This window comes from Nilaparvata lugens, chromosome 7 (assembly GCF_014356525.2).
Source record: "Nilaparvata lugens isolate BPH chromosome 7, ASM1435652v1, whole genome shotgun sequence".
NCBI classification, from domain to species: domain Eukaryota; kingdom Metazoa; phylum Arthropoda; class Insecta; order Hemiptera; family Delphacidae; genus Nilaparvata; species Nilaparvata lugens.
The window spans coordinates 18,322,803-18,466,981 of record NC_052510.1 but is presented as its reverse complement, the minus strand read 5'-3'; the positions used below and the strand labels follow the sequence as shown (position 1 = coordinate 18,466,981).

Sequence of the window (144,179 nt, the reverse complement as noted above, 5' to 3'; positions counted from 1 at the left end):
ACCCCTGCATGCAATGAATTTTCCAGCTGACTAAATCAATGATAAATCAAAACAATTCTTTTACGCAGTTTCAATATTATCAGTTGTCCAACAAACTTGACCTGTAAAAAGGTTTGAAGAATACGTGTTCAAAATTTGATCCTGATTGATCAATTCTCTCTAAAGCTATTGTAGAACATACAAACAGACGAACAACAACTTTGGCAAAAGTAAGTCAAAAGAGAGTACTCGCTCACGCTCGTTCAATTACTTTCTCATGATTGTGTGTGACCGTGGATTGATGATAATTGAAATAAGAAATTGAATAAATGAGATAGTCAAATATTCAAATAATTTGAAATAAAAATATTTTGAATCAATATACAGTGAATTCATACTCAAATATGATAAAATGTACTCAAGTATTTTTCTATCAATTTGGTTTGGATTGAAATGCTCATCAGCCTAGCGCTAAAGTGCTGCAGTCAAATTACATAATAAATCGAATGATTTGAAGTAAATAATAGTATCTAAAATATGTTTCAAGTAGAGAATATTCATCAACAAGTATTAGCCTACTATCTTTCAGCCTTGAAGCTTCATAATGACGCTTCAATATTTGAGAATTGTTGAGACCTCAATGGTTGACACCTAAAACACAACTAAGTTGTTTAAATAGAACCAGTTGTCACCACCTAGAAAGCACATGATAATTATTATTGTCAGTTGGATTGTTTCAAATTATAGCAGAATTATTCAATAAATAACAATGATTCAATTCGCAAGAACTCATGAATTCCAAGAATTGATATTATTTACTAGTAGTTCTGTGAGCAGTAGACCTCGCGCAGTTATAAACCGCAGCCTCCTCTTATACTGTCAATCAGAGTAAAACCTGTCTGTATGTCGTGTCGGCGAGATATCGGTGTGAAAACGGCTAATGGCTGTTGGGGTTGGTGTAACAGAAATGCTAACATCAAAAGCTGATCTCCTTCAAGACATACTGGCAACATGATAGCAAAGTTCAAAGAAGAGAAAGTTTGAGAGACAATACTATGTTATTTTAGTTATTAATTGCATGCGTTATTGCAATCAATAGTTCATTTATTTATTTATTGACAATAGAGACAACGGGTTTCCCCAAATATGTCTCCTTAACAATAAAAATTGTACAGATACAAACGTATATAATATGTTTGTTCGTAATACTACGAACTTATGCAATAATAAATACAAACAACAAAAATACCACCTAATTCAAAAATGAAAAATACAAAGATTTCAAATACTTATGAAGAAAGTAAAAATAAAACAAATTGAGAATTCAAAATTCCAAAACTTATAAAAATTAAAGAATATAATAACAATGATGAAAAAAAAATTATCAATAGAATGAATAACATTTTCAACTGAACGACGTCCCAAACTATATTAAATAGTTGGTGTATCAGTGTGGATGTGCATATGGTTTGGAACGTCGTTCAGTTGAAAATGTTATTCATTCTATTGATACAGATTATTTGATCAGATCATGCTTACACAAGATTTAATTGACCGAGTGAAGTGAGGTCTAAGATTCAAGTCGACGGTTTGGCATTTCTCTTAATGTTTCAATGTTTGTATGTTTGTATGTTTATATGTTGCGCATTTACGGCGAAACGCGGTAATAGATTTTCATGAAATTTGACAAGTATGTTCCTTTTTTAATTGCGCGTCGACGTATATACAAGGTTTTTGGAAATTTTGCATTTCAAGGATAATATAAAAGGGAAAAGGAGCCTCCTTCATACGCCAATATTAGAGTAAAAATCAGACTATAGAATTATTCATCATAAATCAGCTGACAAGTGATTACACAGATGTGTGGAGAAGCCAGTCTATTGCTGTATTTCCATAAGGTCTATAGTTTCAGGTACTTGTGGATGAGAATACTGCGTGAGGTCTACTGTTCACAGAACTACTAGTTATCATATAAGGCTTTCCAGAATTTAGCGCGAGAAAACTATAGTTCTGTGAACAGTAGACCTCACGCAGTATTCTCATCCACAAGTACCTGATTGAAACTATAGACCTTATGGAAATACAGCAATAGACTGGCTTCTCCACACATCTGTGTAATCACTTATCAGCTGATTTATGATGAATAATTCTATAGTCTGATTCTTACTCTAATATTGGCGTATGAAGGAGGCTCCTTTTTCCTTTTATATTATCCTTAAAATGCAAAATTTCCAAAAACCTTGTATATACGTCGTACGTCGACGCGCAATTAAAAAAGGAACATACCTGTCAAATCTCATGAAAATCTATTACCGCGTTTCGCCGTAAATGCGCAACATATAAACATATAAACATTTAAACTTTAAGAGAAACGCCAAACCGTCGTCTTGAATCTTAGACCTCACTTCTCTCGGTCAATTATTCTTGTTTTACCTTTTTCCTCGTTAACTATCAAACCTTTGATTGCTCTCGTGATCTAGATAATAGTACAATTATTGTTTCCTTAATGATTATGACCTGTACTTCTTATCTACTCATCCATACCAGCATATTAATTTCAATTAGTGTGTCAATTTATAGTAATCTTGTTAATTCTCAACTCAAGTTATACACTATACATTAATAACATTGTCTCTTTTCTGTTTAGGGCCAATTGTAATATAAATGTAATGGCATGAATGTCCAAAACATGTTGTGATAAAATAATTTAAAAAGGGTACTGAGATTTGTATTTCTATTTGTATTAATAACATTCCCTATATATTTTATGAAAGAAATTCCAATAAAAATATGCTCGTAGTTTTGTCAAACCTGTAATATTTGCACCTTGAAATCCTCTTCTTTGGAAGGAAGATGATACATTGTTTATTTCTTACAAACTTTTTAAATGGAAGATTGGTGAGAATTATTATTATCAATGGGTTCATGATTGTTATGGTAAAATATTCACGATGACCTTCAGCTCCACATAATGTGATTCTTGATATAATATTATAACGCCACTTCCCTACATGGAAATCTCACATGAAGGAATGTGCATTCGAGTGTAGGCCTATCTATGTAAATCCCTCTTTCTGCAAGGCCGACTCATCAGACAAAACGGTTCAATGTGTTTGCCGGTAGATAATAGCACGCACAGCAGTGGCGTTGAGAAAGCTCCCACGTTGCATAGCACCAGCGGTGATAACACAACAACTTCTCGTCTCCATGGCAACAGCGTCGCTCCGCTCCCTGCAGCAACAACATTCCTCGATTGCATCAGCTTCGAATTCAAATCGGCGCCGGCCAATGGGAGAGTGCCATTTTTCGCGCCGCTACCTGCCATTGGTCGATTCGTTTATCACAGCGGCATACTTCTATTCTCATTTCGGAGTAGACTGCCACAAGACACAAACTCGTCCGTTCACTTGGTCTTTAGTAGCCTGCTCAGCTATCATCGTTTAGTTCTACCGTGCGAAGTGCTCTTCCTACTCAGTTTTTTCTACAAATTTACACTTAATTTTTCTACAACTTTCATTCGAAATGGACAACACATCACTGTGGGTTTTCGGTTACGGTTCGCTCTGCTGGAATCCCGGCTTCGAATTCGATCAAACCCTCACCGGTCACGTCAAAGGCTACTCACGAAAGTTCTGGCAAGGAAATACAACTCATAGAGGTGTCGAAGGAAAGGTTAGTCTCTCAAATTTATAAATCAAACAACTCTTATACAATAATTCCATTTTTCGTGTTGGTTTGGTTGATTGTCATCTGTTTTTGTCGTTGTTTGTATTGATTTTCTGGCAGATGACACGTGTTGCATTGTAACCATGTATGTGCTATTTGCTGTAGCCTATTTTTCATCACCAATTATGTATCTAGTAATTGTAGGCTATTCGTAAGTAGTAGAGGTTTGGGTTGTATTGTGTACAAGTGTAAAATAGGTGAACATAATTTGTTTATTTATGTTTTTGTAGGTTAACTTACATTCAATTCATTTATAATTATGTGTTTTGTGTCGGAGGTTTTTGAATTCGTATGATAGGTCTATAGTATACTTCATAAATGCCTTGTTCTACTTCATATGGGGGTATAAATTCTGTTTTTCTCGAATATGACAATTTTTTGAGAAACCTATCTTATTTTTTAAAGAACAGTTGCTATGAATAAATGTGTCAGGATTGTGAAGTTGATAGGTTTTGGATGGACTTATAATTCATTATCAAATCTGTACCGGTATTGAGGAGCATATTTCATAGAGAATGTAAACTAAATGCTTTGAAACATTCTCGAATTTCAACTTATACGCTTCATTAAAAATATGAGAGACAATATAATATAGGTTCATAGTTTGATTACAAATAATATAAGATAATGTATATTCTCTCTAGTAAACAAGATTGAAATAAAAATAGTTCTGACACTATTCCACACTTGTGCGAAAACAGTAACAGTTAGTAGATATTAGATAGTTGAAGATAAAAGCGTATTTGGTTAGTTTACGGTTTTGAATTTTGTTGTTAGTGCATTGAAGTATTGGAGACGTTGAGGCGGGTAAACTGAACTCAAACTCAAAGCATCGTTTGGCTCATCCCCAAAATTTTGGGAGGGCAACAGTCTGTTTCAAAATGCTTTCAAAAATAACAAACAATAGAGCTTCAGGTCAAGCGTTTTCAACCTATCCTTGGGATGCTTTTGGTGTTGAGGTCCAAATTCGATTCGAAAAGATTTGTCTTTTCAGAAAATTCAAAGATTACTACAGAAAAAGACTCCATTGTTTAGGACGGGCTTTTGTTTTCAATTAATGATTCATACTGCTTACTGAGAAATTAAAATCAAGCTTGTTGAAACAAATTTCATCTGGTGTATTTTATGTTGTGATTGATTACATTCCATACAAATATACTATGATATATGATGTTGATATTCATAACATTCCTACTTAAAAATGCTTGATTTCACATACAGTACTTATATGATCTTTAATTCATTTGATGATATTGATGAGAGATTCATTCTTCTCTCATCATTAACATCTTCCCAACACGAAAATTTTACTTTATTAAGGTTATAGAGAAAGTTTATCATATGCCACAAACCCAATGTGTAATTATAAATATCACAATATCAATTTGAACTAGATATCACAAGTTCACATACGTTTATACTTTGTAAAACATGAAAATAATTGCTATAATAAAATATATAGGTGTGAACACAGAGAGAAATACATTGAATTGTTTATGAAGGTTTAAGGAATTATTTCTAATAAGCAAATCTTATATTTCATAGAATAAGAGGAATACCAGGTAGATTGAACTTCGATCTCGCACTTTTCTGAGTGCAATCACCTTGCTGACAGACAATTCACCCAATCCAACATCACATAACTTTACTCGCAAGGCTCTTGATCATCTTTGCACTCTTCACTGTCATGAACCCGGTAATAGGGTATTCCTCTCCAAATGATGTAAAGATAGAGAGGTCGAAATACTTTATGAATTTCTGAAGGGTGACTAGTCTCCTCCAATGCTAAATAATCACACACCCGCACTTTTGAAAGACCTTTAGGTTCTTGGCCAGAGGTAAGGAACGCTTCTCGAGTTGCCTATCAAGCAGGGAATAAAATTTATAAAATTATCTACTTGTTTATGAAATGAATGAAAACAGAACATTATTTTCACTTCTTCATCGATTTACGCAATGAATAATATGGCCATTAAAATGAGAAAAGTAGTATTAGGCTACCTATAAAATAACTGTATTATGAATAACTTAGTATTTTTCAATAATGATATATTCTTAAATCGCTATTTTTGAATACTCCCGATGTTGTGATTGATTTGTTTTTCACACTTTCCTGTGAGAAAATAATCCTGATTTTAGAAATATAATGAGATTACAAATGGAAATTTCTCTGGGTTCCTGAAGTTCACAATAATTTCACAGAGATATTTAGAGTCTTCGCAGATCATACAGTATAGGTTTCCTATTTATTTATCAATATAAGTTATTGTTTTTCAGAAAATTTCCAGTTGCACTTTAAACAATACTGAGTTCATCACTAAATAAAATCATGAAAATATACATAAACTGATGCTATATTCTTTTTGCTATACTGAAACAGCATAATATAACTACGCCTCCATCATTTGTTTCAAGTTTCAATATAAAAGTTTAATAATCGATTCAGGGGATATAGACCTATATACTGTTCATGAAATTTTAAATTCGCAGTCGATTGAATTAAAAACTGTTCTATCTTCAATCGTTATCAAGCAATGGATGAAGAAATGAAGATTTAAATGTGATCGGAATTCAATTTCGATTTCGTTACATGACTGCGTTGATTATTTCAGCCAGTATTTTGCTGCTGCAGAAATAGTTCACCTTGACTGAAAGTGTAGCATGAAAATAGACTTGAATTTTTTTCCTGTAAGCTTCCGCCTCATTCTTGTTGTAAGACTTCCAATTTCGTTTTTTACAACGTCATTGATTGATTTGAGTTGCTCGATTGGTAAACAATGAAAAAAAAACCAATAATGATTTTATTTCAACAATAGTTTTCCTGATTAATTATTGAAATTTATAGCATCACAAAACTACAAAATTCACTTCGATCCATTTTTTGTGTTCCAAGCTGGAATGATAAAATACTTTTTAGGAGAAACAAGTGTTGTGAATCACTTTTTCAACAATAGTACATTACAATTGTGTCTCTTTGCAAAGAAAAACTTCTACTTGAAAGTATAATTGATCCAATTATTTATTACGAACTATTGAAGGAAAATGTTTGGGAATAAAGATAATAGGTTGCAAATCAAAATGAATAATCATAGCCCTGTGGGCTTTTTGATAAGGTTACAATGGATAGAAGGTTAAAATTGTTATAATTCCTTAAAGGAGATTGAATTTGTCACGTTCAAAACTTTCACTTACTGACTTTAGATTGGAAAGTCACGTGGACCCACGTCTATATCTGTAGCGGGGCTCAGTTCCCTTCAATAATACCTGGGTTCATCTCCCTGATAAAACCCGAATGCTTTGTGAAGTTGATAAATGAGTGATAACTACTGAATTGTGAACTTCCAATAAAACTCTGGAGCACTCTGAAACCAATAATTCAAAAATGAATATTTAAAAGCCTCAGAAAGCCTTTCTTCCATTCAATACCTTTGTGGTGATTTATAATGGAGATTAATGAAGCAAAACATATTATTTGTTTCAATGGATGATTATCATATAATGTATGAAATTTTCTCTTTATTAATGAAAAAACCTCTTTTTTTATTCATAAAAACCTCTGATATTTGAAATAATCTTTGTACCAATTGCAATTTTTCATTTTAAAAATTTCAAGGTATTTTCTTGATAGTATCCCTGAAATAAAAATCATATAGCTTTGCTAATGTATATTACAAATCATTTATCAGACTTCCAAATTCGCTCAATATATTATAGTGCATACTAGCATAGATAAACAATAGCATAAGTATAAAATATACTTACGCTATTGTTTATCTATGATGATAGTACGTTATAGTAATAGTTGAATAGTCATTGTATTTTGTTATTTTTCTACGTCTTTTCAAATTGCTTTGCGTCTCATGTTATGAGTGTCACCTAAATATTTGCCTGAGTCAATAATAATTATCATCCAATCAGTGGAACAGATATCGTACAAAATAGAACTATAATTCGAATTGCGTCATCAGAATTAGTTTCCATTGATGATACCTGAGCATTGTTTTTTCGTTTACTACACGGAGTACACTGCAACAAAAACTGCTTTAAAAATAAAAAAGAAATACTGATAAGGTCATTGTCATTATCTTTTTTTTCTCTCATAACAAATTTATAACTATTTTATCGTTTAGTTGTTTCTACTTTTAAGATTCGAGAGTACAAAATTTCATCTAGAAGTAAACGAAGTAAAAATAAACTCCCGTCGCAATGTTGCGTTCAATCATAGAGTAGGCCAATATGCAATATTGCATCTAATTCATTTCCTTTTCCAATCTTTGACTTTTAGGATCACAATTTATTGCAGAATTTAATGCATAGTCGCAACATTCCACTCATTTTACTATTGTACTCAAGTTATTTGGATTGTACTCCACTATTTGTTTGAGTCTATAAATAATACCAGAATCTCAGATATCTACTGAAAGTAGGTACTCACAAATCTAGATTTGTTCTATGCATTTAACGGCATTCACCTAAATGTCCAGCTGTGGCAACTTTGTCTGTCAAAACTTCGGAAAATTGTCATCAAAATGTAGGTTGGAACTATGAATGTAGCTCTAAATCATCTATATTTAGAAACTGTTTTCGCAAATGAAAATAAAAGCTTGCTTTAAATATTTTTTACGAGTAGACTACAAAGTGCTTTGCTGGAAAACACTGTGTTTTTCACATAAATAGAACATAGAGAATAATTAGGTGGAAAATACAGGCAAAGGTGTTGCCTTTTGTTTGTGAAGGAAGAGTAGAAAAAAACATTGTTACATCTTTCGCAATAGAGTTGTGCATTTTCATGAAAACTGTTGCTTATTATTGATTGTTGATTAGTTTTCACTTGGGATCAGTCACTCCGAACTTAAGCACTCATACAGCCTATCAAGCACTCATAAATAAATTAATTCTCAGTACGCATTAGCCTACCAATGCTATCACACTCTAATAGAATTAATTAATTTATTACCCTATTCACTCATGATGTGAGAACCCAAATAGTGAGACTTGGAAATTAACTCTTGCAGTCCACTCTCAAGTACCGGTGTTCAAGGTGTTGAATTGTCTAAATATTCTAAACCGAGTTCAAAGCAAAGGGTTATCAAATTTAAGAAATTTCGTGGAAAGTTGTCGAAGTCTGGACAATGATTCATTAGGGAATACTATAAATAACAATGAAATTAGACAATGATTTTAAGTAATATAACTACTGAATACTTGAATAATGTATTTTATAAGGTCAATGATAATTATTGTTTGGGGCTCTATTTGATGAGTTCAAATCTTGAATGTAATTGAATTGATAATACAAACGAATTATATAATTATTTTCTGATCTTACTCCTATTACATTGAACACCAGCTTATCTTGACTGTTCAGTTGACAAAAGCTTCAACTCTATTAGTATTGACTTGTTTGTTTTTATGTTAATTATGAATATTTTCTCGTGAATAAAATGTGTTTTAATTAATGTGCTCCAGATAAAGAAGCTCCTGCTCAATCAGAGATGCAGGTTGTCTGAGTTACATCAAATAATTACTCAAGATTCAGAATACTGAGATTCAGATTTGAAGTCTATTAATTCCTCATCATTGTTATTCATACTAGTGGATAATTGAAATCGGAAACAATTGCAGTAGTTGGTTCTAGATGATAGGATTTAAAATGACAAATTCAATAATGTTTCGCTTAACTTATTCGAACTATAAGATAATATTTATCTTGACTTTTAGTAGACAATGTAGGACAAATTTGGTACTGTACTCTAGTGATGTTGTTGACTTTTATATATAGTTGGGGGAAACTAGTTGAAGTCAATTAACTGACTGTTCTAGTTGAAACCTGTTGAGAACGACTTGTAATTTAACAATAAGGTCAAACAAAATAAGCGACTACCGGCTTCTATGCACGGTACCGTACTATCAACTAACCATAATATAGACTATTATTCTATTGAACAAACTTCATGAGGTTTGATCATAGAATGAGCCGAATCCAAGTTTCGGCGAAATAATTTTACAATTATAATTTCCAAGACCTCGGAGTTTTTTACTCCACATGAGAAATTGTCTCAAGGCAGGATAATTTGGGAACTGATGATTGTCATATTCACAAGCCGAAGCAGAATTATCAATAATAAAGTTATACTCCTATGGTAAATAATTTTATCAAGATAGATGAATATAGTACTGTAATAATTATGTTTCGTAATAAAAAAAAAACAGATCGGTCCATTTATTAGTGAACTAGCAGGTAACCCGTGCTTCGCAAGGGTCTATTTTAAAACTTGACGTAATAAAATCTAGAAGAATTTAAAATAGGCCTATAAGAATCCTCGGTTGATTAAGAATTTATATGCAACATTTCAAGTAAATCAGTCCAGTAGTTCAGATGTGATGATGCGTCAAACATAATTTTCCTATCCTTTACACTTGTATACGTGTTTAAGCCAGTTCTATTTCGATCATATGATTTGGTTATTTTTTATGAAATCGTATGTACCATCAATGAAATTTAAACATTAATTCTGAAAAATCTAGAAGGAAAATTGAAATTTGGGCTTCGAGGTGCAAGAGATTGATATTTTTAGAATCTATATGCGAAATTTGGAGATCTAAATCATTTCCGTTTTTCCGGTATGCAATCCACAAGTTGACATGTTTTGATGCGAACACACGAACAAACACAACCCTACTCTCTCTTATTATATAGATGATTGAAAGGCTTCATGAAACATAGAAATATAGGTAGGCCTATATTATGACAATAGGCCTATTCTTCAGTTGTGTTCGAATATTTCCAACGCACTTTCGAAGACTAACCATGAAATAACTGTTGAATCATCACATTTTTCTAGTTGTTCATTCATTTCAAATGGATGGATTTTTACTACCTTTTCTCACTTGTTATAATAATTATGTACCTCTCCATAGTGTGAACTACTATTTCAACCCTGTTTAATTAATGAAGGAAAATGTTTTTGTTTTTTCAGCCGGGAAGAGTAGCTACAATCATTGAGGACAGCAGAGTGAGTATATTTTATTTAAATTCAATACTTATATAAAAACTCTTATTTAATATTTTATTTAAATAAATTATTGTACAGAGACAGAGATACGTATGCCACTTTTCTTGATCTCCACAACAAATCCTTGCATTCAATATTCTTGGAAATCGGAGGAAGATGTACGCTCTTGGCCTAGCAAGCTTCGATTTCCGAGCAACGTTAAACTAGAATCATTGTGATTAGTTCATTTTATTCATTGCCGAGCATTCAGCTTCTGGAATCGTTCATGTGCCTTTCATTGGTTCGCATTACAAGTGTGCACTGCAACTATCAATATATTGTTAACTACGGTACTTCATACTTCATTAACTACGGTAATGCCATAGGAATCTTATTATGTTGTAGTGCACTAGTTCCGTAACTGCTTTGATCATATTCGGGCTAAAGACATATCTTGACTGAGCTTCATGAAACCAGGCATGAGTTATTTATTGAATTAATAGATGAAATTTCTATACATCGGCTTCCCAAGTTTGAAAAATGACTGATTCTACAACTGTAAAACCATCATAGAATTTTATTTAGAGAGCCGCTCATATAGAGTTTATAAAGAAAAATAAATAATGAAGAACTTGAATATTACTGGATGAGCCGATGAATCATAAGAAGAATAATATAATCCATTTCTTACATAAAGCTGGAAAAATTTATCAATGGAGAAAACACTTTTCTCTTCTGATAGATCATACCATTCAATGTTACTCATTTCATGCTTTATGGATATAGAATTTCCATGTGAGATTATTGCATTATTACAGACAATACAATACAATATAGATACTTCTGCCAGATTTCCTATCATTGCAGGAATGTAGAACAATGTGAAAAAACAAAAAATCTTCTTGCTAGAAAAGGATAGAACTATCTGTTTTGTTTTATGACAGACAAGGATAGCAACACCAATGTTATTCAGATGCTGACTTTACGAGTATATAGTGGATCTCATAATAGAAAGGGATTTTTCATAATTGTGAGTGTTTTTGTTGTAGGATGTAGTTTGGGGAAGAGCCTTTCGCCTGGTAGGAGAATCTGCCCTGCGTTACCTGGAGACTCGGGAGTGTGTGCTGGGAGGCTACAAGACGATAATCGGCAATTTTCACCCGAGACACGACCGGACTGCCTCGTTCCCCGTGCTTATCTACGTGGCCACGCCCGAGAACAACCTGTGGCTCGGCGATGCCGCAATAGCTGATATTGCCAATCAGATTGTTGACTGCAGGGGTGCCAGTGGACATAATGTCGAGTATCTTTTGAAGTGAGCTGCTTTCTGTTCTAAAACAATCTATGCTTAATATGAGTTATTGATAAAACTCGTGTTAAATTAGAAGCTATTAGTTTGCTATGACCGATAGGAAGAATCATTGCTTCTTATCAGACACGTGATTGATGAAACTTCCTTTAATTATCAACGCCTTGAAAACTACCTACAGAATGATAATGTGTCATGTTATGATGTATAATATCAAGTCACTCAAATTGAAAAGTGAGTTGATAATCATAGGATCTTATCAATTTGTTATATCGACTTTTCTATTATGGACTCTTATCAGTCATGATTGATGAAACTTCTTTTGATTATCACCGCTTTGAGAACTGAATTACCCATAAAACTATTCAAGTACATCGTTTTATGTTTCATGTTATGATATATAAGTGTAACACAATATCAAACGCTCAAATTAGATAAGAAACTGTGGTGTTTTTTGAAACACCTGTTTGAAATTCCTGTTCAAGGGGGATTACTTGTGGCCAGAGGGTACAGACAGAAAAAACTACTTCTATACTAGATTTTTCATTCTATGGTACAGAGTAGTGGCTCGAAATTTACTACCCATAAACTATAATCGAATTTCGATGATGGGTTGCGACTTTTGAGTGAACCTGTAGCCCACATGGAATTACATTTGAACGGTTCACATAAATATTACACAATAAATATTTGTTCAGTCGTAAACTCATAACTGCTTATCTCCCTGACCTCGAAGACACTCAACAAATGGAATACATAATTCTTCTACAATTAGAATTTTTATTGGTCAAATAAATTGATAATACGAATAAATATGTGTTAAAACTATTTGAGAGGTAAAAATAGCTATGTTGCTACTGTGTTATACAATAGATGAAAAAAATGGTTGAATAATATTTGATTTCGTACTTTTTGAATCATACGTCTGAAAATAATGATTATTCAACGAAATTTTGATAGGTGGATTGACAAAAAGTGGACCAATATCCATTCATTCATTCAATAATTTTGTAGAATCTTTCACTTTTATATCACCTATTTGAACGTAACATAGCCATGGATGTGTTCAATGTCCAATGATTACTACTGATAATCATCGTTAGTAGTTGAGATTATCAAGGAGTAGAGGAATAGAATAATAAAAAGAGTAAACATAGCAAGCAAATAAATCATGTTCCACTTGTTTTATCTGCGCATACTATTTTTTGTGCGGAACTATTTGGAATTTAATTCAGCTCTTTAATAGGCTAATTATTGTTTCTATTCATTACTTACATTCATTACATGTAGAAAACTCTATTCAACTCTTTTAATTGAAAAGCTTTCAAACCCTTTCAATTAACTCGCCTAGAACTTTTTTGTAACTATTGCAATATCTTAAGTGTTTCTCATAAATATCTTGGATGTTCAATTGTTCATGAGTAACATATGTAGTGATTTCCATGCTCGTATTTTTCTGAATTTGTACAAAAGAGAATAATAATTTAATAATGAATTGTTAGATCTTGTCAAGCATTATACATATTCCTGTACTAATTTCTTCTTCTCTTTCTTATGTGTTGATTATCCTTATAGGAACTCATGGTAATGCTTATTCTCGTACTTATTATTTTGTCTGTATTTTGCAATGAATAAAGAGGAATATACAAGTAGCTTCGTATAAATTATCAGAATAGTACCAGAGATATAGCCTACATGTAATACATTTAACGGTACTGCTGCCCTATAATAATACACCCATTGGAAAAACCTTCCATTCTCTATCTTATAAAGTCGATTGTCAATGTTATTCATTCACTCTCACCACAATATCACCTATCACATATCACTACAATATTTCATATTTTTTCAATATCGTTTTCATTTTATATGTTTTGCTCATTTTCAGATTAGCCCGATTCATGCGCGAACACATACCGGAAGCTGACGACAAACACCTTTTCACCCTGGAAATCCTCATCCTGTCGAAAATCAAGGAACAAAACTTGTCTCTGAACTATCTAATGGGAGAAACACCATTGCACGATAGACCACCTCTCGAGAAGCCAAACAATCCTTACGACTTGGACAATCGGATACAGTTCACCACGTTAGTGGAGCAATCCAAGAAAATGCTTCATGTCTGATGCGAAACTTTGATGCAGCGCTTGCATCTTTGGAAATTCCTACCTTATACTTGCCTCACTGGCTACAGGACATTGTCATCAGCTACAATGTTGAGGGCTTCCTTCATTTCACTGAAGAGTAACACGCATATAATAACAGCATATTATGTAGCTAGAAGGGAAAATTGATACACAACTTTGACAACCATTCTACAATGAAACATGTGTAGCCTATTCTATCGTTGATTATGACGTGTATTTTACTGTAAATCTTTATGATAAACTAACTTTCTCCGTTGCTGCAGGAGCTTAATGAACTGAGTGAATCAAGAAAACTCACAGTAGGATTGACGTCGTTATCTACAATATCGTCGGAAAAATTAATATTTCATGAAAATAGCATATAATTTATATTTTCTAGTTTGCTATTTTCTGTAAGACGTTTTGAACATACCAAGATTGTAGAATTTTGAAGCTATTGGCCAACATTGTACTATAAACATTCAAGTCTTATTGGTTGAATCATATGCGTGATTTATTAACTGTATTTGGTTTCAACCGAATAACATCAGTGGAATTAGGAATTCTAATTACTAATCTGTGTTACTGGAATTCTTTTAAGAAGATATAATAGTCTGTTGTTTGTTCAAAATTTTATCACTCACTGCTATCTAAAATTTAACTTATGAGATGACAAGTCTAGCTAGTCTACAATTTCCTTTGTATTACTTGCTTTAAAAAACTTACTTTGTTAAAACCTCTCGAATAACTTCGGGAGTTCTTCGTAACGATTCTATGACTTTATTCAGAATTCGTTCATTTCTTGACAGTGAATAATATTCTCTATTTAGAATGAGGCTTTTACAAGGTTTTTCACTTCTACCATAAAGCAGAGCAGTGAGAAGATTGGTAGCTCATTTGTAGTATAATTTATTGAACTTCTACAATACAATACTGCTTTGTTAATTTCAATGATCTGCTTTAGAAATATATTGTATAAAGTATCTTCCATCTATGTTTATATTATCATAAAATCTATAACACTCTCCATATTTCGAGTACACTCATATTCTGTTATCTCACATGTGCTGATATCTGTGATACTAAGCTATAAAGTTTGTGATAACTAGTTAGAAAACTGTTAAATTTCAATTGTTTGTAATAGTAGCTTCCGGACTTCCTTCTTAGTTGATTGCTTGGTGCTTGGTATGTTATCAAGTGTTGGGAAGTGAAAAATTATGATTATAACACTATTGTGTCCTAATTTGATAAATTTATGACAATAGTTCAGTACTCCTATTGTTTGTGATAGTGTGGCAGCTACTATGTAGTTTCGAACTTTTTTCAATGAACATGAGTATATTTTTCCGGTAATAAATGAACTGGAAACACTATTGTATCAGAATTATAATTTACAATTTTTGTGTTCTTTATTCGTTGTATTGTATATTTCCAATATAAAATTACTGTGGTAATAGAAATATTTTCATTTCCTTTCAAAGTAATGATTCCTAACATACAAGCTATCGAAATTACATTTGAAACGATTAAAGAGCCAAACCCAAACCTGAAACCAGATTAAGTTTTACTGTAAATATTCATTGACAATTTCATCAATCTTGACTGGAAGATTGGATGGAGGCAAAATCTTATTGGAATTCATCTCTTATCCAATCAAGAAACATTCATTCATTGTTATGGCCAAGTCATTAACTATTCCATTAAACTTTAGAAATTAAATAAGGGTAAAAGCTTCAACGCTTGCATATTTTCAAGAATCAAGTATCGTTGGTTCATTATTTCAGAGAAGGATGAGTTTTGTTTTGATTTTTGTTAAGGTTTGAGTGACCTTCAGTCATTCAGGAAATGAGTTGTCGATTCATTCAAAATGATTTTTTTTTAAATAATCATTTTATGGATAAGTGTTTTATGGAAATAATATCTTACCATTATTGTTATTCAAATTCTGGTGAATCCTCAATAATTATGTTAGTTGGTATTGTGAATTTATTTTAATTTTTTTCACGTGAATGCACCTGTATACTGTGAATTCAAAATTTTGTATGTTAAAGCACACAACACTAATTTTCTAATAATGAGAAGGATTTCTCTTCCATTTACAATAAAGCTTTTCCATCAATTTGCGACTATACTTTTTATTTGTGACATTCCATTCATTTCTCAGGTTAATTAATCACTTTCTCATGTAAACTTTGAAGGAAAAAATGTATAAACTCAATCGTGAGCACATCGTCATCAGCTAATTCAAGAACAATTTATTATTGTGAGACTAAACTATTCAACCTATTTGCTCTACCTTATTCAGCCAACTGCTGCCCGTTCTTGATCATATTCATGTTGAAATGAGCAGGCATAAAAGAACAATATTTTGATTAGGCTATGTAGACTTACCTTTTTGAAATGGATTACCAACGTAATAGAGAGAACTAATTTTTTGATTGTACAATTTCAATGATTTTCAAACATTAAGACTTCAAGTATTTGAAGAGTAACAGCTCATTTAGCAAGGAATCTGCTTCCTTTATGCAATCATCACAACTAGTGCTTCAAAGTACTTCCAAAGATGAGGTATTTAGAAAATTCACTGATAATTGATTCCGTGCATTCACTAGACCAGGAATGTCGAATCAGTCATAAAACTTCAACGATACAAAATTACTTCCTTCACCATTAGATATAGACTGATACATTACTATATTATCAGCAGAAAAGGGTTCAATATTGTGGATTGAAGATTCAAGAGTGATCAGTTCAATAACAGCTTTAGAACACTTCTCAGACTCTAATGATTGGCAATGTTACGATTCTTTCCAATCAGATACCGAATTGCAAATGCAAAGGTCAACCTGTTTTTATAGCGCTTGAGCTTCTGCGGTTGAGACGAAGAAGAAGACAAATATATGTGGAAGAAGAGGAGAAAAGGAGAAGGAAAAAGATGGATAAGAAAGAGCTGCACTTGCACCATGAACCGTTATACAAAGCAGTCACATCGATTGTTTTTTCTGACAACAGATGCGGTCTTCATCTCATTGCAGTTGATATCGTAGTTGATTGGCCGAGACGATCTCAGTGTGTAGCCTATCTAGCATGATGATCAAATGAGTTCATAAATCTTATGCAGTTCGTAAAATCTTATAGTACTTTGATATGGGGGAGAGGATTGAAATGACAGAGAGAAAGAGTCAGAAATAAGAGGATGAAGAGAAAGGCCGGGGATAAAATAAGTATGACTAGCAACTATGTGTGGAGTATGAAAGGGAGATAGAGAAAAGAGAGAAGGAATGTATAACATGATGAGAAAATGTGAGGAACAAAACACAAAAGAGATCAACGGGACAAGAGAAAAATGAAGAAGGACGGAGAGAGAAATGAATGTGGAAGGGAAATGAAGAGAAGAGAGTAAATAATAAGAGAAGAGAACAAATTTCATATCAGAAGAGGATATTAATATTTGAAAGCAAGAATCGTTATCGAACCCGAAATGAGATAGAGAATGTATCTTGGTCGAATCACATGGAATTCATTCTAATGGTCCAAAGAAGATACATAAAACGGATTTGAGGAAAAGTGAGAGAGCTTTAAATGAAAGCCAAGGGATTAAAAACTAATCTAAGAAGAAAATACGAGTACAGTTTATACCAGTAGAAGAAACAGGTGTAGGAAAGAGGATTGAAATCATATTAGCACAGAGAATAAAGGTGATGAGAGAAACTGGGAAAAAATGAATAAAAAAGAAGACAAGATATCTAAATATAAAGATCATACTGTATAGATAAAGAATAACATAAATTATCGAATGATTAAACAGCTTCAATTTTGAATGTCACGGAAGACTTGAAACGGAGAAAACGAAGAATAGAAGTGGAAGAAGATGATTAGAAATAGCGGAAAGAGGAAAAGAAGATTAGAAAGATAAAAGAGGGAGAAAAGGGAAATGTGCAAGGAAGATGAGGAACAGCTGAGATACTAAGTTCAGTATGTTGATTGGCTCGAAGCCTCAAAGATAACTAGATAACGGATGATAGAGTAGCTAGCTCTTAATGAATGATTGATTTCCATTGCAATTCATAACCAACTCGTGAGAGTCCTGCTTGAAAGGCACTCGCTGCAAATGACGTAGTAGAGCTCGGAACTAAATGAATGAATAAATCATCAATGAATGAATAGTTTTGATGAATGATTCGGCGCGGCGTCATTCCGAGGTCATTAGACGAATGATTGTAGTTCTCCAGTGTGTGATATGGACTGACGTGACATGGAGGGATTTATAGATGTAGGGTCGAACTATGAACTCGCTTCCTTCGCCGCCACCTCCACCGGAAGCCTTAGTCTCACAAAGGTTTCTCAGCCAACTCTCGAAGCTCGGCTCTACTTCCTCTTCCGCTGCCAGGTGCTATCGCTACTGGGCCTCAAGTCCCGGACTTGTTTTCGACGAAAATGTCACCAACTTTCGGCCAAAACAACTCTTCGTCCTGATTTTAATCGGTGCAAGTTGATGATCCTTATTGCTGGAATACTCAGTACATTCGAAAATTCTGGATTCGATAGACAAGAGCCTCTCTGAATACAAAACAGTGGAACCCTGCTATCTCAAAAATACGGAAAACGCGGAAGGATTTTTGTAGAGAGTAGAGTTTAATTGAGAAATAGGCCTGAAACTTGTGATGATTACAAAAAAGAATGATGTCGAATGAGATTTTTGTAAGTATATTGTAGTATATGGATATTACAGTATGTTCTCATTATCACTTATATGCTCTCATGATCCAAGTATTATGATGTGATCTCAATAAATAGAACTTTATGTTTGTTATTCGGTACCTGAGTACCTCCATTACTCTCTATTTTTCGTTCAATTTGACCGACTCCTTTCCCATTCAGTCAAGGTTATTGAGTTTCTACTGACATCAGAAAGATTTGTGTTACAGATATATATATATATATACTAGCCGTAAGGCTCGCTTCGCTCGCCATATCCATCTCACCAGGGGGCTCCGTCCAAAAATGAGATCAGCGGGCTCGCTTCGCTAGCCTGCATTTTTAATTTGAGCATGCTTCATTCCATCAGAAAGTCAAAGTACTTGAAAACGCTGAAAAGCTTAGAAAAAACGTTGGAAAAACGCTGATTTTGGGCGTATCTTTGATGAAATATTAAAGTCACCTCATCACATAATTTTTAGACCCTAGCTAAACCTCTGTACCAAATTTGAACATTTTCTGTCTATTGCTTGATGAAAGAACTGAAAAAACGCAAAAAAACGCTAATTTTGGGCGGATCTTTGGCGTTATTTCAAATTCCTTCTAACACAACATTATTACACCCTAGCTTAGCTTCTGTACTGAATTTGAACAATTTCTGTTAATTTGTTCTCGATAAATCTGAGAAAAAGCAAAAAAAACGCTGGAAAAACGCTAATTTTGGGCGTATCTTTGGCGTTATTTCAAATTCCTTCTAACACAATATTATTACACCCTAGCTGAGCTTCTGTACTAAATCTGAACATTTTCTGTTCATTTGTTCTCGATAAAGCTGAGAAAACGCTAAAAAACGCTGGAAAAACGCAGATTTTGGGCGTATCTTTGGAAATTTTTCCAAATCCGTTCTAAGTGCGCCTTTAAAGGGCCAACTGGACATACCTACCAAATTTGAACGTTTTTGGTCCGGTCGATTTTTAGTTCTGCGAGTGAATGAGTCAGTAAGTTAGTCAGTCAGTGAGTGAGTGAGAGCTATTTCGCTTTCATATATACGTATAGATTATTTATTTTCTATTTGGCTAAAGTGCTAGGCAGTGTCCGATTAAAGAGAAGTGTAAGCTTCCCTAAACTTCTACAAGCGTTATGTCTAAAAGTGAATACTGCAGAGTGTAGTGAGAATGTATCTAGCAATTTTCCAGTGATATTTGTATAATATAACTTGGTGCAAATGTGCAATTTCAACCATTCTATGACTGTCAATTTTCTATTGAAGACGAAATTGAAATCAGCAATGTTGAAGTATACTCTTGTACTCTCAACGACTCTATGATTTCTGTAAACCTATCTTTTTTCAAAATCCCAAAACCACCATTCATTCAAATGTTAATTCCAGTAACTAAATCTATTGAAAGTAATATCATTTGTCAATACTATAGCTTTGTCTCTAAACAAGGACGGAAAATTCTATTTTAAAAAAATAATTTCTCTGCTCACAGTATTCCTGACTGTATTTCCACAATCAAGCTTTCTGACATCTGTGATTAAGGATGTTTATAAACTACTGTGATTTTCCTTTTCCGCAATTGATTAATTGATTTATTAACTTGGATTAATCGAATAAGTGAGGTCCTCTTAAGTGTTGTCACCTAACAATAATTGCACCTGATCAAAGAAAGTAATGTTGTAAACAATATTGTTCCTTGCGTCACAGTCTGAGATTTGATTCGATGACTGGAGAGAGATGAATAGGCCCATTGTAATAGAAGGTGGCTGAGCCAGATTCGTAGTGAAAAAATCACAACGAACAGCTGTTGCTTCAAACGTAAAAGTTTCCCACAGGGTCTCTCCTTCAGCTGCCTTCTTCCACCTTTCCCCCTCATTCGTCTTTCATCCTTCTACCTGCTTCTTCTTATCCATCTTTCTTGCTCCACACGTGCACCCATTCTTCTCCTTCTTCCATCGCAAACACCCCAAATGTGAACTTTTTGAGCAAACAACAAGGGAGGCGAATGTAAGTCTGCCAAGTCTTCTGGCCACTTGAGCCTGAAGAATCGCGGTTTTCACGGTTCTGGTCATCAATGCACCAACAATGACGGCTTTTATGCTCCGCCGCGGCGTCGGGCCGTGTCTGCATGCTGTCTGAATTTCGTACCAGGACGCAGGGTTCAAAGCTCAGCTCTCCAGTTACTTCAATTAAGCAATTTTCAAGTAAGCCTTGATAGGTACTCTACGATGCATTCTATAAGAATGTATTTCAGCAGAGTGAGAACATGTTACCAGCTTCATGTAGTTTTCTTCTTATGTAGTGATTCGCTCGTTATCTTCGAGTTCGAACAGATGTAAATGTGCGTACAGATTTACGCGTCGCAAACATGAGCAATTCACTTTTAATCAGCCGATGCCAAGCTTTTTATATCTATAACTTACCGTTTCTGTAAAAATACAGATATAGTCAGCTGATTAAAAGTGAATTGCTCATGTTCGCGGCGCGTATATCTGTACGCACCTTAAGAGTACATGACAACCCCACATTGTATCAACCGATGAGATTGCTACAAGATAACTTTTGGAACTGAGTTCTGGAGCTCCACTATATTGGTAATATAAGTACACTACATACTCTGAATAATAATAATTATTAAACGAAAATCAAAATTAAATGATGTAAATCAACCCTACTTCTGCTACTGCAAATATTGACAACAGGGTAAACAGCTAGATGGAAATTCAATGAGCGCTACTATTCAAAAATTATTTGTCGAATTTCCATCTAACTGTTTACCCAGTTGTCAATATTTGCAGTAACAGAAGCCGTCGGGGTGATTTACAGCATTTAATTTGGATTGTCATTCAATAATAATTATCATTTCATTAGCATTTGAATAAATGCAATATCTCAGTAATTTCCATCTATACTCTGAATAACTTTCGAGAGCGATCAGAACGATCAAGTTGATGCTCAGCTTTCAGTGAAGATCGCGATCGCGACTTACTAACTGTGTACGGACTTGAGCGCCACATTTCAATTTTCATCAGCTGATGCTACGCTTATTATATCTGTATCGTACTGTTTCTGTACAAATTCAGATATAATTAGCTGATGAATAGTGAAATGCGCGTGCTCGTGGCACTCAAGTCTGTCTGGTCCATTGTAAAGCATGGGAGTGAACAAAGCGGTTAAGTCTCGATCGATAGGCCTACTCAGCACGATGACATCCAAATGTTTTTATCATTGTCAGCTGATTAGTTGTATCGAGCGAAACCGAAAGCTGAACTACGACATACATCATGTTCTGTTCATGATGGCCACGGACCAACTCAACATTCTAGTAAAATTTCAGTATTTTTCGCCTGGAAAATTTTTAGATCTGGTGATGAATGGACCACTGTCATTTTAATTCTTAATATCAAGCTGTGTACAGACTTACGCGCTGCTGATTGTAACTGTTTGTTGTTCATACTTAGAAATAAGTTTTGTTCTGTGGAAATCACAATACAAAATATACAAGTACAATATTACAAAAAATATTGCTGTAGGTTGTTCAAAATTAACTGTTCTCTCATCAATCATATTATTTTTTCATCCTTATGCCCGGTTGCAGAGTCGCTACATAAAGTCACCCATAGCTAACAGAGCCATTAGTTAACAGCTCGCCCATAAATAGATGTTCGTTGCACAGTCGTTTGCCAAATCCGTTCTAAGTGCGCCTTTAAAGGGCCAACTGGACATACCTACCAAATTTGAACGTTTTTGGTCCGGTCGATTTTTAGTTCTGCGAGTGAATGAGTCAGTAAGTTAGTCAGTCAGTGAGTGAGTGAGAGCTATTTCGCTTTCATATATACGTATAGATTATTTATTTTCTATTTGGCTAAAGTGCTAGGCAGTGTCCGATTAAAGAGAAGTGTAAGCTTCCCTAAACTTCTACAAGCGTTATGTCTAAAAGTGAATACTGCAGAGTGTAGTGAGAATGTATCTAGCAATTTTCCAGTGATATTTGTATAATATAACTTGGTGCAAATGTGCAATTTCAACCATTCTATGTCAATTTTCTATTGAAGACGAAATTGAAATCAGCAATGTTGAAGTATACTCTTGTACTCTCAACGACTCTATGATTTCTGTAAACCTATCTTTTTTCAAAATCCCAAAACCACCATTCATTCAAATGTTAATTCCAGTAACTAAATCTATTGAAAGTAATATCATTTGTCAATACTATAGCTTTGTCTCTAAACAAGGACGGAAAATTCTATTTTAAAAAAATAATTTCTCTGCTCACAGTATTCCTGACTGTATTTCCACAATCAAGCTTTCTGACATCTGTGATTAAGGATGTTTATAAACTACTGTGATTTTCCTTTTCCGCAATTGATTAATTGATTTATTAACTTGGATTAATCGAATAAGTGAGGTCCTCTTAAGTGTTGTCACCTAACAATAATTGCACCTGATCAAAGAAAGTAATGTTGTAAACAATATTGTTCCTTGCGTCACAGTCTGAGATTTGATTCGATGACTGGAGAGAGATGAATAGGCCCATTGTAATAGAAGGTGGCTGAGCCAGATTCGTAGTGAAAAAATCACAACGAACAGCTGTTGCTTCAAACGTAAAAGTTTCCACAGGGTCTCTCCTTCAGCTGCCTTCTTCCACCTTTCCCCCTCATTCGTCTTTCATCCTTCTACCTGCTTCTTCTTATCCATCTTTCTTGCTCCACACGTGCACCCATTCTTCTCCTTCTTCCATCGCAAACACCCCAAATGTGAACTTTTTGAGCAAACAACAAGGGAGGCGAATGTAAGTCTGCCAAGTCTTCTGGCCACTTGAGCCTGAAGAATCGCGGTTTTCACGGTTCTGGTCATCAATGCACCAACAATGACGGCTTTTATGCTCCGCCGCGGCGTCGGGCCGTGTCTGCATGCTGTCTGAATTTCGTACCAGGACGCAGGGTTCAAAGCTCAGCTCTCCAGTTACTTCAATTAAGCAATTTTCAAGTAAGCCTTGATAGGTACTCTACGATGCATTCTATAAGAATGTATTTCAGCAGAGTGAGAACATGTTACCAGCTTCATGTAGTTTTCTTCTTATGTAGTGATTCGCTCGTTATCTTCGAGTTCGAACAGATGTAAATGTGCGTACAGATTTACGCGTCGCAAACATGAGCAATTCACTTTTAATCAGCCGATGCCAAGCTTTTTATATCTATAACTTACCGTTTCTGTAAAAATACAGATATAGTCAGCTGATTAAAAGTGAATTGCTCATGTTCGCGGCGCGTATATCTGTACGCACCTTAAGAGTACATGACAACCCCACATTGTATCAACCGATGAGATTGCTACAAGATAACTTTTGGAACTGAGTTCTGGAGCTCCACTATATTGGTAATATAAGTACACTACATACTCTGAATAATAATAATTATTAAACGAAAATCAAAATTAAATGATGTAAATCAACCCTACTTCTGCTACTGCAAATATTGACAACAGGGTAAACAGCTAGATGGAAATTCAATGAGCGCTACTATTCAAAAATTATTTGTCGAATTTCCATCTAACTGTTACCCAGTTGTCAATATTTGCAGTAACAGAAGCCGTCGGGGTGATTTACAGCATTTAATTTGGATTGTCATTCAATAATAATTATCATTTCATTAGCATTTGAATAAATGCAATATCTCAGTAATTTCCATCTATACTCTGAATAACTTTCGAGAGCGATCAGAACGATCAAGTTGATGCTCAGCTTTCAGTGAAGATCGCGATCGCGACTTACTAACTGTGTACGGACTTGAGCGCCACATTTCAATTTTCATCAGCTGATGCTACGCTTATTATATCTGTATCGTACTGTTTCTGTACAAATTCAGATATAATTAGCTGATGAATAGTGAAATGCGCGTGCTCGTGGCACTCAAGTCTGTCTGGTCCATTGTAAAGCATGGGAGTGAACAAAGCGGTTAAGTCTCGATCGATAGGCCTACTCAGCACGATGACATCCAAATGTTTTTATCATTGTCAGCTGATTAGTTGTATCGAGCGAAACCGAAAGCTGAACTACGACATACATCATGTTCTGTTCATGATGGCCACGGACCAACTGAACATTCTAGTAAAATTTCAGTATTTTTCGCCTGGAAAATTTTTAGATCTGGTGATGAATGGACCACTGTCATTTTAATTCTTAATATCAAGCTGTGTACAGACTTACGCGCTGCTGATTGTAACTGTTTGTTGTTCATACTTAGAAATAAGTTTTGTTCTGTGGAAATCACAATACAAAATATACAACAAGTACAATATTACAAAAAATATTGCTGTAGGTTGTTCAAAATTAACTGTTCTCTCATCAATCATATTATTTTTTCATCCTTATGCCCGGTTGCAGAGTCGCTACATAAAGTCACCCATAGCTAACAGAGCCATTAGTTAACAGCTCGCCCATAAATAGATGTTCGTTGCACAGTCGTTTGCCAGACCCCTATTAACTATGGCTCTGATAAGGCACACACATAAGTCACACTGCTGCTCATACCATTTTTGCGTGGTATGCTTCTATCCAACTAATGTATTGGCAACGGGGAGAGAATCACTGTGAACTGTTCTTCCAAACCTCTAGTCGGATGAAGTCACAACATGACGCTTGTTTCGCATAACACTGCTGTCTGCTTATTTGTGTTGTTTATGTTTGGAGGTTACGAATGAAGATCGTAAACAACAGACTAATTTGTAATTATTTCAGTTAGTTTGATTTTTGATAGCTAAATGAATGAATTAAGTAAAATGAAATTGGAGGTAGAAGTAAAATAAGTGACTGGTGTATTTATTATTGTATAATATTAATTTAAAAAAAATTTGACCAGAATTATTTCATTGTCTTCTGGCATTTTGATATATCTTGGAAACAAAGCAGCCAGTTTACAAGATATATTTCTAATGACTCTGCATACGGTGCTTATTATTAAAATTAATAATAATTGATTATTCAAATTTATTAAATATTCATTGTACAATTTATTAAAAATTGTATTACGTCTTCGTTCAAGTTTTGAATAGTCAATGATATTTTATTCAGTTTATTTACACTTTATCTACAGTTTCAAATAGCTGTAATGTAATGTTTTGGACCATTTTTGTCAACATCACCTTAAAATACACTTGGCGCGAATGTATAGTGGATTTATAAGCACGATTCTGGGCATTTAAATAAAGAGCACTTTTAGTTATTGTTAGCCTCAGATGACGTCATCTGCCTGTAGGTTTTTCGTCTCTGCAACGGAAAAACGTGTTTGTTGGCGCGCTGTTACCTATCGGCAGAGCAATAGCTAACAGAACGTCTCTGCAATGAAATTGGCCTGTTAAATAGGTAAGTCCGCGCTGTTAACTATGGGCGACGCTATTTGTCGACTCTGCAACTGGGCATCAAACAGGTAATTTCCCATTACTACCAAACTGCATTGTTTTGCTTCTCAAACTTGAGAAACCATGTCACTTGATGGATAAGAGCATGATGTATTCCATAGTAGCAGTTTGTGTAAGTTTTACATTGAGCGTGCTGGAGTTTGCTCTATAATCCTGAATTCCTTCTTTTATCGAAGTCGAGAGCGTAAAAGATTCACTCCCAGGCACTGGAATCCTGCTGTAGACAGAGTGAGTCACAAAGAATTATCATTTTATAAACCAGAAAATTCCGATATGCAGGTTTACAATATTTCATTATTTCATGATTTGCAGATCTAAGAACAGTATTTTGGTAGTTGGTATATCTACAGTTTGACTACTAGCAGCAGACTAGTAGGTATCGGAGCTTATATACAGTTCCTTACTACTGTCAATAATTCAACTCTCTCTTCCCACAAAACTGGATAACTCATATCAGAGCTGATAATGAGGAGTAGAATTCATGTGCCTAATTTCCACATAATTAGAATACCATTCACATTTTTCCAACTCTCAACTGCAAGATCTCACACTATTTTATCATAATATCAACTAGCTGTTGTTCTCGTTATTGCTGCAATTCTTTAAAAACAGTATGATTTTTTATTATTCCTATTAATTTTGACGTCAGCCACTTCTATGAAGGTGAAAGGAAACTGTTAGATTTGAGTTGCTGAGTTACTATCATGAAAAAAGTCGATAAATACTTAATCTTTACGATGAAGTAGAAACACTAGTGTTACTTTCATACGAATTATCTGAGAAGGATGAGATCAAATAATGTTATTAATAACATTGTGTTTTAACTCGTAATGACCATGAATGATGCAAGTATCAAACGAATAATTATTGATAGACTTGGATCGAAAAAATGAGTCATTGTAAAAACTTCTACCTTCAAGTAGAGAAAAAAAACGAAAGTTTATTCCAATTCAAATAAAGATATCACCTTCTGTTTTATCTCACTTGCAGCGTTTGTGAAGCGTTTGATGAAGGTAATACATCATAACATCGAAATATCAACACAACATTGAAAGTAAAATTCACCAGTGAAGATTTCAAATCTCATAATACATGAAGTAGTTGTAAATGTTGATATTTCACTTTTTCAACATGTATATAAAAATTACAAGAATTTCACAACTCCGTTCAAATTATGAAACAATAAATGAATCTCTATGTTGCGAAAGAGAGAGTAATTATTCAAAATCACTTCATTGAGGCCTAACCTCTTTTCCTTAAATGGGTAGGTGGGCTATTATAAAGTATTACATCGTAAGGAAAATGTGAGCTCCTCAATTCCATTGTTTCTTTACTAGTACCTCAGGAAAAGTAATTTTCTATGTTATAGAATGAAATCTCTCTCAAATGAAATTTAACAAAGGAATAAAGCTGTGAATTGAACATCTCATTAACTGATACTGCTTTAATTCATATAATATTCCAATCCTTAAAATATTCAAATTGTATATACTAGTAGTTCTGTGAACAGTAGACCTCACGCAGTATTCTTATCCACAAGTACCTTATTGAAACTATAGACCTTATGGAAATACAGCTATAGACTGGCTTCTCCACACATCTGTGAAATCACTTGTCAGCTGATTTATGATTAATTGATGAATAATTCTATAGTCTGATTTTTACTCTAATATTGGCGTATGAAGGAGGCTCCTTTTCCCTTTTATATTATCCTTGAAATGCAAAATTTCCAAAAACCTTGTATATACGTCGACGCGCAATTGAAAAAGGAACATACCTGTCAAATTTCATGAAAATCTATTACCGCGCTTCGCCGTAAATGTGCAACATATAAACATTTAAACATTAAGAGAAATGCCAAACCGTTGACTTGAATCTTAGACCTCACTTCGCTCGGTCAATTATTTTCAATCTCAAATAGAATTATTACGTGAATTTTGATAGTTTTCTGGATGATTAAAGTGTTGAAAGTTGAGGACAAGTCAGGGCCTCATTATTGAATTTTTGTGAAAAAATGTATTGAGAAAAATCTGAATCGGAATGAATGATAATTATCAAGTAGACATAGTCTTGATGTATCTCTCTCGTGCCACGAGGATCACCTGTCCCAAGCATTGTAGTATTATAGTATAGAAGTATTGTTGGTTGCGTCAGGAGTTCAACATATCATAAACATGAATAGCACCCCCTGGTGGAGCAGGGTGCTAAAAAAAGTGCTCGTCTGATTTCAAACCAAGAATCGAAGAATTCAATAGAAAGGACCTAAAAGGTTTTCAACCTTCAAGCTTTTCCAATAATAGATTCTATCGAAATCGGGAATCCGAACCAAAATTCGAAGAGGATCGATTTGGAGCGTGATTTTCATGCAGTAATTCAAAACTTGAATCACCTCCGTTGGATGCAGCTCGAGTCAGATCACCCAAGTTTCAAGTTTCTACTAGTTATCATGTAGAGATAATTGGCCCTAATCTCTAATCCAGAAATGTAGGGCAGAGCGCAGAGATTGACTATTCAAAGAACGGTGCGTACTATTTTTGTTTGAATGTAAGCAAGGTTATGGTTGAGGCTCTAGCTTTTCAGTTCTTCAAACCATTTTACATTTAACTGTCAGAGTTTGAGATTTGTCAGTAATACGATATTTATATTCCACAGGGGAGTAAGTGACTAGAACTCTGCACACCTAGATTGACTTGAATTTTTTCTGAGAAGGATATTATAATGATGATTACTATGATGATGATAACAATCGCCAGAGCCTTAAAATTGTCTAGATGATTTGAATATCAATTTGAAGATAAATGGGATATAATTTAAGAGTTGAAAGTATAATTTTAAAAAAATAAGTTGGAGATGTATCCTGGAGGAGTGGTATATGAATTTAAGTAGCGTATGAATTTTATATTAAATATAAAATATGAGGATTTATCCGCCCTAAATGGGATATAGAACGAGAATTTTTGTGGTCGGATCAGCCACTAATTAGCTTCTAATGTCATATTTTCTTTATATTGTTTAAGTTGAAAAAATATGATATAGGCTAAGATTTGAGAGTTTGGTCAAAATGGAGGAGTCTGAAAGACAGGATTTTGTGAATCTGATGCTTGGAGAGGGTTTTTTTTGGTTCGTCATTTCTGTCTATGCTATCCAGTTTCTGCTCTTAACTGACTCCAAGCTGTGATTAACTGCAAAATTAATAGGTTAGTACCTGCAAAACACAATATTATAGATTGCATAACATCTAAAAAATATGTATTTTATGTCTTGAAAAGATTTAATTTTTGTTCGTCCACTTGCAGTTGATTTGATCAAATGGATGACATTCACTGTTCCAAGTAATGTTAATTTTACTTCATTACTCTTCCAAGTAATGTTAATTTTTTGTCAAAATGTTGAAGAAAATATAAATTTCAAATATGAACCTCCTCTCAGGATTCTTATAAGTATCATTCTTAAACAACGTGGAAACCCACCTGCATTTTTTACTCATTTTTACTTATCTATACTCCTATGGAAAGTGTAGACATTCTATTCTCGTGTAAAGCTTCCTAGCAGATCCTCGTTCATACTCTCTACTGGTCCACATTAACCAAGCCAAATCCCAGGAATCCCCGAGCACACTACCCATCACTCGGTTCACAAATCTTCTGCTGTGATAGGAAGCGGCCACCTGGCCCACTGGTCTGGTCTGTTTTTGCCTTCAAGAAGTGGGCGTGATAAAAGAAACATGTAGAAGTGGTAGCGAAGGACACCGAATGAAAGAAAGGGAGGCAGAAGAGCCAAAAAGGTAATAAATAGAAAGGTGCAAGAACAACAGATGCTGCTGAACGCACGACTTTTTCCCACACTCACTCCTCCTACCTGACACATTATTATAATCACGGCTGACCTAATAAAGTATCTTTTCAACAGGATCACCGTGTTATGACAGTGGAAAGCTGTGAGAATTAGCTGTAAGGATTAAAGTGGAAAAATTATAATTTTGTATCAATTAAATGGGATTGAATCCTTTATGTCTCTAGTCTAGTAAATGGGACTCTGTCTTTCGACCTTTTTTATTATCCAAGTTCTCTCTCCTTCATTATTAGCCCCTGGTTCAAGGAATGGAATAGCAGAATATTGCATTAATGGAAAACCCGGTACCTCATTACCGGTAACCAAAATTTCATGCAAATTGCAAACGTTGCACTGTTATTGTAGTGTAATTTCATTATGTGGGTTATATTAGAATTGTTCTACTAATATTGTTTCATTCCTATTAATTCATGTAAGAGTTGTCATACAGGAGTAAGATCTAAGTGTAGGTCAAATCACACTAAAAATATAATATCTTCTTGGTTTTTTCAACATCCATCGAATTGACAAGGAATGTTGTATCCAGGATAATGATGAATAAGTAAAGAATAACCAGTTTTTGTTTGTCAATCTTGGTTGTTACTATTTGTAATCATAGTATGCATCCCAAATATATAATTTTTGTTATAGTTTGAATTAATCATCAATATGACGATGAATGTAACGTTATAACTCACTTAACGCTATGATATAAAATTTCTTCAATATATTGCACTAATCACAATCGGATTCACAATCATTTCATAGAAGTTCGTTTTATCTATTTTCAAACTCTTGTTGGATTATAGGCCTACTGCCAAGTGATAAAAAATCTATTTCTAACTGAATTAGATAGGTCTAACTATATTTGCTAAGAGGTGCGATAACCACGACAGTTCCCAATAGATTACACAGTGGAACAACATGGGAAATCAATTAGCAGTGGTGTGAACAAGAAGCAGGCCTATCCCTATCGACATCTTCACACCTGTCTTCATCTATTTTCAGACAGGTAGAAACTTTCAAAAATTAGTTTTCCTGGTGATTGAATACGATAATCGAGTTGAAACAATCTCGGATATTAAAGTATTTTCTCTCTTATACATAGAACTGTAATCCAATAAATAATATTGAACAATATAATATGATCAATATTTGCACAGAATTGAAACTATTTTTCAAATATTTAGTATAATTATAACTGCAAAAGCCAAAAAAATCACTATATTTGGAATGAAATGGTTTATCAGGTAATCTTGTAATCGTACTGTATAATCTTCTATTAAGTCTCGATTAAAATGTAATATTTATAAAATAATGTGAAAAATTAGAGAAACAGAACATTGAATAGGAACTCAATAACTCGGTTTTGACTCATTAGAAAAATAACACTACAAAATATATTTAGATTATAGTGGATTGACTAGATTGGAAAAGGCGGCAGCAGATTTAAACAAATCATGCTGTGCTGTGGGCTCAAATTGGACTCATTTTTTCACAATTAAAACAGCAAGACATTTATGAATATGATATTTTGTGTTTTTTCAAGTTAAAGTATTGAAAATCAGAACAATAAACTTGGAAGCAAGATCACAATTCTATAAAGATCTTCTCCTCCTTGACTTGAAACCATTGTGATTACTGTTCTCTTAATCAGTTCAGTTTTTTAGTATCCAATTACTGGCAGATAAATTAGTAACGGGCATTGATAATTTGTTCAACTTGGGAGGTTTTGGGTACCCTCAACAAAAACAGTAAAATGCGATGATCCAAATCCGCCATCGTCTGGGTAAATAAAAGGGTCTATAAATTAGGCGAATAGTAGGGAATTAATTTAGGGTCATGTCGAGGACCACAGTCGAAGAAAAGAAGAGATCTGTTGGTTTTAGAACCCATCTGCTGATTGTTATCGGTTCGTTATGGCGGAGGCTAACGAACTGTTTTTCGATCATTTCTGAATTCGGATGCAGCTGAAGAAAATCGTATCCGAAAAAAGTAGCTTTATACCCATGTTATGCCATAATCAGCGTCCATATTTTTTATTTTCAGAATAACATTACAATATTGTATTTTCTTTGACAATCAACTTTAATTATAATTCAACTCTTTCTGGCATTGTAACATTTCACTTTATAATCAATAGTTTACATTTCACTATGTCTTATTTCAACTCAACTTCAATTGAATTGTAGAATATCTTGAATTCAATCATAAACTGAATAATAATTATTATTATTGTTGTATTGATGAACAATAATTATTATTCAGTTTATGATTGAATTCAAGATATTCTACAATTCAATTGAAGTTGAGTTGAAATAAGACATAGTGAAATGTAAACTATTGATTATAAAGTGAAATGTCACAATGCCAGAAAGAGTTGAATCCAACTGAACAAATTAATTGGGAAATTTGTGCAGTCATTGGATAAGGAAGGAATGAACACAGTATTATCAAAAACTTGAAGCATGAAGACATATCAATCAATAGAGCACTTCAAAAGGCCACATGTTTTGACGTGCATTGTTTAAGAATTCATTATTCCTTAATAATAATAGTAATCATTTACTTGAATGCAGTTGTAAAACTTGATAGGTTATTGAACCCATTACAATCATTGCTCACAAAATCATCACAATGTAAGCACGTAATTTCTATTAATCAATGAGGAGTCTAGTGAAAACTCAACTCTATCTAGTACCGTGCTACTCATTCATGGAATTATGGAGTACTTATCCATGGAAATTCTGAGATAGGCCTACTCATGTAACGACTTTTTACTAGCCAATCCAATCTTAAGCTCAGATATTTCTACTTATTTCCAGGTTACTAGTACCCAATGTACCTAGAATGTATTCTAGGTACCTTGCTAGTACCCTACCCAGAGAATCACATAATTTTCAACTTATGAGTACTTATGAATGGGACAATATTCAAATTTCGTCCAATCAACTTCACAAGTTTTCAGCAGTGATCAATTCCCGTTCATTGATAATAAACATTATCTTCATTTTCTGGTGATGAAGGACAGAACTTCGCATGTATTATTTATGATTCTTGAGATATGAAAGAAATGCTAATCTGTTTCATAGCAGCACATACAATATAAGTTTACTGATGAATAATTATATCGAAATAGTGCCAGACAATCCGTCGTGCCAGAGAAAACCTAGATTGTTTATTCTATGGCTGTGCTCACTAGGTCATGCTCATCATTTTATTAACATTTTGTTATTAATTTTATGCAATTTAGTTGGAATAGCAGACAAATTAGTACATTTGAATGCTGAATCCGAAGTACCAAATGTGGAATAAGATGGTGTTTACTAGCACCTTGAGCGAGCTCAGCTGACTACCTGAGGCTGACTAGAAGACTGATGGCTCCTACCTGCAAGCACCGGCTGCAAACTGAAGTCGTGGGAAACTTGCCAGGGAACCCCGACATCTTGCCGTCCACCCTTGTTCGGAGAGCTTTTTCTTTTAACCTGAATCCAGAAGGCACCAAAGAAGAAGAAAGCGACTCAAAGCAAAAAATCAGAAGCAAGAAAGACGCGTGGTGGCGCGTGGCAGGCTCTCTACTCTCTCTTGCTCACACTCTCTTTCTCTCTCTCTCTATTTCTTTTGATCATCTTTCTTTCTCTCTTATTCTTCTCCTTCGACCTTGTGATTTTTCATGAAATCATCTGCTGCTACTACCATACGTCTATGGATCTCCACCCTCACAAAACGACGAAGTCCCAAGGAGTCTGCTGCTGCAGAGGAACAAACTAAAGATGGAGAAGAAGAAAAATATGAAGAGAAACGTGAATAAAGATAAGAACAAAATGCCAAAAGAAGCACAAAACGCAGAGAGTACCATAATGCTAAAAGCCTACCGGCGTTTCCATAGATAAGCTCAAAAGAAGGCACAGACAAAAATTTGCTTTCGGCTTTCAGGGATATCTGTAGTAGAGATATGAATGGGAAGAGGCTATCAGATCTAAAGACTAGCGATTGCCAAGCCTGTCGGACGTTTGACGTTTTGACAGTAAACAAGAATGGATATTGTCAAGATATGGGAAGACAGTGTCTGTGAGAAAGCTTATGAAAGAGAAGTCTTCCACCAAATTGAGAGAAATTTCATCTCTTAATCAGTAGATGATAAAATTAATATTTCATGAAGGCTTTGATATTGATCATACAAACAAAATAAATTTACAATTTATAGATGCAAATATTGAAGTACTTCTACTGAATAACAGACTGATTGACAGACATATAAATGCAGATCAAAAAATTATCATTTTTCCATTATTTGTTCATGTGGATTTCATTCTCGCAGACATTCAGAGTTTAAACTTCACCACGTCATTAAAGTTATTCTATTCAGCTTTTCCACATCCCCAGGCTCCCCACACTTTACAAAAAAAAAAAAAATATTTTCAAAGAAGCAATGTTTGTCCAAAACTCCCCTCTGGTCACCCCTGATTATTTTATGTCAAAATTTGAGTTTTTCTTCCAAAATCATATTATTTTCTGTTTGAATTATATTTATACAAATTATTACTGTCATTGACTGAATTTAGTTTTATGTCATGAATTCATAGTAGAATTACTACAACAGGATTAATGGTAGCCTATGAGCAACACATCTACAGTTAGAATAGAATATCGAGAACATTTCGTGACTCCAGTAGAGCTCGCATGATGAGCAGGTAGTGATGTGTCACCTCGTGTTCAGTGCGGTCCATTTGTCACCCTGCAAACTGCAAGCATGCATTGTTTAATTTATTCAAAATATCAAGTAAGAGCATGATTAGAGTTATCTTGCATGATTACGACTTGCTTCAATATAATTTGCCCTTCGCTTCTGTCCCTTCATTCCTGGTCTCTCTCACTCTACTTTTACACTTTTTTTTAATATACTTCTCTTCTTTTTCACTTTCATGAGTGGAATTGTTTTTTTCTTTGTATTTTCCTCCTATCTAATCTCTGCTCTTCTTTTTCACATCCTTGATCTTTTTCCTCTGCCCCTCACTTCCTTATCTTCATTCCATTCTCTATCCATTCCTGATTCATATTATCTTCTTATGCTCCTCTAAGGATTCAACCTCTCTTTCTACTTCTACTCGTACTTCCCTCTTTTTTCATCCATTATCCTAATCTCTTCTTCTTATACTCTACATTCTTCTCCTGTATAATTCTCCTCCCTTCAAGTAATTCTTCTATTATCTTCCACTTTTGAGACTATACTGACTTCTTCTTCTCCTGCTCCCCTTGTTATTATTTTTCTTCTTCTTCTACCCCTTTTTCTTCTTCTCTCTCCTCTTTTTTTCTTCCTCCTTCTTCTTTTTCAGTCTGTTCCCCTGCAGCCGTCTTCTTTTTCTTCTCATTCTTTCTATTTTTTTCTTCTCATCTTATCTTCTTCTTCCACATTTTCTCCATTCTCTCCTTATTCTTTTCTTCTCCTCCTCCACTAACACCTCTACCTCTTCCACTTCCACCTCCACCACCTTCTCATCTCTTCTCATCTCTTCTCCTCCTCGTGTCACCATTAGTTAGCAAGTTTCGAGTGTGTGCTCTCTTGAAGCAGGCATCAGTAGTATCATCCTTCCGCCAATAATTACCATCACTAATCGGTTTAACGAGATCGAATCTCGCGATACAACGTGTCAGCATTAGGAAGCACTCGACTCAAATTTATCCGGTCTTTTGTCATTCTGCTGCTGCGTAGCATGCGACATGCGACAACATTGGTGAACATGAATGTCTTCAAGTGCACAAAGTGAGCAAGCGTGTCTCACAAGTTGTTCATTAATATCAAGCTTCCGATGCTAATAAGGGGAGGGGGGAAGGTTGCACTTGTTCCGACTTCCGTTGAAAATCAGAGACACTTGTCCACGCTCATTCATTCACTTTTCATTTTTTCACGATCATTGTTTCACTTGTCGCGTGCTCAATTTTGTGATATTGAGTTCCTTCCTCTCAATCTCAAAATTGAGGGGTGATACTATATTAGGGTAGTACAATGCAGGGGTGCCCATGTCCATAGTCCCCCATAGTTCATGTCGCAAAATTTGGCATCCATTCAGGTATTTAAATTCCTGAATAGTCAGTTAAAAACGGTATATTGAAAAAGTCCCCCAACTTTCCGTACTTTTTTTTTTCTAAAAATCCCCCCCAAATTTAGCCTCATGTCGCAAATTCAGACATCGGAACATGCTGTGGGCACCCCTTAAAGCAATGAAGAAAGTTGTCTTGTGCCCTTGAGTTACATGTTAGAAATAAATATTTTGTGAGTGAATGGATGAACGGGTGTCCTGATATTGGCGTGATGACAGGTCGACAACTTTCCATTATCTATACAAATCTTCATCCAAAATAGAGCGTCAATAAGTAGGTATAATGAGTTCAATACAAAAAAGATTACCAAAATAAATTTGTCTTGTGCCCTTGATTTACAAAGAAATATTTTGTAAGTAAATTGACGAACGGGTGTCCTGATATTGGCGTGATGACAGGTCCAGCACTTTTCATTTTCCAGACAATTATTTTTATAAAGGATTAGCAGGTAACCCGTGCTCCTCAAGAGTCTAATTAAAAACTTGACCTATTGAAATATTGAATAATTCAAAATAGGCCTATAACCATCCTCAGTAAATTGAGAATCTATATGTAAAATTTCAAGTTAATCAGTCCAGTAGTTCAGACATGATGATGCGTCATTCGCGAATTTCCCATCTTGTACGAGTATAAGCCAGTTTTTTCCCTTATTATGATATAGATAATATAAATAAATATTAAGATTTGAATACAAATCATACTTACGAAAACTGAAGAATAGAATTTTGACAGGCTTGATCAGGTTGAATTACAGGAGAAAAGAAAATTATAGCATCTAACATAATACATGTTAATCTCCCTCTATTCAGCAGCTCGGTAAATTAATGCAAATTTCAGAATATTACATAGCATTTTCAATAATAGAGAAAATTTTAGTTACAATTTGAAAAATATCCTGAAACATTTTTATAAATTAAATTCTAGGAAGGAGAGAAGCTATTAATATGAAATGAAGTTGAAAGAGTAAGGAGAGATTGAATGGATGTATTCTTTGAATGTTGAATGATTCCTACTGATTATGAATTAACTTATCAGTTGGTTGATTTTAATGCATCTGATGTAGGCCTACTTGCTTGAGATATTGAAAAAGAGAGCTATCGAATATTCTGAAGACTTCTGCAATTGCGATATAGACAAGAGTGGGTGAAGAGTTAATAGCTGGAGGATAATAAATATAAACGTTATGTTTATAATATTGGAAAAAATACAAAAAAAGTTCACTTGAAAGGTTTCTTGAATGAGGTTCTTATTTACAAAGTCTTTAACCATAGATCTCATGATAACTGTACATTTATCTTAGGGATAATAAAATTCTTTATTTCAAGTTGAAAATATTTCTATCTAATGATTCAATCTTTTCCTCCTTCACAGAGTTGTTAAAAAATGCTTTGGTTCACCTCTGTTCCTCATCAATTTCTTATAATAGTTATGTGAAATAATTATCATATCTTGCTATAAACTTTTCATGGATCAGGCTCTTGAGCACAGAATTCCATGAGGTCATTGACTTCCACTATTGAATTTCTGAAACAATCTTCAAGGTATTTTGCAGCAGATTTTACTCCGGAAACAGCTTATTGCTATAAGATTACACACAGGCCTTGTCCCAAATTACAGTTCACACTTCCAGGCCAAGTTGTGGGGTGATATCGATAACAAAGCATTCCATCGGGTATGACGCCGGGTTGGTTGTTTGGGGTGAAGGGGGGTGGGTGGGTGAATATTACTCATCAAACCGACCACAACAATGTCCATTCACACCGGGGCCTTTTGTCTTTGAAACGAGCCAAGTGTGCGTGTTACGAAGGGTAATAGGAGACCGAGAGAGAATGAGTGGGAGGGGTGGAATGGAAAGAGTGAGAGAGGAGGGAAAACTCCTTCTCCAAGTGATGAAGGGGGTCAGGATGAACGACGAAGCAAAATCAACATTTGAGAGAAGGGCTTTAGAAATTTGGAGGAAGGAGGATAATATGATGGAGAAGAGGTTTGAGGAGAGTTAGAATACTAGGAGTCGGAGAAAAAGTGAGAAATAAATTTTAGGAAAGGAAGTGTATGAAACAAAATTGGTGGAAATGAGAAAAAAAAGGTGGTGGGATGAGGAAGAGAAAAGCAGAAAGTATGAGAGGAAGAGTAAAAATTAGTTGAGGAGATGAGGTAGAGTATTAGAGAATAATAATATTGCCTGACTACCATTATGTCAGGGGGCGAAGCTAGAATGCAGTCGGCTCTTTCTTCCACAAGAAGAGGTGACAATGTTGCAAGAAAAGCAGGATATAGACGAAGACAGAGAGGAATAAGCAGGGAAGAGGAGACGAGTTGGAGCATAAATAGGAGGACTGAAGGTGGAAGAGAAAAATAAGGTTAAGAAAAACAACAGAATATTAGAAAGACGAATGCCTATATAAATTTTATACTATAAATTATAACTAGTATTGTGAGCGAAATTGAGGCAATGAGAGCCTTCTCTTCCACTGCGACCACAAGTATTGAATTGTCTTCTTTTCTTTAGGGCTACTTTTAATATAAAGGAAAATATAAAACTCAGTACACGTTTTTAATTATTTTGTCACAACATGTCAAAAAATGACTTGAAAATGTCTGAATCATGTTGTGACAAGATAATTTTAAAGGGTACTGAGATTTGTATTTTCATTTATGTTTACAAGTATTGAAGTATACAACTATACTCCAATTTCTAAAACTTCCAAATTGGTGTAACAAACTATAAGCTAGAAAATAAAATGTAAGTATTTCAATTTGGAAGTTATGAAAACCAGAGTTCGGAAAAAGTAGATGACATGAAATCATCAGATAAGAAGATAGTAGAAACGGTAATAATGAGAAGAAAAGAATGATGGGGTCAGATAGAAGAGGTGAAAAAACAAAGTTCATGAAAAGGAACAGCGGACAGAGTGCAGAGTGATGAGGAGGAGGAGAATGAAAGATGATGGGAAGAAAGGAGAAGAAGACAAATGAATGAATAATCAATTACGAGCTTAACTAGAGTAAAAGAAAAATTGAATAAACATAATGAAAAATTATGAAGATGTGGAGCGATGAAGATAACAAAGGGACAAAAGAGAAAAGAAAAGGATGGTGCTAGGAGAACCAACCGCGAGGAAACTGGATCTTGTGAACGGCAACGGCGATACGGAGACGTGGGTCTCCCCATAGGCATATATCTACTTATATTACCATGTAAAGTATACATATATATTACTTTGGTGTCCCTTCCGTCATGTTGGTGTCACTGAGCGGAAAAAGTGGTTTCCATTTGGAAGGAGGGGGTGTTTGTAGTGGGAGGGGGTGACTGGGCTCCATTCATGTGACGTAGTGCGTAGTAACCGGATACTTCCTTTGATACGCATATTATTATTCAATAATGAATGAATAAAGAATGGCTCTAACGTGCGTTGCTTATTTGCATTCATGCTGAGGCTTTTTATTCCTTTTACCATCGAGTGTGGAAGCTTCTAGCTTTCTTGATTAATATTCCTGCAACTTAAATTAGGGACTAAGCGTAAGCACTACAATAGGAGGGACATGTTCACCCAATATTTGGGAAGACGGTTTTGTAACATCCACCCCCCCCCCGCTAACCAATACTTTATTTAAATATTTTGGTTCACGCACGCATGTAAAATCATGAATACTTAAAAAATATAGTCAAGTAAATTAGTAATAGTGCAAGTAAAAACTGAGCATATAATGATAAATTCTATTAGGTTTATTTTATTTTTGTTTTTTAATCTAAATTATCATAGGCCTATACACTATTTTCAACGGGAAATCTGAATCGGCTAATTCCTATATCCCCCAAACACAAAAGAAGCATAATTTGGATGATAGTTTGAGCAATATAAATAGCGTGAAGATGCAACAAATTAAAGGTAGACTATTTTTTTCAAACTTTTCCGGCGTAAGAAATGTTGATTGAGAAATCAAATTCGAAATAGATTTAATCATTTAATCAAATATTGACATTTGAATCCTTATGAATGGAGAGCAACGTTAGTAGACAGAAGGTTGATCACTCACAGGTGTGAGATTCAAAGTGGTGGGGGGAACGCCAGCGTGACGTCACGCGTAGTAAAGAAGTGATGGAGTAACTACACTGAACATACAGTTTATTCATTGTAGCTTCAAATACATCGTCATTTAACACCCTTACAATTAAGATAGAACATTGAAATTCTCTGTACTTATAGCGAATGAATCACCGATTCTAATGATGTAGTTTAATACACAAATTTCAAGTTCATTCAAATTGTATGAATAAAATAAAGTTGGAAGTTTTTCAAATTTCAAAGACGTGACATGAAAAAGTTAATAAGCTAGAAAATTCTTAATTTTTTGGGTAAGCAAGTTTTGTTAGCGAGAAAGTTCGAGATAGAATGACAAATTTAAAATTTCATTTGTTCTTTTTTCTCCAAGACTAACCTTGCCCTTACAATCAGAAAATATCATGTCTTTAATTCCCTTGAATTTTGTATTCACTTGCATGAATGTACAAACTGAATGTTTTTCTTCTTATTTCTTCGTTCCTCACTAGCAATTTTCAGTTTCTCGTTCATGTAACTAAGTATAATAAAAGTTCTTGTCCGCGCAAATTTTCGTAAGATTCGATCATTCACTTCTGGGAATGTTTTTTTCAAAATGTTCAGATATTGTCCAATAACTTGTTTTGTATTCGAGACAGTATTTCCGTGAATTTTCATAAATATGTCATTCGCTTGTTGAATGATCCTTGAAAATTCATCAGTAGGACATGTTAAACCCCCTCTACTCAAGGCTTCAATCCAATTACTGTTCGAGTACATTGCTTCTTTGTACTGGAAATCAGTTTCTTTATGAATTACATATCCTGCAACATATTTCAGGGCTTCTTCTTCTTGTGTGTTCAACAATGTACCTTCATAATTTTCTTCGAAGCTGCAGCTTAAATCTTTGACATCATCGTATCTACTTTCTTCTTCTGCTTCTTGGGAAGGAATTTTTAGAAGCATTGTACTAGTCAGAAAATTTGACTCGTCTTCTTCTACATAGCTTCAGAAGATTTCAGAAGATGTGGCACATCATTAAATACCCAAATATGATTAGAGGTGATTAATGGGTGATTGAAGAATGATTTCGCAATTGTCACATTTAATGAATTCCATAGACTTTGGTTCCCTCCGCCCATGTCACTCACTACACCAACAACTTTGAAGTCCGATTTTTGCAGTTCAGAAATAACTTCAAAAAGAATATATTTTGTCATTTTTTGATCAAATGCATAATATATTATTTGCTTCCATTTCCTACATAGATCCCTAGCCATCACAACCTGAACTTTTGAGTGTGGTCCAAGAATTTGGTCTTCTCTTTGGTCATACACTACACGTGAATCTATACTCATCTCATCAAAGCTCAAGATAGTCAATTTCTCGATTGTCTCCATAGCTTTCGATTTTGCTGTCATAAATGTGAGAACTTCTTTTTGAAGTCCTGGAAGACATTTAATATTCCTTGTCCACTTTGATAGAGTTGACAATCCTGGTAATGGTAAGTTCATTTTTAATCTTAGAAAGTTGTATGCTCTCCTAGATAAAGAACGAAGTGTTAATGCTGAAACAATATACTTTCATTCCATTTCAGTCTTTTATTGCTCAGTAGCCTTGCAATTTGACCTTCGGTGAACACTTTTTTCAACATTTTTCTGGCATAACTTTCATTGTCCATCTTGAATACGTTCGTTTAATTTGAAAAATTTGTTGCTGCAAACTTACAATCTTCTTTTTCCTCGTAGCTGAGAGTTTTCTTACTTTGCTCACCTCCTGTTCTAGATTATTAACTCTAATCTGAAGCAACTGTAGCTGTCTTTGCAGTTCATTTTCCTTAATAACTGAATTCATATTATTGTCTACTGGTGACTCAGTATCAAAGTTAGTGTCTACTAACGTTGGCTCAGTATCACATTCCACATTACAAACTGGTGCATCAACTTCACTGGATGAATGTAATAATATATCGTTTACCAACTGTTTGCGATGTCTAATGGCCACACGGATGTCACGACTGGGAGTTGTAGATAATGTATTCTCAAATTTCGGTAAGAAGAGCTTTAGAACAGCATCTTTTTTCAGTTTTTTCTTTCTTTGTTGTCCAGTTAATTCCGCTTGTAAATCTCTTTCATAATCATCATTTGAAAAATGAATTGAACATATGAATACATTATTCGCATTGAATTTGTCGAATCTTCTACAAGCTACGATCCATTGTTTTCTTGTTAATATATCCCTAGGGAACCTGTGATACATTAATGAGCTCCCAGTCTTTCTCGCATAATTTTTACAACTCTGAACTGCACAGCTAGCAGGCATTGCGGAAAAATAACTTAAAAAGTTGTCAAGAATAAACTAATTATGTAAATAAAATATCAATTAAGGTGTTGTTTGATTTGTATCACAGTCATGATGATGCACACAAAAAGACTACAAACATAAACTATAACATAAACTATAACTATATCTATAATAATCAACTAATAACGCACTGCAAACATCGCCTAACACTTCATTGTTCAAAACACTAATTTATTCGACTGTCAATCATAATAATATATACACCGATAATAAAACGAAAAAAATAATAAACCGATAAACTGATCCCGATAAATTTGCATTGAAAACATGCTGGAATCGAACACATGTTATACAATTTGTACTACAGCCTACGTCACAGCTGCAGTTCCCCCACTCCAATTGCATTTCAACTCCAATACATTAGATGAGTGACCAACCTTCTGTCTACTAACTTTGAATGGAGAGAACCCTGAAATGAGTCAAATATAGATGATGATTTTCTGATTAAGCGATCTTATTAACCATTTAGAAATTGGTCTACATTTTCAAGCTTCAATTTATATAAATATTCAACATCACATCTCACGCATGTATCATCTTTTGAATCATGCTTCACTCCATTATCGATTAGACCTTGTAAAATTTGAACAAGAATATTTTCTTGATCAAAGAGATAAGAATGAAATTCATTTTTTCTGCATCTCACACTCAGCACAGTTCATTCTATAGTTGAGCAAGGACGTGATGTGTATTTAAAACAAAAATAGAATATTGGAATTATTTGACCGTATTGTCCAGTCTGAATTTCAATAGCAGAGTTACTTCATCAGCAAAAATATTCTGGTAGAATAATATGGTGTCGACGGAATATTCAGGTCAATTCACAAGCCACTCTGTCTCTGTCATTTGTACCGTCATCTTCTTGCAGGTAACATAACCGATCTTTTATTGTTAGTTATGTCTGAAATAACATTTGATTCGAGTCATATTATTGAGAATATTAAGTATGATCAACTATAGCTGTGAAAGAATCAAAAGTGCTCAGTGATTGATCCAATATATTTTGACCTACTACCTTCTTAAATGTTTTTAAATAAGTAGTGAAAAAGTAATGGTATTCAATCTTCACAAACCGATATTATTTTGTTGTAGAATTATTGTGCTAATGATGATGTTGTAAATTTGATTTATTTAAATAATAAAATTGGAATTTATTCTCTACTTTATACAAGTGAAAATTAATAATTTTCAAATTATCTACCTATAAAAAATGGAAGTTCATTCTTTGCTAATTTTTCAAATTTATTATTTTCATAGATACTAATTACCTCGAAATCATGTATGCTAGGCTGTAATTATTGTTTGAATTAATTGTTGTTTTTGAACTCTTATTTCTGTGTGTCGTGTGTGTTACAAAATATAAAGTGTGTTCAGTCCATAAACTCCATTAATATAGTAAAGAATCTTATCATACAGTATCTTGACATATTATCAGCAAAAAAGGTCTGACATATCAGTATCATGAGGTAAGTACCGTATTCAATTCAGTAGGCCTACTGTACTGAAACTGAACAATTAGAAGACATATAATTTGTGGATGAAGCCTACTAGTAATTTCAATCAAATTTCATCAGAATGTAAGTTTTTCCCATACAACAGAATACAAGCTAGCTATCAAACTAAAAAAAGATATATCAATAGACTCATTATATCAATAAACACTATTTTGTAGTATTCCGTCTTTTTAGCTACTACACTGAGTAATAAAAAGGTTTTTCTTCTTGAATTCATACTCTTAATTGAAATTAATAGATCAAATACCGTAAGATTATAAGTTTGTTTCCCATTGTATAATGGCATAATATACAAGACATTCAACTCTTCATAAGAGTAAGTTATATTTAACCTATTTTCATTTTTCAAACTTTATTCTATCTTTCTCTTTATTCATTCTACTGACTTCTTATCATTAAGGGAAAACTTGGACAGAAACTCTTCAATTAATACAACTGTATTTACTATCTTATTTGGAGTTGAACGTGTTGTCATACCACATAATATAACAACAAAAGAAAATCTGAGAGCATATTGAAGAAAGGCTACTCATATTTTCAAAAATCTCTTAAAACATTATCATTTTACCCAATTCTCTTCTGATAAATTTGGTCATGATGATTCATGATAAATTTATATAAAATTCATACAGATTGCTAGGCTAGTGGGGGAGTTGGAATACTTCTTCTTAAGCCAATTCTGATCAATTTTATTGATTTTTTAAATTTTATCAATTTCATGGAAGAATCTAAAGTAGAATCAAAATTATAAATATTTTGCTTAAAAGTACTGTCATTTTCTTCACTCTTATAAGTAAATTATAATCAAATTTTGAATGAACAATTGATTTTAAATTCAGAAATATATTGGTAGGCAATAATAATATGAAAATTCCAACTGGGCTGATTGCGGAAATTTGAAAACAGTTATGTGTTGTTTGCATTTTTCTCATGTGAATGAATATGACTATAATTTTATGATTAAATTTTTATCAAATTCTAAGCGGCTTGAGTAGTTTCCAATGATCATCTATCACTATAATAGTTTTTAATATGTACATAGAACATTTCAGAAATGCGTGATTTACATGTAACCAGATTAAAATTATAAAAATCATGTTTTGAAAGAAATTGATCCATTTATCATTCAATTATCGACCGAGCGAAGTGAGGTCTAAGATTCAAGTCGACGGTTTGGCATTTCTCTTAATGTTTAAATGTTTCTATGTTGCGCATTTACGGCGAAACGCGGTAATAGATTTTCATGAAATTTGACAGGTATGTTCCTTTTTCAATTGCGCGTCGACGTATATACAAGGTTTTTGGAAATTTTGCATTTCAAGGATAATATAAAAGGAAAAAGGAGCCTCCTTCATACGCCAATATTAGAGTGAAAATCAGACTATAGAATTATTCATCATAAATCAGCTGATAAGTGATTACACAGATGTGTGGAGAAGCCAGTCTATTGCTGTATTTCCATAAGGTCCATAGTTTCAATCACGGTATTTAGATGAAAACGGTAGGGGTCATGAAATGTGTGCGCAGTGGCCAGCCAGCTAGATTACGTCAACGCCACCAACCGAGGTTTTTAACACCTATTGACAATTTATGAAACTTATTTGTTGAAAACAGATGATTGGATATAAAATGACGTCAGCTACACCAGAAATTTAGCACAAACATGCGCGTGACACCTACCGTCTTCTTCTATATACCGTGGTTTCAATCAGGTACTTGTGGATGAGAATACTACGTGAGGTCTACTGTTCACAGAACTACTAGCTTATAAAATACTAGCTCACCCGGCAAACTTCGTACCGCCAAAAAGTCAATATACCTCATGTCACACTTGACTTTATTTGGTGAATCATGAAATTTATTTATTTACAATCAATATTTTCATTTACATCTCAATACGGACTTTCTATGTGCTTAAAACTACCGTTTCAATACCAGTAAACAATTTCATCACAGAGTGATTGAGGGTGACGTGTTTATTACAGCAGCTGGTAATTTCAGATGCTAAATCATATTATCACAACAAGATCTTCCCGTTCTACGTTAGCCTCTCGGTCGACAATTTCGAAAACATAGGCCTGTAAAATGAATTAATATATAATTATTATTAGCCCCCCTATTAAGATTTCTGGTCAGAAACCATCCCCAATATTCACACAACATATTCCCAAAGTTTCATGCCGTTCTGTCGAGTAGTTTTCGAGTCTATAGGGAACAAACCAACAGACATTTATTTTTATATATAGAGATGGATAAATTATTGAACTTTCGGATTCATAGAATTGCGCTTATTAATGTATTGAAAGAAGAAAAATTTTTAAGACATAAAAGACACCTTTCTCCGATCCTATTCAATCTATAATATTTTATTTTTGCAGGTACTAAGTTATGGATTTTGCAGTGGATCACAGCTTGAAGTCAGTGAAGGGCAGAAACTTCTGAATAGCATAGACAAAAATGACGAACCACAAAATCCCCCACTCCAAGCATCAGATTCACAAAATCCTGTCTTTCAGACTCCTCCATCTTGCCCAAACTTGAGAAATCCATTCAAATTTTTCACAGAAAGATCCTCACAACACCCAAATGGGAAAGATAACTCCTTATCAGGTGATACAGTATTTGGATCTCCGTTCTTCAGTTCTTCTCCAATTTCAAATTTTCTAAAAAATGTTTACACAAATGATAGAGGAAGGGCTGGCCAATCACCTTACATAAATCAGGCGTCGAAAATGTGCTATCAATATCAAAAACCGGGACAACCTCCAGTTAAAATGGTATGTTATTATAATACCAATAATGGGCTTGGTAACTATTACATTTGCCGTGGAAAAGGAGCCGAATCGAACAGAAACTCATACTTCCAATCACCCACAAACCCCCACAATTCATTAAAAAGTACAGTAAGTAATCAAGAGTCAGTTGAAAATAGTTGTTCCTTGAATAAAAATGTCACTTCTTGTCCCAAAACAAAATTCCCAGGAGCAACTAGTCTAGGAAAGGAGGATTTATCTCTAATCACTGATACTTTATCTCCTATTTATGACTGGGCGGAACAAAAACACCGAGAAGTAACTGATATTGATCGTTATGAATGTCTAATAAATTTGATTGATAGACTGAAGTGCCGTATAGCAGACGAAAAAAATAAGTATTTGGCTAGTTTATCTAGCGAGTCTGATAGCGAAACAGAGAAATCAGTTATCAATAAGAGTCAAGAAGTTAACAAAAAGTTCCCATCAAAAACCCTTGATAACCAAAATATGGGTAGTTCTGTTAGATTGGGAAGTTCCCCTGAAACTCAAACATTGGTTGAAAGTAATGAAGAGTCTAAATTATTTGTCCTGGATCCTGTCCAATGTGAAATTTCTGATGGAGATTCCACTTGTTTGAAGATAATCAAGCGTCATGTTTATCCCACAAGATGTGATTGTGGCTATCCATTAAAAAATAATGGAAAATGTCCATGTGGTTCCTGGCCACCTAATCAGAGGAGATACTATGGTCCATAAATTCAGCTTTAAATTCTATTTCCATAGATACGGTATTTAAAATATTTCTCATTTGTGATGTAGACAGTAGTTTTGATATTTTGTTGATATATTAATCTAAGACTGAATAAAATATGAATTAAGTTTGTTTTTCGCCTAGTCTCTTTTATTAAATATGCCTCCTCAAGTAACAAGTCGAACACTATTGTTTAAATACTTTTGAAAGCGTTGAATAAATTATATTCTCACATGAAATATTTGGTTAATAGTTGCAATTTTGCATTGAATAATTTTTTCAACGCAATTCTATCGACAACTCGAACACTATATAATAATTAAATTAAGAAATTAAAAATAGGCCTATTTCTGATTCACAAACATGAGCATGCTTTTGGATTTTGGATCCACAATGAATCCCGATGGAGATGTTTCAAAAAGTGAGCAGTGGGCTTTTTCATATTTTTATTAAAATTGTAGTCTCAAAGTCGTCCAATTTTCTCTAACTTGAAACTACACAGTACTTAATGGATTAAAATTTATTAATTTTAAATTCCATTCAATTTTCTTGGGACATCTATAGAAAAGTTATTTGTGATAAAAATGACAATAATTTGATTTGTAATTGCTATTGTACTTATGTATGATTTCATCAGAGAACACCTACATTTTAAAGACAGAACAATATTTTCTACTCAGGTGGTTTTCACCACACAAAATAATGTAGCTTATATTTTGTGAATCTATCTCATGATTGGAAAATAATAATTCTGTAAACAGTATAAATTATAATCTCCATAATCATATTATTATTGAGAATAATGATTCTTCTAATTAAGAAGATGTCTTATTACTTTAATATTTAAAAAATAATAATAATATTACTAAATATAATTATTCACGCAATTTTTGTGAAGTTCACTTTTGAAAAGGCTTCACATATCAGTGAGTGGAAAATCTATTCACACTAAATTTATTACAAATATTGAAAAATATAATATTCTGGAAGTATATTATTTGTGAATGATTTTTCAAGTAAGAGTTATTCACAAAGTAGTGAGCAACTACATAGCTTTAAAGTTTATTTGATATTAATTTTTTAATGTGAAATAATTGGATAACTTCTAAGATGCCGAAAATAATAATTATACATACATAGAATAATCATAAAAGATTTCTAGTTCCAGGTGATATTGCAAATCAATTGACCCAATAAGATGTCTTTTTCGACATCACTAAATGACGAGAAAAAGATAATAATTCAATTTATTCAAAATGAAAGTTTCAGATTAAGACTTGATCTGAATAAACTGAAACTAATTATCATTGTTGAAATGGGAGAGGCACTACCTAGTAATTCAAATTGAGAATACCATCAAAGACTGAAATAATTATTTATTTGAAGTCTCATTAAATGGCAAATTTGTGACTTATATAATACCGTATGTTCCATAATACACTAGGCTATTATAAGTTATGATGAGTGTAGACAAATGGTATTCACAGAAGAACACAAAATAATAGATTAACTTATAAACAGTTTATTTTTAATTCAATAGAAAATGTTTTTACATGCCTGGAGAATAGAAAAAATCTTCTTATTGTGAATACAACTATTCAAAAATATGTACTAAATATCTTAAGGACTCCCTCCTGGTTGTACGTCTATCCAGGTTAACCTCAGTAAAATGACGCCATAAAACAGAATCAATAATGTCATTAACCGTGATTTAATTGAATAGACGTACTTCTAACCGTCATTAATGTTACACAATTCACATGCAGCTGGTACATCAAGGATCACAGAGTATTAACAAATATCAGATAATATAAGTTCTGAAATAATTGTCAAATGATAAGTATACTTATATTAGAATGTAAGAATATGAACATTATGAATTTATTTAAACATTTCATAACATTCGTGAACAAAACGTTTTATAAGAGAATCTGATTTATTCCAAATAAAAGAGGTTTTGTTCAAGACTTGTATCGAGCAAGACTGTTTGATTTAAAAAATAAAAATTTTAGAGTAAAAAAATAATAAAAAATTAGAAGTAGTTACTGTAGTGTTAACCTACGATGACATATTATAGACTATGACATAACAGACACTATGAAAAATCACTAATAATTAGTATTATCAATAGGTTTATTCTACTATTGAATAACAACCAATTTCGACCAACTATGGTCCAAGTTGTTTTTACGATCGGTAGATAATTTATTGACAATAATTATTGTAAATCTTGTATTTCAAAGTGAAAAGCTACTAAATTACCCCACCTGAACAGATTTTAATCTATACTTTCAGAATAATGTAGCTTAATTTATTAATCAAAATATTACTTTATTAATTGGAAACATGAATACATTGAAAGTTGAATTTTTAATACAAGCAGTCGAACATCCAGAGCCACAATATCATGTGGTATTGAATAGCACATGGATATTCATTGAATATCCTCTGATATCCTTGAATAGGCAATGAAACAGAGATTTATTCATTTTATTACTTATTCAGAACAATATTGCGCTATTGATACGAGTAGGTAAGTTCATTGTGTAAGCATTATGTGAGTCAACTTGACTTCAATTTTGATTTTTTATTTTGACACAATCAATTATAATAATAATCATCATAATAGTGGAAAAAAATTAATAATTGAGCATTAAAATTCTATTGTGTTAACACGATTCAAATCAACTCGTCTTATTTAATATTTTGAACATTTTAAATCTAAGATGAATTTTAAATATTCTTCAAAGCTTGTAAGAATCTGTACTAAAAATAAATAGTGATTGTATCAATGAAAAACCCCGATATTATATCCTACTAGTTTTATTATTGTTATGCAGCTCTAATATAATAGATTTATTAATTCTCAGTAAAAAAAGAAGTACATTTATATTTTCCTATAATGTAAACTGTGAATACATTTTATGTTTTCACTTATATTTGAGATGGAGAAGTTTCATTTATAGTACAGTATTTTCAAAATAACCTTTCATAATAACTTGTTCGGCATATAAAAAACAATTTAAACTAGCCTACTGCATGTTAGTGTATTAGCAGATAATCGGATATCTGAACATTTTGCTTTGTAATTACTATATTAAAGTTAAAGAATGAATAAAATTTGTATGATTAATTTCTATAATATCAAGAGCTACTCTTTCTTACATTTGCATTCCTTGATCTCATTTTCTTTGCAACCATTTTTATCCAGTGTCTGCGTTATCTTCTCCAAAAAATCTGCTAGACATTCACATTCTTTCGATGCCGGTGGGGGTGGAGTCTTACAAGGACCTATGCTTTCTCTGCAGAGATTCGATTGAATGATTTTCTTGCACTCAAATCCTTGAACAAACTTTGCAGAATCTGGATTTTTTAATATTTTCTGAGTATGTTTGGTACATACGTGTTCTTTCATATGACACTTGGGAGGTTCTGGGCACTGATTGTCTAGACAGGCTCCTCCGTTAATATTTCCAGGACAAACAGGCTTTATAATTGGTGCACGAGGTTGGTTTGTGTTTTCTGATCCTGAAAAACATGGAGGAGTTTCTTGATCTTTGCAACATTGTAGTGAAGTGTTGAAAATAGTCTCAATAGCATGTGAAATACGTTTCTCTATCACAGGTTTGCTATTTTCAAATGTGTTGTACTGGTCTACACCTGAATCCTTAACATATTTTGGTTTATTTTGATCACCTTTTGATATTGTCATTATGCTACTTCTGCCGTTTGAGATGGGTGATGAAAAGTTAAAATCGGGGATGAATTGACCAACAAGTTCTCCTCCACACTTTTCACAACCTTTATCGCCGTTGTATTCAGGTAATTTTGAGTAAGTTTGATCTTTTGATTCACAAATAACTTGTTCAGATTTATTAGGTTCATTCAGTGGTTGATAGTTATTCGAAGATTCATGACACGGAAGAACAGGGGGAGTCACATCTGGTTTTGGAGGGTGACTTGGTAATGTTCTGTGGAAATCATACTTTTCAGTAGGCCTATCATAATTTGACGACGCCAATGTGTCGTCAGCAGTTGATTGAGTTTCTTGATGAAACTTTGGTGGTGAGCTCCAATCATTTGAATCTTGTTTGGAGGGCCATGATATAGTTTCAGGGTTTTCACTGTGAGAAGAACTAACATGAGGTCTCCAATCAAGAGGAGAACCTTGGAAAAAATTATTCGGTTCAAATTTTGGCACTTTTGAGCAATCACAAGGACCTGATTGATAGTTCCATGGCTGATGATTTGTTTCAGATGATGGTAGATCACTCACGTTATTCAAATAAAGTTCTGAAGTTGATTGACTAGAAATTGGTCTGGCAGTGTTGTGAAAACTATTGGAAAACTGGTTAGAGCCATAAGTATCAAGACAAGAATCTGTTTCTGTAGATTTACGAATAATATAATTATTGTTATCACTACTTGATTTCTGATAATTTCCAGACTGATTTTCTTCCCAAATCTCAGACCAATTTTTTTGTGGCAGGCCCGAAGGTTTTGTATAGATAGGATCTGTTGGTTTTGTGTAATCAGGTTCAGATGGTCTTGTGTAATCAGGTTTAGTATAATAAGGTTCAGTTGGTTTCGTGTAATCAGGTTCAGATGGTTTTGTGTAATCAGGTTTAGTATAATAAGTTTCAGTTGGTTTTGTGTAATCAGGTTCAGATGGTCTTGTGTAATCAGGTTTAGTATAATCAGGTTCAGTTGGTTTTGTGTAATCAGGTTTAGTATAATAAGTTTCAGTTGGTTTTGTGTAATCAGGTTCAGATGGTCTTGTGTAATCAGGTTTAGTATAATAGGTTTCAGTTGGTTTTGTGTAATCAGGTTTAGTGTAATCAGGTTTAGTATAATCAGGTTCAGTTGGTTTTGTGTAATCAGGTTTAGTGTAATCAGGTTTAGTATAATCAGGTTCAGTTGGTTTTGTGTAATCAGGTTTAGTGTAATAAAGTTCTGATGGTTTTGTGTAGACCGGTTCCGATGGTTTTGTGTAGACAGGTTCTGATGGCTTTTTGTAGACAGGTTCTGTTGGTGATTTGAAATCTAGGTTATTGGAAGAATAACCATATTCATTGGCTGTTGGTGGAGGCAATGTGTTTACATCTGCAGTATTAGCATTATAGTTGTATTGATTATCAAACCTTCTATGATAACTGTAGCATGGACAAGGACTATACTCATTCTGGAAACTAATTCCATTTGTTCCACAATGGTCATGAATACTATATTTGTCACAATCAGGTGGATTGGAATGATGATTTTCAACATTTTTCAAAATATTCGTTATCAGAGGACTAATTTTATTCAAGCAATCAAAGTGAAGGACAAAATTCTTATCTTTCTTGTGTGGGCAATCAGAATGAGGATCATAACAGGTGAAACGAAAAATGTATTTACTCGGGCTCTGTTCACATGTTTCATGGCTCACATCGCATGGTCTACGAATGAGTTCACATGGATTATGACTCGATTCACATGTTTCACACCATGGACCTCCATTTTGTATGTTATCCCGCCTTTTAGCAATGAAATACTCCTTGCTGTTCTCAATTCCTTCTCTAATAACAAACAATTTATCATCAAGATCAAAGTTGGATTTGAATTTAGATTTCAAATCATCCATAATGTGTTGCTTTACCGCTGAATGCATACTGATTCCACTTTTTATGAAAGGTACCATTTTCGGTATCATTCTGTAAACTCGTGGGGCTGATTGAAAATGTTCTCCTGTGCCACCCTCGTTCACACCTTGCTTATTTGGGGCACTTATAATCTTATCACCACTCTTCTCCATTATATACTGTGTCGAATGAGTTTGACTTCCAGTTGATGATTTCTTGGATGTATTCATTTCATCTGGTAAAAATTCATAGAAATTATTCATACTTTGAATTATATCATTATTGTGTTTCCGAAATCTTCCAGAAACATTTTCACTAAGTTTCTCATTTTCATGTGAATACACTTTTGTACTAGGAAGAGTTTGTTCAGAATCCATATTCAATGGTATAAATTCATAGTATTTGCTCATATTATTCATTGCATCACTATTGTGCTTCCTAACTCTTTCGGAGCTTGTGGCAATTGGATTTCTCTCTTTAGATGCATCAATTTCTGTTCCATGAACAGAAGAGTTATTCACAATTGGAAGAAACTCGTAAAAGTCTCTCATACCTTTGATTATATTATTATTGTGTTTCCTAACTCTTCCGAGACTATTTTCTACTGATTTTCCTAACTTGTTAGTTTTATGGATTTTTGTATTAGGAATTATTTGATCCATGTCAGATACTGGTATGAGCTCATAATATTCCCTCATACTTTTCATAATATCGTTATTGTGCTTTCTAACTCTTTCATTATTTTCAGAATTTGGGTTATTATCTCCAGATTTATCATGTTTTGTTCCTTGAGCTGTTTGTTCAGAAAAATCTTCAACGATTGGCAAAAACTGATAAAATTCTTCCATACCTTTGATATTATCATTATTGTGTTTTCGAACTCTTTCAGAATTGTTTTCATTCAATTTTTCCAATTCAGAAGTATGCATTTTTGTACTGGAAACTATTTCATCTATATCAGATACTGGTATTAGCTCATAATAGTCACTCATAATTTTCATTATATCGTTGTTGTTGTGCTTCCTGACTCTTTCATGATTCTTGGAAGTTGGGTTATTCACCTCAGATTCATCATTTTTGTTTCCAGGAGCCATTTGATCAGATGAATCTTTCCCATTAGGTAAAAACTCATAGAAGTCTTCCATACTTCTGATTATATCATTATTGTGTTTACGAACTCTTTCAGAATTATTTTCATTCGATTTGTCTAACTCAGTTTTTCCTATTTTTGTAGCAGGAGTTTGATCGAAGGAGTTCCTCCTAACTGGTAGAAACTCATAGAAGTCACTCATACGTTCGAATATATCCTCACTATTCCTTTTAGCTTGTTTAGAATGATTCAAACTTCTCAAAAGGCTTTCAGCATCATCAGTTAGTAGAAGAATTGGCATAATTCCTTCATTTTCTGAACCAACACTGGATTCAGTCAGTTTTAAACCAGTCAAAAAAGGTAAGAATTCATTGGATCTTGGTACAACGATTTTGTTGTTATTCTCTTCATCAGTATCAATTATTGTTTTACCTTCTTTTCTCAGATGAGGTACTACCTCTGCTAATGGTGTTTCAGAAGAATTCGTTTCAGCAGGTATATATTCATAGAAGCTACTCAATTGTTTCATGAAATCCTCATTATCTTTCCTAACTCGGGTTGAAATATTTGACTCTTTATCTGCAGACGAATTTACATCTATTCCGGAAAGTGGTTTTGTTGATGCAGCCTGATCCTTGGGAATCACTTCATAGTAATCTCTGATTCTCTTCATTATATCTTCATCATTATTTTGAGTGAGGGGGAAATTGATAAGACCTGTGCCTATATCTCCAACAGATGGCTGCAGACTAGACAGAAATTCTTCAGATGGGGCATTCAGCAGGTTTTGGTAATGTTTATCAATTTTCTCAATCAAATCTCTATTGCCTCCAGTATCTTCCAGAACTGTCGGGTATGTCTCTTCATATAATTCATGAGGAGCCTTAACCTCACCATCAGTTAGTAGCAAAACAGATTTCCTCTTCTTTTTTCCCAAACTATTATATGCTTTAGCAATCTCTTCGTCACTTAGTAATGGGTTGTAATCGCTCTCACTCATTGCTGATTTGCTCAGATCTGTCGGTGTGAAAATAAGCATTTGATCAGATTTTTCAGAATTAGAGTTAAAATGATCTGCTGCACCCAATAATCCAGCAATGTTGTTTTGAGAGGATTTTGAATTTGAACTGTAACCTGCTGTATCTGATGAACCTTTAAATGTTGTGGATTTAGAAACACGGGTGCCTGTACCTATATTATAATCTTCTGGTTTTTGATTCTGTGAATTGTAAGTACCCTTTTCCGAAAGTGTATATGTTTCATGCCTATCACCATTATTCACATGAGTATGCAAATTAGCATAGGTATCCTTTTCCGAAAGTTTAGCTGTTTCATGCCACTCACCATTATTCACATGAGTATGTAAATCAGCACCTGCAAGAGAATCACTTGTTCCAGAACTAATAGTGGAAGGTATTCCTGCGCCTAGATCAGAATTTATCCTATCATCGAAAGGTAGAGTTGTCACACCTCCTGCTGACGTGTCTGTTATGCCGGAAGCTGTAGCTGGACTTGTTGCAGTTGACAGAGGGTTGACAGCGGAAGAGACAGGATTCAAAGCATTTTGACCGCCGAACATTCTTCCCATTGCATTCAAGATACCTGCATAGTCAAGTCCTGACATCAAATTACCCAAATTACTAAGTGCCCCACCTCCTGATCCTGTATCAGTGCCGATTTCAGGATCAACTGGGGGATCATTATAACTTGGATAAAAGGTTCCAGTACTTTGATAAGGATCATAGTAGCTATAGGAGGGATAAGTAGTTCCTGGATCAGTGCCAGTGTATCCAGTAGTAGAATAAGGATCATTATAAGATGGGAGACCAGTTGTATAGCCTGGATCAGTGCCAGGGTATCCAGTAGTAGAATATGGATCATTATAAGATGGGAGACCAGTTGTGTAGCCTGGATCGGTTAACTGTCCATAAGAGACACTTGGGTCAAAAGGCACGCCTGGATCTACACCCGCCCTATAGGGATCATAATAAGCGGGTGATACCACCTGGCCATAGTTATATGCATAACTGTTGGGGTCGTAAGGATACTGTTGCGGTGCTACTTGAGGGTCAGCCTCCTGTCTGATTGAGTTGGCGCGAATCGATGTTCCAATCTGATAGAGTGGATTGGTGGCTGGTGCTTGATATGCACAGCTGCCAGTGCCTTCGCAGCCATCCTGATGGTTGTGGAATGATGCGGAGATCTCATGCAATATCACAATCTGAAAAATAAATTGTTTGCGATTATAAATAATAGTGGAAAAACATTCAGCTAAGTTCATGCTCAACTTGAAGATTTTATTAGGTCGTGAAATTTCATTAAAAATAATTTTCAAGAGATAAAGATAGCACACGCTAAACAATATTTAAACAAAGAATGCTAATAAGGTATCTTATCTGAATACTGAAAGTATGTGGGCTACCAATCAGAAAAAGCTAGGTATTGAAAAGCTATGGAATTGATTCACAAATCGTTGGCATCTTCTAATATCATAAATCCATGATAACAAAATGTTTCAATATCTTCATTTTTTTTCACTTCAGATGCCACAAGAGTGCACAAAAAGGAAGGAAGGAAGGGATTGGGGCGTGAGATACAATTCCTTCTAATAGCTTGAAAGCAGGTAGCTTCCATGTAGCAAATAACTTGAAAAGATAAAATCATTTGCGAAATAGACCCTTCTACATTAGCTTTTGAGGTTAGCAGTTTCTAAGATGAATCAATACCATGTTTTTATTCAGAAAAAATACTATAATACAGAATTGGCTAGAGTCTCCCTAGTTTCACTTAATCAACAGTATTGAAATACTTATTATTGGTTTAAAATCTCAACATAATATTAATTTTAAAGTTTGACAAGTAGCCGGTTGTTGAATCACAATTTATAAATCTTGAATGTCAGAATTTATATATTTCTCAACAGATATAAAATATTTTTAATTTATTTTCTTATATGTTTTCTATCAATGATATGTAATCAGTCATATAAATCAATGATTGAATAAATTTCTTTTGAAATACCAGGGTATGTCTAACTCATTAAATAATTTCGTATGCAACTTTCAACAAATTTATATTTTCAATATAACTAGAAATAACACAACTAACATTGGCATTTGCTCAATTTTTGTTGATAGACAAGAATGTAATAAATAATTAAAGTGAAATTGCTGCTAAAAATTTCATTCTAAAATCTTTAATAGCATTTCTATCCATTTTAATAAATAGAAAATAGAATATAATTCTTATATAACTCTTCCGTATTGGATTGAAAGATTGATTATTCTATTAGAAGAAATAACGTTTAGCTGCTAATATTCAGCAGAGTATTTTTGAATAGAGAATACAACAATGTATTAGCTATCATGGACTACTAGTATTGTGCTTGGCCTATTTTTTAATTTATTTTCTTATATGTTTTCTATCAATGATATGTAATCAGTCATATAAATCAATGATTGAATAAATTTCTTTTGAAATACCAGGGTATGTCTAACTCATTAAATAATTTCGTATGCAACTTTCAACAAATTATATTTTCAATATAACTAGAAATAACACAACTAACATTGGCATTTGCTCAATTTTTGTTGATAGACATGAATGTAATAAATAATTAAAGTGAAATTGCTGCTAAAAATTTCATTCTAAAATCTTTAATAGCATTTCTATCCATTTTAATAAATAGAAAATAGAATATAATTCTTATATAACTCTTCCGTATTGGATTGAAAGATTGATTATTCTATTAGAAGAAATAACGTTTAGCTGCTAATATTCAGCAGAGTATTTTTGAATAGAGGATACAACAATGTATTAGCTATCATGGACTACTAGTATTGTGCTTGGCCTATTTTTTAATTTATTTTGGGCTTTATCTTCTTTTTTCCTGCAATTATTCTGCAAGGTGAATTAATTTACTTTGTTGTTCAGTTAACAAGGTAATTGATAGGTAGTTTTTTTGGAAATTTTAGAAATACAATCCACTAGATTGAAACTCAAGTAAAAGTTGGTTGAAATCACATCTTGATGAAGATATATACCATACATAAACTTTGCGCCCACCACTGCTTGACGGCTACGGGAACGCAAAAATTGAAAAGAAGAGTTTCGAAGTTTGAAATCGACGCCGTTTTCGTCATGCGATTCGCATTGGTGTGCGCAAAGTTCTAGTCTATTCTCTTTAAGATCCACTACCCATAATAATAATGGATTATGTTACTTCAATCAAGAAAATCATATCATTGGCGATAAAATGTTAACATTAAGTAACTAAGAGCAATATATAAGTTTAGAGCTATATTTGTTTTATTGGTTTTATTATAAGAAATTGATATTATTTGATATCAATAATCGATTACCAATAAATTATTGAAATTTCAAGATTTGGTGATGCATTGAAAATATTGAAATGTGGTTATTGACATACTTTTAAGTTGGCAGCAACAGTGTAGGAGCCTTTAGAACTAAAATTAGCAATAGAATAGATATAATTTCCAATGAATTCTTGTTTACATGAATAGAATGCTATTCAGAAGAATAAATAGATCAAACATTACAGAAATAATAAAATACTCAGAACAGAAATAAAAAGTGAATGACAAATAGATCCGACAATAGATCGTCCGAACATAAATAGAAACTGGAAAGACAAATAGATACGTCAAGTAAAAAAAAATTAGGAGTATTCCTCTTCAGTTAGCAAAAATACAATGGATACCTACTTGGAAAACAAATACCAGTACAAATGCGATGAATATTGTTCCATATTTTCTCCTCATTATAGGAAAAAAAATATCATCTGCACAAAACTTCTTTCGAAATTATCATTCATATCAAAATTTCACAATCACTAATTTTTCAAATATAAAAAAATCTATTTAGAAAGTCTTGAATAAGAAATAACTGTTGAAACTGAAAATCTAGTTTCCAAATATCTAGCAAACTATCATAGTAAAGCGACACGTTCTACTTCGGACGTGTCTAGTAATATACTATTGTTTTTCTGTATTATTGGTATCTTACTAGAATAACAGCCAATCGCTACTACTTCCATATTTAGGAAAAATTGTTGATAAAAAATAAATATCATTATAGCTATTCCAAGGATAAGAAAAAGAAATAGGATGAATCTTACAACAGATAAACAAGAGAGCTTCTATTTCAGGTGATATGATCATAGTGCTCTGTCGTTTTAGAAAAGTCTTAAGCAGACTGTTGATAAAATTCTTCGAGCAGTTTCATAAAATGCATACCAAACATCTTATGCGAATTCAGTCAAGCTAAATTATAAAACTCACTATGCTCGGTCAATCATAGGGAAGGAAAGTGACAAAGCCGTGTAAGGACCTGGCAACACTTTCAAACGTTTGTCTTACTTTGTAGTATTTTTGCACAGAGGTTGAATGTTAAAAGTAATCTAGTGAGAGTGAAAGATTATACGTATGATGTTGATCTATTGTGTTAGTGGAGTTTAATAGGTATTAGAATGTGGTTAAAGTACTATTTCTTTCTCCACATATTGTTGCACTCGGCTAAGCTTGGGTGACAAATGTCCCGTTAGGGAGAAAAATTGGCACTTGAGTCCCTACAAGATTCACAAGCAACTATTCAAAATGGTTTACTGAGTGAATGAGACTTACTTGTTAAACGTTTCTTTCACAAATCGATACAATTATTGGTCAGCATGATCTGCCGTGACTCCTTGCCACAAAATAGTTCCAAACATCGCGATCACTCTAGTCAATTTGATCAGATCTGTTGGCACGAGTGACCAAAGCATTCTTAAACCAGCAGCCACATTTCCAAGGAATGCCTGTTACTGTGCCTGTGCTTCGCTAGCGGGCAAAAGTTCTCAGTTTTGCTTTCAACTCCAGTTGGAGACAGCTGAAAAATAATCCAAATCAGTTTTCATTAACAACAAATAATTTATGTTATGGAATTGAAATGACGAAAATTCTTCAATGTTCTGTAGATATTCACCAAAGGACTGAGCGCTAAAAATATTATTAATTCATTATACATCACAACTAAAGCACAGTACAGTATTTAGATATTTTCTAGATAAATCTCATTAACATACCCTATAGGAATGATATAACCCCGAATCGATTCCGGTATTTTATAACAAACTTGTTTATCAGACAGTACACCACTTCGATCCTACTACCAACTTTGAATGTCATCTTTAATTATGCATTTGAACTGTGTGTCAATTTAGTATTTATGTAGTAGCTATTATAGTAACTTTTACTACGCTACCTACTTTTAGAAAACCTACCTTTACGACCCAAACACTGTCCTATCTGGAGATTGAAACTTATGAGAGGTATGTGATAGGAAGCTCAGCATAATAACACCATTTTGTTTTGCCAAATCCAATGCTTGAATTGAGATATGGGTTTCATGATTGTCTAATTGGAGAAGAGCTGGCTTTTCTACCCTGCGCTTCACATGATCTATGAAATCATCCATTAACTGAAGAAACAGGCATTCGTTGGACCATCCACTTGGGTTTGCACCTCCAATTGATCCATTTGGTGCTCGATTCGGCATGCGCTCCTTGACGTTGACCCTGAGGTGAATAAGCATAGGTGGAATGCTTTTTCCAATAGCATTCATGCAAGCAATCAAGTCCCCTTTCACCTGAGGTCACAGTTCCAAGTGCAGATGATTTTTAAAGGAATATTGACTGCAAAGTTACCAGTTTCATCGAGAATTTAGATGTCATTTGCCTGAAAATCATATCTATCCATAATCATTTTTAAATTGGAAAAAATACCTTTTCTCACATTTTCTCAGTTGAAGCCTCTCGCTCTTGCAAGACTTGTGGATTCTTATTTAGGTAAACTAAAAGTAGGATGCATTTTTCTACCAGAAATCTTGCAACCAGAGATCTGCTGCTGCTCCAATCTCAACCCACTCTTTTGGAAGTTCGGTATCATTATTGCTGTGACAGAGCTTCTGCATATTGGAAAGCTAGTTTCTTAGTTTCATGTTTAGTAAGACCATAGCCTATTCATATGTATTTATTTTATGTAATTTCATTGTATTTTAAATGAATAAATAAATTTTATTTGATTTGATAGTGATAAATAACTGACTGTTTCAAATAAAATAAATAAAAATGAATAAAAAAATAAAATGTTGAATAAGACTTCAGTTACAATATAACCAAAACTTTTACAGAACAACTTGTCATTTATGTGTTGTTCAGTGTTTACACTGGGAGTAGGAGAGCAGTCCACACAGCAAATAACATTAGGAAAATTACCAATTAAAAAAAAAACAAAACATTTTTGACTAGAATTATTCCATTGCCTTCTGGCATTTTGATATAACTTGGACGCAAAGCAGTCAGTTTACGAGTTATATTTCTAATTACTCTGTATACGGTGCTTATTATTGAAATTAATAATATTGATTATTTAAATTAAGTATTGAAAATTGTATTACATATTTGTCCAAGCTACTCAAATAGTCCATGATATTTTATTCAGTTTATTTACACTTTATCTACAGTTTCAAATAGTTAACGTTATTATAATGTATTATCATTAACGATTATTATAATGTATGATCATTTTCGTCTGTCTTTTAAAGAATGCAAACAAGTCAACATAACCTTATATATACTTGGCGCGAATGTATAGTGGATTTATAAGGACGATTTTGGGCATTCAACTAACAGAGCACTTTTAGTTATTAGTAGCCTCAAATGACGTCATCCGCCAGTAGGTTTTTCGTCTCTGCAACGGAAAAACCTGTTTCTTGGCGCGCTGTTAACTATCGGCGGGGCAATACCTTACAGAACGTCTCTGCAACGAAATGGGCCTGTTAAATAGTTGAGTAAAATTCTGGCTAGTGCACATGGTCTCTTCTGCCAGCATTTGCCATAGAAAAATCCTCTATTCATTATAGATAATGTTAGAATATGAAGTTAATCATCCTATTGATATATTTTTATTAGTATTAGTATGCTTCACAATACAGTAGCCAAAGTTTGAATCCCATTGATTTGCCATTCACTGAAAATAAATTGTTTCAATTTTGGCAAAAACGTATAATTTTATTAAAATTTGTAGGCAATTAATTATGAATGAGTAAATTTAATTATGAAAAGCACTCATATTATTAATAATCATTATAAAAGACAAATTGTTTGTACCTTGAGATGTCCTGAGCTACAATTTCAATTTTGTCCCAAGGTACAACAATGTGTCACGTTTGAGTATAATATGGCTGAAAACTCTATTATTTGAGGTTAGTTATAAGATGCAATAATTGACAATACCAGTAGATAGCAAAAGCACTATCCAAAGCCGTAACACGGCTTTGATTTGCTCTCTTCACTGAAAAAGGAATGTACTATAGAGAGTTAAAAATTGGTAATGTAAAAATAAAATATTTACTTACCACATTCAATTTCAAGTTTTTTTATAACAGTGTTTATCAATTTTGCTGCGATTTCCTCGCATTGCGGTTTGCATATATAGAAAAGAGCTCGAATCATATGAGCAGGATTTCCTCGCATTGTGGTTTGTGTGTAGAGGAGAGCTCGAGTCCCATAAGCAGACATTCTTTCTGTATGTTTTAACCCTCGTAAGTTGATTTCAACCTAAATATGTTTCTTTTTTGTTAGGAAGACCTTCAAAAGGTATTATAATGAAAAATTTGGATTTTGATTGTAGGACATGATTTTCTATTTTTGGGTGTATTCCCCCTCCCCCCACTACTTAATTTCTGAGGAATCCTGTTCAGAGTTAATTGTTCTTTCATGTGATGTGTAATTTTTTATCATTACTGGAAAAAGATCCAAGTTGTATGTGGTAGAAGTGGTAGGTTCGCATAATTTTGAAAAAAAAAACCCTTAAAAATACTCTTTTTGAAAATCCTTGGCTCCAAAACCGAAAATGATAGAGTCCTGCGCGATCACTCAATTTATTGGTAATTTTATCATCATTGATTTGGTAGAGAATGCTTTTTCTCGAAAAACTCAAGGTTCTCGAGATTAAAAATGGAGGCGTCGAGAAAAATTATTTTAAAACTCAAGGTTTTCGAGATTAAAAATGGAAGCGTCGAGAAAAATTATTTTAATTTTATTTAATAAATAAATACAATTATTTTATTATGTTTCATGAAAAACGACCTTTTGACTAGACTATAGTGACAATGAGCAAAAAAGTCGTAAGGTCGACAAACTGTAGTATCCTCGACTGGAGACCTACGATTTTGATTTGAGCCTAGGCTCAACTCACACTACCTCGAATCAAACTCAAATCATACGACTCCAGTCGAGGATACCTCAGTCTCTCGACCTTACAACTTTTTTGCTCATTGTCACTACTTCAGTTCCATGCTACTCCATTTTTAACCTCACATTATTGAGAATATGAGATCGAATTCGTCACTACTGAGCATGTAACAAATTTTATAATAATTATCAAGAATATATATTCTCATCTAATTCTTATTATTCTCTCACCTGAAATGGTAAAACATCACTTTTATAAAACATAACCTCACTTTGCATTAAAAATGCAAAATCCATTTTTAACCTCACATTATTGAGAATATGGGATCGAATTCGTCACTACTGAGCATGTAACAAATTTTATAATAATTATCAAGAATATATATTCTCATCTAATTCTTATTATTCTCTCACCTAAAATGGTAAAACATCACTTTTATAAAACATAACCTCACTTTCATTAAAAATGCATGGTACTACGCAACTCAAGTCGAGGCTGCACCAGCATGTAACGTCGATGCTTGACTCATTCTCACAGTCCTGAGGTCGCGGAGACTACAATCTACTGATCTGAGAGTCACCATTTGAAAACACATGCTGCGTTGTGAAGAGACTATAGTGAGGTCCACGTTATAATGACAGTGTTTGATTAGCAATGGTATTGCTATCCTTTTCTATTCATTTAACAAAGCGGATAGCGCTATCTCTTTCTCGCTTTGCTCTGTTGCCAGATCGTCTTTTAACAATGTCGTATTGTTCTATGAAAATCGCCCGTTAGATACACTTAATTTCAGTATTTCCTAGTGGTGGGGGGAAGCACGCATAAGGATACGTCAATCATCAAAACTTTAAACACTTTCAACTTTTGACAGAATGATCAGATCTCCTCGTACTACAGCTCATTCTTCTACTACAGCATCCACATGAGATCCATTAATAGAGAGTGTTCAATTAATGATATCACATGAATAACGCATCAAATCCATGTAAAAGTGGTGCTATTTTGAAAATGTCATTGGAAACTAGAATCTGATGATTGATTTATGAGTTATTGTATATGAACGCCCCGTTGGCCTCACCCCTCAATCACTGATAAAATTATCATTTATAATTAAAGAGCATGAGCCTGTTTCTAGAAAATTAGATTATGAGTTCGAAATAAGGTCTAGTCACTTCTTACTTGTCGCTACATCACAATTTTCTGTTCGAAAATATAGCTCTACTTGCAATTTAGAATTTGAAAAAATTGAAAACAAAATTGATTCAATGTTAAAAACATGATACAACTCTTCAACATGGTAGTAACTTTGTTGCAAAACCATCTATGATGAATGCTTCTTTCATATGGAAAATTCACTAGAGGAAAATAGAAAATATTTATAAATAATTACTTCAGCAGTAGACTTCTCATTGCTATTATCAGCAAAGCTTTGGTTGACTGCATCGAAAATTGTCTGGTTGCTGGACTGCTCCTCGTCTTCAATCAAATTTCTATTGTCATCTGAAATAAACAGGATTGTCCAAGTTCATTACACTCACATTGAAAATCCTAGTATAAATTTTCAAAAATGATGTAGGTCTGTGAATATATATCCTGAATTACATAACTTCTAGGTTTCAGGTAATTCAGATAAATGGGTTCTTTCATTGATAAATAATTAAATATAGTAATACGGTAACATAGGTTAAGTACCGTACCTTGGATAGATTTATCTTCATCTCCATCATCATCATTATATCTATTATTCAGTGCACACTAGACTTTGAACACTCATGTAAAGCTTATCTGGAATAAATTAAAATTTATGAAAATTACTAAGATATTGCATTTATTTAAATGCTAATAAATGCATTATTAAACGAAAATCCAAATTAAATGCTGTAAATCACCCCGAAAATTTGGATCTTTGTTTAATAATAATTATTAATTCATAAGAATTTGAATAAATGCAATATTTCATTAATTTGCATCTGTAGACTGGCTGGCCGCTATGGCTTCGTATAAAATGAGCGGTGCTATCCAGAGATTGTCAGTTTGGTGTAAGGGTAAGCATTCCTGACCGGCAATTGGAAGGTATCGGGATCGCTTCCCGGGCTGACAAATAATATTTGAATAGTAGCGCTCATTGAATTTCCATCTAGCTCTTTACCCTGTTGTCAATATCTGCAGTAGCAGAAGTCTCCGGGGTGATTTACAGCATTCAATTTGGATTTTCGTTTATTAATCATTAAAATTGATGGGCTATATAAAGTTGGTAACTATGAGATTTTTGGAGTTAATTTATTCTATTGGACTATTGAAAGTACTATTGGATTTTTAACTCACCTGACAATAGAGCGTCACAATCATAAATCATTATACATTCACACGACTTATTGAAAAGTTGAGATTTACTGATTGGAGTATGTTATCACATCATCACTTTCGTGATGCAATGGCAATGTTCAGTTTCTTTTTTGTGATCTTGACCAATATAATAAAGGTTTTCTTGGTTCTTAAGCCTTGTAGAATCATGAACAAAGTAAAAAAGAAAAATTGGTATACTCAGGATTTAGCCAAGGAGAAGGATAGGATAATTTCACTTCATTTATTACATAAAAGCACAGGCAGTGTCGAAATTAAGAACCAGTTGAATGCATTGAAAAAAGTCTATATCAGAGAGGTGACTAATGCCAAAGTTACTTATAATAGTAAACTTATGGAATCTAGCAATAATAAATGTAAGACTGCATGGGCTCTCATAAAAAAAAGTTGTAATATATCAAAAGGCGTTGAACCACTGATATCCCCAAATTCATTCAACAGTTACTGTGTTGAGTCCGTTGATAGGGTCAAAAGAGAGATTGTCAAACCTGATATATCAGTAAAAGATTGTATTAATAAAGTTAATGTTAGGCTAAATAGGTGTTTCGAGTGGAGACCTGTCACAATATTGATGTTTTAAAGGCAGCAAAACAGTTAAATAACTCTTACAGCTATGATTATTATAACATGTCGAACAATTTTTTGAAAAAAATAATACCTCACATTGTGCAACCACTGACCGCATGCATAAACAGAATATTGCAAGAGGGGAAATTCCCTGAGGAACTTAAAATATCAAAGGTGTGCCCTATTTTCAAAAAGGGGTCTAAAGATAAACCAGAGAGCTATCGTCCTGTGTCATTGGTGCCTGTTCTTTCTAAACTTATTGAAATAATAATATGTGAGCAAGTTGTATTTTTGGAGGAAAATAACTTATTATCAGGAGTTCAGTTCGGCTTTAGAAAAGGCAAAGCAACTGTTGATGCAGTTGAGGGTTTGGTCCGTGACATTTTGCAGGCATTTGAAAATAGGTCTTATGCACAGGTTACATTCTGTGACTTAAGCAAAGCATTTGACTGCGTCGACCATGGTGACTTGATAGAGAAACTTCATTATTATGGTTTTCGGGGAGTTTCTCTAACACTATTTGAGTCTTACCTGAAGAATAGAAAGCAGACCGTCTGCGTCAATGGAGAGTGGTCTGATGTAATTTTCCTGAAGTATGGCATACCTCAAGGATCCGTCCTGGGTCCTCTATTATTCCTTATATGTATCAATGATTTGCCTCACAATGTTTTGAGCAGAGCAGTATTATATGCGGATGATACTACCTTTTTGAATGTCTCTAATGATATGGCTAAGCTCTCAAATGTTGTTAATAACTCACTTGATGAAGCAGGAGCCTGGTTCAGAGCAAATGGATATCTTTTAAATGCTAATAAGACTGAAAATGTCATATTTAGTCTGAGACCATATGATAATGAATATACTCAACAGGATATTGTAAATGATGTTAAATTTTTAGGGGTACACATTGATCATCAACTGACCTGGGGAAAACACATTGATTATTAAAAGCTAGGCTTTCAAGAGTCATCTATCTCATTGGACATCTGAAGCAATGTGTGACTCCACATAGTGTGAGAATGGCTTACTTTGCGTTTTTTCAGTCCCTATTAAATACTGTCTTCTTGTATGGGGCAATTCTCCGAGGGTTGCAGAGATATTGAGGTTGCAAAAGAAAGTTGTTAGAGTTATCAATGCTTCAGGTCCCTTGGATCACTGTAAGCCTATATTTATAAAATTAAATATTAAGACTGTCATCAATCTTCACATCTTTGAACTTGCTGCTTACTCTCTAAAGAAATTACCAGAAACAACTCTTAATGAACATGTCCACTCACACAGCACACGTAATAGGGGTAAAATGAATTTCCAATATTGCAGATTAAGTAAATCACTTAATAGTCACTGTATAATGTACAAAAAGGTTTACAATAGTTTGTTGGGGTCCATTAACAAATATGATAATATGACTTTTCTCAATAAATTGGATATTTGGCTGAGTGAAAATCCTTTCTATGACATTGAGGAATTCTTTGAGCATCCACATATAATTATTTAGTGTTAAGTATTAGAAGTGCTAAAGTGTTGTTTCAATCAATTCTGTTATTCAATTCCAAATATTATTGTCTGTCCTGGTGTTATTTTTATTGTTTTTTTTTATTTTTAATGTTTAAATTCTATATATATTATGTTTTTATTCACCTCGGCTTTAGACTAAGGACTCTGCTCCGTTTTCATGACTTTGTCAATACATGTATAATTGTGAACGACAATAAAAACATTTGATTTGATTTGATAAATGTTTGTGAATCCCTCCGCATTTTTTTATATTAGAGATATTACTTTGTCAATCAATTACTTTGTCAGCCGGGGGAATGCTCAATATACCAATACAAAAGAGTATTGCGGGGGTGGTTATCTGCCTTAAATAACGACGAATGTGATCTGATTTTGAGATCTGCGTACGTCTAGCCCTGCTGCGCGCAAACGCGGTTGGTTAAACTCCAGGCTTACGCTTCAAATTATTCTACTGTAGACCTATATTCTATACAAATTTTATTCCTCTATATATTTATTATTTTGAGCTTCCAATTTTCATCTTCTCTACCTCCATGATTACCTCCAGTAATCAACCAATGACTTTAAATGCATTTAACAGCCATTTTAGAATGTTGGTGTGTGTGTATGTGTGTGGCTGTCTTCCCCCTCCCTGTATGTGTGAGTTGTATGTGTGTAGTTGTGCTACAATATTTCTATGATTGAATAATAATTTCTATTATCTAACACATCATAATTCAATTTACTTCTTTATTTAAGTTATTTTTTTCATTTCAATACAATGTACCTAGCCAAATCTAATTTCCAGGAATTTTTCTCAAGTTATAATAATTTAAATAATGTAATTACGAGCTCAAACAACTCACAAACAGACCTGCGTGTCCATGTGAGTGTTGTTTCAATTATATCTTTTTATATATTGTTTATACTGTAAATGCTGGAAACAAATAAATTTGATTTGATTTGAATTCATTCAAATCGAAAACAAAAAAGTGGCTCCTGGATAATATAATCAATCATGGAGAACAATTGGTTCTATGAAAAATTTCCATACTGTTTCATTCTTATTTTCTTAATGTTAATGTTTTTTTCCCCCATAAGTATTATAAATGTTTTCTATTTTAAATTTATCTAAAATTTCTACATCATAGGTTATCAATTTTTCTTTTTTAAAATTTGTGTATATGAATGTGGTTTCTATTAACTTCTAATGACTCGCAATATGTATCTTTATTAGAATTTTTTACCTTGGCACAAAATCTTAAACAACAGCAAAATTAGTGGCATTCCGACACATATTCATATATAGTGGGGCCACATTTTCTTAAAAATCAGCAAATAATCAACCAATTGTATTAATTGACTGAGCAAAGTGAGGTCTAAGATTCAAGTCGACGGTTTGGCATTTCTCTTAATGTTTAAATGTTTATATGTTTAGGCCTAACGAAATGTTGCGCATTTACGGCGAAACGCGGTAATAGATTTTCATGAAATTTGACAGGTATGTTCCTTTTTAAATTGCGCGTTGACGTATGTACAAAGTTTTTGGAAATTTTGCATTTCAAGGATAATATGAAAGGAAAAAGGAGCCTCCTTCATACGTCAATATTAGAGTGAAAATCAGACTATAGAATTATTCATCATAAATCAGCTGTCGAGTTGACTATAAATTGCATGCCATGACGCATGCAATTCAATATCTCAATGTAACTTGGTAAAAAATTAGCAGCTGTGTAGACTATAAATTCCATGCCTCATTGAATGCAATTTTTATGCACTATTGTCTTAAATAGGATGCGAAGAACTTATAACAGCTCGTTTGGGCGCCTAGATGTCTTCTGGTTTTCTCGCGCTAAATTCCGGAAAGCGTTATAATTATGATAGGTAATTAAATCTTGTGTAAGCATGATCTGATCAAATAAATAGTTAGTGTATCAGTGTGGATGTGCTTATGGTTTGGGACGTAGTTATAACTGCGCGAGGTCTACTGTTCATAGAACTACTAGTACCTTGTAAATAATTGTAGCTTATATGCTTTTTGTAATCATGTATATATTTTGAATAAACTCGTCTGGTCGTGTTGTACCCTCGACCAGAGAAATTATTATTATTAATCGTTGGGTCTTCTCTGGGCTCATTTGGTAGAACACCACTTGAAAGAAATGTTTAGTCTTTTAGCTATTTGGGTTATCAGTAACATACACAAAGTAAACATGAAAGACTCATTCAAATAGAAGGATGAGATGAAAAGAATTTAAACAGGATGACTAGCAAAGTACAATGATTAAGGTGACTACGAGACAATGATTCATCCTGAGACAATGATTAGTGAGGTTTTGTGGTGACCAATGTGCAAAAAATAATGTAGACTAAATTTCAATCATAGGTTACTTGTAAAGAGAATCAAAGCAGGAAATCAGAAACTTCAAACTAAATAAAAAAAAAACAAAATCAAAAATAAAATTTGACGAAAAATGTAATTAGAAATACAATTCTTGTATGTTCTGTTGCAGAAAAATATATACACAATTCAAACATCAAACACTAAGGGCCGGTTAAATTTTAACCGTGATTAATTCTAAAAGAGCCAATCAGAGAAGCTGTCTTTTCAATAACGCCTTCTCTGATTGGTTCTCGTGGAATTAATCACGGTTAAAATTTAACCGGCTTCTGTGCAACCGGCACTATGCCTACTAAACAAACAATAATACGAAGTATGAAACATAACTTACCTGTAACATGTTTGTTGCTGTTTATAACCGTCATTGTAGATTTGGCCTTTTTTAAAATTCTCCCACAAAATCCTCAATAAGCACACTTCCTTCTGAATAATATAGTCTGTAATCTGTAGTGGCATTGAATTCTTGGCCAATATTATGAGCCACTGTTGGAACTTTGCCTTACTGGACACAGCATCTGTTTTCTTACTTTCAAACATTTTGATATATTTTTCGATAAGATTCACCATTTGCGCTTTTTCACTGTTCGTGAATGTTGGGTCCCTTTTTATTTTGACAGTTTTAGGCAACACAACATTGAAAGAAGACATCCTGCGGCTTTTAAAATTTTACATTTTACAACTATTCTATTATTTACAAAAAAAAAAACTATCTATAGAACAATTATTAAAACATTACACCCTCGATTGAATTTAATGAAACATACCCTACAACTAAAATAAAAAGCACTATAACACTTTTTATTAATTACTAAAACAATTTGTAAGCTAATATTATTATCCACTCGTTTGGTAAACAAAACTCGTTTCGTGGTCAGATATAGTAGGATTTTCTAGGTTAGGTTTTACAGTAGCTTCTCTTTGTCTCATAAACAGAGTAACGGCCAGCAACAGTCACAGTTATAACATTACATAGTTAATCAAAAGTATTCTTTGAGTATCTATAGTGAGGTCCACGTTATAATGGTACTGTACGATTTGCAATGGTGTTGCTATCCTTGTCTATCGTTCAACAAATGTGAAAGAGTTAGGTGTTAGGTTTTATTTAGGCTATATTCAATAATGTTCTATTAGGATAGGTTAGGTTTTTGCTTTAAAATTGCAATATGCTAGAAGGGGATAGGGTCTAGGTAGAGTAATGTTTTTTGATGTTTCAAAGGTAAAAGGATTGGTTAGGGGGTTAGGATTTTGCTTTGAATCACATGTTTGTGAACATGTTCATGAAATGAACCACATGTTTATGTTTTGTTCTAAAGATGACGAATAAATCTAAAGTATTAAATGTGAAGGGGTTAGTGGTTAGGTTTTTTTGGATTATATTCAATAATGTTTCATAAGGTTAGGTTAGGTTTTTGCTATAAAATTGCAATATGCTAGAAAGGGCTAGGGTCCAGGTAGAATTATGCTTTTTGATATTTCAAAGGTGGAAAGATAGGTTAGGATTTTGCTTTGAAATTGCAATATGCTGGAAGGGATTAGAGGTTTTTCAAATAGTTATGTTTATTGATGTTTTAAATGTAGAAGGGGAGGTTGAGGGTTCGGTTTTTGTTTTAAAATGACAATATGCTGACTTAGTTATAGTGTTTTTTAACATCAGTTAAATAACAACTGTTATATTTTATTTATTATATTTTTCAAAAGTACTCTTTCGTTTATTGAATAAAATGATAATATATTGATTATTATATTGGATTTAATGATTTTATGATTGGATAATAATATCTTCATCAAATAGAATGACGATTGGCTCCAGTTACAGTGCTCGGTAACCATCATCACAAAGAACGTTACATTCAAAGAACTGACTGAATGGAACGGGAAAAAAACCGTTGCTAACGCATGCGCGATACGGTGCTGTCTGAGACAGTGGTTTGTAGGTTTTACGACGTACGTGAAAACCTTAGATCAGTTATAGAATAGACACTCCCTATTGTAGTATATTCATACTGAAAGTTGATGAAGCCAACATCTACTGCGATATCTCCAAATCGTGACGTCAGCATCAGATAGAAACTTTTCTGTAGAGTTTGTTCACATTGTTTTCCATAGAAGATAGTGTCTATTTTAGCGAGAGCGAAGCTGGAGTTTACCATTTTAATGGATAATAATTTACATCCTTCTGAAATAGACACAATCTGAAAGTTTTCTATCCGATGATGACGTCACGATTTGGAGATAATATGGCAGTAGATGTTGGCTACAGAGGCTAGACTTCCCAGCGTGTCTATTCTATAACTGGTCTAAGGTGAAAACAAACCACTCTCGGTCACAGTAAGCACCGAAACGCGCATGCGTCAGTAACGGTTTTCCCGTTCAATTCAGTCAGCTCTATGAATGTAACGTTCTTTGTGATGATAGTTACCGAGCACTGTAACAGGTGCCAATCTTCATTCTATTTTGATGATAGTATTACTAGTAGTTCTGTGAACAGTAGACCTCACGCAGTATTCACATCCACAAGTACCTGAGTGAAACTATAGACCTTGTGGAAATACAGCAATAGACTGGCTTCTCCACACATCTGTGTAATCACTTGTCAGCTGATTTATGATGAATAATTCTATAGTCTGATTTTTACTCTAATATTGGCGTATGGAGGAGGCTCCCTTTTCCTTTTATATTATCCTTGAAATGCAAAATTTCCAAAAACCTTGTATATACGTCGACGCGCAATTGAAAAAGGAATATACCTGTCAAATTTCATGAGAATCTATTAGCGCGTTTCGCCGTAAATGCGCAACATATAAACATTTAAACATTAAGAGAAATGCCAAACCGTCGACTTGAATCTTAGTCCTCACTTCGCTCAGTCAATTATCCAATGATGATTTATCATTAAATTTGATATAATAATCAATATATTATTATTTTATTCAATAAAAGAAAGAGTACTTTTGAATAATACAATAAATAAAATTTGTAAGGGTTGTTATTTAACTGATGTTAAAAAACACTATAACTTGGTCAGCATATTGTCATTTCAAAGCAAAATCCTAACCCCTTAACCTCCCCTTTCACCTTTAAAACATTAATAAACATAACTCTTGGTAAAAACCGCTAATCCATTCCAGCATATTGCAATGTCAAAGCAAAATCCTAGCCCCCTAACCTATCTTTTCACCTTTCTAGCATTTATATTGCAATTTCAAAGCACAAACCTAACTCAACCTTATGAAAAATTATTGAATATAACCTAAAAAAACCCAACCCCCAACCCTTTTGCATTCAATACTTTCGATTTCAAAGCAAAATCCTAACCCCCTAACCTATCCTTATACCTTTGGAACATTAAAAAACATAGCTCTACCTGGACCCTAGCCCCTTCTAGCATACTGCAATTTCAAAGCAAAAACCTAACCTATCCTTATGGAAGATTAGAAACAAATATAACCAAAGTAAAACCTAACCCCTAACTCTTTTACATTTAATATTTTAGTTTTTTTCGTCATCTTTAGAACAAAACATAGACATGTGGTTCATTTTCTAGGACTAAACATACCCATTCTATGATGTGACTGGAATCGCCATTTTTAAAATCGGTTGTAGCACAGAGGAAAGAAGCACTACTGTATGCTTATTCCGTGGTTGTAGCTTTCTAATAATACTGGAATCGAGAGTATTCTTAATTGTAGTGGAAGGAGAAAATACTTTTCCACATTTTGAAATTCTATCCGAGGTATTTCACAATATGCAGCTTTGAATATGGAAATTGGTCATTTTTTGTGAATTGGAATACTGTTTAAAGTACACTCAAGGATGAATTTTCTATTTTTTGATCGAATTTCACTTATAATGTGTGATTTGGAACTGCCTTGACATGCTGAGGAGAATGAACTGTGGCACAATGAGATCTGATCATTGTGTCAAAAGTTATGAGTGTTTGAAATTTTGATTCTTGATCAAGGTGTCCTTATGCACGCCTCTCCACCAAATTAAGAGCATAAAGGGTGATTCTCATAGAACATGATCTATTGAACTTATATCATGGTGCGAAATCTGAATGTGATGACAATAGAGTTGCTGATGATGAATGAAGCTATAATTCAGGTGTTTTCCAAAATACAAGGATCATTGTTGTCAGGTTTACCTGGAAATCTATATAAGATAGAGTTTGTAGAGCACAAAACTACTCTCAGAGAAATCTTGAATTATACTGGAAGATATTGTAGATCAAAAGCTAAAATTCATCAAAACTATTTTCTTCTACTTTTACTTATTTTTGAAAAATTGTAACTCCAAAGTTCCAAAAGTTCCAAATAATCTCATTTTATTAGTAATTTCATAATCTGAATAAATTTCTCTGATCAATTACAGGATTTGGCGGAAATAACTTAAAACTGGAAAATTAACCAAAAATACTATGTTTTTGGGCCACTCTGTATCTAGCACAAGGAAATTTATGTACCCAAACAATATATTGGAAATCAGAACTACAGTATAAAATGCAAGAACCAATGTTCATTTAAAGTACTGTAGTTGCAGAAATAAGTAACATGACTCTAGCACAGTGGTCGCCAAACTTATGAGCCTGTGAGCTAGAATAGCATTTATAAATCTTCTAGTGAGCTACCAAGGAATATAAAAATAAAGAAAGTATTTTTTATTGCCTATAAAGATACATTTCTAGTGTTGAAATCTACTTATCTCACAATGTGAGGCCGCCTCACATTGGCTTCATGTCTGAGTTTGAGGAGGCACTTTTAGAGCTGATGGTGCCCTATGAACATGTGGCTATCATGGGTGACTTTAATACTGACTTACTTGGACCTGACACTTATGACAAGGTGCAACTGACTACTATGTTCTTTGCGAATGGTATGACCCTGCTGCCTCTCCAATCTGCTCACCATACATCCACCTCGGACACGCTTCTAGATCTCATAGCCGTCGCTGATAAAAAATCCGCTGTGAGCCATGGGCAGATCCCTTTCCCAGGACTTTCAGCACATGACTCGATCTACCTTGTTTACAACATTAAGCGACCTAAACCTAAACCGAAAATTATTACCTACAGAGATTACAACAATATTAACCTTCCTAATCTATTTAATGATACATTTGATCTTGATTGGCTGAGCATTTTCAATACTAATGATGTAAATCAAATGTCGAACATAATAAATGACAATATCCTCTTCCTTTATGAAAAACACGTCCCTCTTAAGACCCGCAGAGTAACCAGAGACCCAGCTCCATGGCTGACTGAGGAAATACATCATTTGATGCGTGATCGTGATTATTGGTGTAAGAAGGCAAGGCAGTTTAAGATTCCTGATGATTTCAATCATTACAAGCGCTTACGAAACTTGTGTAAGCAAATGATCAGGAACGCAAAGGCTGGCTTCTACCAAAATTTGATATCATTTAAGAGATCATCATCATGGCGAGTTCTGAGAGGGATTGGAGCGACCGTTGCTCACTCACTTGACACTCTCAATGACTTTTCCACTGATATCCCTGTAGGTTTGGACCAAGCCCGTGCTTACTATAATTCCTTACCAGGAATCCAATCAAATGAAGACTTCTACTTTTCTGGAGTTACTGAGCAGGAGGTTTTTTTTAGCTATTAGAAGAATTAAAAGTAATGCGGTTGGAGCTGATAGTATCCCTATCAAGTTTTCGAAAATCCTTCTTCCCATGATTCTTCCTTTCCTAACCCATCTAATTAACACCTCACTAATGACTTCAGTTTTTCCTGAAGACTGGAAACGCTCTATTGTTATTCCTCTCAACAAAATTCCTAACCCTCTCACTCCCTCAGATTATAGGCCTATCAGCTTATTGCCTGTCCTGTCGAAGGTACTGGAGATTATTGCTCACTCCCAAATGAGTCTGTTTATTCATGACTCTGGTTTGATTAGCGATTTCCAGTCGGGGCTCCGTAGTGGTCACAGTACCACCTCGGCTCTGCTGAGAGTTGCTGATGATATCCGCGGGGCTATGGATGGTAGACAGTTAACTGTTCTAGTATTAATTGATTTTAGTAAGGCCTTTGATTCCATTTTTCACCCCACCCTCTTGTATAAACTTCGTAAATTGGGATTTTCAAATAGGTACCACTGTAGCATGTGTAAGGTCCTACTTGCAGGGTCGGCGTCAGAGTGTGAGAGTGGAGGGTGTCACTTCACAGTGGCGCAATGTAGATAGAGGAGTGCCCCAGGGGTCGGTCTTGGGTCCTCTACTGCTCAGCATATACATAAACGACGTGACTAGTTCTCTACTAACCACCAGATATCATCTATATGCAGATGACCTGCAAATCTATAAACACTGTAATAAAAAAGATTTCAACATGAAAGTAGATGAGATGAATGATGAATTAGTACGTTTACTTGATTGGGCAGGTAATAATGGGCTAAAGGTGAACGAGACAAAGTCAAAGGCAATCGTGGTTGGTTATTCGAGACTACTGAACACACTTGACTTGTCAGATGGACTGTATATTACAATCAATGGTGTACAATTAGAGTACAGCTCAGACGTGAAAAACTTGGGACTCACTATGACTAAGACCTTGGACTGGACAAACCATGTGACGTTGACATGCAATAGGGTGATTTCTGGGATCAAGACGTTGAAGAAGATTTCTGACATTATTCCTTTTTCAACAAAGGTTATGTTGGTGAAGACCTTGATTTTCCCGGTTTTCAACTATTGCGACATTGTAACTACTGACATGACTGTTCAACTACAACAGAGGATGCAGCGTGCTCATAACTACTGTGTCCGCTTCATCTTCAACCTCAGACGTGACGACCATGTGACTGAATACTTTGACTGACTTGGTTTCATGAAGCTACATGAATGTAGGTCATTTCATGCGGTTCTCTTTCTGCATAAAGTGTTAAAAACTCAGACACCCAAGTACATAGCTGAAGACTTTCACTTCTTGTGTGACATTGGTGGGGGTGGTACCCAGCATGGTTCCCATTTACTGGCTGTCCCAATTCATAGGACAGTCATGTCCTTTCTTGTGACGGCTTGTGGATTGTGGAACACATTGCCTGTTGAGCTGAGGCTAATTGAGGAACCTCGTCGGTTTGGCGCGGCTGTTTTCAGGTGGATCAGGGGTGGTGTGGGTGGCTGGACCTAGCAAATGGTTTATTGGTCAGTTTTTCTTTCTTCCTTCTTTTTCTCAAAACAATTCGATATTTATTATTTCTCTTTCTTCTTCTTCTTCTTCTTCTTCTTCTTCTTCTCCTTCTTCTTCTTTTTTTTCTACTTCTACTTCTTCTTTTGTTACATTGTATTATTTTTCAGTTTTTATTCTTTAATTTCTATTCATATCTCAATTTTATTATAATTTAGGTTTCGTTTTTTTTCTGCATTGATTGATTATTATTCTTGTGTTTTAATAATATTTATTCACCTTGTTTGTAATAGTGTATATATTTTTTCTGAATTAGATTTGTTTAATCTAGTAATTATTTAGTGTTGAATTGGAGGGCCGGCTGCGCCCTAACTCCGCCCTCCTAGGTAAAAATAAAGGCAGCTATTCTATTCTATTCTATTCTATTCTATTCTATCTCATAGCAAAAAGTATAACAAAAGTTGAAATGTACATTTCAATGAGAGCAGTAGCTCTTTTTGGCGATAAAGTATTTTCTTGATGTTTGGAGTGTACGTTGTAGCCGCCATTCTGATGCAGTTGTCAATAAAATGTTCCAATATCGATTTTTTATGAATTTCATACTTGAAAAAGATGATTCACACAAGTAGGTAGAGCTAAGCATAGCTTTCAACCTCAATGCAACTTGAATAATAATTGGATATTTCTCTTTGGGGACTTGAGGCCAATTATTTCCAGTTGTAGAAAGTGATCTGAGAGACAAGATCATTTTAAAAATCCACAAATTCCATTTCAACTGAAGCCTGATCTCCATCAAAATGTTTTACAACACAAGCTGCAAAATCTTCTGCATTGATCTCTACAAAAGGATAGTTGACGAATTGTACCATATTCAATATGCTTTTAAAATCTTGAAATCGTTGATCAAACTGTTGTCTCAAGTCTGAATTGTAACGTATTCTTGGTTATTGCTGAGGTGCTGTGGATTTCGATGCTAAGGATTTTTCTCGTCATTGATTTTCTTCAGACTGGAAAAGTGTTTATATTCAAACTGGACAACATTTTTTTCCCACATCTCAAGCTCCTTGAAAAACGATTTTACAGTTCAACTCATTCCACCAATGTCCTTATCTTTCCCTTGAAGATGCAAATTTAAATAATTCAACTTCTCAGTTATATCTGTGAGAAATGCAAAATTTTGTAGTCATGTTTCTCAATGCATTGTTGACAACCCAAGCATTTCTGTGAGCTACCAAAAACTACCCCACGAGCTACCGGTATCTCGCAATCAACTGTTTAGCGACCACTGCTCTAGCATTTAAATGAACAAATTCAAAAATCTAATCAATTTCAACAAATAAAGCTCTCAAATGCTGTTTTCGATTAAAAACCTCAACAATTTTTAGGTGGGGGTCCCCTGGATGACCACTCCAATCGCCCCCCCACCACCGCAGGTCAGGGTCCTGGATCCACGCCTGTAAGCAGCTGCTGATTCAGCTACTTCCCCCACCACCTATTTCAACTCCATTCTATAACTTGTAACATGTTATAAGTAGTAAAACTTTTTTATAACACATGTAACATGTAACAAAAAGTTATACTTTTTCTTTTATCTCTACCGACTTCGTGTGGGGAAGGAAAAACTTGTTATAAAACAAGAAATTATGTTATAAAACACCAAGTAACATGTAATAAGTTACATGAATTTATAACATTTTTGTTAAAGTTGTTATATAACCATAACGTTTCATAACAAAATTACACAGTTTAAACGTAGCTAAAGGAAAAACTTGTTATATAACACGAAATTATGTTTTAAAACACAAAGTTACATGTAACAAGTTAAATGAATTCATGAAGTTTCTGTTAAAGTTGTTATATAACCAATGTTTTATAACAAAGTTACACAGTGTAAGAGCAGCTGAAGAGAAGCTGCTCTCAAGTGACATTTGATTGCAAAGCAGGGCGAAAGTCTGTCCGCATCTTTAGAAGCCACAAACCAAACTCCTAATTAATAGGCTTGATTTTATTACCACAGAGCATAGACACATTAAACACCTTGGAAGTATTCATGTTTACTGACCATTGACATTATCAAACTGAACAAATGCAGATCAATGCTGTGGTATTTATAGTGAAATTGAAATAGTTGAGAGATAATGTCATACAGATTTGTTGGAACAGTATTTGGATGCTGATAAAGACTGGTGGGCATGGCCATTAGTCATGTGACAGTGAGGTGGAGTAAGTAGGGGTCGTTGAAACAGCCTTCATTAAAAGCATAGGAAGGTGATTTCTCCCCTATATGAAGAAATAAAAGTACTTCCAAGTCTCACTGGTTAAGTTCTGATAGCTCTGAACTCCCAAGTCACACTGGTGAAGCACTGTCTTATATACATATCAGATTCGCCCCACCATACATTTGAAGAGCTTACAAGAATTTTGTCTAATAACACCATTATTATTAGAGTTATCGAAGAAATTCAATGGATTTTTTTATTCTGCGGTCAAGATACAAATATCCATATATTTTTAAATAAAATTTCCCCAAAAAATTATTTAGTCATATTTTTTTCAGTCCTACAATGTGGGTCTGTTTTTCTCATTTATCTTGTTAACTAAGATAGCTATCAAAAAACCTCATATAAACTTTCTTATTCATCTAATCAAAATACATCGTTTGCAATAAAAAATTATTTCTCATGAAAAAAATATATGTTTTATAATTTCCAAAAAATTTACCCATTAACACAGTTATTATTAGAGTTATCAGAAAACGTCAAAGGACTTTTTTATTCTGCAGTCAAGATATATATAATATCTATATATTTTTGAATTATATTTTCGAAAAAATGTATTGAGAGTGGACAGTCCTACAAAGTGGGTCACTTTTTCTTGATTGGAAGAGGATATATTGTGACAAGGGAGGGGGTAGATTGGGTAGGGCGAAGTTAGGTTAGGTTGGGTTTGATGACCTTGAACCTTGCAATCAAGGCCAAGGTTGTTCCAGAGTGCTCCATTTCTATCTACTCTGAAGTGTTTCACAAGATAAACAACTTTGAATAAGCTAGATATTTGCAATATTTTCCTCATTTTCACAGTCTTGCATATTCAAAGCTGTATATCTTGTAAAACACTTGCAGTATTGTTCCAGCCTTTCAATAATTTTCCGAATGAGCATTAGCAAAGTTCTCACTTTTGACTTGCTGAAGGCCAAAGTCGTTTTCTGTCTGTTTTTATGTTCAACAAGAGCTTTAGAGAAACTTGATCAATCGGCTTTAAATTATGAACATGGATTCTTCAAGCCTTTTTACAGGTCGAGTTCATTGGACAACAGAATTGACTCACTCTTTCCTCCTTTTCCAAGATATAAGAATAACATTTAAAGTCCATGAAAAAGAAATTGTTTTGATTTTATTATTCAGTTAGCTGGAATTAATTGCATGTTATTCATCCAATTTCTCTATTCATTTAAAAAAGCTGATGCTATTTGGGAGATATCACACAGACTGTCAGACTATATGCGCCGACACATGATTTCAGCTGAATAATACACAACATTAATCTATAAGTTCCATATTAATTCGCATAGGTAAGCATTCATATCATTTTTGTGTAATATATCAGTATCTTCAAATTTTGAGATCATTGAAACGGTTTGAGATATTGATGTGCAGTTTTCGCCATTGGTTTTCCTTTAAAATTCTGTATAGAATCCATGTATACATTACCGCCTTCTCATTTGAAAAAATAAAGCTGGATTCGAAATGATGTTGGATCCATATGACGGATTCAAGATGGCAGAAAAGGGTTTTGAATGAACAGAAACTACTTTCTTTCAATTGGAATAGGATCCCCATAGAACCTTGTAGAAGAGATAATATCTCTTTTAAGAGATTATGAATACTTGTAAAAGAGATACTCAGCAGTTTCCATAATTATTCTCACCAACTCTGTATAATTTATTACAAGTTGTGAATTTCAGAGATCAATACAACAGTTCATAAGCGAGTTCTTCAACCCAGGGGTTATAGTGAGGTGCAAGTTTTAATGGCAGTGTGGGAAGATAGGAGAAAAGGGTTTCCAGATCTCAGCCTTGCCACCCAAACAGCTGATACTGGTATACAGTATCTGATGAATTCAACTGTTCATTATTGTTGAAAATAGTCAATCATATTCAATTTGTCAAGAAAATATATTTTTTGAAGATGTCATAATTTTCATGATTGAGATTAAATATTTTGTCAATTAGTTGAATTTCTACATTGTTGATAAAAGATGTGGCTACATCGCAAAGCGTACCTTAATACCTTCAGCTTCATCCATTACCCACAATTGTGGGATCGATGGCGTCAAAAAATCAAAACACGTACAAACACATGAAAAAAAACTGTAACAGTTCAGATGGCAGTGATCCAGTGCTCACGCTCTCAATAAAAATTCAAATTATCACCCATAAATTCGTTCACACTGTAGTATGCCTTTGCACACAGTAGCTTCCGGACGGTTCTCCTGAAGGCGGCCTCATCCAATTGCTTCACACTATTAGGCAGCTTGTTGTAGAATTTCAGGGCTGAAATCCTGTAACTGGCCTGTGATCGGTGGAGGCGTCTCCTGGGGATATCCAACAGCTCACTGCGCCTGGTGTTGTGGCGGTGGATGTCACTACGGGCAGCTAGAGTATGCTGTATCTTCTTGACATACACCAAGCACAGGAGGATGTAATGGCTGAAGACAGACAGTACACCAAGGCGAGCAAAGATGGGCTTGCAGTGGGCAAGATGATCGCTGCCTGTTATAATTCTTATAGCCCTCTTTTGCAGTCTCAGCACATCAGCAGCCCCCGCTGAATGACCCCACAGAAGCAAGCCATAGGTAATGTGGCAATGGAAGAGCGCATGATACATCATTATCAGGTACTTCTCAGTCACCAGGCCCCTCATCTTGAGCAGCAGAAAGCAAATGCGGGAGAGTCGACTAGTTACTTGCTGTATATGACTGTTCCAGCTGAGTTTGCTGTCCAAGACAAAACCCAGCAGCTTCACTGGATTCTGAGGGTCACGCGGCTCACGTGACAAGCTGCAGATGATCCTTTGGGTCTTGTCCTCATTCAGCTGGAATCGATTAGCCAGGAACCATGAAGTGGCAGACTGAAGATGCTCCGCATATGCCTCCAAATGCGTGAAAGAGATAGCGTCATCTGCTTTGTTATATATTATGATAGACAAGGATAGCAACACCATTGCAAATCACATACACACACTGTCATAATAACGTGGACCTTACTATAGTAAACAATAAACACAAAAATCATACATGTATCAGTTCCACGGTATGCTCAGTCTTCGCACAAAGTCGCTAATGCTCAGTACTCAGTAATGGAACAGATACAACGAAAAGTAGTTACCTGCAAAGGCGCATTGAAATGCTGTGTTAAGTACAGATTACTCTTTAAAGCCTCACTTTTGTTTGTAGGTTATGATTATATGATAATATTTTGTTTTGGTTTTTAAATAGAAGCTTGATTTGAAGTTGCTGATAAGAATGTCATATTATTTGATAGATAATTTTCGCTTTCCAAAAACTCATATTTGCAGTTATTCATTGCAGTAATCACATTCCGCCACTATCAGTGGTAAAATTGGCGCCAATTTACCGTTTTGAACTTGAACATAAGACCAACACGTGTCGTAAGTTTCCAGACGTCCCGGAAAACCATCGAAAATGTTTCTTTTTCGGGACGTTTAATAGTCCTTGATATTACAGAATTTGAAGTAAGTACATAACTATTTAGTTATAATATATATAAATTAAACTACCTAATGTAAATTTAATACATTTTTATGTCATTTTATTGTTTAGGATAGGTCTACACTGCCAGGTTACTGGAAAAGAACACATCGGATCGCTCAGTAATATTGTATCTTGTAAGATTAAGATACAATATTTACACTGCCAGATTACCGAGAAACAAATTGCAACTATTTGTTTTTTAGTCCATGGTAACTTCCCAGTAAGTTAAGTTCCAATTGGTAAAAATCTATCAATAACACTTTTCTTACCTACTTTGGATACCGGTACTGAAAATTTCTTTCAAACGGAATCAATGTTGGCAGATAAATTTAAAACATCTCTTGTTGATGTCGTTTCTGACCCGAGTAACCACTACCAAGTATCACAATGCTGTACCGGTATATAATTGACAGTTGAGGTTGTAACATAATGGAAGCTCAAAATTATCTGTGAAATTTAAAAATAGCCAATGAAAGTGATGTATCCCATTGACAATATACTGCCAAGCTATAAGGGTTAAAGAGCCATATTCACCATCTACATTAAACGCCAATGAGCAAAATAAAAATTACAAGTGGGCAGGAAGGCATCTAAATTAACGTGTTTTGTTACATTTGGTTTAAACCAACCACTTCTCTATCTTCATCCAAATCTAGATGGTGTAGCCTATATTGGCCTTATATAGGCTTTTTGAAGCCTATTCTATGCACAATATCAAATTGAGGCTATAATTTGACAAAACTTGATAGCCTACTTGAAGTTCTCCCACTAGAATCACGTTTGCGCCGTGGTCGTCATGATACATTCTTACTGTATGATTATTATTTTTAATATCCAGTTAAAGCTATAAAGGCCTAAATAGAACCAAGGACTTCTACGCACTTAATTCCAACAAATGTGACAAATATCTTGACCCGAATTGTTTTTTCGACAATCAAACAAAACAATCACTGGATATAGTTTTCTACCATACTTTAACAACGAAAATATCTCTCTACCATAATCCTTCATACATAAATATTATGATTTTGCAGCAAATCTGTAAAGAAGAAAGTTGCACAGCTTTAAGTGACTACTCTATGTAACTAAAAATAATTTATCTCAATAAAATGTATAAAGTACAGTGATGAGTTTTATGTAGGCTATAGGAGAAAAGGGAGGGTGAGCCACATTAACCTCTTGTGGCTCATGTAATTTCATTTCTCTTTTAAGTGCGGACAACAAACTGTTTCATTCATATGTTACTGTTAGGGATGAAATACCTATCTGTCTAGTAATGTAGATGTTATTGTTATTGGTATGCAGCAATTATATTTCCTTTTGGGTATTTTCAATTTTATCAGTATTATTGTTCTTCGAAATATAATATGAGTGTAGATTAGTCACTGGAAAAAATACAATCCATACTGATACACTATTAGACAAATTACAGTAAAATATACATGTAAAAGAATGTAAATAGCAGTCGTAGGATAGTCATTAGTAAGGTGAAATAAAAAGATGTTGTCAATTCCACAAAATTTATTTGAGTCCAAACTAGTTTCGATGCACTTGACAACATCTTTTTATTTCACCTTAATATGGAGAAATTCCACAACATCTCTGTGCAAAGTGTTAATTTTATAGTCATTAGTGTTGGATTTTGCTTTGTAGGAAAGTTCACACAAGTTAATTGGTATGTATTTAAGTCCATGTCACCTGGAAGAGAGCAAAGTAAGAACATATTCGTAGGTGGTATAGATTTGGGTTTATACAGAGTGTCTCATAAAAGGTGTAACAATCTAAGACAATAGATTCTACATGACATTATTTGTAACAAAAATTTTTCTAGATCGACCTAAGTTTCCGAGATACAAAGATTTTTCGATATTAAAAAAACATGTTATTACCTAGAAAACTATCAGTCATTATCGAACTCATATATGATTAGAAAGAGGAAGACATTTCCAATAAGATTGATATAATTTGTTCCTTTGATGTTTTTGGACTCAAAGTTGAAAAAAGTATACATTCGTCGAGTTCAAAGTCGAATTTCAAACAGTTTGAACGCTCATAAAAAATTCAAAAACGTCAAACAAAGGAACAAATTTATAAATTGTATAGGAAATTTCTTCCTCTTTCCAACCATATCCTTAGAATTAGTTTTTAACTGATAAGTCTCTAGTTATTGGCGTTTTTCAAAAATGTCGAAAAATCCATATATCTCGAAAACTATGGTCGATTTAAGAAAATTTTACTAGAAAATTTTTTGTTGCGAATTTCATTTAGAAAATTTATGGTCTTCGGATGGTACACATTTCGTGGGACACTTATATTGAAGGTTTATTATTATTTTTTTTTAGGTTGCCGTGAATTCCGTATCAGGACGAAAAATTCAAGACATGATTTTAATCTCAGAAGACATTGATGACGTTTTTCTTCGCCTTAAATAATATTACTCTACCAGAGATGGGCCAGCAACAATTGCGGAGCGGATATTTAAGCAAATTTACAACACAGGGGAAAAATTATGCACGTTTCAAGCGTCTTGCCGAGAGCTCTGAATGGTTTTAAGAACTGTGGAAGTAATGTTGACCAACAAATTGACTTCTGGAGTGGGAAAGCAACTGTGCAAATGTGTTGTGCGGATTCATTTGTGTTAGGTATAACATTTCAAAAGTATATAAGCTATCGACTAAATATCTCTTTTAATTAAATTCTGAATAGTGTATCAAAACTAGCTACTATATCAATATAAATGTATAATGGAATTACATTTCTTGTAGACAGTAGAATTTTCCTGATTCAAAAATAAATTGCATGAACAATTTGAAATATTTCATGAACCTTTCTAATAATTGAAAGCGCGTTAGCAAGCTCTTACTTTTTACCCAAGACCAAAGTCGTCCGTCTGTGGGTTTGCATGTTATACAATAATTTTTGAACGAGTTAATCAATTAGCTCTAAATTTTGAACATACTGATATATTCTTTGATTCTTCATACAGATCAAGTTCGTTGGACAACGAAATTGACTGACTCCTTCGTCCTTTTCGAGGATATAAAAAATAACATTAAAAGTGCATACGAAAAAAATTGTTGTGATGCAATTTCTATAATTATTTTTCCATTAATTCAAAATAGCTGAATATGGGAGCTATGACAAAGACTGTCCTTTATAATTATTACACTGACACATGATCTCAGATGTTTTTGAATTTTGATTCTTATTTATTTGCCTATACGATGTAAACTATAAAGTTCTATCGATTCACATAAGCAGGGTTGGTGAAAATCATGAAAACAGCTTAGGTAATATTTCCGCTATTGGCATGGTTTCCCCCATTCATTTTCTCTAGATATTCTGTTTCGAAATCATATATCACAAGACCACCTTCCCATTCGAAAAAGTCAAGTTGGATTCATATGACAGATCTAAGATGGCGAGCAAAAATTTTAAAGCGACAGAAAATTAGTTACTTTTTAATTCTAATTGAATCCCCAATGAAACCTACTGTCAAAGTATCCTTGTAATGAAATTTCAAGCTGTTTCCATCATTTTCACCAATCCTGTATAATGACAAGTTGCGGATTTCCAAAAATCGATAGAACAGTTCATGAGTGAGTTCTCCAACCCAGGAGGTCCCCAGTGTAAATTGTAATTCATTTGAGAACTTACCAACTCTTCGAAGCACAGAAGATATTTGAGCCTGAAGAGTTTTATCAATCAGTATGTAATATACAGGGTGTTTCAGAAGTAGTGTCGAACATTCTAGGGTATTGTTCCTGGTTGATAGGAGACTACAAATGTCGTATTTGAAGTGTCCAATACTCAGCGGTTATCCTTATAGCTGCCATTTTTTTTTCACCTAGGAGTTTTTATCTCAAGAACGAAATGTATTGATCTGAAATTTGGCATGATATTATTTAGGCTATAAAGACTCAGCTTTAAAAAATAAAATAGAAGATTTTCGATGTAGATTTTCAAAATGGCGGCCAATTTAAATGTTTTATGGCAAATTTTACGAAAACCGTTTACTTTACAAAAAATTTACAAAAGATAAAAGAGTTATAAAATTTTATCAAGATTTCAAGGTTACCTTATTTATTAAGATTGGTCAAAGAATAACAGAAAAAATAATTATTTTTGTACTGTATGCATGCACCAGACAAACAAGATCATCTGAAAAACATTCTAAAATCAGCTAGCTGTATGGCCATATGGAGCCATACTGAGTTTCAAAGCTTTATCTCAAATACAATTGGAATTAAAAATTTAATAATGGTGTGTAAATGGTGAAAAGTGACCATGCAGCACGAAAATAATTAATTTATCTGTTATTCTTTGACCAGTTTTAATAAATAAGGTATCCTTGAAATCTTGATAAAATTTGCTAATTTTTTTGTCTCTTGCAAATTTTTTGTAAAGTGAACGGTTTTCGTGAAATTTGCGATAAAAAATTGAAATTGGCCGTCATTTTGAAAATTTACATCGAAAATATTCTATTTTATTTTTTAAAGTTAATTCTTCATGTCATAAATATTCATGCCAAATTTCACATCAATACAACTTTTCGTTCTTGAGATAAAAATTCCTAAGTGAAAAAACAAAATGGCAGCTATAAGGATAACCGCTGAGTTTTGGACACTTTAAATACGACATTTGTAGTCTCCTATCATCCAGGAACAATACCCTAAAATGTTCGTCACTACTTCTGAAACATTCTGTATGATTGTAATATGTTCATCCTCTTCACTATTGCATGGATGATAATAACTGTGGAAATAGATTTTCTCATCACCTATTCAGGGCACACTCAAAATAACGGCGAAATTATTTCAATTTTACAGATTGGACCACTGTCGATGCATCAACAACATGGAGTCTTCATGAACCGGAACCGGCACCTCTTCTCAAGAGACAGGATCCACAACCTAACTCCACAAGGCATTCGCACACTGATGAGTAACATAACTCACTACATTCTTATGCCAACACATTCTAAATGCAACCATTTGTAATACACCTCCAATCAGCACCAGTCTCATGCCTCGGTCTCCTGACTGTCGCCCGCCACCATGTGTCCTCCCCTTACTCAATCTTATTCACGTTCTATTCAATGTAAGAATTACGTTGAACGCGTTCAGGCAAATAGGGAGAAAAGATGAAGATGAAGCTATAAACTGGAATGCTCGAGCTAAGCTGGCCCTTGAAAAGAAGAGGCATTCTTCAGAAAATGGAGGAGGATTTGTAGTTTATCCTCGACTGTATGTGATGTTTGTAGTAGAAAATACAAATTTAGGCAGAGCTTCTTTAGACACAAAAAGACTTGTCTTCCCATCTTGTGTTACAATCTTTGTTCATGCGAAAAGTTCAAAAAATCGTTATAGACAGAGAGTCATAAGATGCTCAAACATATATTCTGTTGCAAAAAAGTTTCAATCATCAGTATTGTTGAAATAATAATTTTCATGTCATGTTTGTTATACTACTTTAGAAACACTGCATTTTGATTCCAAGTTGGAATATCATATACATGGATGAGAAATTTGTGTGAAAAACATTATACCTCTTTTATCAAAATTACCTAATAGCACTCAGCTTAAAACATTAGTAGGGAACACAACAAAATATCATTGTCAGATTACATTCGTATATTTTATAACAGAACTATGAATATAAGAACAACTTAATACGTATGTGTAGATAAGACCAAATTCCCAATACAAGATGTTCTACTAGTTTTGTATGAATAGATGAATGGAAAAGTAAAGGTAAATTTATTTTCCCAACATTAACATCCATGTACATAGAGTAATGTGAATTTTAATCAATGGATGCCTGAAACAAGAACTTTAACTGACCAACAACAACAGAACTGAAACAACAATTAGTTAAGAATGGTGTTAATGCAAACTGCATCAGAAAATTCACAATTAATGCCATTGAGATATATTTAATAGAGTATTAGAGAAAAAACTTCATGACCAATTAACAAATTCTATAATATAGGCCTAAATATAATTTATTCCTGGAATATTGAGGGTTCAGTGGTGATGCTGAGTGAATATATTTAATGCCTGAAAATTAAATATTTAATAATATATTACATTATAGATACTATTATATTTTATTATTAAATTGGATTCTATCATATTCAATTAATTAATTAACCCTCTAAAATTGTATCAATAGCCTGAAAGCTAAATAAGCTTTTTATATTTGCCTATAAACCATAAAAATGCAACATGATAATTGGATACAAAGTGCTCGATCCGTTGCGCGACAGTGGCAATTCGGGTATGGGTTTTAAACAAATCGTCAACTGGAACTGTTGAAAGTGGGAGCTAATTATATATTGTGCTGATTCAACACAAATCACTAACCAATATGGTTTAATTCAATTTTTTTAATAGTATCGGATGAATTTGGTAATAAGTTCATTGTTGGTCAGTTTATAAACTGATCACCAAGGGTGTGATGATTTTGTTCTTAGAAAGTATTAAAGATAGATGTCAAAATTTGAGGGTAAAAGATGCGACGATGATGAAACAACCTGGCCTGTCTTTGAGTATGTTAGGTTAGAGTCTGTGAGTCTCCGACCACGACATCTAGGTAATTTGGAAGTGGCATTTGGTCAGGGCAGTTGAGAAAAATTGTGTAACCAGAATCAGAGATAACAAACTCCAAAGGGAAGTCTTTGGTTAATGTATGGTTCTATTTGGATTAAAACGATCTACAGAGTTTGAAATATGTCATATCAAAGGACTTTTATCCTTCATGGAGTATTTAAAAATGTTCTATGCCAACAGACTCAGCAAGTGGGTCATGTGCTTTAGGAATCTATATCACGCCGATAGCGATACCAATATGATATAAATGTAATGATTTAATGCTAATACAAATATGTTTGTTGAATACAAGGTGGATAGATGAATGATAACACAATAAATTGAAGCGCAAACTCAATCGTAGGAGTAATGCAAGAGTACATTATTTAATCGAATTCTTGCATGAAAAAGAAGCTGAAAAGGTGACTATAGTACTGAGTAGACGATGTCTGGTCGGAGAACCTCATAACCATGAGACATTATCATGTTAATTTGCAAAATAAATTAGATGACCGTCACCAAAAATATGTATTAATTTAAGTTGATTTTGTAATTAGAGTATTAGCTACCGTGTTCGAGGTTGAGTGCGATAGATTATAGATAGATAGAGATTATTTTGTGTCTAGGCTTTCCCCGAATGCATTCCACCTGACCACCAATACTAGCCTACTACAGTTGTAGCAATTTGTCTTGTTCAGGCCTATGTTCACACTCTTTCAAATGTTCTTGTCAAGATTAGAAAAATTGTGTAAGCACATACACAGAGTTTACTCGCCGAGCATACGTGAACATGCTCAGGCCTCATTCAGATATTCAGATATACTTTTCCATGCACAAAGATTCTAGTAGAACATTATATATTGGGAATTCGGCCTCATCTACACATAAGTTTTTCTTATCACACAACTGTGAATGAATACAACTGTAATCTGATAATGATATTGACACACGTAAGCGGGTATTACTAATAGTATTTCGAATCACCCAACTTCAAATAGTAATAATTTAATATTTGAAGAAAGTGAGCCCAACAAGTTCCAAGCTCCTCCATTAATACCAGTTAAATTTTCACCCAATTAGCAGATGATTTTACAACCAAAATTTATTTCAAAACATTCAAAAATAAAAAGAGAAGTTTCAACTTGAATAAACAGAACATAATAGAACATTCCTCTTTGGATGAAGGTTGGAATTCATTGTAAGAATAGGCTTGTATATATTATTGGAAGAAGAAAATTGTAATAGTATTGATGGAGCTCAGTCAAGCTAATGCTGAGTCCACTAGTTTTACCAATAACTAATCGATAATAACTAAATAATTCAACCGATAACAAGCTTTGAAACAGCCCAAAAGCCCCTAAATATTGATAATTTTTATGTCACTGAAATCTCTTGATCTTTAAACTAGATCAGAAAACTGATCTTAAATCTCTATAAAATGAGAGAGAATCAAAACGATTCGATAGATTTTTCACAAATGGATTGCTGTTTGATTCAGTTACTCACATACAAGTGAAAAACAATATTAAAATACTTCCAATCAGTAGCCTACTCTATTCCCAAATAATAACAGAACAATTATTGAAAATCTCAAAGCACTTTCAAATCAAAGTCCCTAAGTGTGTTGAATGATTTTTCATAGAACATTTTGATAGTTACAGGAATATTTTCTTTTCCTTGCTGCATCATTTCAGATTGGCTTCTCATCCCAGTTAAAGTAGAAGAAAATGCTCTTCTTCGATCCTTATAACACAGGTATAAATAGTTTACAAAAGCGTCTTCTGGAATTTTTTTATAAGTTCTGAATAGTAAACACACTTAAATTAAAATGTTTATCACTGGACTTACTATATTGATTGTTATTTGGATATCTTCTCTTGAATAATATTTGGCATTAAAATATTAAGAGATTGTCTTAAATTGTTTTATTAATCACACTTTCATTGCACAATGCTTGAAAACCTTTATCTATGGAATAATTGAAACGTTTTTGATGAATAATTCTTGTTGGAATACTGATCTATTATTATTGAAAAATCATGTAATCGAAACTTCAGCGATTGTGCAAATTAGGCCGAGCGCTGCCTAAGCAATTATCTATTTGGTTATTAGAGAGAGTGCAATATAGTTAAATCTATTAAATCAAATAAAATTATTATGTTTACTGTCCATTGAAATAAAATTATTTGATCTAGGCTATATCACAGAATATAAATATTTCTGTATTTGTATTCTGTGGCTATATCTATATAGAAATTAAAATTCGATGGAAACAAAAATCTGAATGTTGAATGTAAATACAGAGGGTTTAAAATGAATGTCTCAATTTCAAACAAGTAGCCTATATCAATTTTTAAAAACAGTTCACACAAATCAATCTCATATCAAATTACTCGAAAAGCATCAAGTTTATGATAGTGTATTATGAGTGTTTTATGACCATTTCGCCCTTTTTTTGAGGCTCGGACTCCATCTCTACATTAAGGTAGGATCTACATACACCATGATTGGTTAAAAATCACAAACAACGTTTAATTGGGTGAATCTTGTTCATGCTCCACTGTTTGTGGGCTTTCGTTCCCACATAGGCAAACATTATGTGGATTGACCCTTTCTGCTCACATGAAACTTCGGCTAATTGCTATAAACGAGATTCACGTCAAGAGAACTTTTGTGTGCATTTCCACGAACCATGGTATATGGATCCTAATTTTTATGTCGACCGAGCCTCGAAAGGAGGGAACATAGAACACTTTTAATACAACACTATAAACTTGATGCTTCTGTGAGTAATTTGATGTAAAATTGGTTTTTGTTCACCGTTTTTAAGAATAAATATAATTTTCTGAAATTGGGACATTCATTTCTAATCAATCTGTACTTTTCATTGGATTTTACTTGCTCTACATCTATATTGAAATTGAAACTACAAGGAAACAAAAATCTGAATGTAAAATATATGCTACCTATGGAAAGCATAAAGTGGGTAATTCTAGACAAGGGATCAAGTTTTCCACTTATTATAGTTCTAAGCAGAAAGTTTCAATAAAATAAGCTCAGCTATAGAATTTTTAAATTACAATATACATTGCAGAAAAATGTAGGCTTTCTTTATGAATCTCCTAGAAAATTATAAATAACAAATACAGTTACAGTTGATGAAACCAGAGATGCCTTTTGACGCAGGCAGTGTAGCCTATATAACAGTCATTTTAAAGGGAATTAGGCTTTATCTATTACTGATTTCTCTTCAAGAAAAATAGGCAATCTATATAGTTTGTAACCAGATTCTCTAAAATATTCAAACCATGTTATTGTCAGAAATTCAATAATAATTCCTGAAAAAACAAATGCATGTGATGTGCAGTAGGCTTCATGAATTGAAAAAGTAGCCTAGGTAGTCAATATTTCAAGCCATAACATAAGCTACCTAATAAAATTAGAATCTCATAAGATTCAAACAAGTAAATTATCTCAGCTACAGAAGGTTTGACTATAAAATTATTATCAGATTCCCAATAATAGTCTAAGGATGAGATTTCCAACAACTTACAAAGTTTCCACTGTAGACTACTTTGCATTGTCTATCACTCACTGAATATGTTGTAAAAGCATGATAATACTCACAGTGTCCACATTATTTGATTATTGGACAGTGATTCCAGGAAACTGAAAGACTTCGAGAAGAGGACCTAGTCTTCCTAGAAATACACATATTTGGACTGCGAATTTAAGACACTCACTACACACTTCTCCGTCATACCGGCCCGGACCTGTTAAACATGACCTGTTGTAGTATGTATGAAAATAGAAAGAATGAAAACGTTTACTCTCATACTCAGAATTGCTTCTGAAAATATAACAAATCATAAAATATACTCAGCTCTTGATTTGAATCTTTTATCCTCATTGAAATCGGATAATAATAAAAATTTCTGCATAAGATGAATGATTTATGTTTTCCCACATTATAGTGGTCTCAGTAATTGAGAATCTAAGATCAGGATCAAAAAATGATAGACACAGCATCTCGTTGATAATAGATGAGAAAATTTGATGAATTTTATGTTAATTGCTGAAAATCGATTGGCATTCTTTGAACGTGACGTGCATATCCAGCTATTGATAAAGAGTTGGTTCAGGATGTTGAATGCAGTATTTTATCATATAGCTTTTTTGATAAGCACTAACTATCAGATGATAGTCTTCTTAATCGTTCTTTCGTGATTGAGATTAGAATGAATGTAATGTGTAAGAAGACTATGGGAAATATATAAGTTGGCTACTTTCTCAGTTCATCTATAGTTTGGAATTTGACGGAGCAACCGTACATATCCTGCAAACAAGATGAAGGCTGTCGCCGCCCTTGGCTTTTTCTACGCTGTGATCCAGGTAGATTTTTATAACTTTCTCAGCGCATAATAATATTGTAGAAATCAAAAAAGCAAGATCTACCTAACAATATTCTTAAAATGACATTGATAATTCTTCTTCAATCAACAATAGAATCTTATTTTTTTCTTAACTTTGTAGGTCTCTGTAGGTAGGATGTAATTGATCAACCTATAAAATAGTATTCAATAAATGGAAAAATCAATAAGGTGTTCACAGTATTGAAATGAAACTGTCAATTATTCAATTCTTGAACCAAATAAAGTTTGAAATAATATTTTTATTTAACTTTTTCTCATGTAAACTCTCTATAAATTGGTTTCAGAAGCTCCTACAAATTTATGTATGTTTGAAAAAATTTTACTTGACTCTTCTCAAAAACTCGATGATCAATGAAGACGCAGATGATTATCATGTAAATAGCCTATTATGAATACCAATAAGCCTATGTAATTGTTCTGTTAGTGTGTAGACCTCTTCTACTGTAGGCTTCAACAGTAACTTAACATTATAATTCATCACTACAACATTTACAATTTATACTGGTACTTATAGATTAATGTGAAACATATTGATGGCATGAATTAATGTGAATTATTTGAAAAATAGAAGATTAAGTTGAATACATGATCAAAATTAATTCTATTCATCATTTGAGTAAATTTGACAATTTGAAAATCATGAGTTACAAGTTGATAAAACTTCTCAAGTAGATGAGCTACTGGCTACCATTAAAATGATTTACACATTTTTGACGTTTGTCAGTTTTCACAAGTGATAATGATTTGAATGTTTTTTTTTAATTGCAGCTGTCAGCTGCTGCATGCTGTCCACCACCAAGCTGTGCCCCATCATGTAGCCCAGCCCCACAGCCAATCTACATCTCGGCTCCAGCTCCAGCTCCAGTCTGCTCTGCTCCAGCCCCACAGCCAATCTACATCTCTGCCCCAGCTCCAGCTCCAGTCTGCTCTGCCCCAGCTCCACAGCCAATCTACATCTCTGCCCCAGCTCCAGCTCCAGTCTGCTCTGCCCCAGCCCCACAGCCAATCTACATCTCCGCCCCATCTTGCTCTCCAGCCCCAGCCCCATCCTGCTCTGCCCCAGCCCCACAGCCAATCTACATCTCTGCTCCAGCTCCAGCTTGCTCTGCTCCAGCTCCAGCTCCAGCCGCAGACTGTGGCTCCAACAACCAGGTTGAGACCATCTACTTCACCGAGGAGTGCACCCCACGCACCCGTCCTCTGGAGATCGTCATCCAGGAGTTCGGAACCCGCCCAACCATCACCACCTGCGGACCACCCCCACCACCAATCCAGTTCGAGACTGTCCCACAGTACTCCGCTCCAGCTGCTTCCTACTCTGCTCCAGCTGCCTCCTACTCTGCTCCAGTCCAGTCCTACACCTACTCTTCCCCATCTCCATCCTACTCTTACTCCTCTGCCTCCTCCTCTTCCTGCTCTGCTCCATCCCAGCAGATCGTGATCTCCGCTGGATCCAGCTGCTCTCCAGCTCCAGTCGCTCCATCCTGCTCCAGCACCCCAATCTACATCTCTTCCTCCTCCCCATGCTGCTGCTAAGCAACTCAACACTGGACAACACTAATGTTGGTTTATGTTTACAGTATGCCTCACCAATGTTGTGAGATGTTCTCATGAGAGTTTCAGTGAAGTTCCATGATTGAAAATAAAGAGATCCATCCAGTTTGCAAAAATTAAACATATCTTTTCATTCCAAACTCATCCTTTATCAAAATAGCATATTCTATAGGCTAACTAACATCACAGCATTCTATAAGAATTACTGTTTGGCGTGGACAGCTCCATTACGCCAAAAGCTCTGCCACGCATAAATGAATTTACTCATCAAAAATGTTCTTGGATTTACATCTCAACTATGTCTCTTGGTTGTTTGAGAATTCAAGACCATGATGAACTCAGAATCAGATGAAAATTCATGGAATTCTCCAATGATAAAATGTGAATTATATTACCTATATATTATAAGATATTATATATATTACTAGCCGTCAGCTCCGCCCCCTGGACCCCCGACTGGATCTTCCGAAAATGAGGTCAGCGGGCTCGCTTCGCTCGCCTACATTTTTCATTTGAGCATGCTTCAGAAAGTCGAATTACTGGAGAAAACACAGAAAAGCTGAGAAAAACGCTAATTTTGGGCGTATCTTCGATGAAATATTAAAGTCACCTCATCACAAAATTTTAGACCCTATAGGTAAACCTCTGTACCGAATTTGAACATTCTCTGTCTATTGCTTGATGAAAGAACTATTTTGGGCGTATCTTTGGCGTTATTTCAAATTCCTTCTAACACAACATTGTTACACTCCAGCTGAGCTTCTGTAGTGAATTTGAACATTTTATGTTCATTTATTCTCGATAAAGCTGAGAAAGCGCAAAAAACGCTAATTTTGGGCGTATCTTCGGCGTTATTCCAAATTCCTTCTAACACAACATTATTACACCCTAGCTCAGCTTCTGTACTAAATTTGAACAATTTCTGTTCATTTGTTCTCGATAAAGCTGAGAAAACGCAGATTTTGGGCGTATCTTTGGAAAATTTTCCAAATCCTCTCTTAGTGCGCCTCTAAAGGGCCAACTGAACATACCTACCAAATTTGAACGTTTTTGGTGCGGTGGATTTTTAGTTCTGCGAGTGAGTGAGTGAGTCAGTCAGTCAGTGAGTGCCATTTCGCTTTTATATATATAGAAGAAGAAGATAGAAGATAAATAGTTCATCATCATAATTTCAATAAATTTACAGAAGACAGAGCACACACAAAGTCGTTTTTCTCTCTTTAGTTTTGACACTTTTAACAGTGTCGAAGATCATACTTACCATATTATTAGAATTTTAAAAATACAAAACTGCCCAATAAGTGATGAATTACTTTTCATATCTGTGTTCAAAATCGCCCATAGTAGCCTATTAATCACAATATGATACAAAAGGATGAATGATCACTTACACAAGCAGTGATCTTTCATCAATGGAAACTGGTGATTGAGAATATAAAGGGTGATACTGATTCATATTACGCCAATATGGTATGGAATTATGAGTATTACCGGCACTCGCCATAAAAACCTGTACTATGAGGTGTTTTTCGATCATGACAATGATAAAAGAATAGTAGTCATTGATGAAAGTCAATGTACCTGATAGATGAGTAGACATGTTGAAGGCCTGTATATTACTAGGACACCAGTCCTTATGAAATGAGAAGTGATGAAAATAATTGAATATTTCATATAATAAATGAATATTAACTAATCGAATAACTATTTAATATGATCCAATAATTAAACATGAAGACATCGGCATGAATAAATGGCATACGTTTTAGAAAATGGCAAAAGGAAGCCTACTTCTAATGAAATTATATCAAGACGATATAACGTGTTATCGGATGGGCACGTTAAACTGTCGGTCCCGGATGAAGTATGACAGTCGTAAGGCCCATTGACGGCTTAAATTATATATTCAGGCGGTGGGACCTTCCCGCAAGGGACTCCCCACCAACAAAAGCCATACTAATTTACTTTACTATCAAGACGATTTTGCTGAAAGATTCAGGTTCGATCAACAACAACAATATGAAGATTTATTCTATAAATATTTATCGAATATTCCACAAATATTATCAGTCTCATACATATTTTGACAATCCATTTACTACTGGATAGGCTCATTCAAATGTGATGTGCAATCCCATTATTCTATTACATGTTTTTAAACGCTGATTCAATAGAAATAGTGTCATTGTGACACTTCTAAACTGACATGATTTCTTTTGCCACTCTACTCAATAACTCCTTTTACTCTTCCAACACCAGTGCATTTGATATCTTGCCAACTGCAACTTCATATTAAGGAGAAAATTTGAATAATTTATAATTAATATTTCAATGCAAATCAATGTTGCAGCAAGAATAGCACAGCTCAATGATTATAGATTCCTAATCAATTTAGTTAGGATGAGTAGTTGAGAATTTCCAATTGATTCAATTATCATTGCAATAAACACATCCAATATACAATCTGAGTTGGAAAATCTTGAGGCAATTTGTTTCAGCAGTAAATCCATAAATGTTATCACTAGTATTAGGCTAAATAGTGGGCATAGGCATAGTGTTAAGTAGTATAGCACTCAGCTTTATTAGCATAGGCTACAAGTCAGTAGCTACATAGGTACTCACAGTTCAGTGTGTTACTCATCAGTATTGAATTACCGTATTTAATTTCAATAAAAAGACAAGCTTATTGGCATAGCCTGCAACACAAGTCAGTACATATTAACAATGCAGTTTTACGGCTATGGTATTCAAATAGACCTACAATGAAAATAAAAAATTTAGTTGAACACCAAAAAATGAGTGTAGGCTATTATATTTCATACTGAGAGTTGATAGAACTTCTTTCTATTATTCAACGTGGTTAAGTCGTAGAGTGGACATTACTTTCCAAACTCCGCCACGTTAACAAAAATAAACAAGTCATTTTATTCTATATAAATACTCATATTATAATAATGAATGCATATTATATAAAGCAAACTTATTCTATTAGTGGGTTGATGAACAAAATATGGAGTAAATCCTGGTTTATGAGATAAGCATTACCTAATTTTTTATGATGCAATCATGATTTAATAGCCATATTTTCTTTTCTTATATTTTAATTCTGGTAGGCTGTACAGTGATAAGGTCCCACCAATCTACATCACTAATGAGACTAATTTTATAAAGTGGTTTTATGTTTCCATCATTGAATACATCAGCTCCAGATCACGTCCACGATATTATTACATTAATATATAAATTTTTATCTGTTTGATTCCTAGCTTGGATCAATATTCTTCAAAGCCGATAACGGAAATGCAAAAACGTCAATAGGAAGATGAGCCTACACGGAAATATCAATAGATTTCAATTAATCATTATCTGCATTAGAGCATCGACGAATACGAACGATTCACAGCATTGTTGCTATGTGAACGTGATGAAGGTCATTTTATTGCGGATCATTTATAGTTTGGTTTAGCTAGTTCATTGACATCTACACACGGAATTTATTTTTCAGATTGTTTCGGATGTAGTTGACAATCTGTCAACTACTGATACTAAGTACCGTACTCGTATAGTAGGCCTACTGTATATTAAGGGAATTTTTCTTGAAAATAAAATAGCTTATGCAAATTTTGAGAAGATTATCATTCAAATAGCTGACAACCAATAATGAGTTTATTGGTATGCTTCTTGGAATGAATTCAATAAAAAAATTAGATTATACAAAGAACTTTCAAGAATAATCATTCAATTGTTTCAAAAACAATGGATCCAAAAAATATTCAGTTAAATCATGGAAATGGATTGTCGAGTCAAGTATGATAGGAAATATTGATCCCTCAACTGAATATAGGCCTGATGTGAATAATTCCAACTCATTCATTCAGAATAATCCCTTATTTATAGGCTAGAGTGATAATTTAATAGGCCTGTAATATTCAAATTTCATAGAATTTAAAATTAATTTTAGATCAAATTTATTATTCAAATGTGAAGATACAAATATCATAAGCCATTATATATTCAATGAAAACGTTTCTATTTCATATACCGAACCACATTGTCAAACTTTTTCTCATCCTGAAACTCGTTAACTTTTTGCCTGCATTTTCTTCAATAATGTTTATTTTATGATTTTCCAGAAATAAACAATATGTAATTCTTGATCAGAAGAGTGTTTTTATTATTTAGGAAATGATTAAGTGTAGGCTATCTATTTCAAATTTGTATTTCATACAAGTGGATTCTAAAACTAACTGTTAATAGAAACTGTTAATTTGTCATTATTGTTTGCTTTAAATTCAACAAATTAAAGTATCGGATTATTTTGTTTCTCAAAGAGAAATTGATCTCAGATTAAATATAAATACTCAAAGAAACACCCTCATTCTCCCCATAAATTGATTACATATTTCTTTATTTTGGATTGATTGCTTCTACACCAATTCACCTGAAAACAGCTTGATAGCTACTGATTTGCTTCAAGATCGTCCTAATCCTCTTGAAACTGAATTTTTCATACCCATTATTCGGTACCTATATTATAAAATTCAAGGAGTTATAAACAATATAAATTTAGTTAAAAAAACCTATCGTCAGTATCATTCACCTTAATTATTTAAAAAATGAAAATTCTGGGGTTGATTTACTAGAATTATTGTTGTTCAGCTCTTCATAAACTACAATACACCGAATCGTCAATATCATTCGGCAGAGACAACCAGAGATTAGAGTTATTTTATACCACTTTACTGATTCACTATTCTTAGTTTCTTACTGATTTCTAGTAGGCTACATAGTACATAGGTACCTGCTGTATACTACATAGGAAGCCCTGACTACATGCTGGTATTATTCTTTTCAGTTGTAACGTTTTTATTTGTGCAGCCTATTTACTTTTTCGTATTTCTATTTTGTACACATGTTATATTCGTGTATTTTTCAAGACCATAAATTGACACGTAGTAACCACTCATTTATTGAAAGATCGAAAAAATTTATATCGTTTTGATTTGAATTAGACAATTCATTCTATTTATTAAAAATCAATAGAACCATTCAATATTTCATATCAATTTGAGAACTGATAGATGCATTTTGACCTTGCAGTATGTACTGCAATTGTTATGTGAACAAGTACTGTACAGTTGAGTATTATGTACTATAGCCTACTACTAAAGAATCCTGTATGGTATTCATGAAAAATACAAGATCATGAAATATTGTATTGTATTATTTTAATATTATTTAGTGCACGTGGGAGAGTTTTTGTAGGAAGAACACAGTTTAGAGGGGAAACATAATTTTATTGTGTTTCAAATTTTTGAAATATTGACTAGTAAAGCACAGATCGTTTAGAAGGAATGAAATAGAGCATCCCTGTCTAGACTGCAGAAATCGAGAAAGCATTTCTCATTTTGTTGAGCATTTTTTCAAATTTTCGAATTTGTATGGGGCTGAGTTGCTTAGCAACAGCAGCAGCAGCTCTTCTGTTGCTGGATTGGCTGGCAGAATGGGGCGGATGGGCAGTAGTCGACGTTGCTGGTGTAGGAAACCTGTGGGGTGTAGTTGACCTTTGGGGTGTAGGTGACGCAAGATGGCTGCTCGATGACCAGCTGGCTCTCACGGATCTCCTTGGTGATTGGCACGGTGAACTCCTCCTGGATGACGACGTTCCTGGAAGCTGGCTTCTGCTTGATGAAGATCTCCTCCTCGATGAGTGGCTCCTGGGTGACGTACTCGAGTTGCTGGTATCTTGGCTGGGTGCAGATGGTGATTGGCTGTGGGCATGGCTCCTGGCATTGGCATTGTGGAGCTGGGGCAGAGTATCCGCATCCACAGGATGGGGCTGGGGCGGAGTATCCACATCCACAGGATGGGGCTGGGGCAGAGCATCCACAGGATGGCTGGGAGATGACCTTACGGTTGCCGGAGGACTTGAGGGAGTAGCTGACTGGGATGATGGTGGTGTCTGGGGATGGGCAGGATGGGGTGCAGGAGCAGGAGCCCTGTGGGACGGTCTGGAAGTTGTAGGAGACTGATGGGGCTGGAGCGCACGAGTATTGTGGGGCCGATTGGGAGACGGTGATTGGGGCAGAGCATCCACATCCGCAGGATGGGGCAGATGGGGTGTAGGAGTAGGATGGGGCAGAGCTGCATCCGCAGGATGGGGCAGATGGGGTGTAGGAGTAGGATGGGGCAGAGCTACAGCCGCAGGATGGAGCTGGGGCTGAGTAGGAGCAGCCACATGGTCCAGCAGTGCACACCTGTTCAAACAACAATTACAAAATTAAACAATTTATTTCAATAGTATAATAGATGTAAATACGAAGTACTACTATAGTTTTCCTTGAAAAGTGTGAAAAATTTTAAAGATCCAAAGGATTATCTTTTGTGAAATATAGGTACTGTTTTTGCATAACTTACATCTGTGCAGGGTTGTTAAAACATTACTTTACTCATGAATGAGTTATTGTGAGTAATGACTCATTAATTGATTTGAATTGGATTTAAAATGAATGCAAATGATTGGAAACTCTTAAATTACTCTTGAATTTATTGACATGAAAATGATTGATAATATAAAAATCAACAATGAACAATTTTTAATAAAGTAGCAAATAAACAAATGAACAATTGATAATAAAGGTAGTGAGCAAATGAAGACCTATCAATGTTGAACATGTTTCAACTGTGGAAGGTTGAAATGTTCTAGCAATTGTATCAGATTTTTATCAAGGATTGTGTGATTGGAATAATTGATATATAAAATTGAAAGTCGTATCTAAAAATAAGTAGGAATGAATTGACGAGCAATGACAGGAACTAGTGAACTGAAGATAAATTTTTGAAATATTCCCTTTGGTACTAAAACTAAGTTGATATTTTTTTATATTCTAACAAAGTCGTAACAATTATGTAACTGATGTTGAAATGACTGATGAAATGTGAGTTGAAAATTTTTCCACTTTGATTTCAATATGAGAATTCTATTACATAGTTGAAAAATATATTTGAATGAAATAAACATTTGAGGAAGATTATTCGAAACCAAATTCATATTAATTTTACAGTGGTAGAATAAATTATTGCAGAATTTGTGATGTAAACTAGTGAATTACCTGAGCAACAGCCAAAAGAACAGCAGTCAACTTGAGGAGGGCCATCTTTCCGTTAGTTGATCTTCAATAGAAAAATTGAATTGACTTATTGACGGTTATTCTAACAATTTATATTAAACGATCGATTTTAATCAAATCACGAATGCGATACTGGAATATTTCCAGTGATAAGAAAACCATGTCCTAATGTGAACGTTGCTAAGATAAGTAAGATATCGCATATTCATCATTAAGGAGTACTGACTGCATCTTTTATCTTCCTCTGCTTCTTAGATTAGAAGGCTCACTATCATTAATCGATGGGTGATTCAGATCGATCAAGTCAAACTCTTTACTCATGTGTCATTTCCTAGGTTGTATTCTTAATTGCTTCTCCTATTGCATCAATTTCAACAGAGTCTATGAAAATTAGTTTGAAATCATACATTCCAATAGGGACAAAATTAGTGATGAACTGATCAAGGAAATTAACCAGTAATGCCGAACTGCAAAAACTGATAATATCATATTGTATCTATTGGGCTATATGATATTATAGTCTACTTGCCAATGATATTATTGTCCTCTTGAGAACTATTTATTCAAAATATATTTCCACCTATTTGATTTTCTCTTGATCAATGTTGAATAATATGCCAGTTCATAGAAAACACTTAGCAAAAGTAGTATTCATTTTAAGAAAATTTTTCTTGTATTTCACAAATGAATACTTTTGCCTACTTCAACTACTATGCCATTCTTAAATATGCTATTCAGATATTCTTGAATTATTGATTTCTCTGTAATCACTGACTTCAAGTAAAATTATGTTTTGAGTTATACGTAATATTTACACTGACTGATCTCAGTGTCTCAATTAAGACAATTTTTTCTTCTATTTTGTAATTGGATTAAAACTATTTTAGCCAGGCTCTGTGAGAGTTCTAAGTGTGCATTTGCTGCATCATTACCTCCAGTTTATAAACGATGATTGGTTATAAACTGTTTGTAATAAACATCATATTTTTGGTGACTATCATTTGGTGTTGGTGAATGTTGTTAAGGTATTTTGCCATTCTTGCTATTATTTTGAAAAAATTAATTGTTTCATAGAATTAAATTTTTATCGAGTTTGAGCTTTTAATTTTTTAAATCATATTTTAAAATAATATGGAAGAAAATTATTGATTAATAGTTTTTATTTAAAACCAGTGATAATTTTTGAGCTTTCCACAATAAAATCTCAATTTTGCCCTTCAAAAATCGTAACGAAAATATTTGAATTTCATTGGATAAATACTGTTCTCGAAACTTTGAGTTCTCTACATCAATCTGGTGGTTTGGATAGTATTAAATATCGGGGACCGAGCTTCGCTCTGGAGTACAAAAGCATAAAAAAATTATTACGAAAGAAGAAATATAATATTATAATAACATTCATACAGAAATGTTCTATCTAATCACAGTGAATTGAGATTAATTCCCAGAGGAATGCAAAAATTTCCCTCACGAAAGCCCAGTTGCACAAAAGCCGATTAAATTCTAATCCTGATCAACTTCACGTGAACCAAATCAGAGAAGACCATTTAAAAAAGATGGATCTACTGGAATTAATCAGGATTGAAAATAACCCAGCTTTTTTGCAACCGGCACTAAGTACCTGATTGAATGATTACAAAAGTTCAACAGCTGAGTCATAATTTTGACACAGTCCCACATACATGAAATCGCTCATTCAGTTCCATCACCAACAGACGACGAAATAACCATAATATCATCTGTTTTTCCAAGGATGAATAATAATTATCCTTTTAATGTCCTTCAGCAAATTTCCCCGGGAATGAGACTTAGTGCAATCGAATCTTTATATTATAAACCTACTATGTACTGAATTTCGTGAGAATCGTTAGAGCCGTTTTCGAGATCCGGTGAAATACAAACATCTAAACATATGAACATCCAATAGTATATTTCGCACCTAGGGCCGAAAATGAGACTTTTCCGGCTCGAAATCGGGTTTCAAGTCCGAGGCCGTAGGCCGAGGACTAGAAAAGATTGAGAGCCGGAAACACATTTTTGCCCATGGTGCGAACGCTATTTTTCGCCACACAGAAAAATAAAACAATATACATATATGAGAATAATTGTTTATTAGTCACTTCTGAAAGCAAAACTGGAAGGTCATAGCTCTAACAAATCTGAGGTTATCTGAATATCAGGAAATTGTCCAAGTATTTTTATTTTTAATTCTGATTTGTCTAAATAACCTAAAAGATTATGTTCAATTATGTGGGAGGTTGAGTTTATACTTTTTTATTCTTTCAAATGTTAATAAGATGATATTATTATAATTTTTTTAATTATTGAATAATAAACACAAATAATGAACAGTTTTTGATCAGCTGTTTTAGCACACTTGAAATTTGGCCAATCTGAATGTCAACGTCAACAATGCTTGTTGTCATCGACTTTGGAAGTTTAGGCACGTTTAGGTTACAAGTTCTATCCTACTCTGAAAATCGAATTTGAGTAGTTTATAATATTTATATCTTATCTGTATTTCATTCATCCAAATAAAATGATAGTATATTATTGCAGAATACTTTATTCAATTCTAGAAGCATAAACTGATTCCGTTACATAAACTATTTGTAAAAACGTTCAGCACCAAGGATATGGCCAAAGTAGTTCGAAAATTATCAACCAGGTTTCGTGATAAACGATTAAACACAGGTTTGAGGTTAGATTCTATTATACTCTAAAAATTGAATTTGAATAGTTTACAATATCGTATTTGTATTTCATTTATCCAAATAGAATTGATAGTATCTTATTGCAAAATACTTTATTCAATTCTAAAAGCATAAACTGATTCCGTTTCATAAACTATTTTTGTAAACACATTCACATCAAATCAGAATCAGCTGACTTCAAGGTTATTTTACAGCCCTAGGGCCGTAAAAATTTTACCGGCCTGGTCAGAAAACAGTCATTTTCGGCCTCCATATGACGCACGAAAACCAGCTCATTACATTCAAGTGGGGCGAAAACATATAAACAGAAGTTGCTCAATTAATAGTATAGGATATAATGGTTAGAGCTGTTTCAAATAAGAATAGAAATATATTAACAGGCATATAATTTTAGTCAATTTTTGTGACTCTCTGACTATCAACTTGTATTGAAAAAATCATGTTAAATAATCGTTCTGAATTTTCAATAGCATAGCTGTGCTGGAATATTTTTGAGCTCTATCGAACTCACTCTCACTTTCCTCTTATTAGCGTTTCAATTTTCACCTTCCATTAACGTTTCCATTTTATTGCGCATGAAGCACACATGAGCTTTTTGCTTGCTCGTGGGTAATGGAAAGTGCGTTGGTAAATTGATGAGATGATCAAACGTCCATTATTAGCGATTAGCGGGATTTAAACCCACGAACCAGGTGTTGCTAGCAGACTGAACTTTGTTTATTGTCACGCTCCTTACCGTACCACTAGACCAACCCAGAAAACTTCGTTTCCCCTTCTTGTCTTATAGTATATCAATATTCTATCATATTGTTACTCTAATTATATTTCCTTTCAAAGAAAAATTTATTTCTATCGAATCGTTCAGCCAAAAATCCTTATAACAACTCGAATTGAGCTTGTTCCATCTGTGAGTTTTCTATGTAATGAATGGATATTAAAATGACAGAAATAGGAACCTTCCTTTTTTTAGTACAGTAATCATTATTCTGTCATAGTTATACAGAGCTTCATTTCAATCGAGTAATAATAAATTCTCATGCATCAATAATTGCAAATACTGTTCCTGAACCATCAACATTTTGCAAGAAAATTTAAAGATATTCTCTCAAATGAATTTTCAATAGCATAGCTGTGCTGGAATATTTTTGAGCTCTATCGAACTCACTCTCACTTTCCTCTTATTAGCGTTTCAATTTTCACCTTCCATTAACGTTTCCATTTTATTGCGCATGAAGCCCACATGAGCTTTTTGCTTGCTCGTGGGTAATGGAAAGTGCGTTGGTAAATTGATGAGATGATCAAACGTCCATTATTAGCGATTAGCGGGATTTAAACCCACGAACCAGGTGTTGCTAGCAGACTGAACTTTGTTTATTGTCACGCTCCTTACCGTACCACTAGACCAACCCAGAAAACTTCGTTTCCCCTTTTTGTCTCATAGTATATCAATATTCTATCATATTGTTACTCTAATTATATTTCCTTTCAAAGAAAAATTTATTTCTATCGAATCGTTCAGCCAAAAATCCTTTAACAACTCGAATTGAGCTTGTTCCATCTGTGAGTTTTCTATGTAATGAATGGATATTAAAATGACAGAAATAGGAACCTTCCTTTTTTTAGTACAGTAATCATTATTCTGTCATAGTTATACAGAGCTTCATTTCAATCGAGTAATAATAAATTCTCATGCATCAATAATTGCAAATACTGTTCCTGAACCATCAACATTTTGCAAGAAAATTTAAAGATATTCTCTCAAATAAATTTTCAAGCATTGTCCGTGTATTTTTGTGATACTTTTGTAATAAATTACAGAAGTATTGTAATTATCATTAATGTTTGTTCCAATATTATGCCGAATTAGGTAATTTAATACAGTGATATAATTCATGGATACATTATGTGGTTCAGTACAAACTCGTCAATTTGAATAGTAGTGTACGGTAATAGAAATTGCATCATGCTTCCATGCCTGATACTCGATTATTCTGATCATTGGTTAAATCTTTTATCAAATTCTTTAATTTCATTTGATCAGAAACAGAAGAACATCAATTCGTCTATTAGTAGCCCAGTTACCTTACTGCTCAAGTTCACTGCTCATGTCACATCGTTGTAGATAGGAGTTTTCATGTGTTATTTCTAATTCTGATATGTGCATCTCGAATTGAATATTTCTACATATATTTCTACTATATAGCATTCTTCTAAAATGTACAAGTTGAATATCATTAAGTTAGAACTATTAGTATATGGATGTATTCATGGATCTAATTTTATTCAAGTGTCTGATACAAACTCACAGTAATCTACGCAATATATTGCTAAGCTATGGTACCCGTGTATGTAATAATATGTATCTTAACATGTAAATATAACCGTGGTTAGTACGCTTATAACCGCGGTTACTCTTAACCAATGATGATGAATCGTAAAAATTTGTATAACCACGGTTATATTGCTTGACCTTGATTAAATGAGATAACCGACGTTAGTGGAACCGACTTGTCTCATAATAGTATGTAGGCTACGCTATTGAAAAACTTATCAGAGCTCTTTCTATTTACCTCACCTCTCTCATGCGAATACTCTCCATATTTGGCAGTGGCTTAGCGAGGGGGGGATTCAGGTTACAACACCCCCCATGAGCCCGAAGAAGAGGCCCAAAAATCCAAGTCTATATGGTGAAGTATATAGGGTGCCCAAAATTCCTGGATAACCCACCCCATTTCAATAGCTTGGCTACGCTACTGATATTTGGGTTGCAATTTCATTCATGTGGGCTCATAAAATTCGTGTGATATTGGAGCATTTGTCTATAATATAGTTAATATGGATTATTGATCATGAATATGAGGATTTTTCCATTTATCATTATCATGAATATAGGCTATTCATGACTGAGCGCATAGAGCCTGTATCAAGATTTCTATAAAAGTGTGGTAACTCAAATTCTGTTACACATTCCACTTGGCTGAAGGTTTATGTGATAGAAGGTAGGAAACTCACTACTCACTTGATAGTAATGAGATTTCATTGACTGACAAAATAATTCATATTTATAATAGGCCTAGAAATAAGATTGACATTTCATGACCGAAAATTCAACGTTATCCATCTCACTACCTATGTAACGTAGCCAACCATCATAGGCCTCCAGTCTTCATTCATAAAATCTATACATCCATAGTTTAATCAAAAAACACCTTCACAGGCTTTGTTTGAAAACATCAGTTTATTTCAATTTGCGTGACCTTGTCCCAATTAATCATTGCAGCAGTTCACGGTCATTTGTATAGCTAAAATTAGATCGCTTGACTTCTTTAATGTCAAGATACATTGAATGAAGTCATAGAAGGTACAAATCTAGGTAAGTAGGTCAGTTGAAGAGTTGACCCACTTTGAATTTTGTGATCCAGTTCATCGGTTGAAATGAGGACACGACCTAGTTATTGTTTATGAAAATTGTTTATTATAAATGTTTATACTCCCGCACAGAGCAGTTTTAAAACAATGCCTGCCATCTATGTCTTCTAATGTAAGCAATATTTGGTACAGTGAGTTAGAAAGAAAACCACAATTATATCGAGACTCAATCAATTTTATTATTGATGTGACGGGCTTATTCATAGATATGACGGAGCGATGAATCAAACTGAAGAGTACCGTAGGCGTAGCTCTATGATGAATAATAGGCTGATATACCGTAATAAGAGTATAGTACAGTAAGTATAAAATAGTATATAGACCTATAGTAAGCCGTATTATGTGGATATGTACGTACATAAAGCACAGGGGATCGGATGATTATAACGAATTATCGCTGAGAATGATGCCCGTACAAACTGAGATTTGTGCATAGAATTATGACAACATTACAGTATAGGCATAGTTTTGTATGACACATGAAATACTTTTTTTGTTCGTTTTTAGTGCTTCTCACTATAATTAATTATCACTCACTATAATATTAATTATTATTCAATTACGGTATATTATTTTAGCTAATCCACTATAGGCTTAATCAGCCTCTCACTATAAGAAGTGTATTTGAAACTCTCATTATCAGGCTATGCTGATCCTGGCAATTGTACTACTGAGAAGAATATAGTAGTATACTAAGAATAAAATTAGATTGTTTTAAATTATCAATTAATCTAGCCTATGCTGAAAAGATTGATAGCTGTTTGTGAATTCAGGTATAATTAGTGAGTAGGCTAATTATCATAAGTGAAAATAGATTGTATTTTTATTGTATGCTCTACGCTTGAATCACAATATTGGACTGTAATAGTATTAGATCTTATATAGAAGAACGAGTAATGAAGTATATAAGCATGGACATGCTTAAAAAAAACATTAGTTAAAATGAACTGAGAAATTGAATAAAACCGTTAGCTACAGTAATTTTTAGATAAGTGACGAAATACGCGAAACTTGGTCCCGAAAACAAGTTCCTTTAAGGTTTGAAGCAGATTTACCATGTTAAATGTACAATAAACACAAAATATTTTCCTACAGAATTTGTAGAAAATTAAATTTTGAAGAGAAAGATGTAGAATAAGTCTGTAATAGACAAACGCAACCTGGAAAAAAATAATCCTTTATTACATACAAAGCGCATGAAAAATAGAGATCTTAACAGATTTTGTCTATTTTTCATGCGTTTTGTATGTAATTAAGGGTTATTTATTCAAGGTTGCGTTTGTCTATTACAGACTTATTCTACATCTTTCTCTTCAAAATTGAATTTTCTACAAGTTCTGTAATGGAACATTTTGTGTTTAATGTATATTTAACTTAGTAAATCTGCTTCAAACCTTGAAGGAACTTTTTTCGGGACCAAGTTTCGCGTATTTCGTCACATATCTTAAAAATATTACTGTAGTTAACGTTCTGGAAACGGTTTTATTCAATTTTTCAGTTCATTTTACATAAAGTATGCTGAATGTAACATCTTAATTAACAGCCAACAAATACCCGTAGGGTAGGGGAACTGAAATTCAGACGAAACCTTTCACTCTGTACCTAGGCTATTTAACCAAGCATTTTCGGACCTATGTTAATTAGAATTTTTTTTCTACTTTTTATGTGAGGAATCACCCCCTGGCTTATCGGCACCTTTTTTCAGAACATTCTGTATAATCTCAGTTGAAATATTGATACTGTACAGTTTTGTGATTTATGGAACTAGAATAAGTGAAAAACATAGCAGTGGCAAAAGACAGACTTTTCAAAGAAAGTTATCATTATTATAACTCATCTGCACTTTTGTTACTTTAGTATGGTAGGTACGGTATATAAACAATTGCTAAAGTTTCATCAGAACAATTTGAGTTACTCTAGTTTCGGTTGTTACACCATATTCTAATAGCTAGTGAAATTTTAGGCACTACTCACACTACCGCGACTCACATCGTACGACTCCAGTCGCTAGTACTACCAGTTTTCAGACCTTTCAACTTGACTTATTTGAAATTGTGTAATAACAGATTTTCTTCTAATTACATGAAATAAAGAAATTTTACTACATTTTAAACAAATTTCAAGGTGTTCACGTTTATATTCACGCTATTTCACTTCAAACTGAAAAATTCAAAAGGTCCAAAATACTGGTACTAGCGACTGGAGTCGTATGATTTGGGCTGCGGTAGTCTGAGTACAGCATTAGAGTTTACTAGAGATTGATAATAGAAATAGTGTAACGACAACCGAAACTAGTATTTCAACTTATTTAAATAACAAATATTAGTGCGTCTTTGACAAATTTAAAGTAGTTTTCATTTGATAAGCATTTGTAAATCTTTGCGTAAATTTATGTGATTAATGATAGATAAACTTTCTATAGTGCATAATCGTATTAAGTCACTTGTACCTTCTTCATCGATTATAATTATATTGCCCGTTATGTACATCCAAAATGGTGGGTATAGTAGAACGTTTATTCACATCTATCTGCTTCATTCATTGTTTTTTACAAATATTTCAATGCTCTTATTCAAGGAAGATTTTGATCAACAATGACCATCAAAATAACATATTCTAGATACATTTCATGTGTTGCAGTGTATAAAGTGTGTTCAGTCCATAGTAGCATAACTTCTATCGTATTCTGCCTATTGAAGTTTATATTTTTTTCACCTGATAGTCTATTCATTTCCAGTCTAGACTATTTGTATCAGTGGATTTTCACTTATTACTAATGTCTATTGAAAGCTACATCATATATTCGAAGTTGCAATACTTTTCATGATACAGTTATTTTCATTGGCATGCAAAATGAAACATAGGCTATTTATCACAGTCATGGCTTAATCTAAAGCTGATTATATTGTGAATCCATATCTAAGTATTAGGTACTCAATTTTCATTTCATAATGTTACTGATGCCTAGCAAGGACATGGCGACGGATAATATTTATTAAAAGAAATTGGGGAAGGCAGTGGAATTGGGTTTCTGCCACAAACGTTTTGACATGGAGGAGGTCCACAAATATTGTTCTGAGGACAAGGTAACGTGTTCACACAAGTCGAACAGTCTTCATCACAGTTATTGCCGAGGGTAACGTGTTGCGTGGGCAGTTGGAAAGGCAACCCATCAATAGCCGGGTAACAACCGTAGGTCTCAAAGTATTTCTCGCAGAACTCCTTGTCGAAGATGATGTTCTGAATGATTGCTGGTCCTTTTTCTACGATGATTTTCTGTACCGATGCCTGAGGATCGCAGCTGCTTTTCAGGGTTGATTCAAAGCAGGGCGGTTGGCAGTTTGGGGTCGGATGTGAACAGGGCTGTGGGGGTGGGCAAGGTGGTGGGCATGCCTGTGGACAGGGCAAGCGTGGGCATGGTGGTGGTTGTGGGTGCGGCAGTATTGGTGGTCTGAAACATGGGTTACAGTCCATCCGCTGTGGTGGACATGGACACCACGGTTGCTGCAAGTACCGTGCTGGTGCACAGAATGGTTGTGGCTGTGGGTAGAATTGTGGGCAGGGGCGTGGACAATATTGTGGGCACATGTTGTACCCACACTCCTCGTCGTCGTCATCGTTGTGCTTCTTTGACTTTTTCGATTTCTTGAATTTTGGCATCTTGAATTTGGGCATTTTGAACTCCTTTTTTGAGGACCTCTCGCCACCGTGGCCCTGGCATGAGTTGCATGACGACCACTCTTCGTCATCGTAGCACGATTGCTGGCAGCCGGAGTCATGATGTCGTTTCTTGCATTCGGTGTCCTCAACAAGAAACTGCAACCAAATAGAGGCAAATCATGAGAATATCATCGAAATAATAGAATAATAATGATCATCGTCATATTGGAGAAGACTTTTGAGTTGTTTGCAAGTTGATTGAATAAAGATTGTGAAATTAAGTTGAAAGAAGGTTACTCTGGTTTCCAATTTTTATGTAAATAAGCTACAAGTAGCCTTTTTACCAAGAAAGTGAATGAATATGTAAGATGGGGTATGACACCAAGCCAATACGAACTTGAGCGACCTCAAAGATGGAGTATTTTGATAGTGTGTAAAGATTACATATTACAGGCCTACCAAGTTGAACTTTCACATACGGTAGTATAGGGAGAAATAAAAGTTCAAGAATGGTAATTACTTATAGGCATAATATCTATTGAGAGAATGATAATCAGGCTACTTGATAAAGTTGGCTATTACTGACAATACTTCATGAGAGAGTGAAAACACTAAATAATTATATATAAGAGTAGGCCTACTAAAGAGATGAATAATTAGTTTATCTAATAAATTATTATATTAGATCAATTGAATAAAATGTAGCAGTCGCTAATCCATTTTCAAGCAAATACTAGGATTTGAGAAAGCTGTATCATCTTATTTGTATAGCTAGAACCTTGTTGCTAGTCACTAGATCCTAGTTTTTATACAATCGACCGAAATATTTATAATTTTCAAACAAAAGTTTTTTCAAAGTCATTATTGCCAACTTTCATTTCTATGATTAAAAATAGAACTGTAAGTTAACCTTATTCGGTAATAACAATTGGAAGAATTGGTAATTACATCATGGTGGAATTTATTGTAAATTTAAAGTTAAGATGGTAGGTAGCATGAAATGTCCAATTTGAGATTACAGAGCCTAGACCGACGTTGTCGCTTTCGGCGCTATAAGACGATAAATAGGTTACAGTACAGTGTAGGCCTAATAGGCCCTAATTTATGAGAATATTGATTTGAAAATGATAAATTGGTTTATAAATAGTTCAAATTGAAAAAGATTGTTTGATTCTGACTTTCGATATGCTGTTTTTCAGAAAGGTTTTCTGTATAACAGCTATAAGTACCGTAACAATATTTTTTGTAGCAATGATACAGAATGGACCTGAAGAAGAATACTTTAAAAATCAGGCCTATGTACTTTATTACTACTGTATATTACAGACTGTTCCAATCAATATTCTTCCAAATGATCGATATCAAATAATAAAGAAGGAATACTGTAACTTTGCTGTAGGATAAAATCATATTCTACGATGATGATGCACAGTCTACTCTATCAATAGAGTGCATAGAAATTGTGACTGTGAATGAATTCGATGCCAAAAATATGAATCTCCTCGAGTCTGAGTCTTCAGCAAACCGGAATCTAATTTTCTGATTTGAAGTGTAATCTTCATTTATAACTACTGCTAACTAAACTCACTGATTGATTATACAGATCCTACATAGTTTTACACATTTACCATACTGATCAGTTAATATCAGCTCCTTGAGAAGAATGAATATAGCCTATACAAAACCAACAGCTGATAATGGCACTGGGCTATTAATATACAATGAATAGCAGCATTATAATAATAATAATCTCTTCAATTAACATTATTCCACATTGGAAGGAAAAATAGATTATTCTAGAAATGTTGAAGAACAGAGAAGAAAACTAGATTGAAAAATTTTCATTCACAATCAGGGAAATATTCACAATTTAGGTACCTATCGCAGTTGGAATGGCTCTAATACTCTGGCAGCATAATTTACTAATTTTTGGAAAATTTTCAAGACTTGAAAACTATTCATAGTTTTTGTGAAGCACTCCACTTACCTATATTTTATAGAGTTTGAAAGTACCGTATCAAAAGATCAAGTTGAGTTCCAATAACAACATTGAGTTTTGTAGAATTTGAATCAGAAACAAAACTTGTCTAAGAAAAACGTATGTGATTTCCGAGGCTCAACAGAGAACTAATTGAAACGTTTACACCGTAGTCTCTATGTAGAAGACAAAGGATGTTTCGTTCGTTGGAGAAAATGAGTGTTCTGATAGTAATATTTATCAATCCGAGTAGAAAACTAGTCTCCAATCTCTTCTCTGTATCGAGTATTGTTTTCAGATTTATGTTTCATAGACTGAGCTCATCGAATGAGACTCAGCTTCTATCAAAGACAGATAGAACATGTTCATTGTGGGGATTATCTTTCGACCATTTGTCATATTATACTTTACCATTTCCATTATGGTTATTCTAGTATTAACGTTTCAGCGGAGAGTTAGTCACAGTGAATGATTTTCACGAAGAAAACTATTGACAAAATGTCCTGTAATATGACATTCATGAAAAAGGAGTGCAGTTTATATATGACAGAAATGACAGGATTTGATTAGGAACATACTATAGTTTATAGTAGTCTATATGATAATTTATTTTAGTACTCAATAGCTCTTGAACTAAGTAAGTTGCTGCAATATACTGATTATTTCAATCATCAGACTCTAACAGAAGCTCCAGTATATCATGATATCTAATGATTTTTCATTGGCTGGTTAGCTATACACATTTGCCGGGAAAGCATTACATTTTCAACATGGCTGGTCTCTCAACTCGGAGATAGGCAGTCCCACACAAGGCGGGCTTTGCTTGTTAATATCATATTTGTACGTAAATGCTTTCTGCCATCCTCTATGGAAAAAATGTAAGAGCAAGCACTGGTGTTTTAAGTAATTTTCACCAATTTGATTACTTTTTATCCATGCTAAATCATATTGGATGAATGTTTCTTTTGTTGGTTTTCAATTACTACGAAAAAGTGTTGAAAATTTTGATAGGCTTTTTCTCAAACTTTTGGGTTTACTGAAAAAATGCATGATTCATCATTATATTGCATGATTTTTTTAACTCAAACCTGGTTCTCTAGCAACAGATAAGACTACCGTATCAGCGGGAAATGCGTTATAGTAAAAGTGGAAAATGAAGTGAGACAAAGTAGGCTTATTGTAAATAAACCAAAAGTAAATTAATAAATATTCAAAAAATATTAGGTTAAGAAATTAATAATTTTTCAAGTTTAAAATAATCTTGAAGTTTAAGCCTATTATCAGAATAATTTTATTGAGCTCGTAATAAACCTAACAATGGACATTCATTAAGCTCATTGTCATTCATCCTAAATCCTTGCAGTACCGTAACAAGAAAATTAAAATCAAACTTTTATTGTTGGAAATAGTTTTTTTCGATACTATTCAAATAAGATATCAGAACCAGAGACATGAATGTAAGATACTGTTGGCTATAAATTTAGAATGACATTTTTATTTCCAAGTGTTTAATGATGAACACTATTCGTACAGGAGAGAGGCTGAAGAATTTTGTCAATATGAGTGGACTATGTTATCTTTATTTCACGGCCTATTAAATAGTGTTCACGGCCTATTAAGTAGAGAAATTTTAATGAAAATGTTCAGGCTACTATAGCGTAAAATCTTCTCTTATAATACGGTAGCCGACAAATAGGCCTACCGTTACAATATAAAGAAGGAATGAGTCGGATTCATCATATTGATAAATAATAACTTCCACATAGGTAAGTCCAAGGTTGAATAAGTTGTGGTTACAAAAACACAATAATTAATGAGAGATCTAACTGAAAGAGGCTGTAGATGAATCACCTTCATCTGTATCTAATCTGACGAATAGTATTCATACTTGCTTCAGTCAAGATCAATTTAGTGGCTTAAGTTTACTTATATTTTTATCTTGATTCACATCCTATTCTTAACACTATTTCTAGGTTATACCATATTGAATGATTTCAAGTACTTACCTGAAGTACACATGCTATCACTAATAACTGTTTGATCACTGTGACTAGACTTCTCATAGTGCATCACAGTTACATTTGAATGCTCCAATGGAATTTGTGCATAAATGTAAAAAAATGTGAAGTATCAAATTTCACTCTCTCATTCTTATATTTGAAGTGTAATATTCTCAGGTGAACATACAGCTGGCACGAATGACTGATAAGCTACAATGGAAAGGAGATAGATATGTGCCTTTTGCAGAGAAAACTTGCAATCTGCCAGAATATTGTTTATCAAGAAACGTGAAACTTTTTATAAAATTTCTCTCAGAGATTTATCATTATGACAACTGGATCCGTCGATGACAATTAGATGGATATTGTAAACAGTGCTTCAACTTATCAAGTAAGATCAGAATTTGATGTAACAGCTATCCTCACTTTCAAAAGAGAAATATATCAGTTTCAATCAACCTTGGCACAGTTTATTTAGTTCAACTCATTTGAGATTTTTCCATTATTCTGAGAGTATATTGGACATACTCAGATGATGTATCTGATTTTCCAATGTATATGTGGTTAAACTGTTATTAATAATAGTCCGTTTGTTGTGAAAGGGAGACACATCTGAATCATAGGCCTATCGAAATGAAAATGTATTTTTTCGAGATTCACAATGTAAGCTGAAGGCATCTTATCGAACCTTAGTCTTTTATTGGGCTGACTAATGAATTATTTTTGTAATAATTATTATCAAACGGAAATCCAAATTATTTTTGTATTTCTATTGATAAAAAAAATCCAATTCATTTCAATCTCACAATTTATTATGACTTTAGCTATGGCTCATGAGCTAATATTATTCAATTACCCTATCTACCAACGATAATTCCCTCTTTCAGGATATGCCTACAATAAGTGAAAGATTCAGACGAAGGAATCTGATATTCAATATCCTCATTTGATTCTTCTAAAGATAAATTTTCGTGTCATAATTGAGAATCAGCAATGACACTCTCCTTAGATTTTGTAGAGATTTGTAGTTTTCGTAGAAAAATCCAGTTATAGATATTTGAAAAAAATGATTCAAAATCATATTCTACTCCTAATTATTAGATTTTTTCTATTATTTCAACGTTAACAGTTTCGAAATACCAAATTGGAGTTCCACTTGAATATGTACAAGAGACTTCATTATTTAAATTGCATACCGTATTATCTTCATTGTAAATGAAGGCATCAATATCACTGTGAATGTAGGCTACATTCGTAGGTAACCATATCTAACATCTTGAACAATCATGTTTCATATTCTCCAACTTATATCTTGGCTACCATACTTCAAACTTATTTTCTATTGTACTGTACATAGTCTAGGAAATTGGAATAGACCTATCTGTTTCAATACATATTAAAGATGGAAGATTGATTCTTTGGTTTTTTTTAGTAGCGGAAGTCCTTAGTTCTATTTATATAGCTCTCATTTGATATTTGAAATAGCTATTATACTGTTATATCAATACATACAATATATATTCTTACCTTGCAAGCGTTTTTGCTTTTTCCAGATTGAAGCTCTCTCTATTTTTTCCATTTTTTCTGTGAAGTATATTACTTGTTCAATAACAAGTAATGTCATTCGGTAAATTTGTGAAATAGACATCTTGAAAGAAAAGTTGAATAAATGAAATCATCCATTGATTTGAATGAGTACGAGAATAAGAGTTTTCATCATTTGTTGAAGCAGTCTAGCAGTATAATGAACAGTCGGTGCGGGAAATGTAGGGCATCGCCAATGTGTTTTGCTGTCTATGCAGATTTTGTTGAATGTTTCCAAATCGATACAACAATTGTAGAACGTTGCCCTACTTTAATTTAAGTATAGCGCATTGGAAACTGAATACGGCATTGCAACTAAACGGTGCTGTTGTATTGTGAAATATATAACACCAATATCTAACAATGAATACAGCTCGCGAAAATTTGCTCTCATTAATGGATTTGCCACAAATTTTGATTTCTTATTATGGAAATTTCTGTGTAAACTTTTCTATTTCACTTGACATTGACTTTGATGTTTATAAGACTTGATGAGTTCATTGTCATCGAAGGCATTGACCAGTAATTAATATAAATAGGCCATAGTTCCTCTTCTGTAAAAGATTTTCATATTATACGATTTGTACCTACGTAATGTGATATATTTAATTTACCTATAGGATATATTTATATTATGAATATAAGAGAAAATTGTCATATATCTGTAAACATCCAGTTTTTATGGAGCATGAATCAAATTCGAGATTTATGGAATTTTATGTAAAAGAAATAAATTATATAAATTTCTAAATTTTCAAATATTTTGTTGATTACAATCATAAGGAAAACATCCGGCATAGGCAACGCAACCATCATAATACTCAATTTATTGCTGTACCTACTTTGAAGATGAATATTAACACTTATTTGATTTTTTAAATTTTTTGTTACAGCATGATTATAAATTTATTGGCTTGGAAAGACGTTTTTGATCAACATTCAGCTATTCAAGAAGGGTACCAACTCGTTTCCTCCACTGATATAAGTATTTTTCATCCGAAATTTGATTAATGGAGAAAAATTGTGTGAGAAATATGACATGGGTGTGGATGAAACGTATAACTGGAATAATGCGAGTGACGAGGGAAGTGACTTTTCGCAGCAATGGAGTAGCACAATTTTTTAATCGATCCATGAATAATAATAGTAGCCGGATTATTAGGTATGGCACTGATTATTGCTAATAAATGCACATTACAGTATCCATAGTCTCTATTCGTTGCCATCACCCCTGAAAATGTGTACTCCTTTTATGAATTGTCTTCCGAAATTCTGAAAAAATGTAATAACTGAAATCGCCATTTTTAAAATCTTTTAACTTCCAAATTGTTTTGGAATCGAAAGTATTATTTATTGGAGTGGGTAGAGGGGGACAATTTTCACATTCTCACTAGATTGGAAATTTATCAGAAGTATTTCACAAGACATGCAACTTTGAATATAGAAATTGGTCATTTCTGTGTATTGGAATATGGGCTAAAGTACATTCAACAATAAATTTTGAGCATTGTGTCAAAAGTTATGTGTTTGAAATTTTGATCCTTGAGGTGTCCTTAAGCGCGCCTCCCCACTAGGAAATACTGAAATGAAGTGTATCTTACGGGTGATTCTCATAGAACATAATCTCAAGAACTTATGTCGTTGTGCGAAATATCAATGTGAGGACAATGTAGTGGTGATGATGCTTGAAGCTGAAAATTAGGTGTTTTTCACAATACAAGGAGCATTGTTGTCAGGTGTACCTGGAATATGAGATAGATCGCTACACCTGATCTCAGATTGTAGAGCACAAAAAGAGCTTCTAAATTGACTACAATTTTATCTGGAGCTATTGTTCCAATATTTCAACAGTTACTAACTGGAATCACAGCAATTTTGGACTTGTGGTATTCAAGTAACAGTCTTTCGAATAATTGAAGTCAGGTTGTGACTAGAAAGATACATCAACTCTAGTTCACAAGATGTGTCATCTTCATGGTTTAGTCTGAAACCTCTCGGGATATCCTTGAGGATTCGGTCTTGAAATTTCACCCTAAGCTAATTTTAGCAATCATTGATACTCACATCCTATTCTTAAGACTATTTCTAGGTTATACCATATTGAATGATTTCAAGTACTTACCTGAAGTACACATGCTATCACTAATAACTGTTTGATCACTGTGACTAGACTTCTCATAGTGCATCACAGTTACATTTGAATGCTCCAATGGAATTTGTGCATAAATGTAAAAAAATGTGAAGTATCAAATTTCACTCTCTCATTCTTATATTTGAAGTGTAATATTCTCAGGTGAACATACAGCTGGCACGAATGACTGATAAGCTACAATGGAAAGGAGATAGATATGTGCCTTTTGCAGAGAAAACTTGCAATCTGCCAGAATATTGTTTATCAAGAAACGTGAAACTTTTTATAAAATTTCTCTCAGAGATTTATCATTATGACAACTGGATCCGTCGATGACAATTAGATGGATATTGTAAACAGTGCTTCAACTTATCAAGTAAGATCAGAATTTGATGTAACAGCTATCCTCACTTTCAAAAGAGAAATATATCAGTTTTAATCAACCTTGGCACAGTTTATTTAGTTCAACTCATTTGAGATTTTTCCATTATTCTGAGAGTATATTGGACATACTCAGATGATGTATCTGATTTTCCAATGTATATGTGGTTAAACTGTTATTAATAATAGTCCGTTTGTTGTGAAAGGGAGACACATCTGAATCATAGGCCTATCGAAATGAAAATGTATTTTTTCGAGATTCACAATGTAAGCTGAAGGCATCTTATCGAACCTTAGTCTTTTATTGGGCTGACTAATGAATTATTTTTGTAATAATTATTATCAAACGGAAATCCAAATTATTTTTGTATTTCTATTGATAAAAAAAATCCAATTCATTTCAATCTCACAATTTATTATGACTTTAGCTATGGCTCATGAGCTAATATTATTCAATTACCCTATCTACCAACGATAATTCCCTCTTTCAGGATATGCCTACAATAAGTGAAAGATTCAGACGAAGGAATCTGATATTCAATATCCTCATTTGATTCTTCTAAAGATAAATTTCGTGTCATAATTGAGAATCAGCAATGACACTCTCCTTAGATTTTGTAGAGATTTGTAGTTTTCGTAGAAAAATCCAGTTATAGATATTTGAAAAAAATGATTCAAAATCATATTCTACTCCTAATTAATGGATTTGCCACAAATTTTGATTTCTTATTATGGAAATTTCTGTGTAAACTTTTCTATTTCACTTGACATTGACTTTGATGTTTATAAGACTTGATGAGTTCATTGTCATCGAAGGCATTGACCAGTAATTAATATAAATAGGCCATAGTTCCTCTTCTGTAAAAGATTTTCATATTATACGATTTGTACGTAATGTGATATATTCAATTTACCTATAGGATATATTTATATTATGAATATAAGAGAAAATTGTCATATATCTGTAAACATCCAGTTTTTATGGAGCATGAATCAAATTCGAGATTTATGGAATTTTATGTAAAAGAAATAAATTATATAAATTTCTACATTTTCAAATATTTTGTTGATTACAATCATAAGGAAAACATTCGGCATAGGCAACGCAAGCATCATAATACTCAATTTATTGCTGTACCTACTTTGAAGATGAATATTAACACTTATTTGATTTTTTAAATTTTTTGTTACAGCATGATTATAAATTTATTGGCTTGGAAAGACGTTTTTGATCAACATTCAGCTATTCAAGAAGGGTACCAACTCGTTTCCTCCACTGATATAAGTATTTTTCATCCGAAATTTGATTAATGGAGAAAAATTGTATGAGAAATATGACATGGGTGTGGATGAAACGTATAACTGGAATAATGCGAGTGACGAGGGAAGTGACTTTTCGCAGCAATGGAGTAGCACAATTTTTTAATCGATCCATGAATAATAATAGCAGCCGGATTATTAGGTATGGCACTGATTATTGCTAATAAATGCACATTACAGTATCCATAGTCTCTATTCGTTGCCATCACCCCTGAAAATGTGTACTCCTTTTATGAATTGTCTTCCGAAATTCTGGAAAAATGTATCCACCAAACCATTCAACCTGTCTTTGATGACATCTTTTGCGATTATCATTTCCAATTGACGGCCATGCTCTTCCTCCACTTTGACTTTATCGGGTTGACTCAGGACGAGGACATTACCTTTGAGCAAGCAGTTCCTCAGTACTTCATTCTGGTGATTGACTGGACAACTATTGAAATCCAATGGATACAGTTTATCAACATAGATTATCCGCGATTCAGGAATATGTTTCCCGTTCAAATACAATTGGTGAGCTTGTGGTCCTGTCAGAATTTTCAAACAGTTTTTGTTTGTATTTTGAGATGGTTTTTGTATGAAGCTTTCTACCACTCCACCAGCTAAACCAGTCATATTACTCTTGAATTGAACAACTCTGTTACTGAGATCTCCCACGCATTGTTTGATTTCGTTTTTTATTTTTTTCTTGATCTTATTTCTTATTCTTCTCTCCACAAAATCGACAGGGTTGGTGACAAAATTCTTTGCATTGGTCAAAAATTGAAATCTTCCACCTTTGTTAGAATCATCGTTGCTATTGTTATCACTTCCCCTTCCTTTATTACCACTTGAAGATGTAACTGCGTTGCCCAGGAAACCAAGAAAACCACTTATCACTGATTGGTTATCTTCATTTCTCTTTGTTCCAGAATTATCACTACTCTCACCCGCACCCTTAATCGTTGTTACGGCTCCTTTTGTGCTTCCCAAAAGCCCAAGAATACTGTTTTTCAGAGACGAGGTACCCAGCTTACTCTGTTGAGCTTCAGCTGAACTGGGTTGGAATTTTGTAACTAAATTTGCCACCTTATTCCAAGTCAACTGATCATCACCAAGTACATGATCACTTTTTGACAAAGAAGCTTGAAATCTTGGGTCAAATTGGTTGAGTTGATTACGTTGAGCTATGCCCACACGTCTATCAAGTGCTCGATCTCTGAAATCAAGTACATTGTTTCTAATATTACCGATCTTTGAGATTCCTTTATTCAAACCATTAGATACTGCCTCTTTTGGGAGGCCTATTGAGGATCCTAGTAATCCAGCAATCAAATTAGATACTTCTCCAGTTAACTTATTAGATTGACCCCTATTTCGAGAAGAGCTACGACCTACATCCTGTCCCAGACTTCCTTTATTCGACAAAATTGCACTCCCCAATAGTTCTCTAAATAGATTTGAAATATCTCCTGGGTTTTTAAGCCCTTCATTTTGAGAAGAACCAGCACTTGAACTCGCTTTATTCAAACCATTCGACAAGAGTGTGGGAATTGCGGCCGCCAATAGTCCTCCAAATAGATTCGAAGTATCTCCTGACTCAGTTTGACTCCCTAGTTGAGAAAAGTCAGAACTGTCTCCAGAACTCCCTGTGATCAATGAGGTCTCCTCAGTCGGATCATTGAATGCATCAATTGGAGTATTGTCATTAGATTGACCATTCTGTAGTTTCCTATTGACTAAACTATTTGATATTGATTTCAGCTGGTTCTTCAAAGCAGGTAGTGAGGATAAAGCACCAAGACCTCCATTCCTTCCTCGAGCATCAATTTGAATTTCATCCAATCCAAAATCTTGATCGAAGTCATCTTGATCGAAGTCATCTTGGTCGTTGTCATCTGGGTCGGTGTTATCTTGTTCGTCACCAACTACGAAGTTTGAGTTGTTACCATCAACTTCTGGGTTAGAATCAGTCTCTTCATTCTCGTCAACAGGCAGTGTGTTTTCTTCTTCGAGGTCATCTTCGTCATCCTGTGAAATGGAGAAGATTACGTTGTTGATAATACAGAATTATTGAATTTCGAATTAGGTGATCATTGTCAAATAATATTTTAAATCAATTTATATTATATTGAACTGGGATGACATGTACTTCTTCAATAGGCTACTTATTCATCAATCTACTTCAAATAGTAATCTATGAATCACAAAAAAATAGTTTCCCGGTGGTGAGAAACACACTGAAAATCTCACTCTCAGGAAAGATTGATATACATCACTTACAGAGATTTTGTTTCATACTTGTATTGAGAATATGTAGTTGTAGGTTTCAGAAAACTCATATAAGCGATCCTTCTCGGTTGTCGCATACTCCTCGCTTTATCGTGACGGAGGGTCATGTTTAAGATCATTATTGATTGAAGATAAGCTTTCAGCTCTCAGGCTCTCAAAAAATAAGTTACATATTAGCAAGAATGCTAAAGCGTTATTATTTTCTTCTCAAATTCTCATGGAAATTTCATTTTCAGAAAGCATTACATTAAAATTGAATAATTTTACAATGAATCTGAATGGATAAGACCATTCTAATAATTATGATAATTCCAATAATTTCAAGTGATGTGGGAGATTATGTATATAATAATATAATATATTATATTCAATTCTACGATTCCACTTGACGTCATACTAAAAAATTGGTTGCACGTAGTATTAGTCTAGTATTCAGACTTCTTATTTTTTTAAAAGAATTATAATAAAATATTATCCTATTAACAATAATCTTTTATAATGATCCTCATATCCAATGTTGGAAATAATTAATCGACAATGATTCATTATAATTATTAATCAATTATGAAATCAACAGCTTCAAAGAGACTTGAGTCAGTGTATTATAGGAAGAACATTATACATTAAATTCTTTCAATCTATTTATCCATTCCAATCCATTATCCATATCCATTTTTATTATATATTGGAATATCCATTCCAATTGATCTGACAGAGACAACGTTTAAGCAAGGATTGAAAAAATTTAGGTCGGAGAATTCGTTTGAATCCATTCAATTTGTATCATATATTAGACTGGGTCATTTACATAATTCAATACACATCAGCCTTGAATGACAAGTAATGCATGGAATACATAGCCAAAAATCGATTTACTCCAATCATAGATGGAAGATAGCAAAAGAAGATTGTATAGGGCGTTTATGTTCATTCCACTGTTTGCTCAAGCCGATCTAGTCCACACACTGTAGTTCTTTTTAGTGGAGTTAGTAATGTGATGCTGGTGGTCTTTCGTACTACGGCCGTAGTGGCGTAAGCTACACTCTTGCCCGGCCAAGACAGTAAAAATCGACAATAGTCGACAGTAATTAGATTGAGCGAACAGTGAAATTTGGAACATAAACGACCTAGCCTGTAGCATGGAATATATCTTCTTATGATATCTTTCCTTCCTGTTTCAATCTTCTCAAAATAAATTCTTGAATTGATAGAATTTATTACTCCATTGCTTACAGTACCGTACATGACAGAATATTGAGAGACATTGGACCCCAACTATCATGCAGTAAACTTTCATCATAACTGGAGAATCGTTCATTATAACGCAATGTACCTGAAATACATAGAATACATAGGTATATATCATGTACATTATCATTCATTCATAGGTAAATATGTATTCCATGCATTCTAGGCACATTGCGTTATTATGAACAATTCTTCAGTTGTTATAACGTATTTATTACTTACATCTGTGTAATGCCAATGACCAGAAGGCTGCTGAATTGATCCAAAATTTGGAAATTTTTTGAATGCGTTGAAATTGCCTCCCTGTAGTCCATTTCCGAAATTGTTGTAATGGTAATTCTGTAAAATCATTCATTGTGAAAAACTAATATAAATATATGAGTTGAATGATGATGTATATTAATTCTAGTTATATGACTTATTGGAAATTTTTCCATTAATTATGAAGTATACTAAAAATAACGTGAACATGTGTACTATTCTTCAAAAAATACGTAATAATATTGTTCCGTTGATGCGATTTATAAAACTGGTAGTGAAGTAATTCAATCAGTTTGTCTTTGAAATCGATAAAAAATGTTCTATAGAACGATAAAATGAAGAAAACTAACGATACAGTAATTGGAAAAAGCATGCTAAGTTACATACCATCAAATCTGATGAGATCAATATATTTTTCATATAAATCCTCATTTAATTGGGCTTGCAATATTTCAATTGAATATCTATGGGTCTATCATTAATAGAGGATCGTTAATAGAGAAAGTGTCAACTTCCACCAAGAAAGGTTTACACAAGTCGTGTACTAATCATAATACTGTAGTACGACATACCACTCATCCCATTCTTCTACTGAATGACATCCTTCATGGATCATACAACATGTTAATCATGCTTAGCTTATTGTAATGAATATTGGTTATAGGTTCATCACCGTGATGATCGTGGTGTCAACATTGAGAAAATAGGCTTCTCCTCAATCACATTTTACGAGATGAATATGCGTTTGATACTCTACTATAATTTTGTGTCAGTAGAGTTCCGATTCAAGTGAAATCTCTTGATAATCTCAAAAATGAATAAGTTTCAACTTCCAAAGTTTCGAATGATTTTTTTGCTTTACTTATAAGATGTCTTAGAAAAAAGTATCATCTGGTTGAAAGAGGTTAATAGGATATTTTCAAGTTATTCAAAAATATTCTATCGGAACCAATGTGAACTACATACTATATTACGTTTCTTTTGCCTACGGCTGAATGACATTTATACATTTTTCTGGCAGAATAATCAGTGTTCGGCCTTTTTCAATAGCTTAGAAAAGCTGTTAATGACATTAGGAAGGATTTCTACCTTGTGGAAATGTAGAAATATATGTAAAGGACTACACATATTATTTTTCAAACTTTGAGACATTAATGAACGTTTCGGACAATACATACGAGTCATCAATATTGTTTTCTGAGATTTAAATTTTCAATGACTATGATTTCATGAGTTTCTTATTTCGAAGTTTTTATCAAAATACGCTGTATTTGTCGTTACAGTTCGGCCCAAAATGTAAGCTATGCAAACCAGGCAATGAACAATGAACTATTCGGAAAATTTGTGAAACTCAGCATTTTTATTGTTGTTAAGAAATATTTTGAACACTTTCTCACCTCAACACATGAAATTGATCCAACTACCGCTGCAATCGTCAATACTGCGAGCCATCCCATTGTTGCTGCTATCAATTACATTGTTATTTGAAACAGTATGCACACGCAAGGTGAATGGATTGAACTCGATTAGCGTAATTCAACTTTCGAAATAGATGAATCAAACTAGAACGTGTTCCTAGCTTTTTTTCTAATCTGAAATATTATCTAATAATGTACGTAGAATAATTCATTTTATCTCATAATATCAATGTTAGAGTAGAGTAGATCTGAGGTGGGATGCTGATGGAATTTAAAATTTCGTAGTAGGGCACAGCGAAACTTCAGAGTTTTCTTGATCAATATGAAAAGAGAGGTTCTCTATGCAATTCACTTGAAATATTCTTGACTAAGATAAGTAACATTATATTTTTTGAGAATAGTTCTTGCGATTCATTCCACATAATGTGACGTGAGAAAATCACCCTAATTCAGATCTCTTCAATAAAGTTCGAGTGGTATGTACCGAGTCCGGGTCATTTAACAAAAAAGGGAATTGAGTGAGAAAAAATCATAAATAATAACATTATTGATTCAACATTGTTTGAAATATTTTAACGTGGTGTGATTGAAAATGAACTACTTAAAGTTATATAAGTAGTATACTATCAAATCATGAATAGCCTATATTATAAATCATTTATCATATTTTACAATATTTTCTAATGGAAAAAATATGCTCGTATTATGTAATTCGGTTCAACTAAATCATTGATGAATCTTTTTTGAATTATTCAATTCATGTATCTGAAGAATTTTCATGCTATATTATTTGGGATTTGTAAGTTGTAAGAGTAATTGCAAAGAGAATCGGCAATAATTGTCATATACTAAAGCCTATTGAAAAGAAGTTTGAATTGAACTCAATCTTTGGTAGGATAATTTGGTCATCTCAGAAAAATCTATTCCACCAGAAGAATCGATGGTTCATTCAAACAAAATTCTTATACTGAAAATAGATCATCTACTTCTCACACGTCACATCCGCTCATTTGTGTTTTATACTATTGTAGTCCTGACGGATAAGATATCACGGTTTATTTCCTTTCAAAATTCTTCCGTGATTCCGTATTCTCTCATACTCATAATTCTTCATGAACACGGTTCATGAATAAGTGTAATTTTTTATGAATAAGGCGTTCATGAGCCACCTACTGTGAATTTATTATCCTTATTCAATCATGATCCTGAAAATATCTCCTCTTTCTCATATTAATTTCCTTTCATTATTTGGTGATTAGAGGATCTACCTTGCAGATTCATTCATACAATTTACTATGTTCATACATTTTATCCATCAAATAATGTATAGATCAGTTTGAATTTGAAGAGTTTGCTGATTGGACTTAGACTCGTCATTCCAAGCAATTCATGCATTTTTCTTGAACTTCATGAATTGATTGAGTACTTTATTTATGTAGATTACAATATATACAAGCGTATACACTTTTATACAATAGCTTACAATACAGAAAAATTATAGATGAATTTACATGATATAGACTAAGAAAATAATTATTGAATTGTATATGATATGAAGAAAGCAATTTGGAATAACTATAGATAATATTGTTATGCATCTACATAATTTGGCGGAGCTTTGGACAAATCAATGACCATTCTTCGGAAAGAATATTAAAAATATCCTTCTCACTCACTTCTACCAAATGAATAGCCTACGATAAGTTTTCTCTGTTGTAAGTGATAGTAGGTGAACTTGAATTATTGCACATCTGAGGATATCGAGAAAAACTCTCTTCGCCCTCATGTTCTTCTTATAGAATTTGACAAATACAATTGTAGGTGTGCTCATATAATACATAACGTATAACAATAATAGTACGGAAATGATCATCTGAATCTCTCCTTTAATCACGCCTCAGGCTTTATAGGATGATTGAATCCGTTTATATTATCGTATAATAAAATAGTCATTTTTAGAAATCATTAACTTTTTCCAAAGTTTTTTGAAGGAATCTGAAATTCAAATAAAGTATACTCAACTAGTAGTTGCTTTAATTATACTGTATGAATAATTCTGTTTCCAACTAGTTCTGCCAATCATTCTTCAAAAACCATCGAATCTTAAATAATGATTTATTCATTAAATCCTCTGGTTTACAGATACATGTGGAAATTTCACAACATTATCTGAATTGACCCTCATATTTTGGTTTGGAGCATGTTATTTGATCTCTATACTAATGCCACTCGACCATTAATGCACATTGTTTTGTGTTAATTAAGTGATACAATATTGCACATTTATGAATGTATATATTTGGGCTAGTAGGTACTAGAACAAGACTTAAGTTTCTTTCCTTCGGGTTCTGCAGATTTGACGCCTATTGAGATCGATCTAACCATAGGCTATAATAATTATCATCCCGAGTAAAACTTTTAAATCAAACTTTTTATAGAGTTTAAAGTGTCCAATCAGATCATATCGACGCGACTAAGCGTCTAATATTGTAGTCTCTTCATTGGTAATGATAGATAAGTGACTGAGATCATAGTTAATACTAGATTGAAGCTTAACTTTCGAGTGTGGGTGGAAATGAATTGTACACACCTTTAACTTGCTATTCTGTTTTTATTGAAATAGTTTGCATGTGGAAATATTAATATGGGAGCAAGGAGAGGCTATTACAGGAGAAGAGGAAAATGGAGAGTTTTGAAGATTTCCCAGTTATAAGAGACGAGGAGTTTGAGAGTCTTGGAGATTTTTGGTGACTTAACAGCAGCAGCTGCCGCATCCGCCGCAACCACAACCGCAACCGCAACCGCAACCGCAGCATGGCTGGCAACAACAGCAACATGGCTGGCAACAACAGCAGCATGGCTTGCAACAACAGCATGGCTTGCAACAACAGCAGTCTGGGTGCTTGATGACAACGGTGTCACCGCACTTCTTGTGGCAGCAGCAGCCGCACTGGCAGCAGCATGGCTGGCAACAACAGCCGCAACCTCCGCAACCGGAACCGCAACCTCCACAACCGCAGCCGCAACCGCAGGCGTTGGTGACCTGCAACACAAGTTAATGGTTAGACATGTAATCCAAGAGTTTCTATAGAGTGGGTAACTGAAATTATTGTGTATTTCTCCTTAATCTGATATTGTAATGCTTGTTTTGTTAAAGGAAAAATCTTATTTCTTGTTTCTGTGGAAAATGAGTGGAACCAATGCAATGGCAATAAAATGCCGGATAGAGTTCCAGCTCTATTGAATTTTCCAAGATTATATATATAATATTAGCTTAACCTACATTTTGATTTGGACTGTGGTATAAATTTGAGAAGGGACACTTTTGGGCATCAGCCTGTTGTGCCTTCTCACATGAGTGTAATCATTGTACATGACTGAATGAATGAATTCCTTATTCCAAATGAATACCTTTTTTGAAATACGGTATGTACAGAATAACTACTGTTATATATGTTTTTGTAAATAAGAGGAATTCTTATTATTTGTTTCTGTTCTTAAGTGGCTTGGTTTATTGTTGAATAATTGGAAATATCATATTTTCATGGAATTATTAATCGATATAGTCATCGTTTAAAGAAATTAGAATAATATTATACAATAATTTTCACTGACAGGAGTTAATTTCCATTACCAAAGTTACCAAAATACTTTGAGTACATCTCTTTTCAATTTTTGTTCAATTGAACTCCATGCAACTTTCAACAAGTGAATTGAATGAGAGGAAGAACTTGACTGGGAATACTCAAGAAAAAACTATTCTACTGGTGGCAATTATGATTCATGCAAGCTAACATATTATGAGTACATATTGTTTATTATGGATAAACAATTTATAAGAGTTAAATAAACTTTTTATAAATAGCCTAAACTATTTATATGGGTTTGGATTGTTTAGAAGGATGCATCCACGAGGATTATTCAATTCATTTCATCTACCTTCCTCTACTAATAATAAAGTGTTCTATTACAAAGAATCAACTTTCACTATACATTACATTAGTCCATGTAACTTCAAACATTGACAAAATAATTTTCAAAAGTTGAACATCGTGCAATGAAACGAACATATTGAACATAATTCATATGATTGAAATTTATTATTATTGATTCTTGAACATAGATGTTTCATCATTAGGCTATTGTATGAATATAAGAATCCTTATCGATCCATGACAATGATTGAAAGAAAAAGTAATCAAAAAATAAAAATATCGAGACTCACTTTATTTCATTTGTTGGAATTGAGTTCCATAAGTTCGAATTAAAAATGTCAAACAAAATTATATGTTTAATGTAGACTATTGAATATTATTATAACAATTTCCTCACTGGAAAGTTTTGTAATTGAGGCCAAGTTCAAAATATTTTTTATTTTATTTTTTATTCTACAGGAGTAGAAATTTCCCGAGGTGTTCAATTGAATTACTTTTGTTGGGGAATAGTATTCCTTCTCTTTGAAAGGAAAATTTGATGTATTAGGGGAATTCGGAATATCTAAGTTTGGAAGATGATAAGTGAATGCATGAGCATGGGTATTGTGAACAGAAATATTTGTGCAGAATAAATATTTTCGAGTAATGTCCATTATGTGTAGGAGACTTACTTCAATGATGGCCACAAGGGCGAGGAAAGCAGCGATGATTGTCTTTGATGCCATTTTTGAAAAGTATTGTATCGATTTTTCGATTCAATTGTAGTTGATGGAGTGTAACACGATATTTTATAGTAAGTTCCATCAAGAATCAACTTAATCACAGTCACGGAAATCAATATCATATCCTTTCCTAATTTAAGTTCCATTGTTCTTTCAGCTTTATCAGGCGTTTGTTTGCATTTTACGTGTAATCCCACATTTTTCACACTTTTCAACTATGAAAAAACTGGTGATAAGTTGGAAAGTTTGGTGTTGAATTTGTTAAAAATAAAACTGAAATGAATCGGAGTCATGTTCCGATGTCTAATCGATTCCACTAGTACGGTATATCCTCGTGATATCCAGGTTGAGAATGGGTATATATTCGATACCCGCCTCAAAATTCCTCACTTTCTGAAAAAAGAAATTCAGTAAAATGGCCGCCAAGTCACTCATTGCTTCTCTCCTCGCTCTCATTGTTATCATTGAGGTAATTTCCTACAATTAACTCCTTACTCTTAGTTAGGCTACTCCAACTTAGTCTAATTGGTTTAGTAGAATGAGAATGAGTGGTGCAAAATAATGGGATGATTTTAAAAGAGTGATCAAATAATTTTTGGTTTCATTTATCAACTGAAATTCAGAATAAAATTCATACATATTCATCATTGTGAAGTGTGGAGCTGATAACAAAATTTTAATTAGCTCAAAATTTGGTAATATATTGGTTATACTATTTCTAATCAATCATTGAAATTAATAAGGCCACTATTTGGATATTATTAGCGATTGTAAATATTGCACTATGTTATTGTTTTTTTCTGTGTGAGAGGAGTGTTGAATTCTACTCACCTCTCAATATGCATGTTAATATAAACAGGTTTATGGTCAAATATTGATGAGTATAAAAATAGAAATGAGTTTTGAATATTACAATTACATTGATTTAAAAACTAACAAATATTCCTCCACCTTATTATGAATTTTCAAATACACAGAGAGCTCACTCAACAAAACTGAAACTGGATGGCTTTACTCGAAATCTCAAGCTTTTATTCACGCCTCATTTTCCAAATCTGAGCGATGCACTCAATGAATATCCTCTTTGAATCTATCAGAATATCTATAGCATATTGGATTGAGGTACCTGAAATTCTCACTCCAACTTTTCTGAAAAATATCAGTTTTGACTGTTACACCAGTATAAATCTCTTATGAACTGAAATTGAGTTAGTAAACTGTAACTGAGAAGGGTGTAACAACAAAATCATATCCATATCATCCCAGCCAGTGAATGCTCTCAGCATCAAAATAATGCAAACTGAAAACTCTGAAACCAGACCTGAGCGGGTCAGGTCACATGATGTTATTATTATTAACATCGAATGCAAGTGGATGCATTCAACATTCATAGATAATATTATATAGAAGAGGGTTTAAACTACTTCAAACTCAAGTTCTTTATTTGCATTTTCATTCATTTACAATATCAGTTACAAAACTCTCCAAAGAGGAGATGAGTTAAACATAATTTTCCACACATCCACTTGGGTGATCTAATTTGGATATATGAATAAATCAATAATTATGAGTGTATGGATGGATTCTATTCAATATGTAAATCACTTGCTCATATCCAGTATATTGTCCACCATTTCATCAGCTTCACTACTTCTATAGCATTGAATCTTCATCTTCAAGCATAACATGGGAGTTCAGTGTATGAAGAGAGTGAATTTCACTGATAATCGACTTCTATTGACAGGCTGTCTCTGCCTGCGGCTGCGGATGCGGTTGCGGCGGATGCGGATGCGGAGGATGTGGTTGTGGTTGCGGCTGCAAGAGCTGCGGCAAGACCGCTGTCGTTATCAAGGGTAGCTGTGGATGCGGATGTGGAGGTTGCGGATGCGGTGGTTGCGGTTGCGGTTGCGGTGGTTGCGGATGCGGTTGCGGTGGTTGCGGAAGCGGTTGTGGTGGTTGTGGCTGTTGCTGCTGCCAGCCATGCTGCTGTTGTTGCAAGCCATGTTGCTGCTGTTGTCAGCCATGCTGCAGCTGTTGTTGTTAAGCAACCAAAATGCTTCCCCATTTCTAAAAAGTAATGTTGTCTGTCATGATAATATTTGCAACACACCTCTCCATTATTTCCGAAATATACCACAACTAAATTCGCTGATCCTCATGTTAATACTTCTGGAATAAACTTTTTTTTTGTTTCAACACAAGAAGTTGTCAGATTTTTATTCAATCCTCTGGCCTCTCATCAAACTTATTAATGCATGTTTTCAAATGGTCTATATTCTAGAAATAGTAAAATATGAGCAAGCTATAGGTAGGCCTACTTATAGTTTTTTTAAAAATAAATTTCACCCGATTAGACAACTTTAAATCATTCCCTTCTTTATCAAGTATCTGTAAATTTCACATTTTTGTCATATTGAAAGCAATAATATTATAAATAATATATTAAAGTGCAATTCATGTTAGTTTTAATGCTGATTCGAGTTCCTAAATAAGAAGAGTTGATTATTCCAATTATGATTCCTGAGAGCTTACTCTCCACCATTTCCCATATGATTTACTGTAATGAGTTTACTGTAAAAAATGAATTTCAAACAGTCACTATTTCTCTTCAGCTTAAAGTTAGTTTTTAGTTTTTGACTTTTTCATGTACATAATGAATGATTGATTGATTTGATACTGACACTGAATGTAAGCTAGAAAGCTACTTAATTATTGCTTATTGGATAAGCCTTCTTATCTATAGGCTGGAGAATTTTCTCAAATCTATAGAATATAGATTATATCTATAGGCTGGAGTAACATCCAAATCCTATACAAGTATAGATAACCTAATTATAACCTATATTCTATGGATTTGAGAAACTTGCATAGGATTTGGATGTTACTCCAGCCTATAGATAAGAAGGCTTATCCAATAAGCAATAATTAAGTGGCTTTCTAGCTTACATTCAGTGCCAGTATCAAATCATATGGGAAATGGTGGAGAGTAAGCTCTCAGGAATCATAATTGGAGTAATCAACTCTTCTTATTAAGGAACTCGGATCGGCATTAAAACTAACATGAATTGCACTTTAATATATTATTTATAATATTATTGCTTTCAATATGACAAATCTGTAAAATTTACAGATACTTGATAAAGAAGGGAATGATTTAAAGTTGTCTAATCGGGTGAAATTTATTTAAAAAAAACTATAAGTAAGCCTGCCCATAGCTTGCTCATATTCTACTATTTCTAGAATAATAGTAATAAATCTATGATTATTAGATGAATCCTATCATTTATATCTTATGAATCACACAATCCGTTGAATTTTTGTTTCTAATGAATTCGGTAGGATTTCATCACATGCATGTTATGAATATTTAGGTATTCTCTTACATTTTCCATAAAATATCTCACTCCATTAATTCCGAATTTCGAAAATTATCTTGTAGTAACTCAATCATTATGGTATGAAGGTTACTGTAAGCGAGCAATAGATGACTGCTACTGAACGGTCAATGCCTGAAAATTGCTGTCATTACTCTAGCTACTCTACTTTCCCAGTTCAGCTGAATAATCAAAGTGTATGAAAATATTCCTTGAATTCTATTGTTTAATTGAATTGTTGAAAGAAGTAAGATTGTCAAACTGGTGCATCCAGTTGTAGTATATTAACCGAAATTATTTAGATAATTAGTTATTCAATGATCTATTTCATGGAATGTGATAAATTACTTACACATATGAAATTGATCCTGTTATTCAGGTCTCAACTCTCAACTGTTTTTTGTAGATAATTCTCCATTAAAACATCAAAATGGCATCACACATAAGTAGCTGTAAATTTATCAATGATTTATGTATTGAAATATTAGAATGAAGTAATGCATTGAATAGCATTGAAGGTACCTATGATGTTTTTATCAATTCTATTTTATTGATATCATCTATCTAAATAGTATCCAATTAAAAGTATTTGACATTCATTTCATTAATTAGATTTTTATAAGATATTAAATATAAATTTATTGAATAAATTTTATTTAATGGAATCTAGAATTGAAGATATGGATAGTAGGTGGAGTAATCATTTTCTCAAAGTTAATTTTTCGTCAATAATGTGCAATGGAGAATACTTTGTATCTTCCTTGTGGACCCTTGATCAAGGAAGTATTTTATTTTCATCATGATCACTGATGATTTGGATGATGGGAATGTATTATCATTTTATGTTGTTCATAAAAAGATAATATTATTCACATGTGGATTCATTATGTGAGTCCACTACGTCTCACACAGTACAGTTCCAGTTAGAGCTTATCAATTATTGAAGATTCATTAAATGCAATACTAGAATTCATATTTCGATTCAAAGAAATTGCAAGTTCTAATTAGTGTGAAAATATTGACACTGATAAGTACCTTAATAAGTACCGATTGGTTTGAAGCCCTATTTTCAAACCATTGAACCCCATACTTTAAAAGCTCTGAGTTTAAAGTGAGTTTGAATCATGAAACTGTCATTCTTCTCTAACAGAAAATTAATGAGCATATATATATCCATTTTCTTCAAGTCATTCTCCACCTAGAGTCTATTTGTAAATCAAGAAGGGATCAATTCAAGGAATATAACAGTGTTTGAGGTTGACTAATTTTATTCACTCATTTTAGCAATGGAGGAACTGTATATTATTAGTAATTAGAGAGAGTATTTAGCAGCATGACTGGCAGCAGCATGGCTGATGGCAGACTGGACGACAGCAGCAGGTGTCTGGCTCCTTGATGACAACAGTGTTGCCACACTTCTTCTGGCAACAGCATCCGCACTGGCAGCAGCATGGCTTGCAGCAGCATGGCTCACAACAGCAGCAGGACTGTTGCTGGCAACAACATGGCTGACACACTGGGCGACAACAACAGGTGTCTGGCTCCTTGATCACAATGGTGTCTCCGCACTTCTTCTGTGGCACGCAACAACACTTGCAACATGGCTGGCAACAGCAGGTTGGTTGGCAACAGCAGGTTGGCTGGCAACAACATGTTGGCTGACAACAGCAGCATGGCTTCTGACAACAGCACTTGTCCTGCTTGATGACAACTGCGGTCTTGCCGCAGCCGCAACCGCAACCACAACCACTGCCGCAGCCGCAGCCGCAGCCGTAGCCGTAGCCAGAACCGTAGTAGTCTCCGTAGACTGGAGATGAGTAGACCTGAGAAAGAAAAAAGAATAGAATAAGTTATAAGCACTATAGTAAATAAACTTGATTAGACAATACATTGATGATTCTGGAATATATGAGTAGTTCTAGGGATATAGATCACTTCCCCATAACACTGTACTTCTCTCCTGTGATCATCCGAACTTTCAAATTTCAAAGGAAAGTGGGTATGTCCCTTAGAACTCAATTTTCTCCATCTCTCATCCTCATCTTGAAAATTCTCTCAATCGGTAAAAACCAAGGACTTATATCTGTACCCTTTACAAATTCTTTTTGTTTATTTGAGTTCGAATTTGTGTAATAAAGAAGCTCATTCTTAAGTATGATACATCAATAGCTATAATATAATGGTTGGCAGCAAACAATGAACTCCTTGAAATAAGATTGAGCAAAAGTTTTTTACGAATCTTGAAGATAAAATATCAGTTGGTAGTAATACGATTTTATAGGCATGTAATATATTAAAATTTGAAACTGGAATACTAACTTCAGAAACTCTTTGATACTGAATAATTATCGACAAAATGTGAAGATTATTGGAGTCTCAGTCAACTAAAGAAACTTCTCTCAAGTACATGAATGAAAAAAATAATGTCAGTTGTGTAATTACATTATATAAAACAGATGAGTTGATGTAAGCTTATTACATTATTTCAAAATTTAGTGTCGAGAATGCTCAGAACTTGAAAAAATATTAGTTCCATAGGAGTTAAATAGACTTTTGCTGATAATAGTGGTTAATAATATTATTCTGTTTCAAACAGATAGAATAAAACTCACTTGAGAGATGGCGCAAAGGGCACAGACGGCAAAAGCGAGCTTGAAAGCCATTTTGTTGAGAAGTGTAGTCTCTTGGTGATGACAGTTGTTTGTGTTGAAAATGATTTTCTCACCAATTTATACAAAATTTTCGCTCATAATCTTGTATTTTGAGAGAAATAGCATTTTTGAGATATTACTTACATGGGGATGATAGGACTTATCGCAAATCAGTGAGATTTCAGTTTTCTGGCGAAAAAACTCTCTTTTCTCTCGTACCATTCATTATCGCACATTGACAGTAGATATAACAAAACAATAGAACGGATAAGTAAAAGAGCATGAGAAATTCAATTTTCAGGTGTAAGAAAAACTGGCAGAAAAACTCTAAATGTAAACAATCATGAGAAACTGCATATTTTTCCTATCGAGAGGACGAAGTTAAGATAAGGCAGTGTTTTGTATTTTTCAATAATTAGAATCTTTGCTAAACTAATAATTACAAGACTCAAATATTCTTCTGAGACAGAAAGTGCACTATGTTTCATCATCGTAGACTGATACTTGGACTTGCTCATTCGTTAAAGGTCAATATCGGTAGATATGCTTTTTGCTTTCTATTCTAAAATGAGAAAAATGCATGATGAAACTATTCAAAACTTATTAGTTGTCATTCATTCAACTGCCTCCAATACACGTATATAGTAAATATGTACTTGGTGAAATGTAATATTGTGAAAACTGAATTAAATAAATAATTAAATACAATAAGCTCAATTCGAATAAATAAATAAATCAAGCGAACTAAGTCCACTATTCAAACTCCGTTTATTGTTTTAGGTGGCATTCAGTTAACATTTCAATTTTATTACAAGAGTCTACATTAAGATATTTTCCATTACATCATTAATATTATTTAATTCAAGAAATCACAAAATCCAAATCAAACCGAGACTTCTTCTTCCATTGTTTTTCAAGTTCATAATAGGTTATTTCATTCTTCTGTGGTTGAGACTTGATCATTTTTATAAATCGATTTATATGACGTAACCTTATTATTCAGTGTTCATGATAATCTGTAAAGTAACATGTATTTGACATGAAATTTATTATGTGATAAAAAGCTTCTAAATTCGTTTCTGAACCGTATGCCTGAAACTGAATGCTATTATTGAACATTATCATTGTATAAATTTATAAAATAGCATACTTTTGGTCAAATAACTTACAACTTGAGTTGCTAAACCTTTCTCGTATTATAATTTATAGGTCCACCGTAGTTAGTGAACTCACACAACAGGCTCTATCAGTGAGTTATTCTATTGCTAATACATAAATGTAAAATGTGACATGACAAGTTAATATTCAACTCCATTCTATTTGCGTGAGAGATTTCTTCCTCGATGAAAAAGACCTTTCTTTTCCCATCATACAATCCTAATTGATTTTCTTTATTAAAAGTATTTTCTGAGATGACCTTTAGAAGTGTTATTCAATGGAAGAAATTCACACTCAATCGTAAGATGATAAAACCAACTGGGAAGTTGTAATTTGAAACAGATACAAGATATCCCAGCTCGGCGTTGTTGTTAATCCATTACGATGCAGATTACCAGTATTAAAATTTTTCATACCTCTATAATTTTCCTCTCTTTTGAGATAATTTCAATTGTTCCTATCGAATCAGGTATGATTTTAGAATGTTTCTTAAATATTCTGGTACAGAATGAGGAAAGACTTGCTATCTTTTGGAATTTGAGTAGTGGAAGAAGATATTAATTATTTCAGAGAGAGAAATTGACCACGAAATTTGTATAAATAGGGAATGCAAATAATGATCATCCATTACAATTGTGAAGATTGTCTCCATAAGTAGAAACATCCATAAGATTGTACTGAGGAAATGATGACTTTGAAATTTGTAATAGTTCTGGTTTCATCTTTGGCAATTTCATCTCAGGTAACTATAATATCTTAGTCAATCCTTGTAAAAAGAGGAAAAACACGGTGTCAATTTATATTTTTTTATGAAGAATAGGGAATAAATCAGTCAATCGTACTGAATACCTATTCTTTCATTCAAGAGTTGAACAAAACGTATTGAATACCGTATTAGACTGGAAGTCATCTGTAACCTATCACAAAGCAAATATAAGGCATCAACACACAGTGTGACATTATTCTCAAGTTTTCATATGTCTGAAAAGTAATTTGTACTACAAATCCATCTTCTTTTGGAAAACTAAATATACCATTTTCCTGCAATACTGGAAATTTATAGTAACGAGTATTGAAATTTCGTACTCAAGTCATGTATTAGAATGCTGAAAGCTGTCTTGAAGCTCAACAGTTTCATTAGTTAAAAATGTTATGCGCTAAATTCAATGAGGTCAAGAGACTAGGCCTACCCTTCGTATTTTTGAATTGAGTAGACAAAACAAAAAACATTTTTATAAACAGTTCATATTAGTCGGCCTATTCAACACTTAAATGGGAATAGAGGCTATTATTTGTAAACTTTCAATTCAATAGTGATCACGAGTTACCATAGTCTACTTTTCATGTTATCATGTAAAATATAATTATTCTCTATCATTTATGATTCCCAGCTTGAAAAACGAAAATTATTCAAGCAATATGGAGTTATAATAAAATTTATTCATCACATTGTGTAAGTATTTCTTAACATTGGGAAAGGCACAACAGGCTCATGCCCAAAACTGTCCCATTTCCAATTTATATTATACTGTCCAAATCAAAATGTTGGTTATGTCACTTTCACTTTTCAAAATACAATTTACACTCTTCAATACTCAGATAAACGAACAAATTTTGAATCAAATAGATACTATTAGAGTCTGAAATTAGAAAATCTAGAACAGTAACTTAATAATTATTTAAAAAGTCTAAATTTTGAATGAAACTAGAAATTTGAGGGTCAATTCATCCTCTATATCATGAAGGAAGCTTGAGTAAGATATCTTTGTGTTCTGCATGCCCTTCTCACATTTCATGTTCAGTAATGGGGAAAAATATATATTCTAAGAGTCACATGTTCCTTCTTGCTCCTGATATTGAGCTACATACGGTACTGTGATAATAACATACAAAAGAAAACACCTCTCAATGTATAATTACTATTACGAGCATTACAACGTTTTAAGCTACCAATTCGTTTAACTTTTATATTATATGCGATTTCAAAATTTCAGATAATTGTACATCCAATATATTACGGGGCTTTTATGCTACCATATCATGTAACTTTTCTTTATACAATTTCGAATAAGATAAATATAAATTAGAAATCCCAATACCCTTATCAAATTGTTCAATAACGACATGTTTCAGCTATATAATGCCATTATTAAAGACTTGATAATTTCTTGATTGAACAATTTTGAAAGGGTACTTAGATTTCTAATTTTTATTAGCCCTAAAGGAAAAAGACACTTTCGAATAAGTTATTGCACATTTAATTTCAATTGTAAAAATTATAAATAAATAAAATAAATAAATTGTAGCTTGAAATATCTGAGCAATTGCTATTAATTCATTAGAGAACATCTATTTGCTAAAGATACTTCTTTCGTGATGAAAGAGACCTCTCCTTTCTCATCATACAATAATTGATTTTGTTTTCTCAAAAGTATTTTATCATTTTATTTGAAGTAAAACTTTATCAGTTGAATGTATTTTTTAATTCATCCATCCATAGAAGCATAATAAAATAAAATAAAATATTTTGTGTGAGGAGAAGCAGTTCCAAACCGAAAATGTAGCTTCTTAAATTTGATGAATAATTTTGTTTTGAAGAATGGTAAAGTTCTACAAATTTGAATAATACTTTCCAGGTTGTCAGGTCTTGTCCATCATGCAACTGTGGATGCAACTGTGGATGTAGCTGTGGTAGGACGGCTGTTGTCATAAGAAGCCAGGAATGTGCACCAAGCTGCCAACCAGCATGTTGTCAACCAACCTGTTGTCAACCAACCTGTTGTCAACCAACCTGTTGCCAACCAACCTGTTGTCAACCAACCTGTTGTCAACCAACCTGTTGCCAACCATCATGTTGCCAACCAACCTGTTGCCAACCAACATGTTGTCAACCAGCATGCTGCGAACCAGTTTGTGAACCGACTTGCTACCAACCAGCAATTGTACAGACATGTTGTCAACCAACTTGTTGTCAGCCATCTTGTTGCCAACCAGTTTGTCAGCCAACTTGTTGTCAACCATCTTGTTGCCAACCTACCTGTTGTCAACCAGCCTGCCAACCATCTTGTTGTCAGCCAGTTTGTCAGACAACTTGTTCAACCGGACTGCTTTGCAGGAAGAGAGAGGGAGAAACTATTGTTGTCAAGGAGCCTGACACCTGTTGTTGTCATCCAGTTACTGTCAAAACTTCTTGCTGCAACAATTGCGGTTGCGGTTGTGGATGCGGGTGCGGATGTGGATGTGGGTGTGGATGTGGCTGCACACCAAGCTGCATCCAAACTTACGCCTGCAAGAAGAAGATTGGCAAAACTTATGTGATCAAGAAACCTGACACTTGTGAGTGTCAGCCAATTCAAGTACAAACTTGTCAAGTCGCTCCATCATGTGGATGCTCTTGCTCTCCTTGCTGTTAAAACAATCCTTGTTGTTGATCAATCAATTTATAATGCCTAAAATGAATTAGGATATCTGTAAATAAATATTGAGAGAAATAAAATTATTTTATAATAAATTGGTTTATTTATTGAGCTTGAACATGCTTTTGTCTGATCCAAAATAGTTCAACTCCTATTAAGTAAGAAATCCCCCAAATTACCTTCCTTACAAATTATTTCTCATCATTGAATCCCACTATCATGCAGTTATATTCCAAAGAAATTGCATCTCTGTAATCTCGTCAGTAAAATGAATAAATTCTGATGCGATACACTAGTATTATCAATAATACTTTTATCAATCTAATTGCTTTTTTGTAAGGTCTTGCACAACAAGATCTCAAATAGGGTACCTATATTATGTGTGATTGAGTCGTAATATATTTGAAATGCTGGTAACCGGTAGGCTATCAGTAACATAAGTAGATACTTTGTTAAAAGATGTTTGTATTCTGAGCTGTGTTGTATTGATAGTATGATTTTCAATGTACTCTAATTAGTAAATTACAAACTATTTATTCTATCTATAATAAATTACTTTTGAAGTTTCATGCTTGCTTGATATTTAGGCTACTCCTGCTGTATTTAGCAGATGAAGAATGATTCAGAGTGAAATTGTAGTCACGAATTAAGTCATTCATCGCAAATCTTTTCAGAATAGGTAAATTTCATAACAATTTTGTTATTGCTGCTCGTCTTGAATACGGGGAAACATTTCAGAAATCTGAACCAGCTACCGTAATTGGAACATCGGATTTCGAATCCGATATTTAAAGTCTCAATAGATAAATTACGTGTTCGAATTAGATGTTCACATATTATGATGATAAATGACTGCAGATGAATGAAGACAATGCATACATTCGATCGTATGGGATAGTATCAACTTGAAATATGAACAATATTTAACAAGAAATTCCTCAAAACAACATGAGCTTATCCAAATTTGGATTGATTGAGAGAAAAAAATCTATTTGGAAGAGGATAGAAAAATGAATTCACTACAGGGGGAAAAACATAAGAGCGTTAACAAGTAGGCTATTGCAGTAATGACTAATAACTATACTGCTACAGATAGTTCAATAACTAGTTATCTTCAATCTTCAGACTACTTGTGTTCTATCTTATTGAAATCAAAATATTATCATGCAATATACATGGAGGAACACCAGATAGTGAACAGAATTCTCGAAGAAGCACGTCAATATGGAATAATTATTATATGGTGCAGTAACTCACTTTTTGAGAGAAACAAGAAAAATGTATTCAAGGCTCTTTGTTTTGGGATTATTACTTTCAACAACCCAGGTACGTAGTGTAAAAAATGTCATTTTTAAAATCCAGTACGAATTAAATTTTATTCTGATACACTTTCAACTTCCATGCCTAATGTTATTCGAATTCCGAGAACACATTGAAATGCCAGAACTCAACTGGGCTCTCAGAAAAACTTGAATATCACGATGAAACCATCCAAGA

At 33.7% G+C, this 144,179-nt stretch overlaps 11 protein-coding genes and 3 long non-coding RNA genes across 18 annotated transcripts; 7 read left to right on the top strand and 7 right to left on the bottom strand.

Annotated features, from left to right (window-relative positions):
- The first annotated feature begins 3,147 nt into the window (after positions 1-3,147).
- On the top strand, positions 3,148-16,259 carry LOC111055524 (glutathione-specific gamma-glutamylcyclotransferase 1). Its single transcript, XM_022342739.2, has 4 exons — positions 3,148-3,651; positions 10,686-10,721; positions 11,750-12,015; positions 13,898-16,259. Exons 1-4 carry the CDS (start codon positions 3,502-3,504, stop codon positions 14,133-14,135), a joined length of 690 nt encoding a protein of 229 aa, XP_022198431.2. The 5' UTR covers positions 3,148-3,501; the 3' UTR covers positions 14,136-16,259.
- A 26,973-nt stretch (positions 16,260-43,232) lies between these two features.
- Positions 43,233-47,745, top strand: LOC111055528. The gene is made up of 2 exons (XM_022342743.2): positions 43,233-43,458; positions 46,483-47,745. The coding sequence occupies exons 1-2, from the start codon at positions 43,384-43,386 to the stop codon at positions 47,614-47,616; spliced, it is 1,209 nt and encodes a 402-aa protein (XP_022198435.2). The 5' UTR covers positions 43,233-43,383; the 3' UTR covers positions 47,617-47,745.
- Positions 47,746-49,110: 1,365 nt separating this feature from the next.
- Positions 49,111-93,935, bottom strand: LOC111055529. 5 transcript variants are annotated; one of them, XM_039432246.1, is made up of 5 exons: positions 93,542-93,935; positions 65,274-65,361; positions 64,967-65,076; positions 59,965-60,208; positions 49,111-56,543 (listed from the first exon to the last, which is right to left on the bottom strand). In XM_039432246.1, exon 5 carries the CDS (start codon positions 55,944-55,946, stop codon positions 50,763-50,765), a length of 5,184 nt encoding a protein of 1,727 aa, XP_039288180.1. In that variant the 5' UTR covers positions 55,947-56,543; positions 59,965-60,208; positions 64,967-65,076; positions 65,274-65,361; positions 93,542-93,935; the 3' UTR covers positions 49,111-50,762. The 5 variants fall into 5 exon arrangements, 3 of the variants coding, with proteins under 3 accessions (XP_039288180.1, XP_039288181.1, XP_039288179.1); XM_039432247.1 differs by lacking the exon at positions 93,542-93,935 and having other exon boundaries at positions 65,274-65,387; XR_005571758.1 differs by lacking the exon at positions 65,274-65,361 and having other exon boundaries at positions 56,408-56,543; positions 93,542-93,928.
- On the bottom strand, positions 81,697-93,603 carry LOC120352300. Its single transcript, XM_039432249.1, has 2 exons — positions 93,468-93,603; positions 81,697-82,731 (listed from the first exon to the last, which is right to left on the bottom strand). Exons 1-2 carry the CDS (start codon positions 93,493-93,495, stop codon positions 81,962-81,964), a joined length of 798 nt encoding a protein of 265 aa, XP_039288183.1. The 5' UTR covers positions 93,496-93,603; the 3' UTR covers positions 81,697-81,961.
- Positions 82,967-89,789, top strand: LOC111055527. The gene is made up of 3 exons (XR_002606375.2): positions 82,967-83,305; positions 85,667-85,966; positions 88,154-89,789. It is a non-coding gene; the product is annotated as an uncharacterized LOC111055527 (long non-coding RNA).
- A 136-nt stretch (positions 93,936-94,071) lies between the features above and the next one.
- LOC111055526 (predicted GPI-anchored protein 58) lies at positions 94,072-96,022 on the top strand. Its single transcript, XM_022342741.2, has 2 exons — positions 94,072-94,306; positions 95,116-96,022. Exons 1-2 carry the CDS (start codon positions 94,262-94,264, stop codon positions 95,881-95,883), a joined length of 813 nt encoding a protein of 270 aa, XP_022198433.2. The 5' UTR covers positions 94,072-94,261; the 3' UTR covers positions 95,884-96,022.
- A 5,155-nt stretch (positions 96,023-101,177) lies between these two features.
- LOC111055525 (flocculation protein FLO11) lies at positions 101,178-103,236 on the bottom strand. Its single transcript, XM_022342740.2, has 2 exons — positions 103,014-103,236; positions 101,178-102,158 (listed from the first exon to the last, which is right to left on the bottom strand). The coding sequence occupies exons 1-2, from the start codon at positions 103,056-103,058 to the stop codon at positions 101,358-101,360; spliced, it is 846 nt and encodes a 281-aa protein (XP_022198432.2). The 5' UTR covers positions 103,059-103,236; the 3' UTR covers positions 101,178-101,357.
- A 5,964-nt stretch (positions 103,237-109,200) lies between these two features.
- On the bottom strand, positions 109,201-117,026 carry LOC111055531 (keratin-associated protein 16-1). The gene is made up of 2 exons (XM_022342746.2): positions 116,819-117,026; positions 109,201-112,990 (listed from the first exon to the last, which is right to left on the bottom strand). The coding sequence occupies exons 1-2, from the start codon at positions 116,873-116,875 to the stop codon at positions 112,139-112,141; spliced, it is 909 nt and encodes a 302-aa protein (XP_022198438.2). The 5' UTR covers positions 116,876-117,026; the 3' UTR covers positions 109,201-112,138.
- On the top strand, positions 115,712-119,420 carry LOC120352299. Its single transcript, XR_005571756.1, has 3 exons — positions 115,712-116,578; positions 116,990-117,203; positions 119,290-119,420. It is a non-coding gene; the product is annotated as an uncharacterized LOC120352299 (long non-coding RNA).
- LOC111055530 (dentin sialophosphoprotein) lies at positions 119,102-127,949 on the bottom strand. Its single transcript, XM_039432244.1, has 4 exons — positions 127,406-127,949; positions 125,970-126,086; positions 122,438-124,238; positions 119,102-119,625 (listed from the first exon to the last, which is right to left on the bottom strand). The coding sequence occupies exons 1-4, from the start codon at positions 127,463-127,465 to the stop codon at positions 119,609-119,611; spliced, it is 1,995 nt and encodes a 664-aa protein (XP_039288178.1). The 5' UTR covers positions 127,466-127,949; the 3' UTR covers positions 119,102-119,608.
- A 2,068-nt stretch (positions 127,950-130,017) lies between these two features.
- Positions 130,018-132,263, bottom strand: LOC111045911 (keratin-associated protein 5-2). Its single transcript, XM_022331388.2, has 2 exons — positions 132,033-132,263; positions 130,018-130,469 (listed from the first exon to the last, which is right to left on the bottom strand). The coding sequence occupies exons 1-2, from the start codon at positions 132,084-132,086 to the stop codon at positions 130,179-130,181; spliced, it is 345 nt and encodes a 114-aa protein (XP_022187080.1). The 5' UTR covers positions 132,087-132,263; the 3' UTR covers positions 130,018-130,178.
- On the top strand, positions 132,257-134,284 carry LOC111045913 (keratin-associated protein 5-2). Its single transcript, XM_039432243.1, has 2 exons — positions 132,257-132,552; positions 133,828-134,284. The coding sequence occupies exons 1-2, from the start codon at positions 132,499-132,501 to the stop codon at positions 134,125-134,127; spliced, it is 354 nt and encodes a 117-aa protein (XP_039288177.1). The 5' UTR covers positions 132,257-132,498; the 3' UTR covers positions 134,128-134,284.
- Positions 134,285-136,707: 2,423 nt separating this feature from the next.
- Positions 136,708-139,486, bottom strand: LOC120352297 (keratin-associated protein 5-4-like). The gene is made up of 2 exons (XM_039432242.1): positions 138,070-139,486; positions 136,708-137,280 (listed from the first exon to the last, which is right to left on the bottom strand). The coding sequence occupies exons 1-2, from the start codon at positions 138,118-138,120 to the stop codon at positions 136,783-136,785; spliced, it is 549 nt and encodes a 182-aa protein (XP_039288176.1). The 5' UTR covers positions 138,121-139,486; the 3' UTR covers positions 136,708-136,782.
- Positions 138,417-142,800, top strand: LOC120352298. The gene is made up of 2 exons (XR_005571755.1): positions 138,417-138,635; positions 141,903-142,800. It is a non-coding gene; the product is annotated as an uncharacterized LOC120352298 (long non-coding RNA).
- The last annotated feature ends 1,379 nt before the right edge of the window (positions 142,801-144,179 follow it).

Coding starts and splice junctions, on each gene's coding strand:
- LOC111055524 (XM_022342739.2), top strand. CDS start 3,502: ATGGACAACACATCACTGTGGGTTTTCGGTTACGGTTCGCTCTGCTGG. Junction 3,652..10,685: donor ATAGAGGTGTCGAAGGAAAG/GTTAGTCTCTCA, acceptor TTGTTTTTTCAG/CCGGGAAGAGTAGCTACAAT. Junction 10,722..11,749: donor CAATCATTGAGGACAGCAGA/GTGAGTATATTT, acceptor TTTTTGTTGTAG/GATGTAGTTTGGGGAAGAGC.
- LOC111055528 (XM_022342743.2), top strand. CDS start 43,384: ATGGTGTCGACGGAATATTCAGGTCAATTCACAAGCCACTCTGTCTCT. Junction 43,459..46,482: donor GTACCGTCATCTTCTTGCAG/GTAACATAACCG, acceptor TTATTTTTGCAG/GTACTAAGTTATGGATTTTG.
- LOC111055529 (XM_039432245.1), bottom strand. CDS start 59,103: ATGAGGAGAAAATATGGAACAATATTCATCGCATTTGTACTGGTATTT. Junction 56,544..59,046: donor TACTGGTATTTGTTTTCCAA/GTAGGTATCCAT, acceptor TTTATTTTTCAG/ATTGTGATATTGCATGAGAT.
- LOC120352300 (XM_039432249.1), bottom strand. CDS start 93,495: ATGCAAAGTAGTCTACAGTGGAAACTTT. Junction 82,732..93,467: donor TAGTCTACAGTGGAAACTTT/GTAAGTTGTTGG, acceptor ATAACAAAGCAG/ATGACGCTATCTCTTTCACG.
- LOC111055526 (XM_022342741.2), top strand. CDS start 94,262: ATGAAGGCTGTCGCCGCCCTTGGCTTTTTCTACGCTGTGATCCAG. Junction 94,307..95,115: donor TTTTCTACGCTGTGATCCAG/GTAGATTTTTAT, acceptor TTTTAATTGCAG/CTGTCAGCTGCTGCATGCTG.
- LOC111055525 (XM_022342740.2), bottom strand. CDS start 103,058: ATGGCCCTCCTCAAGTTGACTGCTGTTCTTTTGGCTGTTGCTCAG. Junction 102,159..103,013: donor TTCTTTTGGCTGTTGCTCAG/GTAATTCACTAG, acceptor TTGTTTGAACAG/GTGTGCACTGCTGGACCATG.
- LOC111055531 (XM_022342746.2), bottom strand. CDS start 116,875: ATGAGAAGTCTAGTCACAGTGATCAAACAGTTATTAGTGATAGCATGT. Junction 112,991..116,818: donor TGATAGCATGTGTACTTCAG/GTAAGTACTTGA, acceptor ATTTGGTTGCAG/TTTCTTGTTGAGGACACCGA.
- LOC111055530 (XM_039432244.1), bottom strand. CDS start 127,465: ATGGGATGGCTCGCAGTATTGACGATTGCAGCGGTAGTTGGATCAATT. Junction 126,087..127,405: donor GATCAATTTCATGTGTTGAG/GTGAGAAAGTGT, acceptor ATGATTTTACAG/AATTACCATTACAACAATTT. Junction 124,239..125,969: donor GTCATTGGCATTACACAGAT/GTAAGTAATAAA, acceptor TCCATTTCACAG/GATGACGAAGATGACCTCGA.
- LOC111045911 (XM_022331388.2), bottom strand. CDS start 132,086: ATGGCATCAAAGACAATCATCGCTGCTTTCCTCGCCCTTGTGGCCATC. Junction 130,470..132,032: donor CCCTTGTGGCCATCATTGAA/GTAAGTCTCCTA, acceptor CTTGTGTTGCAG/GTCACCAACGCCTGCGGTTG.
- LOC111045913 (XM_039432243.1), top strand. CDS start 132,499: ATGGCCGCCAAGTCACTCATTGCTTCTCTCCTCGCTCTCATTGTTATC. Junction 132,553..133,827: donor CTCTCATTGTTATCATTGAG/GTAATTTCCTAC, acceptor TTCTATTGACAG/GCTGTCTCTGCCTGCGGCTG.
- LOC120352297 (XM_039432242.1), bottom strand. CDS start 138,120: ATGGCTTTCAAGCTCGCTTTTGCCGTCTGTGCCCTTTGCGCCATCTCT. Junction 137,281..138,069: donor CCCTTTGCGCCATCTCTCAA/GTGAGTTTTATT, acceptor TTTCTTTCTCAG/GTCTACTCATCTCCAGTCTA.